The sequence below is a fragment of the Oncorhynchus nerka genome, linkage group LG27, assembly GCF_034236695.1.
Source record: "Oncorhynchus nerka isolate Pitt River linkage group LG27, Oner_Uvic_2.0, whole genome shotgun sequence".
Lineage (NCBI taxonomy): Eukaryota > Metazoa > Chordata > Actinopteri > Salmoniformes > Salmonidae > Oncorhynchus > Oncorhynchus nerka.
This window is the reverse complement of record NC_088422.1, coordinates 30,348,511-30,455,717: the sequence shown is the minus strand read 5'-3', so window position 1 is coordinate 30,455,717 and position 107,207 is coordinate 30,348,511. Positions and strand designations below refer to the sequence as shown.

General features: G+C 42.6%; 3 protein-coding genes and 1 pseudogene across 4 annotated transcripts; 2 read left to right on the top strand and 2 right to left on the bottom strand.

Annotated features, from left to right (window-relative positions):
* Positions 1-544: 544 nt before the first annotated feature.
* Positions 545-53,966, top strand: LOC115111565 (dedicator of cytokinesis protein 5-like). Of its 2 annotated transcripts, none has more exons than XM_029637724.2 (51): positions 545-696; positions 10,838-10,921; positions 11,228-11,268; positions 11,360-11,415; positions 11,558-11,654; positions 11,828-11,976; positions 12,112-12,247; positions 12,369-12,526; positions 12,773-12,854; positions 13,164-13,293; positions 14,104-14,176; positions 14,596-14,738; positions 14,975-15,100; positions 15,239-15,363; positions 15,583-15,681; positions 15,931-16,003; positions 16,143-16,246; positions 16,537-16,717; positions 18,111-18,208; positions 18,293-18,382; positions 18,554-18,654; positions 18,806-18,940; positions 19,043-19,154; positions 21,402-21,472; positions 21,605-21,711; positions 21,822-21,958; positions 22,092-22,187; positions 23,904-24,002; positions 24,353-24,523; positions 24,654-24,754; positions 25,911-25,969; positions 26,244-26,398; positions 26,542-26,627; positions 26,746-26,902; positions 27,140-27,180; positions 27,263-27,353; positions 27,488-27,607; positions 40,863-40,952; positions 42,750-42,854; positions 45,178-45,319; positions 45,553-45,634; positions 45,713-45,797; positions 46,008-46,094; positions 46,283-46,459; positions 48,509-48,592; positions 48,693-48,830; positions 49,051-49,226; positions 49,530-49,680; positions 49,807-49,957; positions 50,171-50,289; positions 50,386-53,966. In XM_029637724.2, the coding sequence occupies exons 1-51, from the start codon at positions 654-656 to the stop codon at positions 50,488-50,490; spliced, it is 5,619 nt and encodes a 1,872-aa protein (XP_029493584.2). In that variant the 5' UTR covers positions 545-653; the 3' UTR covers positions 50,491-53,966. The 2 variants fall into 2 exon arrangements, with proteins under 2 accessions (XP_029493584.2, XP_029493583.2); XM_029637723.2 differs by having other exon boundaries at positions 49,804-49,957.
* Positions 53,967-56,122: 2,156 nt separating this feature from the next.
* Positions 56,123-57,832, bottom strand: LOC115111031 (uncharacterized). The gene has a single exon (XM_029636914.2). The coding sequence runs from the start codon at positions 57,489-57,491 to the stop codon at positions 56,514-56,516; it is 978 nt and encodes a 325-aa protein (XP_029492774.1). The 5' UTR covers positions 57,492-57,832; the 3' UTR covers positions 56,123-56,513.
* A 2,282-nt stretch (positions 57,833-60,114) lies between these two features.
* Positions 60,115-65,299, bottom strand: LOC115111564 (coxsackievirus and adenovirus receptor homolog). The gene is made up of 8 exons (XM_029637722.2): positions 65,193-65,299; positions 64,685-64,776; positions 64,047-64,216; positions 63,609-63,810; positions 62,945-63,097; positions 62,691-62,813; positions 62,436-62,574; positions 60,115-62,311 (listed from the first exon to the last, which is right to left on the bottom strand). The coding sequence occupies exons 2-8, from the start codon at positions 64,764-64,766 to the stop codon at positions 62,071-62,073; spliced, it is 1,110 nt and encodes a 369-aa protein (XP_029493582.1). The 5' UTR covers positions 64,767-64,776; positions 65,193-65,299; the 3' UTR covers positions 60,115-62,070.
* A 6,624-nt stretch (positions 65,300-71,923) lies between these two features.
* Positions 71,924-73,828, top strand: LOC135565107 (uncharacterized; annotated as a pseudogene).
* Positions 73,829-107,207: the final 33,379 nt, after the last annotated feature.

The following is a 107,207-nucleotide window of genomic DNA, read 5'->3' as shown; positions in this document are numbered from 1 at the left end:
AATGAATGCATGCATTGATGCAAACATACATAATGCATGAATGGTAACCTCACACAGACTCATTCTCTAAAATATAAACAGTGTGAACCTGATGATGATAGAGCAGGCTACTGTTACAAACACACATACCACACCCTCTGTCAGTGTCCACTAAAGACTGTGCAGTATGATAATGAGTGGATTCCTCACATTGCCGACCCTGAGGAACATAAAACAGTTAATTGTTGAATCACGTCAAATCAAAACGTTTTTATACTTCTAGTTGTGGCAATTACATCTTCTGTCATGTGCCCATACAGTTTGCTTTTGCACCATGTACTCATGGTGAAAGGTAGCCCACTGTACACTAGCCTACTAGACAGTGTAGTGTAGGTTACTCTTATCACTTATTTGAAGTATGGTTGTGTTACATTGTTCTTATTGACATTGTTGGCATATTGGCACAATTTGGTAATTGAATGACCGTTTTACGCAAATTACGCATCCCTATACGGCAACGCTCCGCTGCTGGATTCAATTGCATAGCGTCCTAGATTTCGCCCCTCCCCCCTTTGAAGTCATGATGGCGGAACTGTAGTGTTTAGGACTAGAAAAGTATTATCTGCCCAGCAGTTCACTTATTTATTTATTTATTTATCTATCATTTCCCCACAATGACCCGCTGGATTCCAACAAAAAAAGAGAAATATGGCGTTGGTAAGTTAGACAATTATATCGTCTTATTTACAATAGGGCTGTTTTCACACAGCAGTTTTAATTATTTAGCTAGTTGGCCAAGCCTATTAAACTTGGAAGTTATGTAGGAAGCTTTAGGAAAGGTCGAAGTTAAGCTACCTGGAATTAGTCACACATGTTGGCTGTATAGGGATCACTGAAAGAAAGTGAATGTTGGATAGATATTAATACGTTTCGTCAGCGTGTGCGCCTTATGTCCATACAGTAGCAATCCGTAAATCAAGAGGTTCGACTCTAAAGTGATTTAGAGCCATACTACACGTTGTGTGTAAACGTTTGTGTGATAACCAGGTGAAACGTTCTTGCGGCCCATATACTGTAGAAATTGTGTAATTAATCTATTACTAGACATTTCAGATATCATGAAAATACCAAGTCACATAGCCTACTACATGAGTCACTTCAGTTAGGGCATGATGTGTGTGTGTGTGTGGATACACGCCCTCAAGGTAAAGCAAAGCGAATGGGGAACCGTTTCAGCGAGTATGTTGACGTCAGTACACTGTAATAGAGCAGTTTATTGGTACCTGCAAGGTTCTTTGGTTGATGTTTTCACTGTTATCAAGCAGTAAAGCCTTTCATAGATTCTTATCAAAACATAGTTGAGTGAAAATGTATCAAAAGTTATCACCTAGTTGGTTTTCCTCCATTGTTTACAAAACATTAAGATGTGTAAATATAATAGGCATACAGATATCTGTATTCAGCAGGACAGAAAATAACCATAATCTCGTAGAATGATTTAGATCTCATCATGTATGTTCATTTTGTTCTTACTCTTATTTGGGTTTTTAACTTTGTTTGTATTGGTATAATTCTAAAAACAACTATATTCTAGTAAGGAATGCCCTTTACTCGGCTTGCTAGCACCAAAAGTAACATACCTCTGTGGAAGTTCCTGTTCATATTTTGTTGTTTTCTAACAACCACAGACAGAGGTGTCATTTTCTCAGGGTTACAGAAGTCATAGTTTTTCTTGTTGTTATATTATATTTTTGTTTCTATCTTCTCAATTTTGAATATGACAGATGACTCCATGTAACTGCTGATTGGTTTATTCTTATTTGGGTAGAGTTTGAAACAGACACTACCTTTAGTTATGTTTGTGAAATGCTGATCGAAGCAGAACATCCTTGAAGCTTGTTATGTGTCCATTGCTGCTAAGCCCTAGTAAAAAAAAAGAAAGAAGTCAAACCACTCACTCATGGACTAATGTCTGTGATAGTGTAGAGGGTGTTATTGCAAAAATAGAAGTACAAAATTGACACTTTATTGATATAAATGCATACATACATTTCATCATCACTCATCAGCGCACACATGTATTTCAATCTTTGACTAGGTCAGAGAGAGCTGGTAGGATTTTGATGAGTTTTTGTGTTGTTCATCTAATACAGGGATGGGCAAGTTTGATGGGGGTGGGGGCCACAAAATGTTTTGAACTCATCATAAGGGTCACAGTTGCTCGCGGGTCTGTGTACTCACATCCATCCCCCCAACCAGTAATTCAACCATGAAAACAAGTTTAGATAGCTGGCCACTAAACTAAGTTACCGATCTAAAAATATTTAGCTGACATGGGCTAATTGACCAACTATCAGTGACTGACATAACAAGAGAAAAACTGCTGATGCACTACCACATTTCGAAATTGAACCTTGTGTATTCTACTATTCTAACTCACACCAGTAAGTTGAGTAAAAAAAAATATATATATCAGAGGGCCATCCCTGATCTATAACCTACCAGCCAGAGATGTCACAGGTTGAAGTGCACAACATTGTGAAGGAGCTGCACTAGTGAACCATACTAAGGCACAGACAGTAGCACTTGAGCAGTGACAGTATTGCTGCATCACAACACGCTTGGTTTGATTATTTTCACTGGCATCGCTGTTGCCAGCCTGGCCATGGACACAGTCAAAACTGTGTCAAGTTGGTGAAACGGGCCATTGTCACTATCTGCGTGACAAGAGGGAGATGTCATTTCTTTGTTTTTTTTATATAAAGGCTATTGTTTCTGAGTTGGCAGAGGGAGTTTTAACTATGAATAAGGAAATGGTTTGATGAGGTTTGATGTCATGATGAATTCTATTATTTGCATCCTCTATAGGACTGAATGGCACCCGGGCAATTCCACTGTTACTGTGCTCAGACACTTTAAATGTATGCCAAACAAAAAACATTGATTTCAAAGTTTAACAAACCATACAACTCTATGCACAAGGACTATTTTTAACAATTTACACTGACATTGTTACAAAAACACATTTACTAGAAGAACTGTGCAGATGCTAAGTTTGCTAACATAATCTCAGTAAAATCTCCCTCATGTTTTTTAATGTGACCATGTTTTCTGCTCCTATTAAATGGAAACTCCACCCCAAAACAACACTTTTGTATTTGTTTCATTAGTCCATTGTTGATATAGTCCCAAAATATTTTGCTTGTCAGCAATCACGTTTTCAAGATATATACTTGATCGCTGACATGCAAAACATTTTGGGACTATATCAACAATGGACTAACGAAACAAATACCAAAAGATAGTTTTGGGGTGTAGTTTTCCTTTAAGATTCAAAGGTGTCTGCAGAAAGAACAGGGTGTCAGCTATGACATGACACCATGAGTTTGAAAAAAAAATATTTTGGTTTCTGAACTACAGTAAGTGAAGTGGGTTTACATCCGGTAACAGAATTGTGGTAATGGATTTTCATCATGGGTCCCTGATCTGTACTACACAGAAATGCATAATTATGGAAATGAATGTCATTCTCTTCATAGTGATATATCCTAAATAGGTACACAAAGGTGGAAATATGCAATATCCTAATTTGCATATGTGGGTATTATTCTACCCACTGGCTATTTTTCTAATGAGCTCCGCCACCAAACAAGACCAAATTTGGTTGGTCCTGACCAAATCTTAACCAATCGTAGACATCGATGTTTCACAAGTTTGGACTTCAAAGAATAGCACAGTAGAGTACAGTAAAGTAGAGTATAGTTAAGTATAGTAGAGTAGAGTACATTATAGTGTACTCAACTCTAGTGTGATCTACTGTCTACAGTACTTAACTCTACTCTACTCTAAATTACAGGACTGTGCTGCACTGTACTGAACTATACTCTACTTGTCTTTACTGTACTGAACTATACTCTACTTGTCTTTACTGTACTGTACTGAACTATAATCTACTTCTCTTTACTGTACTGTACTGAGCTATACTCTACTTCTCTTTACTGTACTGAACTATACTCTACTTCTCTTTACTGTACTGTACTTTAATGTACTGTTCTGTAATGAACTATACTCTACTTTTATTTACTGTACTTTACTGTACTGTACTATGCTGTACAAACTTGTAAACATAGACGTCTATGATTGGTTCAGATTTCGGCCGGACCAAATCTGAACCATTCATGGACATCTATGTTTGGTTCAAATGAAGGCCGGTCCAGATGTCTGTGGATGTTGAAATCAGGGCAAGTCCGGACCAAAAACCGACGTCTGTGGATGTTGAAATCAAGGCCAGGGTGGACTGATCAAATTTGAACTTCAACATCAATGGACGTCCAGTGTCAATCGGTGCTCACTGGGTGAGGATGCTGGTTACAGTAAATGTAAAGAGAGGGGGCTCATGAGTAGGTGTCAGTAAGAGCCGAGAGAAGTGACATTAATTGGAAAAAGAAAGAAAAGAGGGGGAGAGAGAGAGCGAAGGGCTGTCCAGACTTTTCACACTAATGCTTTGACCACCAGACACAGAAAGAGAAAGATAACAGTTATCAGCTGAACATAACAGTATGCTAGTGGAAGGGAGGACAGTAGCAGGTGACCCAACTGTGGTTTGTGACTATTATGAGTTCACATTGTAGCCAATTCAATTGCATAAATTACGTTAACGATTGTTATGAAATTCTGTTACCGATTTGGAAAGAGACTTTTTAGTTTTAATCACTTCATAATTCATAAACAAAATTGATATCAGTAAAAACCCTATAACTAATTGATAGGTCTACCTTTACTTGTTACTTCTTTGAACTTCCATTGTCCTCCCTCCTCACACGGAGATAAAATAGAAAATAGAAAACAAATATGTGAGTTTTTGGCAACACATTTTTAAAATGTATTTTTTATTAAAATTTTACCCCCTTTTCTCCCCAATTTTGTGGTATCCAATTGTTAGTAATTACTATCTTGTCTCATCACTACAACTCCCGTACGGGCTCGGGAGAGACAAAGGTCGAAAGCCACGCGTCCTCCGAAACACAACCCAACCAAGCCGCACTGCTTCTTAACACAGCGCTCATCCAACCCGGAAGCCAGCCGCACCAATGTGTCGGAGGAAACACCGTGCACCTGGCTACCTTGGTTAGCGCGCACAGCGCCCGGCCCGCCACAGTGACCAGTCGCTGGTGCGCGATGAGACAAGGATATCCCTACCGGCCAAACCCTCCCTAACCCGGATGATGCTAGGCCAATTGTGCGTCGCCCCACGGAACTCCCGGTCGCGGCCAGCTGCGACAGAGCCTGGGCGCGAACCCAGAGTCTCTGGTGGCACAGCTAGCGCTGCGATGAAGTGCGCCACCCGGGAGGCCCCGGTAACATAATTTTAAGGCACAGGGCAATGTTTCATAAACATATTATTGCAAACTAAATATCAGTGTTGATATTAGTTGGCAGGGATCTTTACTTCAACATTATTGTGTTTTCATGTATTTCTAATACCCTTTTCCATCTGTTTGACAAGAAATCAAAGCTTTTGTTTATTCCTCATTTTTAGGATGGGAAATGGTTGAAAAATGCATTCAGTGTTCAGTATTCAGACCCCTTGACTTTTTCCACATTTTGTTATGTTACAGCCTTGTTTTACATTTGATTAAATTAAACATTTTCCTCATCAATCTACACACAATACCTCATAATGACAAAATGAAAACAGGTTTTTAGAAATGATCACAAATGTATAAAAAACAGAAATATCTTATTTACATAAGTATTCAGACCCTTTGCTATGAGACTCAAAATTGAGCTCAGGTGCATTCTGTTTCCATTGATCATACTTGAAAAGTTTCTACAACTTGATTGGAGTCCACCTGTGGTAAATTCAATTGATTGGACATGATTTGGAAAGTCATACACCTGTCTATATAAGGTCCCACAGTTGACAGTGCATGTTAGAGCAAAAACCAAGCTATGATGTCGAAGGAATTATCTGTAGAGCTCCGAGACAGGTTTATATTGAGGCACAGATCTGGGGAAGGGTACCAAAATATTTCTGCAGCTTTGACGGTCCCCAAGAACACAGTGGTCTTCATCATTCTTAAATAAAATACGTTTGGAACCACCAGGACTCTTCCTAGAGCTGGCCGCCCAGTCAAATTGAGCAATCGGGGGAGAAGGGCCTTGGTCAAGGAGGTGACCAAGAACCCGATGTTCACTCTGAGAGAGCTCCAGAGTTGCTCTGTGGAGATCATTTTTGCAGCACTACACCAATCAGGCCTTTATGGTGAAGTGGCCAGACAGAAGCCATTCCTCAGTAAAAGGCACATGACAGCCCACTTGGAGTTTGCCAAAAGCCACCTAAAGACTCTCAGACCATGAGTAACAAGATTCTCTGGTCTGATGAAACCAAAATTGACGTCATTGGCCTGAATGCAAAGCATCACGTCTAGAGGAAAGCTGTCATCATCTCTACTGTGAAGCATGGTGGTGGCAGCATCTTGCTGTGGGGATATTTTTCAGCGGCAGGGACTGGGAGACTTGTCAGGATCGAGGGAAAGATGAACGGAGCAAAGTACAGAGAGATCCTTGATGAAAACCTTCTCCAGTGCGCTCAGGACCTCAGACTGGGGCGAAGGTTCACCTTCCAACAGGACAACGACCGTAAGCAAACAGACAAGACAATGCAGGAGTGGCTTTGGGAATGTCCTTGAGTGGCCCAGCCAGAGCCTGGACTTGAAATCGATCGAACATCTCTGGAGGGACCTGAAAATGGCAGCGGAATAAATGGCAGCCGTTTAAAAAAACACTCTAACCACTAGGCTACCTGCCGCCCCACGGGTGCCTAACCAATTGTGCTATTATGTGTTTTTTTGTGTTTAAAAAAAAAAAACGTATTTTGTACATAATGTTTCTGCCACCGAATCTTACGGCAAAAAAATAGCTTCTGGATATCAGGACAGCGATCACTCACCTCGGATTAGATTAAGATTTTTTCTTCAACAAGCAGGACGCACAGGATGTACGTCAGACACCCAACAAGTCCAAAATCCCCGTCATTGGCAAGAGAAAGAGACGCAGGTATAGAGGACACAGGGCGGGCATGGGACTTTAATGCAGGGAAACTTGAATAAGTTTTACCTCATTTCTATCAGCATCTTAAATGTGCAACCAGAGGGGAAAAATACTTGATCACCTTTACACCACACAAAAGAGACTGGTACAATGCTCTCACTTGCCCTCGATTTGGCAAATCTGACCATAATTCTATTTCCCTGATTCCTGCTTACAAGCAAAAATGAAAGTAGGAAGCACCAGTGACTCGGCCTATAAAAACGTGGCCAGATAAAGCAGATGCTAAACTACAGGACTGTTTTGCTAGCACAGACTGGAATATGATCTGGGATTCTTCCAATGGCATTGAGGAGTACACCACATCAGTCACTGGCTTTATCAATAAGAGCATCAAGGTCGTCGTTCCCACAGTGACTGTACGTACATACCCCAATTTATTTAACACTTTTTTGGTTACTACATGATTCCATATGTGCTATTTCATACTTAAAACAAATCAATGTTAAACAAATCAAAATATATTTTATATTTGAGATTATTCAAATTAGCCACCCTTTGCCTTGATGACAGCTTTGTACATTCTTGGCATTCTCTCAACCAGCTTCATGAGGTAGTCACCTGGAATGCATTTCAATGAACAGGTATGCCTTTAAGACATGAAGTTCAGTCAATCCGGAAAATGTCAAGAAATTTGAACTTTTCTTGAAGTGCAGTCGCAAAAACCATCAAGCGCTATGACGAAACTGGCTTTCATGAGGACCGCCACAGGAAAGGAAGACCCAGAGTTACCTCTGCTGCAGAGGATACGTTCATGAGTTTCCAGCCTCAGAAATTGCAGCCCAAATAAATGCTTCACAGAGTTCAAGAAACAGACACATCTCAACATCAACTGTTCAGAGGACACCAATAATAAGAATATATTTGCTTGAACCAAGAAACACAAGCAATGGACATTAGACCGGTGGAAATCTGTCTTTTGGTCTGATGAGTCCAAATTTGAGATTTTTGGTTCCAACCACTGTGTCTTTGTGAGGTGCAGAATAGGTGAATGGATGATCTCCACATGTGTGGTTCCCACCGTGAAGCATTGAGTAGGTGTAATGGTGTTGGGGTGATTTGCTGGTGACACTGTCAGTGATTTATTTAGAATTCAAGGCACACTTAACCAGCATGGCTACAACATCATTCTGCAGCGATACGCCATCCCATCTGGTTTGCGCTTAGTGGGACTATAATTTGTTTTTCAACAGGACAATGACCCCACACACCTCCAGGCTGTGCAAGGGCTATTTGACTAAGAAAGAGAGTGATGGAGTGCTGCATCAGATGACCTTGCCTCCACAATCACCCAACCTCAACCCAAATTAGATGGTTTGGGAAGAGTTGGACCGCAGAGTGAAGGAAAAGTATTTAGTCAGCCACCAATTGTGCAAGTTCTCCCACTTAAAAAGATGAGAGAGGCCTGTAATTTTCATCATAGGTACACTTCAACTATGACAGACAAAATTAGAAAAAAAATCCAGAAAATCACATTGTAGGATTTTTAATGAATTTATTTGCCAATTATGGTGTCTCGTCTTTTTAAGTGGGAGAACTTGCACAATTGGTGGCTGACTAAATACTGTTTTGCCCCACTGTATGTGGGAACTCTTTCAAGACTGTTGGAATAGCATTCCAGGTGAAGCTGGTTGAGAGAATGCCAAGAGTATGCAAAGCAAGCCGAAGAACACCATCCCAACCGTGAAGCAGCATCATGTGGCAGCATCATGTTTTGGTGCACTTCACAAAATAGATGGCATCATGAGGAAGGGAAAATATGTGGATATATTGAAGCAACATCTCAAGACATCAGTCAGGAAGTTAAAGCTTGGTAGCAAATTGTTCTTCCAAATGGACAATGGCACCAAGCATACTTCCAAAGTTGTGGCAAAATGGCTTAAGGACTACAAAATCAAGGTATTGGAGTGGCCATCACAAAGCCATGACCTCAATCCTATAGAACATTTGTGGGCAGAACTGAAAAAGCGTGTGCGAGCAAGGAGCCCTACAAACCTTACTCAGTTACACCAGCTCTATCAGGAGGAATGGGCCAAACTTAACTTATTGTGGGAAGCTTGTGGAAGGCTACCCGAAACATTTGACCCAAGTTCAACAATTTAAAGGCAATGCTACCAAATACTAATTGAGTATATGTAAACTTCTGACCCACTGGGAATGTGATGAAAGAAATAAAAGCTGAAATAAATCATTCTCTCTAATATTTTTCTGGCATTTCACATTCTTAAAATAAAGTGGTGATCCTAACTGACCTAAGACAGGGAATTTTTACTAGGATTAAATGTCAGAAATGGTGAAAAACTGTAGACTCCGCTTTCATTTGACACCCAATTCAACATATGCGTCCTTTAACATGGAAATGACCACCACTCTCTGGTGGAGTCATTTCTGTATTTCATTTTCAATAGATTTATAAACATTTCTGAAAACATGTTTTCACTTTGTCATTATGGGACATTGTGTGTTGATGGGTGAGAAAAATCCATTTAGAATTTTGGCTGTAACACTACAAAATGTAGAATTATTCTAGGGGTATGAATACTTTCTGAAGGCACTGTATATACCTTTTAAATACATATTAAATTAGTACTATTTGTTCTCACAGAAGAAGTGTTGAACAGTCGCATAATAATTTGCATTTGAGGGGAACTGCATACAATTAAATGGGAAGGATACTTACTCAAAGAATATTCATGTTTAGTTTTGAGGTATTCAGAGATGTGATGAGCTTAGCCAGTTGAAGCGTGCAGTGAGACCTAGCCTCCGGCAACAAGGATTATCACTGTGCAATTCAGGACAGAGCTCCTTGCCTTGTTTCCGTGATAGAGGGTGGATGCATGAGTACTAGGCTATGAAAGTCTATGTGCACTGCAGCTCACCCAAGTCATGACGTGTGTGTGTGTGTGTGTGTGTGTGTGAGAGAGCATGCTGTGCTGTGTGATCTGTCTCTCACTTGTGTCCTTCAGTGAAAAGGAGGGAGGGTGATGCAGCAAACGCCTCTAGGAAGGAAATTAAGTTAACAAACTGAGGAGCACAGGGTTGCAGCTGAAGAGCAGAGGAAGGCTGAGCACTCTGCTGATCCAGTTGGCTGCCATATACCCTTTACAATGTGACCTTTAACCGATAGGCTCCATGGCTTGGTGATTTAGGAATAAATGATACATGATGTCAATCCCCTCATCACTCTGCTTTCCTCTGTGTGGATGTTGTAATACACTTGGAAAAACATTTTCCATTTACTCCATCCAACACATAGGCTCAGGGAATGAAAAATAACAGGATAATGTCAGTCATCTCTTTATTTAAAATGTGAGGTCAGGCTGTCCTAAAATAATAATCATGAATACAGGCTATAATCAAGAGTGAAGTGAAAATCCAACAGATTGAGGGACATTTTCAATTAAAACTGGGTTTCCAGTATAAGGCCAGCCCTTGAATTCCACTTGCACCACACGCAAATGTACCTGTAATTTCATAAAACAATGTTTACTCTTACTCAAGCTCAAACATGCTTTTTCACAGCGCAAGAAATACCTGACTACAATATACTGTACCTTTATCAGATATGACCTGGGAAAAGGCCAAAGTCTATAGGATTTGCTGGGCTTTTCTTATCTTTTTTCTGTTTTCACTTTCTGTATGTTGAGCTTGCTGGGGGTTGTTGTTTTGTGTTTGTATGTTGTTTCACATAGTAAAACTGCCATAATAAGACTCTATTTTCTCTCCCCTCCTATCAATTCTCTCTCAGCAATCTATAATTATGACTCCAGAAGAGAGCAGGAGCTGTGTCTCCAGGTGGGAGACACTGTACACATACTTGAGACATTTGAAGGTGAGCATGAACAGCCAACATGCCCTAACATATCACTCTAGCTTCACGTTCTTACGTACAACAAGCTGTCACGCGCTAAGTAACAGTTTTCAAAACTGAAACTTTGTAAAACATTGAACTAAAGCTGTTATCAATACCAGACATGGATTGAAAATAATCAGCAATGTTTAATGAAATTCCTTTGAAAGATATAACAGTCAATATCACCATCTGTATCTAGTTTGTCCTCTTCTCATCGGTCTTATGTCTATTATATTTATCCCTATATCTCTGTCATATCTCTATATCAATCTTTAATCTCCCCAGACTGGTATAGAGGGTACACAATACGGAACAAAGCACAGAAGGTATGGCAACAACCGTATATCCATTCATGGTTTTCCTTAAAATTAGAAAATAATTTGAGGAAGAGGTTTACGTTTCTGTTTCATCTCATAGGGCATTTTCCCAGCCTCGTACATCCATCTAAAGGAGGCTAAAGTTGAAGGGACAGGGTAAGGTGTCACGCGTCATGTCATTAGAAATTGATTGTATTTGATGGGATGTGTGACTTGAACTATTTGCACAATTTGATGCATGTGATGCACCTATGGGACCCAATATCTGGTACGTTCCTTCCTTCCACCCATCTTACAGCCAGCAGGAAATAGTTATCCCAGGAGACCTACCACTGGTACTGGAGTTAGGCGCCACTCTGAGGGAATGGGCACAAATATGGCACAAGCTATATATGGTACGTTGAGAAAACTAGTTTCTTATCCATCACCCTACTTACATAATCTTTACATTAAAGAATTCACTTTACCCTTATGCTGTTATTCAACTCTGACACTTAGTCTGTTTGGAAAAGGGTAATTATGTTAGCCTGGGTGACTGTGATGATGAATATGACTGTTTGTTTGACAGAACAACAAGACCACTCTGTTCAGGGCCGTACAACAGATGGCCTACAGCCTCATCGAGTATCGATCTCAGATAGTGTCTGGAACATTGCCCAAGGATGACCTTGTGGAGCTCAGGAAGAAAGTCACAGCTAAGATTGATTATGGAAACCGGTATAAATTGCACTCTACTTGAATTGCATTGTGACATAAACATGCTTGTAACGTTTTATGTGACTGAGTCATGGTGCTAAGAATATGCCCTTGTAAATCTGTCCTACGCTATATTTGATGCTTTCTGTTGTACAGGATTCTAGGGTTGGACCTGGTGGTGCGAGATGACGCAGGGAACACTCTGGACCCGGACTGCACAAGCACAGTCAATCTATTCCGAGCCTTTGAGACTGCATCCCGCAGTATAGATGACAGAATACAAGAGGAGAAGGCATGGACCAGCTGTTGTTTGCGTAGATACATGTAGATAAAATACTACATGTATATGCTGCAGAGTTAGCCCTGCCAGTGCATCGTGTTTGCTCATACAGTGTCTCTGTGCCCCTCTGTAGACCCGGAAGCAGAATCTGGAGATGCGGCGCCAGTCCCTGTTTAGCACAGTGCACACATACAGTCTCCTCATGAACCTCAAGAACTTTGTTTGTAACATCGGGGAGGATGCAGAGCTGCTTATGTCGCTCTATGACCCTGACCAGTCAGAGTTCATCAGGTCAGATACCAACTAATTTAAATTCATTGCATTATACTAAACCACCATTACCATTCTGACGCTTGATAGAACAATTTGTCCAGTACTCATGTGTTCCACATTGCATATATATTTAATAACGTGACTGTATGTAGGCATTTTTATATATTTGTGTTTTTGTGTTATCTTGTCAAAACACACAGAGGTTTGTTACAGTGAGGTATGGGAGTTGTGATTCTTGATTGTGAATGCCATGTATGTTTGCAGTGAGAACTTCCTGGTGCGCTGGGACAGCATGGGCATGCCCAAAGAGATTGAGAAACTCAACAATCTGCCTGCCCTCTTCACGGTAACAGAGATGAAACCCTCCCTTCCACTTTCTTATTCCCTGTTGTTGTAAATGTAATAGTCTAGCCTAATAGATGGACCGGAAGCGGGCAGTAACAGTCCTTGGATGGGGCATGCTATGCAATGCCATGCCATGCCATTTATATCCTCAGACAGGCTCTTCATCTGAACTGCTCACATTAAAATTCATATAAGCAACATTGCATACGATATTGAATATGTTCTGCCTTGTAACTTTTACTTTACTTTTATTATGTCGTCCTTATCTTTGCATTGAAATTATCTTCTCCACTCTGCCCTCTCTGGCCAGGATCTGAGCAGCAGTGACCTGATTAGGCCACGTCTCTTCCTCGTCTGTCAGATTATCAGGGTGGGCAGCATGGAACTCAAGGAGGGCAAGAAACACACAGGAGGGTTAAGGAGACCGTTTGGTGTAGCTGGTGAGATGTCTTTTAATTGAGATGTCTTCCCTATATTTGTTTGCGCAAATTTACACATTCTATTAAATCTGAAATCAAAACACTACCCCATTTACTCAGAGTTTGAGTGAATGGGTAATTGAGGGCCTAAACAAACATTTACAGTAGGATCCCTGTCCTGGATAAAAGCCAGACACACCCTGAGCCCACCTGAACCTGCTTACCCTCCTGACCCATAAACTACCTCTACGTTGTCTGCCTTGCCAAAGGAGTCAGGGGGAAGGATTTAAATATCCCTCTTTTTTTTGAGTGGAGGATTACATTTCTGGGTTGGATGAGAAATTGTCTCCTCTGGTGTCACATCAAATGGACTGAACCCAGAATCATTGGAAGCAATAAAGAGCTCTTATTTCCGTCAGCTATTTCCTAAGAAATTACTAATTGAGAGAGAAAGAGGAATGCCTACTGAACCATCATCTATTGCAACACAAAGCTCAAGATCACACAGACAGGCCTGCTGGAATCCTACCTATGCTCCTGTTGTGGATGTATCTTTTTCTCATTGTCTCTGGTGCATTGGAACAGGTGTCTGAGGGCCCAATAACTAGTTTTTAAACACAAATTACATTGTCGTTCTGCTCTGTAGTTTATTTAATCAGAGTGAAGACTGCTGTGAAATGGCTCAAGCTGAGAAATCAAATACCAAAGATATTAAAGTGATGCCATGCTAGCAGCAGCAGTGGCAATAACAGGATCATTTAATTGAAAGCAGCTTATTAGCTTAGCCTTTGCCACATATCACCACACATTCACAGTTGCCTCTGTTCACAGTGATGGACATCACAGATATCGCCCATGGGAAAGCAGATGATGAGGAGAAGCAGCATTTCATCCCCTTTCAGCAGTGAGTGTTTTAAAATCTCTCACAGGCTCTGTTCATTTTCACAGTGATAATAGTCCTCACTCCCCAGTCCATTTTAACTCAATCTTCTCTTACACCATCATAGAGTCAGAAATGACAAATGGCTTGAACTGTTTTAGGATAGAGCACTTAAAGGAATGCATTATGCAACTGCTTCCTGCTATACAATACTGTAGATCAAGGACAGGTCTAGGCTTGTAGTGCAGTGTAACAAAAATGCAACTGGAGACTGTTCTTATTCTTGCTTGGTCACATGCACTGTTATATTTTGTGGATTTCCTTTTCCAATATCTCAATATGTCTTTCGTAGCTCTATGTTTTGTGATCAATGGTTCCATCCACTTGTCAGTCCCACTTAAAAAAAATATTTATCCCCTTCTCTCCCTTCTTCTCTCTCCCAGGATAGCAATGGAGACCTACATCCGTCAGAGGCAACTCATCATGTCACCTCTCCTCCCATCCCGGGTCATTGGAGAGAATGAGCCTCTCACTGCCGTCTTCAACAAAGTCATTAACACCCGGGAGGTTAACCACAAGGGCCAGGGTAAAGAGACACACTCACTGACACTCTGTGGCAACAACTCACCAGTTTGCCTAGGATATAGCAGAGTAGAACATAATATAAAATACAAAGGAATGTAACTCAGAAGTGGCTTTTAAAATGTTGGTCTGGGTTTAAAATAGAAACGTAACAGGTTGTGTGTATCCATTCTGAACATTCTGTTAGTTTCTCTGTCTTGTTAACTATCTCTTCATTGATTGGCCCTGCTGGGTTCTCAGGACTGTTTGTGACCTTAAAGCTACTTCCTGGTGACCTGTCCCAGGTCAGGAAGGACTACTCCCACTTTGTGGATCGCACCACCGCCATTGTTAGAAAGATGGGCTTCCCTGAGATCATCCTCCCAGGTGCCATACGTTTATATGTTCTTCTTTGTAGCTGAATTGCATCTGAAACAAGGGGTTGCATACTTTGTAGCTGCCTTTACAGCAGTGACAGTTAATAGATTGCTATTCAATATTAACCAACTAATTCTCCTCCTCTAGGATATGTGAGGAACGATATATATGTGACCTTGCTGCAGGGGGAGTTTGACCGCGGTAAAAAAACGTCACCCAAAAATGTTGAGGTGATGTTGAGTGTACTAGATGACGATGGCAATCTCATGGAGGTAAGGGTGCTGTCTTAACATTATGTGTGCCTCCACATTTCTTCCTTTAACCATTTTTACCTCAAGTATTACATGTTGGTCAATTCATGTTTGTTGGTTTACTGTACGAAAACTTAAGTTATTACAAAATGACCCAAATTCATGTTTATACATATACATGGAGTTTCTTGTCTGCAAAAAAATATGTTTGACTGAAGCTCATTCCTTCTACTTGAATAGAAAGCAATATTTCCTGGAGCTGGATATGATGGGATCACAGAGTACAAGTCTGTAATTTACTACCAGGTCAAGCAGCCGAGCTGGAATGAAACAGTCAAGGTACAGCTCACTTACCTGCATCCCAGGTGTTTCTGTCAGGACAAGAGAGCTCTGTACTCTCCCCATGGTGGCTCAAGTTCAGCAATTCATTTCCCAAAAAGATTTGGCTCTATACAATTAAATAATCCTTTAGAGGAGATATTGGCACTCATACAAAATGCTAGACAGACACTAGACATTACTTTATCTGTCTCTTGTTATGATACTCTCCTCACTCCTCTCCTCATTCCTTTCTTCTCCCCTTGCAAGGTGACTATTCCGATTGAAGATGTGGGCCGCTGTCATCTCAGGGTGATGTTTCGACACAGATCATCTCAGGACTGTGAGTGCCTCACGTTTCTAAGACACTCGACACCCGGGCAGCCTGCCCTAACCCTCTGGGATCTGGTCAGAATGAATATGAATGTGTCCTTCAGAGTTGGTTGATTGGGTTCTCACTGACACTGCTGTGTTTCCTTTAGCTAGAGACAAATCAGAAAAGCCATTTGGCATGGCGTTCGTCCGCCTGATGAAAGGAGACGGAACCACACTGAGAGACGGCAGACATGACCTCATTGTCTACAAGGTGGGACCAACACAGCACTATACTACTGACGCAGACCCTATATGATGCCCACAGCTTGGTGGAACCAGAGGGTTCAGATACATTTGATTCATTTGAAATAATTCTCTCCCCATAGGGATTCTATTTCATTATCTGTTAAGTAGTGAAGTAGTAATTATTTAGATATTTCATATAAAATAAAAAGCTGAAAGTAAGTAGATCATTCATGGCCCATCCCTGGTCAATGAATAGCAAATGACATACAGATTAATATGTTTTAGTATTTAATTCCTTTTGTTCATTTGGCTAAGGTTGACGTAAAGAAGACTGAGGATGCAAAGACATACCTGACTCTGCCAGGCTCCTGGGCTGAGGTGGAGGAGAAGGAGAGGCAGACAGGGAAAACCTTTCAGCATTCAGGAGTCATCCCAGTCACAAAGGACAGCTTCCAGATTGGCACTCTCACCTGCTCCACTAAACTCACCCAGAATGGTACTGTAGTAAGACATGATTATCTGGGAATCAATGTATTTAGAATCAAACAGACCTTAACAAATTTAATCAGCCTTCTGTCTGTACTGGGTCTGAAGTTCAAATGTATGCAGATGATACAGTGGTATATGTGCATGCAAAGAGCAAACAACAAGCTGCACAAGAACTCACTACTGTAATGGTCCAGGTTACAAAGTGGCTCAGTGACTCGTGTTTGCATCTCAATGTGAAAAAAACTGTTTGCATGTTCTTCACAAAGAGGGCAACAGATGCTACTGAGCCAGATGTCTATGTGTCAGGGGAGAAGCTCCAGGTGGTATCCGATTTTAAGTACCTTGGCATCATACTTGATTCCAACCTCTCTTTTAAAAATGTGAAAAAGGTAATTCAAATAACCAAATTCAACCTAGCTAATTTCCGATTTATACGAAATTGTTTGACTACAGAGGTAGCAAAACTGTACTTCGAATCTATGATACTCCCCCACTTAACATACTGCTTGACTAGTTGGGCCCAAGCTTGCTGTACAACATTAAAACCTATTCAGTCTGTCTACAAACAGGCTCTCAAAGTGCTTGATAGGAAGCCCAATAGCCATCATCATTGTCACATCCTTAGAAAGCATGAGCTCTTGAGTTGGGAAAATCTTGTGCAATACACCGACGCATGTCTTGTATTCAAGATCCTTAATGGCCTGGCTCCCCCTCCACTCAATATTTTTGTTAAACAGAAAACCCAGACATATGGCAGCAGATCCACAAGGTCTGCCATGAGAGGTGACTGTATAGTTCCCCTAAGGAAAAGCACCTTTAGTAAATCTGCATTCTCTGTGAGAGCTTCCCATGTCTGGAATACACTGCCATCAGACACACATAACTGCACCACATATCACACTTTCACAAAATGCTTGAAGACATGGCTAAAGGTCAATCAGATTTGTGAACATGGTCCCTAGCTGTGTGTTGCCGCTTTCCATGTTGTCTGTTGTCTGTAGCTTGTGAGGTGTGGAAACACTTTGTTGCTTTTATGAATTTTGTCTTGCTGCTTTTTGTTCTATGTTGCTCTGTCTGTATGCTACGTCTTGCTTGTCCTATGTTGCTCTGTCTGTATGCTATGTCTTGCTTGTCCTATGTTGCTATGTCTTGCTTGTTCTATGTTACTATTGTCTATATTGTAATTGTTTTTAATAACCTGCCCAGGGACTGCGGTTGAAAATGAGCCGGCTGGCTAAAACCGACACTTTTACTGAAACGTTGATTAATGTGCACTGTCCCTGTAAAAATAAAAAATAAACTCAAACTCAAATCAAATACAACTCTTTCCGCACTTCGGCTCATAATACAGAGTAGAATGATGTTGACATAAAAGTAATATTCTCCTGTTCCTCTTCCAGTGGATCTCCTGGGCCTATTGAACTGGAGGTCCAACCCTGAACAGCTAGACCAGAAACTGCAGCGCCTGATGGAGGTAGAGGGAGGAGAGATTGTCAAAGTGAGTCTGACTGCTCCAGTGTTCTTAACTAGTTTAACATACAAGGACACCCTATACTAATGCATTTGTCTTTTGTGGTCTTAGTTTCTACAGGACACACTTGATGCCCTGTTCAACATCATGATGGAGACTTCAGAGAAGGACACCTATGACAATCTGGTCTTTAATGCTCTGGTGAGTTCTGGAGTGGTGGGTGAATTACCTGCGTTAAGCGATCAGGGTTAATGGCATCTGTCTTTAATATACCAAAAGACAGTTGTATAGCAGAAACTATTCATGCAACAACATTTTCCAGCAGGTTTCTATATTACACTGGTTCCTGACTGTGCTTTGCTTTTCTTCTAGGTGTTCATAATCACACTGATTGGAGACATCAAGTTCCAGCACTTTAACCCAGTACTGGAGACATACATCAACAAACACTTCAGTGCCACTTTGGCTTATATGTGAGTATAGCCCTCTCCTTTTTCACATTTCCCTCTCTACTCAGTTCATTTTTCTTTCCTCCGGTTTTGACACCTTTCCACCAATTCAGAATGCAGTCATTTATATGCAGTTACTGGTATGCCTGAGTGCCCCATTCCATTACTTTTTCAGGAAGCTGACCAAGGTTCTGAATTACTATGTGGGCCATGCAGATAAGCCTGTCCTAACAGAGGGGCTGTACTCAGCCCTCAAAGCCCTCAAGTACCTGTTCAGGTTCATTGTGCAGTCCCGGGTCCTCTACCTCAGGTATCATAGCTGTGGCCTTCCTTCCTCATACATACTCATACATTTGGTAAACAATATTAGTTTGTTTTGAAATGAGCAATGTCCTTCTTTCTGTTTATTCAGATTCTATGGGACCAGTGAGGATGGGGATGCTTTCTTTAACTCCATCCGGACACTCTTCCTCTCCTTCAACACACTCATGGACAGACCGCTAGACGAGGGAGTGAAGATAAAGGTGAGTTGGTGTAGGGGAGAGACACTGGTATGGACACTTGCATGGTACTTCATCTTCTTTAATGCACTCTCAGTTAACATTGAATAGCCTGGTAGGGCAGCACTCACTGTATTATTCTAATGAAATTGTCAGCTTTACAAACTAGCTTACCCTTTCTATGTTAATTGAAGCCATAAGGGCCATCCACACCAAGGATGATAACCATAAAGATACATTATACAAAACTATAACCAGCGTTCTGCAGTACACCTGTCAATCAACGTATCAATGCATACTGTAGGCCTGTTAATAAGGTGGTAGCACAGAACATTCAGTGCTTCACGGTGTGTTCACTGTTATTGTGACAACTGCAAATAATACTTAAATGTACATATAGGAACTCATATTCAAATGTAGTCATTCAACAACAAATACTGTTTAGGCTGCATATCTTTTATATCATGTCATTGCTTGCATTGTTGCTCAAGTGGTTTGGAAGTGATTTCCATGTTTCTAATGGATGTCAATTTGTCTCTAGATCTTATTTTTTTGCTGTGCTCATCTCTCTGTCTGTCCTGTGCAACCATTTGCAATGCATCAGTGCAACAATGTTATCATCACTGGCCAGTGTTGACACCAACACACTCTATCTCCTTAACTTTCCCACAACAGTTCATTTGGCCTAGGCCTATTTTACATTCAACAATTAGCTAGAGCAATCATGCTTCTCTCCGCGAAAAGGCTATTAGGCATGGTTTTAAAAAAGGCTAAAAATAAATGGTCTATAGCTTTAGTAGTCTATAGCTTTTCCTGGGATTACAAGTGAAGAGGAATAGTGGAGCGGCTCGCGTAGCCTAAATGAAATGTAATCAAATGTTATATGTCACATACACATGGTTAGCATATGTTAATGCGAGTGTAGCGAAATGCTTGTGCTTCTAGTTCAGACAGTGCAGTAATATCTAACAATTTCCCAACAACTAGCTAATACACACAAATATAAAGGGGTGAATGAGAATATGTACATATAAATATATGGATGAGCGATGGCCGAGCAGCATAGGAAAGGTTCAATAGATGGTATGAATACAGTATATACATATGAAATGAGTAATGTAAGATATGTAAACATTAAAGTGTCATTGTTTAATAAAGTGGCATTGTTTAAAGTGACTAGTAATCCATTTATTAAAGTGGCCTATGGCCTACACTACAGTATATTGCACACCGGAACAGATGGAAGAGAGAGGGTAGAGATGTGTAGCCAAAGTAAGAAGCTAGATATTACGTCCTTCAATAGTTAAATAGTAGTGCTATCAATATATATATTTTTTTACAGATTATTACATGGCAGACCTGTGCGTTCCTCCAGGCTACGCTGCAGTCTCAGACACGCAAAGCTTCACTATTGATTAGCCTTACATTTTTAGACAAGAAAAGTATTCTACCTAAGCTAGTGCAATGGTGAATGTATTATTGTTATCAAGTGAGTACATAATTATTGTCTTTGGCTGTAAACTGAAGTGATGTGGGCAAATTTGAATAACCGCTTAAATGTCCTGTTTTGAATGATTCATGCCGAAATAATAATAATCTAGCCTAGGCCTGATTAGGCAACCATATTGATCAGTAATGGGTATTGTCTTGACAGTTGACAAGGTCCAGAAAGGCACAATAGTAAGTCATAGTGTGTATTTTGCCAGGATGTATTGGCGTTAACAGATAGGCCTACCATCGAAAATATGGCCTTCTCATGCGCTGTTTGTCGTGGATCATCATTCTCCCAAGTCGTCTTATAAGTAACGTGGACACCAATATGCTCACACATGGCCATTTATTCAGGCATGTTTATCTTGCGCTCTGCCTTCTCTCCTCTCTGAGCAGCCTTGCGTACCTAGAGCCAACAACGCTTCAATGGAACGCGTTTTTGATTGGTTGTCAATGTTTAATCGTTGGAGGGACAGGGAAAAAAGTCTCTCTGGAAGTGATCGCTCTCGTTGTCGTTCTCCACTATTTTTGTAGTTATCGTTGTAGTCTGACGTTCCTGTTCACTTGAATTAGAACGATTATATTTATTTGTATAGTTGTTATCGTGTTTGTTATAGTTATCGTCCTTGGTCCTATAGTTATTGACTTTTATGCTGGCTTCATGAAAGTACAAGTTTTACTTAATAAACACTTTATAGTTGACTCGCTCTGTAAAGCATTATCCAGTGATATTTCCTTCATGTTCTTTTAAAAACACTTTTGAGACCTTGTCTTTTTCAGGGGGCGATACTGAAATACCTCCCCACCATCATTAATGACATAAAAAATGTCTTTGACCCTGTGGAGCTCAGGTAACTCCTTGTAATGACATTTTAACAGTAAAATCTCTGCAGAAATGATACTGTTTCCTGTATAGAAAAGATAGTGACATTGTCACATGTCCTTGCCTTTTTCTGTATGTCTTCCTGTCTCTCCCTCACTAGTGTTCTTCTGACCAAGTTCATCGAGAGCATCCCTGACTCTCAGCTGGTGCGCCAGAAGCTTGGTTGCATGTGTAAGATGGTGGAGAGTGGCCTTTTCAAAAAGCCAGGTACTGTGGCGCCTCTCTGGTTAAAACACAACTTTATAATCATTTCTATTTAAAAACAGAACCACATGATGACACATTTGAATGGTCTCTATTTGTCTTTGACCCTACAGAGTGTCGAGATGTCCTCTTGCCACTGTTGACTGACCAGCTGAGTGGGCAGCTGGATGACCACTCCAATAAGCCTGACCACGAGGCCTGTGTTCAGCTGCTCAGCACTGTGCTTGACAACCTGGACCGCAAGGATGTGGTGAGTGGCTAATTGCTACAGCACATCTCTATCTCTGCTGCTGGAAACACTAAAATCAGTCACATCCCTGACTCTAACTGGATGGGTTTTGAAACATATATTATTTATCTGAGCTGCTTGTCTGTGTCCTCAGGGTCCAACCCGGGGTCATGTCCAGTTGATTATGGAGCGGCTGCTTCGCAGGGTCAATCGCACTGTCATCAGCATGAGCAGAACCTCCCCTCTCATTGTAAGACCCTTCTTCTTCATCTGACTCTAAAGTAATTTTAATTTGTTCAGTTGGTAGCCTAATACTTTATTTTAAGTTTCCATGTATAAGGCACAGTGCTGAAAATCTGCTTCTATGCATCCTTTACAGTATATAACTTTGTTAGCACTTATAAGCATTCAACAATATAAGCAGGTTATAAGCATATAACATGTTATACAGTACCAGTCAAAAGTTTGGACACACCTACTCATTCAAGGGGTTTCTTTATTTTTACAATGTTTCTACATTGTAGAATAATAGTGAATACATCAAAACTATGAAATAACACATGGAATCATGTAGTAACCCAAAAATTGTTAAACAAATCTAAATATATTTGAGATTCTTCAAAGTAGCCACCCTTTGCCTTGATGACAGCTTTGCACACTCTTGGCATTCTCTCAACCAGCTTCACTTGGAATGCTTTTCCAACTGTCTTGAAGGAGTTCCCACATATTCTGAGCACTTGTTGGATGCTTTTCCTTCACTCTGCGGTCCAACTCATCCCAAACGATCTCAATTGGGTTGAGGTCGGGTGATTGTGGAGGCAAGGTCATCTGATGCAGCACTCCATCACTCTCTTTCTTTTTCAAATAGCCCCTACACAGCCTGGAGGTGTGTGGGGTCATTGTCCTGTTGAAAAACAAATGATAGTCCCACTAAGCACAAACCAGATGGGATGGCGTATCGCTGCAGAATGATGTTGTAGCCATGCTGGTTAAGTGTGCCTTGAATTCTAAATAAATCACTGACAGTGTCACCAGCAAATCACCCCAACACCATCACACCTACTCAATGCTTCAAGGTGGGAACCACACATGCAGAGATCATCCGTTCACCTACTCTGCGTCTCACAAAGACACGGCAGTTGGAAGCAAAAATCTCAAATTTGGACTCATCAGACCAAGGGACAGATTTCCACTGGTCTAATGTCCATTGCTCGTGTTTCTTTGCCCAAGCAAGTCTCTTCTTATTATTGGTGTCCTTTAGTAGTGGTTTCTTTGCAGCAATTTGACCATGAATGCCTGATTCACGCAGTCTCTTCTGAACAGTTGATGTTGAGATGTGTCTGTTACTTGAACTCTGTAAAGCATTTATTTGGGCTGCAATTTCTGAGGCTGGTAACTCTAATGAACTTATCCTCTGCAGCAGAGGTAACTCTGGGTCTCACGAGAGCCAGTTTCGTCAGAGCACTTGATGGTTTTTGCGACGCACGTGAAGAAACTTTCAAAGTTCTCAACATTTTCCACATTGACTGACCTTCTTGTCTTAAAGTAATGATGGCTGTCATTTCCTTTTCTTATTTGAGCTGTTCTTGCAATAATATGGACTTGGTATTTTACCAAATAGGGCTATCTTATGTATACCACCCCTACCTTGTCACAACACAACTGATTGGCTCAAATGCATTAAGAAGGAAATACATTTTCCAAAAGTGTGCAAAGTTGTCATCAAGGCAAAGGGTGGCTACTTTGAAGAATCTAAAATCTAAAATACACGTTTTTTGTTACTACATGATGTGTTATTTCATAGTTTTGATGTCTTCACTATTATTCCACAATGTAGAAAATAGTAAAAATAAAGAAAACTCCATTGAATGAGTAGGTGTGTCTAAACTTTTGACTGGTAGTGTATGTGGGATCCTAAACTAGTTTTTCAGCTAAGGTGACTGATGCTCTGTCTTCTCCATACCAGGGTCATTACCTAGCCTGCATGACTGCCATCTTGAAGCAGATGGATGACATGCACTACGCCCACTACATAAGTACTTTCAAGACCAGACAGGACATTATTGTAAGTGGTCCGCTCCTCCTGCCCTGGGCATCGCTCTTCCTGAGTCATCCAGTCGATAGCTGGCATTCAACCACTGGTGCTTGTAACTGCACCTGAAGTGGTTATTGATTATAGACATTTCATGAGGACTGACTTGGAACAATGTGAGGATCACCCTGTCCTTGCTTCTTTACTGAGGTGTGTGGGTCTAATATGAGGAAAGCTTAGGTACCTGCTGTGCATAGTTTAACTTGTTACTAATCAATGGACTTGGTTAGAAACACAATCCCATGTTTGTGCAGACATGAAGATGCATAAATCCAGGTACTTGCAGTACAGGTAAGGTAACTGTTCTCCCTGGCCCACTACAGGACTTCCTGATGGAGACATTCATCATGTTTAAGGACCTGATGGGGAACGTTTTCCCCTCTGACTGGATGACCATGAACCTTCTGCAGATTGGGGTGTTTCTGCGGGCCATCAATCAGTACTCTGAGGTCCTCAACATGTACTTCCTAGACCAGACCCACTTTGAGCTGCAGGTGGGTCTCAAGTCTTCACCTCTTAATGGGGTGGACAAAATACATCTGTGTCTCTCTCCTAATATAATCTTAACTCAATAATTGTCTCAATGTCCATGTCAAAATGTTTATCATATTCTCCTCTCTTCAGCTATGGAACAACTACTTCCATCTGACTGTGGCATTCCTTACCCACAAGTCATTGCAGCTGGAATCATTCTCTCAAGAGAAACGGAACAAAATACTTAACAAGTATGTCCTTTTCTTCTTTATTTTGTGTATGAGTGCAATATTTAAATTCCCCAAGTCGCTCTGGATAAGAGCGTCTGCTAAATGACTTAAATGTAAATGTAAATGTAAATAATTACACAAGAAAAATCCAAATTGCACAGTGTATTTTAATTGATACAGAATACAGTACAGTATTCACACCCCTTTACCTTTTCCAGCCTTTGTTGTGTTAGAAAGTAGGATTAAAATGGATTTAATTTTTAAATTGTTCAACGATCTACACACAATACTCTGTTATGTCAAAGTGGTCGAAAAATTCCATATTTGTTATAAATTAATACAAATAAATCAGTATGCACCCCCCTGAGTCAATAGATGTTAGAAACACCTTTGGCAGCGATTAAAGCTGTGAGTATTTTTTGTCCAAGTCTCTAGAGCTTTGCCTGAATTTTACAATATTTGCCCAATATTCTTTTAAAGAATCAGCGAGCTCTGTCACCATCGGCCTCATGGTGAAATCCTTGAGCAGTTTCCTTCCTCTACGGCAACTGAGTTAGGAAGGACGCCTGTATCTTTGTAGCGACTGGGTGTATTTATACACCACCCAAAGCCTAATTAATAACTTCACCATGCTCAAAGGGATATTCAATGTCTGCTTACTATTCTTTTATTTTTTTACACATCTAGCAATCAGTGCCCTTTACGAGGCATTGAAAAACTTCCCTGGTCTTTGTGGTTGAATCTGTGCTTGAAATTCACTACTCGATTGAGGGACCTTACAGATAATTGTATGTGTGGGGTACAGAGATGGGGTAGTCATAGACAAATCATGTTAAACGCTATTATTGAACACAGAATGAGTCCATGCAACTTATTATGGGATTTGTTAAGCACATTTTTCTCCTGAACTTATTTGTGCTTGCCATAACAAAGGGGTTGAATAGTTTTGACTTAAGACATTTTCAGCTTTTCATTTTTAATTAATTTGTAAAAAATCTCTAAAAACAAAATTATACTTTGACATTATGGGGTATTATGTGTAGATCAGGGTGCAACACAAAACCTTTGGAGAAAAGTAAAGGGGTATGAATACTTTCTGAATACACTGTAAATGCTCCTGTTAGTAAATATGTACACGCTCTACTGCATGTAGTGTCATTCTATGATGTGGTTACAGGTATGGAGACATGAGGAAGAGCATTGGCTTTAAGATCAGAGACATGTGGTATAATCTTGGTAAGTACCGTCCGGTAGTTGTTATCTCTGTGAGACAGGAACTCCTCAAATAGAGGTGTCTAGAGAATGGCCTGTTCAGTGGAAACATGCTCAGATAGGAGAGAAGCTAGACATTGTTGTTTTATTGCCAGGATTCATGGTGGCCGCTTTTTGTTTACAGCTTTATGAGTTTACTGTCTTTTTGTTTGCATGAAAAAGGAGTGTGACTTATTGCCCTTTCAAATGAACCATGTGTAACATTTGCTTCTAACTGCATCCTGTGTGTATCTCTCAGGCCCCCACAAGATGAAATTCATCCCTGCCATGGTGGGGCCCATCCTGGAGGCTACCCTGGTGCCTGAGCCAGAGCTTAGGAAAGCCACCATCCCCATCTTCTTTGACATGATGCAGTGTGAGCACAACTTCACTCCCAGCCGTACCTTTGACATGGTGAGATAGCTGCCCACAGTAGTGTTGCCTGTCTGGCTTTACAGTATAACTGTACAAATAGAGTTTCCCAGCTTTATTTGGCTGAACTGATCCTTGCATTGGCATGTGTGATGTGTTTTTAATATGTCTGCCTGTAAATGCAGTTTGAGAATGAACTGATCACCAAGTTGGATCAGGAAGTAGAGGGAGGCAGTGGGGATGAACAGTACAAAATCCTGCTGGAGAAAACGTAAGCACCCTGCCAATCAGAGGCTGATGCCTTTTTCTTATTCTTATTACCTCATGGTTTCATATTCAAGACCTAAATAAGGGCTATTTATCTATATTGCATTGTTGGTATTGTGTAGGCTACTGGAGCACTGCCGGAGGCACAGATACCTGTCTCAGTCAGGGGAGGAGCTGGCTCTGCTGCTCAGTAGTCTGCTGGAGAAGCTACTGGCATACCGCACCATCACACATGACGAGAGCCCTGAGCTCCGCATGAGCTGCACCGTCAACGTCCTGGTACGCCCTTACAGTACCCAACTAAGATGCAGCGGGGAGCTCACCAGGCACTATCTAATTAATTGGACTGGTTTATGTGGAACTCACAATATAGTCTGAACGATTGAGCCACATTCACCAACTCAGAGGAGTAGTATATGAAGATGTTATGTTTCTACATTGAACAAATTCATTTTTTACTAAATGTTATCATCAAACATTTGAGTTTTTCCACTGTTTTTATTTTGGTTGTGACAGAATTTCTATAAAGAGAAGAAACGGGAAGACATTTACATACGGTGAGACAGTTGGATAAATGAATAGTCTTCTTTGCATCCCATTTTGTTAGATATCACTCTAAAATACTGAATTCGTCCTCAGGTATCTGTACAAGCTGAGGGATTTACACCTTGTCTGTGAGAACTACACAGAGGCAGCCTATACCCTGTTACTTCATGCCGAACTCCTTGAGGTCTCACTCAACATTCAATTTGACTTTCAATAAAAACATCAGTCTTTTGAATATTTCCCTAAAGTTACAGTTAACATACTATAACATACATTACTAGAAAACTAAATGCAATTTGTGTATTGTGTCCACCTCAGTGGTCTGACAAGCCCTGTGCACCTCATCTGATCCCCGGTGACGGCCAACATGTCTGGACCCAGCAGGAGCTCAAAGAGAGGCTCTTCCAGGAGATAATCTGTTACCTGGACAAGGGCAAAGTGAGTTCCCACCCTCATCCTCACTACAGTTACCCTATTAGGAACCCTGATATTCAGATGAAGTTCAATATATTGGCTCCCTTGCACTTTGCAATGGAGCAGAATGTTCTGTTTTCTCTTTTCAAAACTGGTTGAATGGCTATTTTTACCCTGTAGTCACCTGCAATTTACCACAAGTAGGATCACTGCTGAGAATCATCAAGGCCATTTTTTCACTTTGAACTGAAAAATCTAATTTTCAGTTTAGATTTATTTTGGGGGTGCAGTTGTAAATCAAACAAATACATGTGCGAACCCCATCAATTTTTTCAATTTCAACTTATTTGAGAAGAAATAGTGAATTGTGCTAGAGTGCCAATATATTTGACCGCATCTGTAGGGTTAGAGCTCCTATGCTACTTCCCCTGAACATACCACAAGAGCTACTGCCAGAGATATTTGTGTCAGTTGAATTTGCAACAAAATAATCTGATGGCCATATTCAATCAAACATGGTGACCAGATTTACAGATTACTACTGTTCACCACAGTACAGGGCCATGCACATACCTTTTGGGGGGCATGTGCTCAAATAATTCCAGCAACCGTGGTCACAAACCCGTTGAGCAGTTATTACAGAAGAGGGGAAAGCAGCACAATCTGCCCACTGGGCACAGACATTAATTCAACGTCTATTCCATGTTGGTTCAATGTCATTTCATTGAAATGACATGGAAACAACATTGATTCAAATCGAATCAAATTTATTTATATAGCCCTTCGTACATCAGCTGATATCTCAAAGTGCTGTACAGAAACCCAGCCTAAAAATCCCAACCGCAAGCAATGCAGGTGTAGAAGCACGGTGGCTAGGAAAAACTACCTAGAAAGGCCAAAACTTAGGAAGAAACCTAGAGAGGAACCAGGCTATGTGGGGTGGCCAGTCCTCTTCTGGCTGTGCCGGGTGGAGATTATAACAGAACATGGCCAAGATGTTCAAATGTTCATAAATGACCAGCATGGTCAAATAATAATAATCACAGACAGAACAGTTGAAACTGGAGCAGCAGTGGACTGGGGACAGCAAGGAGTCATCATGTCAGGTAGTCCTGAGGCATGGTCCGAGGGCTCAGGTCCTCCGAGAGAGAGAAAGAAAGAGAGAAAGAGAAAATTAGAGAGAGCATACTTAAAATTCACACAGGACACTGGATAGGACAGGAGAAGTACTCCAGATATAACAAACTGACCCTAGCCCCCCGACACATAAACTACTGCAGCAAAAAAACTGGAGGCTGAGACAGGAGGGGTCAGGAGACACTGTGTCCCCATCTGATGACACCCCCGGACAGGGCCAAACAGGAAGGATATAACCCCACCCACTTTGCCAAAACACAGCACCCCACACCACTAGAGGGATATCCTCAACCACCAACTTACCATCCTGAGACAAGGCCGAGTATAGCCCACAAAGATCTCCGCCACGGCACAACCCAAGGGGGGGCGCCAACCCAGACAGGAAGATCACATCAGTGACTCAACCCACTCAAGTGACGCACCCGCCCTAGGGACGGTATGAAAGAGCCCTAGTAAGCCAGTGACTCAGCCCCTGTAATAGGGTTAGAGGCAGATAATCCCAATGGAAAGACGGGAACCGGCCAGGCAGAGACAGCAAGGGTGGTTTGTTGCTCCAGAGCCTTTCCGTTCACCTTCACACTCCTGGGCCAGACTACACTCAATCATATGACCCACTGAAGAGATGAGTCTTCAGTAAAGACTTAAAAGTTGAGTCAGAGTTTGCGTCTCTCACATGGGTAGGCAGACCATTCCATTAAAATGGAGCTCTATAGGAGAAAGCCCTGCCTCCAGCTGTTTGTTTAGAAATTCTAGGGACAATTAGGAGGCCTGCGTCTTGTGACCGTAGTGTACATGTAGGTACAGTGCCTTGCGAAAGTATTCGGCCCCCTTGAACTTTGCGACCTTTTGCCACATTTCAGGCTTCAAACATAAAGATATAAAACTGTATTTTTTGTGAAGAATCAACAACAAGTGGGACACAATCATGAAGTGGAACGACATTTATTGGATATTTCAAACTTTTTTAACAAATCAAAAACTGAAAAATTGGTCGTGCAAAATTATTCAGCCCCTTAAGTTAATACTTTGTAGCGCCACCTTTTGCTGCGATTACAGCTGTAAGTCGCTTGGGGTATGTCTCTATCAGTTTTGCACATCGAGAGACTGAAATTTTTTCCCATTCCTCCTTGCAAAACAGCTCGAGCTCAGTGAGTTTGGATGGAGAGCATTTGTGAACAGCAGTTTTCAGGTCTTTCCACAGATTCTCGATTGGATTCAGGTCTGGACTTTGACTTGGCCATTCTAACACCTGGATATGTTTATTTTTTAACCATTCCATTGTAGATTTTGCTTTATGTTTTGGATCATTGTCTTGTTGGAAGACAAATCTCCGTCCCAGTCTCAGGTCTTTTGCAGACTCCATCAGGTTTTCTTCCAGAATGGTCCTGTATTTGGCTCCATCCATCTTCCCATCAATTTTAACCATCTTCCCTGTCCCTGCTGAAGAAAAGCAGGCCCAAACCATGATGCTGCCACCACCATGTTTGACAGTGGGGATGGTGTGTTCAGGGTGATGAGCTGTGTTGCTTTTACGCCAAACATAACGTTTTGCATTGTTGCCAAAAAGTTCAATTTTGGTTTCATCTGACCAGAGCACCTTCTTCCACATGTTTGGTGTGTCTCCCAGGTGGCTTGTGGCAAACTTTAAATGGCACTTTTTATGGATATCTAAGAAATGGCTTTCTTCTTCCCACTCTTCCATAAAGGCCAGATTTGTGCAATATACGACTGATTGTTGTCCTATGGACAGAGTCTCCCACCTCAGCTGTAGATCTCTGCAGTTCATCCAGAGTGATCATGGGCCTCTTGGCTGCATCTCTCCTCCTTGTATGAGCTGAAAGTTTAGAGGGACGGCCAGGTCTTGGCCAGGTCTTGGTAGATTTGCAGTGGTCTGATACTCCTTCCATTTCAATATTATCGCTTGCACAGTGCTCCTTGGGATGTTTAAAGCTTGGGAAATCTTTTTGTATCCAAATCCGGCTTTAAACTTCTTCACAACAGTATCTCGGACCTGCCTGGTATGTTCCTTGTTCTTCATGATGCTCTCTGCGCTTTTAACGGACCTCTGAGACTATCACAGTGCAGGTGCATTTATACGGAGACTTGATTACACACAGGTGGATTGTATTTATCATCATTAGTCATTTAGGTCAACATTGGATCATTCAGAGATCCTCACTGAACTTCTGGAGAGAGTTTGCTGCACTGAAAGTAAAGGGGCTGAATACTTTTGCACGCCCAATTTTTCAGTTTTTGATTTGTTAAAAAAGTTTGAAATATCCAATAAATGTCGTTCCACTTCATGATTGTGTCCCACTTGTTGTTGATTCTTCACAAAAAAATACAGTTTTATATCTTTATGTTTGAAGCCTGAAATGTGGCAAAAGGTCGCAAAGTTCAAGGGGGCCGAATACTTTCGCAAGGCACTGTATGTACGGCAGGACCATATCAGAGAGATAGGTAGGAGCAAGCCCATGTAATGCTTTGTAGGTTAGCAGTAAAACCTTGAAATCAGCCCTTGCCAGTGTAGGGAGGCTAGCACTGAAGTAAAATGATCAAATGTTTTGGTTCTAGTCAGGATTCTAGTAGCCGTATTTAGCACTAACTGAAGTTTATTTAGTGCTTTATCCGGGTAGCCGGAAAGTAGAGCATTGCAGTAGTCTAACCAAGAAGTGACAAAAGCATGGATTAATTTTTCTGCATTATTTTTGGACAGAAAGTTTCTGATTTTTGCAATGTTACGTAGATGGAAAAAAGCTGTCCTTGAAACAGTCTTGATATGTTCTTCAAAAGAGAGATCAGGGTCCAGAGTAACGCCAAGGTCCTTCACAGTTTTATTTGAGACGACTGTACAACCATTAAGATTAATTGTCAGATTCAACAGAAGATCTCTTTGTTTCTTGGGACCTAGAACAAGCATCTCTGTTTTGTCCGAGTTTAAAAGTAGAAAGTTTGCAGCCATCCACTTCCTTATGTCTGAAACACATGCTTCTAGCGAGGGCAATTTTGGGGCTTCACCATGTTTCATTGAAATGTACAGCTGTGTGTCATCCGCATAGCAGTGAAAGGTAACATTATGTTTTTGAATGACATCCCCAAGAGGTAAAATACATAGTGAAAACAATAGTGGTCCTAAAACAGAACTTTGAGGAACACCGAAATTTACAGTTGATTTGTCAGAGGACAAACCATTCACAGAGACAAACTGATATCTTTCTGACAGATAAGATCTAAACCAGGCCAGAACTTGTCTGTGTAGACCAATTTGGGTTTCCAATCTCTCCAAAAGAATGTGGTGATCGATGGTATCAAAAGCAGCACTAAGGTCTAGGAGCACGAGGACAGATGCAGAGCCTCGGTCTGATGCCATTAAAAGGTCATTTACCACCTTCACAAGTGCAGTCTCAGTGCTATGATGGGGTCTAAAACCAGACTGAAGCATTTCATATACATTGTTTGTCTTCAGTAAGGCAGTGAGCCTTTTCTAAAAATTTTGAGAGGAATGGAAGATTCTATATAGGCCGATAGTTTTTTATATTTTCTGGGTCAAGGTTTGGCTTTTTCAAGAGAGGCTTTATTACTGCCACTTTTAGTGAGTTTGGTACACATCCGGTGGATAGAGAGCTGTTTATTATGTTCAACATAGGAGGGCCAAGCACAGGAAGCAGCTCTTTCAGTAGTTTAGTTGGAATAGGGTCCCGTATGCAGCTTGAAGGTTTAGAGGCCATGATTATTTTCATCATTGTGTCAAGAGATATAGTACTAAAACACTTGAGTGTCTCTCTTGAAACTAGGTCCTGGCAGAGTTGTGCAGACACAGGACAACTGAGCTTTGAAGGAATATGCAGATTTAAAGAGGAGTCCGTAATTTGCTTTCTGATAATCATGATCTTTTCCTCAAAGAAGTTCATGAATTTATTACTGCTGACGTGAAAGCCATCCTCTCTTGGGGAATGCTGCTTTTTAGTTAGCTTTGCGACAGTATCAAAAAGTAATTTCGGATTGTTCTTATTTTCCTCAATTAAGTTGGAAAAATAGGATGATCGAGCAGCAGTAAGGTCTTTCCAAGCTAGTCGGAAGACTTCCAGTTTGGTGTGGCGCCATTTCCGTTCCAATTTTCTGGAAGCTTGCTTCAGAGCTCGGGTATTTTCTGTATACCAGGGAGCTAGTTTCTTATGAGAAATGTTTTTAGTTTTTAGGGGTGCAACTGAATCTAGAGTATTGCACAGGGTTAAATTGAGTTCCTCAGTTAGGTGGTTAACTGATTTTTGTCCTCTGGCACTGCTCACACATTCAACCACTGTGTAAGCAGTGCAAAACTATTTTGTAACTTAAATAAATGCTGCACTTATAAACAATGAACAACACAAATCCAGTCAAAATAGAAGATTGTAAGAAATACTGTAGCCACCTTTACTATTATGAACAAAAATATGACAAAAATATGAATGCAACATGTAAAGAAAGTGATCCCAGAAATGTTGCATACGCACAAAAAGCTTATTTCTCTCAAATGTTATGCACAAATTTGTTTACATCCCTGTTAGTGAGCATTTCTCCAATGCCAAGATAATCCATCCACCTGACAGGTGTGGCATATCAAGAAGCTGATTAAACAACATGATCATTATACAGGTGCACCTTGTGCTGGGGACAATACAAGGCCATTCTAAAATGTGCAGTTTTGTCACACAACACAATGCCACAGATGTCTCAAGTTTTGAGGGAGCGGGAAATTGGCATGCTGACTGCAGGAATGTCCACCAGAGCAGTTGCCAGATCATTTAATGTTAATTTCTCTACCATAAGCCACCTCCATCATTGTTTTAGAGATTTTGGCAGTACTTCCAACCGGCCTCACAACTGCAGACCATCTGTATGGCGTCGTGTGGGTGAGCGAGATGCTGATGTCGACGTTGTGAACAGAGTGCCCCATGGTGGCGTTGGGGTAATGGTTTAGGCAGGCATAAGCTACCGATTAAGCTATCGATGGCAAATTGATGGCATAAGCTATCGATGGCAAATTGAATGCACAAAAATACCTTGATGAAATCCTGGGGCCCATTGTTTGAAGGTATTTGTATTTAACCTTTATTTAACTAGGGAAGTCAGTTAAGAACAAATTCTTATTTACAATGACGGCCTACCCTGGCCAATCCCTAACCCGGACGACGCTGGGCCAATTGTGCGCCTCCTTATGGGACTCCCAATCACGGCCGGTTGTGATACAGCCTGGAATCGTGTCTGTAGTGACACCTCTAGCACTGAGATGCAGTGCCTTAAACCGCTGCGCCACTCGGGAGCCCGGTGACCAACAGATGCATATCTGTTTTCCCAGTCATGTAAAATCCATAGATTAGGGCCTAATGAATTTATTTAAATTGACTGATTTCCTCATATGAACTGTAACTCAGTAAAATCTTTGAAATTGTTGCATGTTGGGTTTATATTTTTATTCAGTGCACAGTACCAGTAAAAAGGTTTGGACACACCTACTCATTCAAGGGTTTTTCTTTATTTTTTTTTAAATTTTCTACATTGTAGAATAAAACTATGAAATAACACATATGGAATCTTGTAGTCACCAATTATTTTTTAAACAAATCACAATATATGATATATATTCTTCAAAGTTGCCTTGAAGAAGGCTTTGCAAACTCTTGGCGCCTGGAATGCTTTTCCAACAGTCTTGAAGGAGTTCCCACATATGCCGAGCACTTGTTGGCTGCTTTTCCTTCACTCTGCGGTCTAACTCATCCCAAAGCATCGCAATTGGGTTGAGGTCGGATAATTGTAAAGGCCAGGTCATCTGATGCAGAACTCCATCACTCTCCTTCTTGGTCAAATAGCCCTTACACAGCCTGGAGGTGTGTTTTGGGTCATTTTCCTGTTGAAAAACAAATGATAGTCCCACTAAGCGCAAACCAGATGGGATGGCGTATCGCTGCAGAATGCTGTGGTAGCCATGCTTGTTAAGTGTGCCTTGAATTCTAAATAAATCACAGACAGTGTCACCAGCAAAGCACACCCACACCATCACACCTCCTCCATGCTTCACTGTGGGAACCACACATGCAGAGATAATCCGTTCACCTACTCTGCGTTTCACAAAAACACAGCAGTTGGAACCACAAATCTCACATTTGGACTCATCAGACCAAAGGACAGATTTCCACCAGTCTAATGTCCATTGATCGTGTTTCTTGGCCCAAGCATGTCTCTCCTTATGATTGGTGTCCTTTAGTGGTGGTTTCTTTGCAGCAATTTGACCATGAAGGCCTGATTCACGCAGTCTCGTCTGAACAGTTGATGTTGAGATGTCTCGGTTACTTGAACTCGTTTTTTTGGCCTGCAATTTCTGAGGCTGGTAACTAATGAACGTATCCTCTGCAGCAGAGGTAGCTCTGGGTCTTCCTTTCCTGTAGCAGTCCTCATGAGAGACAGTTTCATCATAGCGCTTGATGGTTTTTGAGACTGTACTTCAAGAAACTTTCAACGTTTTTGTAATTTTCCAGATTGACTGACCTTCATGTCTTAAAGTAATGATGGACTGTCATTTCTCTTTGCTTATTTGAGCTGTTCTTGCCATAATATGAACTTGATCTTTTATCTTCTTTATACCACCCCACCATGTCACAACACAACTGATTGGCTCAAACACATTAAGAAGGAAAGACATTACACAAACAAACTTTTGATAGACACAGCTGTTAACTGAAATGTGTTCCAGGTGACTACCTCATGAAGCTGGTTGAGAGAATGCCAAGAGTGTGCAAAGCTCATCAAGGCAAAGGGTGGCTACTTTGAAGAATCTCAAGTATAAGATATATTTTGATTTGTTTAACACTATTTTGGTTACTACATGATTCCATATGTGTTATTTCATAGTTTTGATGTCTTCACTATTATTCTACAATGTAGAAAATAGTAAAAATAAATTAAACCCTTGAATTGAGTAGGTGTGTCCAAACCTTTGACTGGTACTGTAAATCAACCCAACTCCATTTGTTGCCACTATCATGTATCCCAGTTACCCCCAAAAAGGAGTTGTACAGAACTTGCAACCCCCCGCATACACACATGCATGTGCGCACACGCAAACATGCACACACAATCAATGCGCAAAAATGGCCTGCCATTGCATCCATAAACGGTGATGCATTTTTTCCAAACGAAAGATAGCCTACAGAAATAACTCCCATTTTTCACCTGCATTTGGAGTTGAAAATCATTCATGTTAGCAGCCAATATCAAGTAGGTATATATCATGTCACTTCTCTGGAGTCCAGAGCAAGCAAAATCATACAGTCTACTTGCAGTGGAGGTTGCAGGATCTGATGGACAAGCGTTCTGTACCGTGCCAACAATTTCCAGGGCAGCCTGCCTGCAGAGTGCGCGTTGTCAATAGGTAGGCCGGCTCTTCCTTAAACATATCATTATACTTTGGGCAGAATATGTTACATCTTCAACCCACAACTTTGAAGACAGTGCAATGTTATAGCTGCTTATCTTTAGACAGCCAGTATCCACCCAAACTAGACCTATCTGAAATATGAAAATGATTCATCAAAATCACCAGATACCCTATTGTACTGGCAGAGATGAGTCAGTAGTAGATTGATAAACTGCATTTTATATAGATGATGAATGTAGGCCTACTCTGTTTTTGCCATGCAAAACTGAAGGAAATTAAACAAGTTCTTTCTGGTCACTAATCTGGATATGCGCACCCGCCTTTGCGCGCCAATGCTAATGATTGGTCATTGGTCAGCAATCAAGACACCAACTTTTTGGTTTTGAAGCATAAACGGCACGGCTTGCAAACTATCACGGATTACAAAGGGAAGGACAGCCGCAAACTGTCCAATGACGCGAGCCTACCAGACAAGCTAAATACCTTCTATACTCGCTTCAAGGAAAGAACATTGAACATGCATGAGAGCACCAGCTGTTCCGGATGACTGCGTGATCATCCTCTCCGTAGCTAATGTGATTAAGACCTTTAAACAGGTTAACATTGACAAGGCCGCAGGGCCAGTCGGAGTACCAGGACGCATACTCAGAGCATGCGCTGACCAGCTGGCAAGTGTCTTCACTGACGTTTTCAACCTTTCTCTGACCCAGTCTGTAAATACCTACAGGTTTCAAGCAGACCACCATAGTCCATGTGCCCAAGAACGCCAAGGTAACCTGTATAAATGCCTATCACCCCATAGCACTCACATCTGTAGCCATGAAATGCTTTCAAAGGCTGGTCATAACTCACATCAACACCTGGATGCTGTTCATTGAGTACAGCTCAGCGTTCAACCGTTGTGCCCTCCAAGATCATCACTAAGCTAAGGACCCTGGGATTAAACACCTCCCTGTGCATCTGAATCCTGGACTTACTGATGGGCCGCCCCCAGGTGATGAGGGTAGGCAACAACACATCTGCCACGGGGGCCCCTCGGGGATGCGTGCTTATTCCCTTCCTGTTCACCCACGATTCCAACACCATCGTTAAGTTTGCAGACAACATAACGGTGGTAAGCATGATCACCGATGACGATGAGACAGCCTACAGGGAGGAGTTCAGAGACCTGGCCCTTTAGGAGGCTGAAAATATTTGGCATGGGCCCTCAGATCTCAAAAGGTTATACAGCTGCACCATTGAGAGTATCTTGACTGACTGCATTCCCGCTTGGTGTGACAACTGCTTAGCTTCCGACTGCAAGGCGTTACAGAAGGTAGTGCGTACGCCCTAGTACGTCACTGGGGCCGAGCTCCCTGCCATCCTGGAACTCTATACCAGGCGGTGTCAGAGGATGGTCCTAAAAATGGTCAAAGACTCCAGCCTCCCAAGTTATAGAATGTTCTCTCTGCTACCGCACTGAAATCGGTACCGGAGCGCCAAGTCTGCGACCAAAGGGCTCCTGAACAGCATTTACCCCCAAGCCATAAGACAGCTGAACAGCTAATCAAATAGCTACAGCTTCATTAAATAGTGCAAATAGCTTGCAGCATCATTAATACCAAAACACCAGTCTCAACGTCAACAGTGAAGAGGCGACTCCGGAATGCTGGCCTTCTAGGCAGAGTTCCTCTGTCCAGTGTCGGTGTTCTTTTGCCCATCTTAATCTTTTCTTTTTATTGGCCAGTCTGAGATATGGCTTTTTCTTTGCAACTCTGCCTAGAAGGCCATCATCGGAGTCGGAGTTGCCTCTTCACTGTTGATGTTGAGACTGGTGTTTTGCGGGCACTATTTAATGAAGCTGCCAGTTGAGGACTTGTGAGGCGTCTGTTTCTCAAATTAGACACTCTAATGCACTTGTCCTCTTGCGCAGTTGTGCACCAGGGCCTCCCACTCCTCTTTTTATTCTGGTTAGAGCCAGTTTGCGCTGTCCTGTGAAGGGAGTAGTACACAGCATTGTAGAGATCTTCAGTTTCTTAGCAATTTCTCGCATGAAATAGCCTTGATTTCTCAGAACAAGAATAGACTGAAGTTTCAGAAGAAAGTTATTTGTTTCTGGCCATTTTGAGCCTGTAATCAAACCCACAAATGCTGATGCTCCAGATACTCAACAAGTCTAAAGAAGGCCAGTTTTCAGCTGTGCTGAAGGGTTTTCTAATGATCGATTAGCCTTTTAAAATTATAAACTTGGATTAGCTAACACAACGTGCCTTTGGAACACAGGAGTGATGGTTGCTGAGCACCAACAGAGATGGCCTCCTCGCTTCGCGTTCCTAGGACACTATGCAGTATTTTTTAAATTTTTAATGTGTTATTTCTTGCATTGTTACCCCAGGGAATATTAGGTTTTATTACATACAGTCGGGAGGAACTATTGGATATAAGAGCAACGTCAGCTCACCAACATAACGACCAGGAATACGACTTTTCCGAAGTGGATCCTCTGTTTGGTCCACCACCCAGGACAATGGATCGAATCCCAGCCAGTGACCCAAAACAACGGCGACGCAGAAGGAGCTGTCTTCTGGTCAGGCTCCGTAGACGGGCACATCGCGCACCGCTCCCGAGCAGACTACTCGCCAATGTCCAGTCTCTTGACAACAAGGTAGACGAAATCCAAGCAAGGGTTGCCTTCCAGAGAGACATCACAAATTGCAACGTTCTTTGTTTCACAGAAACATGGCTCACTCGGGATACGTCATCATGGTGACATGGTGTGATCATAACAACATACAGGAACTCAAGTCCTTTTGTTCACCTGATCTAGAATTCCTTACAACCAAAACCTGCGGGCTCTCCTTCACTGCAGCCAACGTGAGTAAAACATTTAAATGTGTTAACCCTCGCAAGACTGCCTGCCCAGACGGCATCCCCAGCCGCGTCCTCAGAGCTTGCGCAGACCAGCTGGCTGGTGTGTTTACGGACATATTAAATCAATCCCTATCCCAGTCTGCTGTTCCCACATGCTTCAAGAGGGCCACCATTGTTCCTGTTCCCAAGAAAGCGAAGGTAACTGAGCTAAATGACTATCGCCCTGTAGCACTCACTTCCGTCATCATGAAGTGCTTTGAGAGACTAGTCAAGGACCATATCACCTCCACCCTACCTGACACCCTAGACCCACTCCAATTTCCTTACCGCCCCAATAGGTCCACAGATGATGCAATCACACTGCACACTGCCCTAACCCATCTGGACCAGAGGAATACCTTTGTAAGAATGCTGTTTATCGACTACAGCTCAGCATGTAACACCATAGTGCCCTCCAAACTCGTCATTAAGCTCGAGACCCTGGGTCTCGACCCCGCCCTGTGCAACTGGGTCCTGGACTTCCTGACGGGCCACCCCCAGGTGGTGAGGGTAGGTAACAATATCTCCACCCCGCTGATCCTCAACACTGGGGCCCCACAAGGGTGAGTTCTCAGCCCTCTCCTGTACTCCCTGTTCACCCATGACTGCGTGGCCTAGCACGTCTCCAACTCAATCATCAAGTTTGCAGACGACACTACAGTGGTAGGCTTGATTACCAACAACGACGAGACAGCCTACAGGAAGGAGGTGAGGGCCCTCGGAGTGTGGTGTCAGGAAAATAACCTTACACTCAATGTCAACAAAACAAATGAGATGATCGTGGACTTCAGGAAACAGCAGAGGGAGCAGCCCCCTATCCACATTGACGGGACAGTAGTGGAGAAGGTGGAAAGGTTTAAGTTCCTCGGCGTACACATCACGGACAAACGGAAATGTTCCACCCACACAGACTGCATGGTGAAGAAGGCGCAACAGTGCCCCTTCAACCTCAGGAGGCTGAAGACATTTGGCTTGTCACCAAAAACACTCACAAACTTTTACAACTTTTATTAATTCCTTTACACTTGTGTGTATAAGGTAGTTGTTGTGAAATTGATAGGTTAGATTACTTGTTAGATATTACTGCATGGTCAGAACGAGAAGCACAAGCATTTCGCTACACTCGCATTAACATCTGCTAACCATGTGGATTTGATTTGCTGATCATGAGCCTCTGTACGCCTATGTAGATATTCCATTTTTAAAAATCAGCCGTTTCCAGCAACAATAGTCATTTACAACATTAACAATGCCTACACTGTATTTCTGATCAATTTGATGTTATTTTAATGGACAAAAAAAATGTGCTTTTCTTTAAAAAACAAGGACATTTCTAAGTGACCCCAAGCTTTTAAATGTTAGTGTATATGTACATATTACCTCAATTACCTCAACTACATTGTACCCCTGCACATTGACTCGGTACCGGTACTCCTTGTATATAGCCTCGTTGTTGCTATTTTATTGTGTTACTATTTCCTGATTTTCTTATTTGCACATTTTTCTTACTTTTTAACTCGGCATTGTTGGGAAAGGGCCTGTTGTATTCGGCACATGTGACAAATAAAATGTTATTTAACGACTATTTGCGGGCAGTGGGTTCAGAACAACAACGACAAAATGGTCAGTAAATTATACCTCCACTGAAAAGGGCCCTTGGACACTGGAATGGCCAAGGGGCATGTGCTCTGCACAGTACATCACCCCTGAAACCTGCTGTCTGGGTTTGATTGAATAGAGGTGTTAGTGAGGGACAGATGGTGATGTCTCGACCATGTTCACATCTCATGTTCATATTTAATTATTTTTTTTTACCAACTGCTGCATGTGTCTGTTCAGATGTGGGAGAAAGCCATTGAGATGGGTAAACAGCTGGCAAAGATGCACGAGAACCAGATGTTTGACTTCATGGAGATTAGCCAACTGCTGGTAAGACGATTTATCTTCTGCTATTGTGCTGTAGTCTGAGATTTATTCAAAATATTGTCACTACTGATTATAGATGTTTCTTTAAAAACATGCAAAGTAAAACTAAAAAGTATTATCCTCTTAGTTTCTTCATGGTAAAAAGGCTTCACCAACATCGCAAGAGAGGGATTGTTAATAGCCCACTGCCAATTTAGAGGCCTTTTCAATAGGACCAGGTCTAATGCTGTACTGGCATGCTTTTCAGTGTTCTCAAAGGCTAGGAGTTAATTACATAAAGTGCCTTCAGAAAGTATTCACACCCTGTGAATTTTACCCAAATGTGTTGTGTTACAGTCTGAATTTAAAATGGATTCAATTGAAATGTTGTGTCACTGGCCTACACACAATACCCCATAATGTCAAAGTGGAGTTATGTTTTAGATTATTATTTGTATTAATTAAAAATGAAAAGTGGAAATGTCTTTAGTCAATAAGTATTCAACCCCATTGTTATGGTACGCCTAAATACGTTCAGGAGTAAATATGTGCTTAACAAGTCACATAATACATGTCATGGACTCACTCTGTGCAATAATAGTATTTAACATGATTTTTGAATGATTACCCCCATCCATACAATTATCTGTAAGGTCCCTCAATCGAGTAATGAATTTCCAGCACAGATTAATCCACAAAGACCAGGGAGGTCTTTGGGTAAAAATTAGTTGAGTAAAACATTTCAAAAGCAGACATTGAATATACCTTTGAGCATGTTGAAGTTTTTAATTACACTTTGGATGATGTATCAATATACCCAGTCACTACAAAGATGCATACGTCCTTCCTAACTCAGTATCCGGAGAGGCCTAGTTACAGTTTTGACTTAAATCGTCTTCAAAATCAATGAGAAGACTTGAAAATGGCTGTCTAGCAATGATCAACAACCAACTTGACAGAGTTTAAATAATTATTTTAAGAATGTGCATATATTGTGCAATCCATGTGTGCAAAGCTCTCAGAGACTTACCCAGAAAGACTCACAGTTGTAAACACTGCCAAAGGTTATTCTAATGTATTGACTCATGTGTGTCAATACTTATATAAATTAGATATTTATGTACTTCATTTTCAATGAATTTGCAAAAAAAAATTATTAACATGTTTTCACTTTGTCATTTTGGGGTATTGTGTGTAGATATATGTAGATATATAAATATATTTATTCCATTTTGAATTCAGGCTGTAACACAGCAAAATGTGAAATAAATCAAATGGGTATGAATACTTTCTGAAGGCACTATACAATGTGAATGAATTGTTCAAGATACATTGTCAAAGGCTAGGATAACCATGTCTTGTCTAAGACAGAAGGTCATTTCAGCTAGCCCAATCCAAATAACAGTAATAGTTGAAGAAAAAAACAATTCATTACATCAGAAAACAGAAGTTGAGGAAATGGGGAAGAGATAAGAGTTACTGCCAACAGTCTCACCCATGCACTGCCGGTTGACATACTGGCATCTGCCGTTAGGAAGTAATAGTGAATGAATTATGAAGTGATACTCTATTGTATGTCATGTTTTTGTAAATACTGTGTCATTGTGGTATTCAACCGTTCTTCGCTGCAGTGGAGTGGTACAAAAACTGTGTTCTGTCACACTGTGCCAGACAATCTATGTTCATTATGGATCCTTAAATTTCACACTGAACCATGTTTGTATTTGTTTTTTCTACAGTTGTAATGAGATGCTACAGTATGTTGTATGTTGTCTGTGTTCCTGATTGTGGCTTTGTTACTCTCTCTGCTGTCGTCCACAGAAACAGCAAGCCCAGTTCTTTGAGAATATAATGCATGCCATGCGGCCTCAGCCAGAATACTTTGCTGTGGGATACTATGGCCTTGGATTCCCCACTTTCCTCAGAGTGAGATTATTAACTATTTTCCTAAATTCAGTCTACATAGCACATTTCAAGGTCTGTTTTATTCACCAGAGATTATGTGTTCATGTGCCTTTTATTAATTTTACTTATGGCACGCTCTATCAAATGAAATGATAGTGTCACGCCCTGACCTTAGAGAGCCTTTTATTTCTCTGTTTTTGGTTAGGTCAGGGTGTGATTAAGGTGGGCATTCTATGTTTTCTATTTCTTTGTTGTTTTTGCCTTGTGTGGTTCCCAATCAGAGGCAGCTGTCTATCGTTGTTTCTGATTGGGGATCATATATAAGTTGGTATTTTCCATTTGGGTTTTGTGGGGAGTTATTTTCTGTTTAGCTGTTTTGTTGCATGACAGAACTGTGCATGTTTGTTTTTTTCTACTTTTTTTATTTTGTTGCGGTGTTTAGTTTATTAAAAATCATGAACGCCTACCAAGCTGTACCTTGGTCTCCTTCTTCAACCCACGAGACTCGTTACAGATAGTCAATTGTTGAAAAAAATGTTTCACGATGTATAATGCAGGCTATACTAGTTAGCCGTTCCATAAAGCAGTAGGTGATTCTATGGATTGAATACCTTCCATAATCTTGTCAGGTTCTTGTCAGAATGTGTTCTTAACTGACGTGCCTAGTTAAATAAGGGTTCAATTAAAAAATCAAGGACAGAACTGCTTTGATTTGGCATAACATCAATATTTCTACACTGCAGTGGCACATTCCTGTATACCACAGTTCATCTTTAATTTAAGATTGGACATCTTCTGTAGCATATAGTTCAATAACAACATCATAATTAATAAAATAAAATACAATTTTATTGGTCACATACACATGGTTAACAGATGTTAATGCGAGTGTAGCGAAATGATTGTGCCACATTAAATCATATAAATCATATAATTCATACTTGATTGGCTACCATATACACTGCCTTCAGAAAGTATTCACACCCTTATACTTTTTCCACATTTTGTTACAGCCTGAATGTTTGTGTCACTGATCTCCACACAATAATACCCCATCATATCAAAGTGCAATTTTGTTTGTAGACATTTTTTGAAATGATAAAAAAATGTAATGCTGAAATGTCTTGAGTCAATAAGTATTCAAAATAAATTCAGGGGTAAAACTGTGCTTAAGAAATCATGGACTCAATAATAGTGGTTAATATTTATTTTTTATGACTCACTGTACCCCACACATACAATTATATATAAGGTCCATCAATCGAATAGTGAATTTCAAGCACAGATTCAAGCACAAAAACCAGGGAGATTTTCAGATGCCTCACAAAGGAGGGCACTGATTGTAGGTGTATTTTTTAAAAAGACGCTGAATATCCCTTTGAGCATAATTAAGTTAATAATTCGGCTTTGGATGGTGCTTCAATACACACAGTCACTACAAAGATACAGTAGTTCTTCCTAACTAAGAGGAAGGAAACTGCTCAGGGATTTCACCGTTGAAACCGTTACAGAGTTTAATGGTGGTGATATGAGAACTGAGGATGGATTGAAAACATTGTAGTTAACTTAAATGACAGAGTGAAAGAAGGAAGCCTGTACAGAATACAAATATTCCAAAACAGGCATCCTGTTTTCAATAAGGCACCAAATTAAAACTGCAAAACATTGGGCAATGAAATTAACTATATGTCCTGAATAAAAAGTGTTATGTTTGGGGCAAATCCACAGCACATCACTGAGTAACACTGTTCATATTGTCAAGTATGGTGGTGGCTGCATCATGTTATGGGGATGCTTGTCATTGGCAAGGACTAGGGAGTTTTTTAGATTAAAGTTAATGGAATAGAGCTAAGTACAGGCAAAATCCTAGAGGGAAATCTGGTTCAGTCTGCTTTCCAACAGACACTGGGAGATGAATTCACATTTCAGCAGGACAATAACCTAAAACAATGGAGTTGCTTACCAAGATTACATTAAATGTTCCTGAGTGGCCTAGTTACAGTTGTGGATTGAAAATCTATGGCAAGATTTGAAAATGGTTGTCTAGCAATGATCAACAATCAAAGCTCTTAGAGACTTACCCAAAAAGACTCACAACTGTATCCGCCGCCAAAGATGCTTCTACAAAGTATTGACTCAGGGTTGTGAATACTTATGTCAGTTTGTATTTTCTGTATTACATTTTCAATAAATTGGCAAAAATGTCTAAAACATGTTTTCAATCTGTCATTATTGTGTGTAAAAATAAATGTAACCCATTTTGAGTTCAGTCTGTAACACAACAAAATGTGGATTAAGTCAAGGGGTAATGAATACTCATCTTTGAATGGATTTGCTCATACAGAACAAGGTGTTCATCTACCGTGGTAAGGAGTACGAGTGGCTGGAGGACTTCAGTCTGAAGCTGCTGTCTCAGTTCCCAAACGCCGCCAGGATGACCAGCACAGCGCCCCCTGGGGACAACATCTGTAACTCCCAAGGACAGCGTATCCTTTAGCCCTCTTGCAGCATGCCCTCGTTCTCCCAGCTATTTAATGCTATTTAAATGTTAATAGGTGTTAATGCTTCTAATCAGGACATTGTTCATTTTTACCTTTCTCAAGGACACAGTTTTGAACCTGTAATCCACTGGTGCCCCAGTCTCTGTTTACCTATAGCACTAGGGATTAGTTTTAGTTTTTGAATAATATACAGTCCTATCCTTAGCTGCTCTTCACAGACATCCAGTGTTTTACAGTCAAGCCAGTCCTTACTGTGCCCACCCAGTTCAAAGACAAGGGGGTCCCTGAGCAGATTCTAAAGTAAGGACACAACAGTTTGTGGTATGATTAATTTGTCTTACATATGCATTACATTGTTGGTCCCTCTTCCTCTCCTAGCTACTACAGAACCAATGAAGTGGACCAGTTCCAGTATTCCAGACCCTTCAGGAAAGGTGCAAAGAACCCAGACAATGAATTTGCAGTGAGTACCTTTCACACAGCTCTGACAGACACACCATGCTGCAAAGTCCCAACAAAGCCAGATCCCTCCATTTATACTAACGCTCTTGTCTTTGAACATCGCTAAGAAACTCAGGAATTTAGCCCTTTTACTTAGCAGTTTAACACAAGAGTTTGTTGTTCAAAATATCTGTGCTAACCATTCCTGCATATTTTCTGCCTCATGTTACAGACCATGTGGATCGAGAGGACAACTTACATCACATCCTATTACTTCCCAGGGATTCTAAAATGGTTTGAAGTGAAGTCCATCTCTGTTGTAAGTTCTCTCAGTAATGATGATGACAAGCACAGTAAGACAAACTTACTGGTGTTCATGTGCTCTATGTTTAATCTAAACACAGTTGAGTACTCTGCTACCACCCACAGCAAATAGTTCCCACTCAACCAATTTGGTCTTCTACACTTCAATGTCTCCTCACCTCTCCTTGCTTTTCTATTGGTCAGGAGGAGATCAGCCCCCTGCAGAATGCTGTGGAAACCATGGAGATGGCCAATGAGAAGCTCAGTAACCTGGTTCAGCAGCAGGCCTGTGACAGCTCCACGTCAGTCCACCCACTCTCCATGATGCTCAATGGCATTGTTGACCCTGCCGTCATGGGTGGCTACACCAACTATGAGAAGGTTTGACTTCCACTATTATTTTGTAGGAGGTTAAATCCTTTCCAATTTTATTTCACATTTAAGTGAAGATTTGTCACCTGGTTCTTATTTTCAAATCAAATCAAATTGTTTTAGTCACATGCGCTGAATACAGCAGGTGTGGTCCTTAGAGTGAAATACTAACTTACCAGCCCCTAACCAACAAAGCATATAAAAAAAATATTTTAAAAATAAAAGTAACAAGTAATTAAAGAGCAGCAGTAAAATAACAATAGCAAGAGTATATACAGGGGGGTACCAGTACAGAGTCAATGTGCGGGGTAATTGAGGTAATATGTACATGTATGTAGAATTCTTACAGTGACTATGCATAGATGATAACCACAGAGAGTAGCAGCAGTGTAAAAGGGGGGGCTATGCAAATAGTCTGGGTAGCCATTTGATTATATGTTCAGGAGTCTTATTGCTTGGGGGTAGAAACTGTTTAGAAGCCTCTTGGACCTAGACTTGGCGCTTGCCGTGCGGTAGCAGAGAGAACAGTCTATGACTAGGGTGGCCCATGCAGTACCAGAGAGAACAGTCTTTGACTAGGGTGGCTGGTTTCTTCAACAATTTTTAGGGCCTTCCTCTGACACCACCTGGTATAGAGGTCCTGGTTGGCAGGAAGCTTGGCCGTACGCACCTTTCAGTCTCCTGAGGGGGAATAGGTTTTGTCGTGCCCTCTTCACGTGTGCTTGGACCATGTTAGTTTGTTGGTGATGTGGACACCAAGGAACTTGAAGCTCTCAACCTGCTCCACTACAGCCCCGTCAATGAGAATGGGGGCATGCTCGGTCCTCATTTTCCTGTATTCCACAATCATCTCCTTTGTCTTGATCACGTTGAGGGAGAGGTTGTTGTCCTGGCACCACACGGCCTGCTCTCTGACCCCCTGACTATAGGCTGTCTCGTTGTCGGTGATAAGGCCCGTTATGTCTTCGGCAAACGTAATGATGGTGTTGGAGTCATGCCTGGCCGTGCAGTCATGAGTGAACAGGGAGTACAGGAGTGGACTGAGCACGCACCCCTGAAGAGCCCCTGTGTTGAGGATCAGTGTGGCGGATGTGTTGTTCCCTACCCTCACCACCTGGGGGTGGCCCAGGGTTAGGAAGTCCAGGATCCAGTTGCAGAGGGAGGTGTTTAGTCCCAGGGTCCTTAGCTTATTGATGAGCTTTGAGGGCACTATGGTGTTGAATGCTGAGCTGTAGTCAATGAATAGCATTCTCACATAGGTGTTCCTTTTGTCCAGGTGGGAAAGGGCAGTGTGGAGTGCAATAGAGATTGCATCATCTGTGTATCTGTTAGTGTGGTACGCAAATTGGAGTGGGTCATACGGTTTCTGGGATAATGGTGTTGATGTGAGCCATGACAAGTCTTTCAAAGCATTTCATGGCTACAGACGTGAGTGCTACGGGTCGGTAGTCATTTAGGCAGGTTACCTTAGTGTTCTTAGGCACAGGGACTATGGTGGGCTGCTTAAAACATGTTGGTATTACAGACTCGGTCAGTGACAGGTTGAAAATGTCAGTGAAGACACATGCCAGTTGGTCAGCGCATGCTCGCAGTACACGTCCTGCTAATCCATCTGGCCCTGCGTCCTTGTGAATGTTGACCTGTTTAAAGGTCTTACATCGGCTGCGGAGAGCGTGATCACACAGACCTTCCGGGAACAGCTGGTGCTCTCATGCATGTTTCAGTGTTATTTGCCTCGAAGCGAACATATAAGTAGTATAGCTCGTCTGGTAGGCTCGTGTCACTGGGCAGCTCTCGACTGAGCTTCCCTTTGTAGTCTGTAATAGTTTCCAAGCCCTGCCACCTCCGACGAGCGTCAGAGCCGGTGTAGTATGATTCGTTCTAAGTCCTGTATTGACGCTTAGCCTGTTTGATGGTTCGTTGGAGGGTATAGCGGGATTTCTTAAAAGCTTCCTTGAAAGCGGCAGCTCTGTTATGTTAGCTACTATTTATTGTGACCATATGACCATATGTCCCAGTAATAAAAATGTTTATTCCACCCCCTTTCTTTCTCTGAAGGCGTTCTTCACTGACACCTACATACATGAACACCCAGAGGACCTTGAGATTATTGAGGTCCTCAAACATCTTATTGCCCTCCAGGTACAGTATATCCTCATTCTCCCCTTGTTATTGAACCTGACCTTAGACATGCAGTACATGCCGTAAGAACAGAGGCTCCTCCCTCCTCCTCTCCCCTCAGATCCCTCTCCTGGCTGATGGGATCCGGATCCACGGGGAGAAATCCACGGAGCAGCTGAAGCCTTTACACAATCGCCTGCTCACCTGTTTCTCTGACCTGCGGGAGAGAGTGGAGAAGCATTACGGCGTCATAACCCTGGTCTGTTGCCAGCAGCAAACTCAATTTAATGTTAGAGGGTGGCAACTTTAGCTATTGGCTCCTCTGACTGCCTCCCTATTAAACTCCCCTCATTCAAAGCAGAGTGTACATTATATAAATCTTTCTTTAGGCACTCCATTGCTGCTAGTGTTTTGCCTGTCAATCCACTCATCCCCTGCCAAGTTTACTGATGATGTTTAATCCCATTTGTGTGTCCCAGCCCTGCTCGCTGACTGAGAGGAAGAAGAGTCGCGTGGGCTCAGTAGTGATTCCCTACATCCTGTCCTCCACCCTGCGCCGCATGTCCACCGTCTCCATCATCTCCACCACCTCCTCAGGCCTCTCCAGCGGCTCTGCCTCCTCTGATGGACCCTCACGGCGCTCCTCCTCCCAGGAGTCAGTCCTTCACCTCCTCCTCTTTCCTCCTTCCTTCTCCCTCCTCCTCCCAGGAGACAGTCCCCCTCCGCCCTCCCTCCTCCTCCCTTCTCCCTAGCTGTGTTTCTCTCTTTGTGCTGCTCTGGTGGTCAATTTGTGTTGCTATGTTTGTAAGGAGTATACTTGTCTGTGCTTTTCCACATCTCACAGTGTGACATTGTCTGATGTCTTGCACATGCCAATGAATCCCTCTAACTGTACACCCCCAACCCCCCCATTTCTCTCACTCTCTCTTTCTCTATCTGTCCTGATATCCATCATCAGTTCACTGTTGTCCCGTGCCACTGCCAATGATCGCCGGGCCTCGATGTTGTCCCGCTCGGAAGATGACAACCGGATTGGCCGAAAGAACAGAAAAGAATGGAGTGTGAGCAAGTCACAGGTTTTGGTGGAGAGACAGCCAGACATAGATGAGGTAACTTAAATGGGTTTGGGCTCATAAAAAAAGGCAACAAAGGTGTAATTTGAGAATGTAAGTAATTACCCATGTACTTGATTGATTTCAAGGAGGGCTGTATCTTTGTACTCTAATCCTTAGCAGACCCTTCCAGAGAAGCAACAGAGACCCAAAAGCCTACAGTTTGGGGACCGTCGCCTGACCCTGTCTCTGTTCCAGGGAGCCTCTTCTCAGCTCAGCCTTGGCAACCCTCTCAGCCCCCTGCCAGCCTCTCCTCACACTCCTCGCAGCTCCAGTACGTAGCTTAACTACGCACGAAGGATACCTTCAAAGCAGCCTATCCCAAACAACCTTTTAGAGATACATACCGGTTCACCCTAAACACAGAAAAAGTCAACTGCACAGGCATAGAGATCAACCCTGTATTGGATCCATGCCTCGTCCACACACAGTTTTACCTGTCATGCAGCCTAAAATATGTGTGTTTTGTCACTCTCTCTCTATGCAGGTTATTCATCTCTCCTTGAAGATAATGATGCCATCACTGACACTCCTGGGACACCCCCACCCATGCCACCAAAGAAACATCCCCACGAGATGTTTGACCTCCCCCAAAACTCCTCTGAGGTACCGCGAAACTGAAAACATCTATATTTTTTGTAAAATGCGCGTTGTGAAACAGATTATTTTAAAAGTTTATTTTTTACTCTGGTCTCTCCATAGTTCCTTCCTCCTCTGCCTCAGAAAATTGAAAGCAAGCCCCCTCCACCTCCTCCTAAGACCAGGAAGTCTATGTTCCCCGGCTCCTACGAGCACAGTCCTCAGTGAGGATCCTCCACCTGCTGCCTGGGATGGCTTGGTTTATTTTGTGGTACTGTAGCACTTTATTGTTACATAACTATTACAGGACCAGTACCTGTTATGTACTTCAGAATTACATGTCAACAATTTATATTGCTGATTCTTACGACAAGTAAGAACCAACCAACTGGTTCTTGTGGTGTATGTGCCCTGTGAATATCTAAGAAACAAGCATACAGTTAAGTCATTAAAACTCGTTTTTCAACCACTCCCCAAATTTCTTGTTAATAAACTATAGTTTTGGCAAGTCGGTTAGGACATCTACTTTGTGCACTGCACAAGTCATTTTTCCAAAAATTGTTTACAGACAGATTATTTCACTTATAATTCACTGTATCACAATTCCAGTGGGTCAGAAGAATACATGCACTACGTTGACTGTGCCTTTAAACAGCTTGGGAAATTCCAGAAAATTATGCCATGGCTAATTGGCATCTATTATGATAGGCTAATTGACATCATTTGAATCAATTGGAGGTCTACCTGTGAATGTATTTCAAGGCCTACCTTCAAACTGTGCCTCTTTGCTTGACATCATGGAAAAATCAAAAGAAATCAGCCAAGACCTCAGAAAATAATTATAAACCTCCACAAGTCTGGTTCATCCATGGGAACAATTTCCAAACACCTGAAGGTACCACGTTCATCTGTACAAACAATGGTACGCAAGTATAAACACCATGGGACCACGCAGCCGTCATATCGCTCAGGAAGGAGACGCGTTCTGTCTCCTAGAGATGAACGTACTTTGGTGCGAAAAGTGCAAATCAATCATAGAACAACAGCAAAGGACATTGTGAAGATGCTGGAGGAAACAGGTACAAAAGTATCTATATCCACAGTAAAACGAGTCCTATATCGACATAACCTGAAACGCCGCTCAGCAAGGAAGAAGCCACTGCTCCAAAACCGCCATAAAAAAGCCAGATTACGGTTTGCAACTGCACATGGGGACAAAGATCGTACTTTTTGGAGAAATGTCCTCTGGTCTGATGAAACAAAAATAGAACTGTTTGGCCATAATGGCCATCGTTATGTTTGGAGGGAAAAGGGGGAGGCTTGCAAGCCAAAGAACACCATCCCAACCGTGAAGCACTGGGGTGGCAGCATCATGTTGTGGGGGTGCTTTGCTGCAGAAGAGACTGGTACACTTCACAAAATAGACGGCATCATGTGGTAGGAAAATGATGTGGCTATATTGAAGCAACATCTCAAGACATCTTAAGTCAGGAAGTTAAAGGTTGGTCGCAAATGGGTCTTCCAAATGGACAATGACCCCAAGCATACTTCCAAAGTTGTGGCAAAATGGCATAAGGACAACAAAGTCAAGGTATTGGAGTGGCCATCACAAAGCCCTGACCTCAATCCCAATAACATTTGTGGGCAGAACTGAAAAAGCAGGTGCGAGCAAGGAGGCCTACAAACCTGACTCAGTTACACCAGCTCTGTCAGGAGGAATGGGCCAAAATTCACCCAACGTATTGTGGGAAGCTTGTGGAAGGCTACCCGAAACGTTTGACCCATGTTAAACAATTTAAAGGAAATGCTACCAAATACTAATTGAGTATATGTGAACTTCTGACCCACTGGGAATGTGATGAAAGAAATAAAAGCTGAAATAAATCATTCTCTCTATTATTATTCTGACATTTCACATTCTTATAACAAAGTGGTGATCCTAACTGACCTAAGACAGGGAATCTTTTACTAGGATTAATTGTCAGGAATTGTGAAAAACTGAGTTTAAATGCATTTGGCCAAGGTGTATGTAAACTTCTGACTTCAACTGTATTTCTGAAAAAGTAGTAATAACGGTGACCGAAACACATTTCCCAAGGGACTTTGAAATGTTGTTGTATATATTTTATATCACTGCTAGGTAAGGGAATGATCAAAGCTTCAATTTTATCTTTTGTCATTATGTGTTAGAATCACACTGAACTGTTAATAAATTCCGGTGCATTCTTCACAAAAAAGCAGAGGCAATGACTGCATTTTAATGTTTTATTATGTGATATAGCTAGGTGAAAACCTTTTAATTAGAATCACTATTACTGATCAAAGGCAGGGAATGTGTGGTATGTGATTCACAACTGGTTTCAGCACGCACAGGCTTGGATTCTGTTGTTGATTATATAGTTTACATCTATGGTTGCATCAGCACTGACCTAAAATGACAGTAAATGCCACCCCTTGACGTTTTGGTTCTCTTTGCCCCGTCATGGTCATAGCACATAGTACATGCATAGTAGTCCTTTTTGAAGGAACTGAGATTGTAATCAAAATGGCATTTTCCCCAAATCATTGAATCAGTAGTATTTGTCTAAGATAAAGTCAAATTGAATAACCTTGACTGACTCATAATACTGTGTAGCTATGCATTAAATCAAATCAAATGTAATTTGTCACATGCTTTGTAAACAACAGGGAAATGCTTATTTACACATTTTTTAGAGACATGCACTGGATTGAATTAATGTAAATTTGATTTTATTGTATATATTTTTTTTAAAGAACAAACTACTTTATATCTTGACCTCTTGCTTTCTATACAAATCAGCTTAATCTATTTTGTTGAAGCAAGTTCTCATTTATGGTAGAGAGAGAATGTTTTTTTGTACAGTTTTCAACAGAACATTGTACAAATGGCAGCAACATGCTGAATTGTGAGTACAACTTACATTTGAAAATAAGAATTGTCAATACTAACTAAAACACAATAAAAAAACAGATGTAGCCAATGAGAAATGTACAAATAATGTTCACCAACAACTGTTAAGCAGGCGAACAATGGCTGGGATGGCGCTGCAACGGAAACACTCAGTCCTGCAGTGGATCAGTTAAGTTGTGGAGTGGGTCAGGTGTACACTAACAGATGATCGTTTAGAGCATATGGTGGTACGGATCGGATTGCGAAGGATCTTGAGAGACTCCTTGCGTGTGTAGAGTGATTGTAGGTCCAGATTGGTGCATGTATCGGAGTAGGAGGTGTAGTCTGCCCATGATGATCTGTACTGCTCTTCTCTGGTCCCTCTCAATGGTGTCCCTTGGTTAGCCCTGAATGCCACACTGGAGCAGCATATTCCTCCACTAGTCGGATGTAGGTGGTGAAAACCATTACCAGGTCCAAATATATACATTCTATACTTTTTTTAAATTCAGTCTTATTTTTTTATGCAGTGCTCCCGTTGTCTGCTGAATTGCTCATCCATGCATGTGATGTATTTCAGAAATTACAGGTTTGATTTATATAGTGCAAGAATGAGTCTTTTATTTTCGAAGGGAACTAACCTTTTTGTATGAGTTTTTCTAACAATGATCAGAACAGATATTTGGTAAAGAGATTTATAGCTATACTAGCATGAAGAAATGTAATATACATTTTTGACCAATAAAACTTGTAAAGCCGACCATAACAGAAATAAATAATTGAATAAATGTTATTTGTTTGGTGACTTTTGTTTGTTATAATATGTATGCTGATGAGGTAAAATGTTCCGTTGAAATGAAGTATTGTTACAGAAGGCTAAACTCTCAGCCTCTAAACTGCCAGCAGAAGTTCTTAGAATCATTATCCTTTACTCATCTATTGCCTTTATCATCCCTTATATCTCTTATCAAGGACATAATAGGCACTAGACGGGACATCATTATAGCTTCTTTGATCAATAATTGTGATAATTGCGATGATAATGTGGCTGCTGAGATTGTTTGACAGTGAGATAGTTTTCATTCTGTCACACAAAGCCTAATTTTCTTTCCATAAATAGTGAGAGAATTTATGTCTGTCAGTAATTTCATTGTGATACCATCGGTTATTCATGTTATACATATGATTCTGTTTCAGTTATATTCATGCTTTATTTGTATGTTCTATATTGAGAAGAACATTTATTTTTTTACGTAGCATTATGTTGAAGTGGACTTAAGTAAAACACAATAATGTTCCCCATACGTGAAAGCAGTTTGTTTCTGTATAGTAGTGTGGGCTGGGCTGGGGAGAGAGGTTTATTGCGTAGTTTAGTGTCGTTTATTGCAGTAGGGCCTGTGTGATATTTAGCTACTGGTCATGTTAATCTAGTTTGCTAATGGCCTGTTCCTTCCTGTCAGATACTGGGGGACAGGATATCACTCTCCCTGCAGTCCCTTCGTCACATGGCCACAGACTACTGTAGGGATGTTTCCAGGCTGCCCTGTGATGTGTGCTCATCCATGGACGAGTTTAGCTGGGCTTGGTTTTTACCGTCAACATTTACCCATATCTTCTTGGACATAAACAACATTCCTGACCACATGCCATTGACAGACATAAGTAGACTTGAGTGCAGCTGTCTGATAATAAATGCCCCTGTGTATCTCCGTATTAGACTTCACTAGATGGTGCTAGAGGGAATGTAGCGGTGGGGTATTTATTGTCAGTGTTGCCGAAATAGGACAGATGGTTTTCACATATTTTAAGAGGTGAAAAGTAACTAATTATAACTACTCTTGTTTTCAAAGTACGTAATTTTACTTCTACTTGAGTAAAATTTCATTAAAGTAACAGTACTTCTACTTGAATAGGATATTTCAGTACTCTTCCACCCCTGATGAGTGAGTGAGTGAGTGAGGGAAAGAGTGTGTGGGTGAGTCAGTGAATGTCGGACGGTCCTCTGGACAAGTAACAAGTATCAGAGGGGTGAATGAGGGATTGAATAGGTGAAGGATTGGACATGTTTATTTATGGAGTATATTGAAGTCTGGCAACTTCATTGTTTATGTACTTTATTTTGTATTGGTTTTGTATTTATCAATACATTTTAATTGCTTAGAATGTTTCATGTATTTTCAAATGTTAATAGTATATTATTTTTTACAAATCCTTCATTTTTTACCTTGTAGCAACTCATAAATTCCTTCTGTACATTAATTTCCTCTCTTCCTTTTCAATTTAATGCATGGCAAAGATCATGTGTAACAACTTTCAAGTAACCTTAGCGAAGGTAGCTAATTATTAAGGTTTTTATATAAAATAGTAACTCAATTACTTTCACTCGAGTACTTTTTTGCTACTTTTTTTACCTTTACTTGAGTAGTTTTTTTTACACCAGTAATTTTAAATCTACTTGAGTAAAATGTATTTAAAGTAACAGTACTTCTACTGGAGTAGGATATTTCAGTATGCTTTCCACCCCTGCATATTTCCCTTAATATTCTAGATGGTTTGTGAGCAGAGGTTATACAGAATGTGTATGCAACCACTATACATCACATCGTACAGATTTTCAGCAAATATTAACCACCCTTTCCAAATGCAGTTTGATTGGTAGAGTGTCTTGTTTGGTTGTTATCTAGTAATGACCTTGGTATAGATGTCAAAGGAATATACAGAACCATAAGAATCCCATTCGCTATGCTCTCAACTGAAAAAGATAGGAACTGACACTGGATATTAGCTATTGAGATGAGAGAAACAAAGGCGAAATAGAGGCATTTATTGTAGGCTATGGCAAAGCCCTATAATGAGTAGCCATGATATTAATATGGACTGTAAATCTTTAATCAATATCTGTAATGGCAAAAGACATAGGTTATTCATGAATTAATAACTACACCACATTGAAAAATATTCTTAATTATACTGAGAAGAACATTAAACAACAGAGACAGGGCTGTTAGCTAAAATACTATAATATTTATTCACATGTTATTTTATATATCTAATATAGGTTTATGCCTGGAAAAACAAGCCACACATTGAACCTAATGATGAAGTTAAGTGGTCAGACAATAAGATGACTCTAAATCCATACTATCCAAACATATATATAGTGCTTTTCTTCTAACAGAGATACTCAAAATGCTTTACATAGCAGGGGGAAACTCACCTCATCACCACCAATGTGGGTCACCCACCTGGGTGATGCACGGTGACCATTTTTGTGCCAGAATGCTCACCGCAACATGTTAAATTAATGTACCCAAGGCCATTGTGGCTACCCTGGTCTGACTCAGTGTTTGACTGTGTGAGCAGAGCTGGGTTTGCATTTGGTCTCTGGCACCTTTAGGCAGGACAGACAGGGAAACTCATCCAGGCCGACATTGTAAGAGTGGAGGAGAACCTTCCAGAATGTCTTCTTACCGTAGATAAGAACCAAGGCACTGAAAGTGGTATAGATGGAGGTGAAGAGAAAAGAGAGCAGAATAGCATTCTCTTTCTTCACCGTCACCTGATAGTACGCATATAGATCAACCACCATGAAACAGAGGAAAACAACCACCAGGGCGAGGGTCATGCGTATCACCCGCATCTCAGAGCCCAGCTTGGGTGCGTGGGAACCATTGGTACTGGCCTTCATGTGCTGGAGATGGATGCCCAGGTGAACAGAGATGGATATGCAACACTTTACCATCAGAACTCCCGGTAGGATATTAGAGAGGACTAGATAAACAGTGTTATAGATCATGCCAGGGGTGCCATTAGGCATGATGGAACCGCAGTCCTTGTTTTCCGATGTATTGTTCTCAGGGACGAGGACAGTCAGCATGGGCAGACACGTGCTGAGACCACACATAGGGATGACCAGGACCACAGTGGTGACGTGCTTCAGGATGGCCTCCTGGATCTTGGTGTAGCAGTGGATGGGCTCGATCACTAGCTTGGTGCTGTAGTAGAAGGTCAGGAAGGAGGTGGTCCACATGATAGTGAACTTGAGGCTGAACACTGTCAATATCATTAAGGAGTAGAACAGCTCTTCCAGTCGGCAGTCTTTGTCTATTTCGGTCATGGTCATCCAGAGATAGCAGAGCAGCTGGTGAGCTCCATTGGCCAAGGACAGGGCTGTGATGATGGTCTCACAGGGGGTCCAGTGTTTGTTCTGCTTATAGCTCTTCAGGCTCATCAGGAAGATGAACAGGTTGAAGAACATGGTGAGGACGGCCATCAGGCCAGTTATGACCCAGATAGTCACCTTATTAGCTCCTTGCATGGTGCTGTTGGTTCTTTAAACAACGTCCACCAGCTAATTTGAGGTGTTTTAAGGTGTGTTTGAGGTTGAGGGGGAGGTAGTGCTCGAATGTTTCAATACCATATTTTGCAAGCTTTTTTAATATGACATTTACTTTCAAATTCTTCACTTAACACAGACAGTCAAGGGTATTCTTCATTTGAATCAGACCAACACATAGCCAGGAGCTTTCTGTTCTCTGTAGAAGAAATGTACAAATAGAAAATTAATTGGAAAACATTTTAAAGTCCACAAGGGTAAGGTAAGCAATTACACCATGTTGAGTGTGGCTATTTTGGATGTAGCTTTACCTCAGAAAAAGATCCCTTTGCGTCTGATGTTTTTTCTTGGATATTTTAGTACAACTTGAAATAGGTTGTCTGATTTAAAATCTTGGCATTGAAGATGAAAATATATTTTTGAAAAAAGGTCAAAGGATGGCTTTTAGAAGTTGCCTGAAGATGTTGACTGAGAACGGCATCGCAAGTTGAGGCACAGACCCTTTGATTTCAGAGTAGCCTGATTGGAATTTATAGAGAAGCATCAAACTCTATTCACAACAGTATTTGCATGGTGGGGATGGCAAAAGGCAGTGGTGGCAGGGTATTTGCATGGGCCTGGGGTGAAGATGTGTGTATATCCGGTGGAATTACTGTACGAGAAGTACTGCAGCATGACAGGTTTGCCAAACCACAGATACTGAACAAAACCTCTCAGGCAGGAGGTCCAATGTCCATGCAAATGTAGTTCCTGGAGCTATGGCCACAGATTTACACATTGTCCCACAAGGTCAATTTACGTGTCATAAAGGGGGCAACCTGCCTTTGGCTCACCTTCAAATTCTGTGTTAATTCATCACTTTATAGCAGGGCTGTTCAATTCTGGTCCTGGAGAGCCAAAATGCTTCAGTACCTGGTAGTTAATTCCACTCACCTGGTGTCTCTTGTTTGAATCAGTCCCTGATTAGAAGGAGAGGATGAAAACCAGAAGTGTTTTGGCCCTTCAAGATCGACATTGAACAGCTCTGCTTTACAGGGTCAACCTTGTAAAGCAATAAAGCCTTCTGCTTGGCAAGAGCACAATGAAAACATGCTTATTTATTTGTGGCAGGCTTGAATCTATACTGAATAAAAATATAAACGCAACATGCAACAATTTCAACGATTTTACCGGGTTACTGTTTATATAAGGAAAGCCGTCAATTGAAATAAATAAATTAGGCCCTAATCTATGGATTTCACATGACTGGGCAGGGGCGCAGCCATGGGTGGGCCTGGGTGGGCACGGGCCCACCCACTGGGGAGCCAGGCCCAGCAAATCAGGAGTTTTTTTTATTCTCCCCAGCTCAATGTGCACCCGTGTAATGATCATGCTGATTAATCAGCTTCTTGATATGCCACACTTGTCAGGTGGATGGATTATCTTGGCAAAGAAGAAATGCCCACCAACAGGGATGTCAACAAATGTGTGCACAAAATTTGAGAGAAATAAGCTTTTGTGCGTCTGAATTTTTTAAATTTCAGCTAATGAAACACTGTACATGTTGTGTTTATATTTTTGTTCAGTATAGAAAGAGGAGTCTAAGTTACAGGTGTCAAACTCATTCCACAGTGCCAAATGTCTGCGGGTTTTCGCTCTTTCCTTGTCCTTGATTGATGACTAAGGTCACTAATTAAGGTCACAATTGGTTGTTTCCGGCGTAATTGAAAGGAAAAACAAAAACCTGCAGACACTAGGCCTTCCACGGAATGAGTTTGACACCCCTGCTATACTAATGCTGCGTTCAAAACTACTGGGCACTCAGAACTTGGAAATCTTCGACATCCGACTTCAGTGCATTCAAACCAACTTGAGAAAAATCGATTTCAATGGTCAATCCAACTCGGGGCCTCTTTCAAGAGCTCCGATTTTCTGACCTGAAGATCACTGACGTCATGATTTGACCTCATATTTTCAGAGTTTCCAGTTGTTTTGAACCCGGCAGTAGATCCAGTATTATGCTCTATGGCAGGGATGTCAAACTCCTTCCATGGTGGGCCTAGTGTCTGCTGGTTTATGGGGTTTCCTTTCAATTAAGACCTAGACAATCAGGTGATTGGAGTTCCTTACTAATTTGTCAACTTAATTAATCAATCAAATACAAGGAAGGAGTGAAAATCCGCAGACATGCGGCCCTCCGTGGAATGAGTTTGACACCCGGTCTGTAGTATGATAATGCACATACCAAAAAGAGAAAGCAAAAACCCAGAGATCCTTGCAGCCAAATCAAATCATTGTAGACATTCCACACTACTTCTACATAGATTGAAAAAATTCTTTCATCATAGACTTTCTGCCAGATTTTCTCCCCTGAGCTGTCTACTTCTGAAGCCAGTCTGCTTCATACTCTTGTTTTCTACCAAAATCAATATCATATTCACATATCTGACTGGCACACGATGTTATTCCATCTCATCATAAAAAAAGATTTCCAACGAAAGTCTGTCAATCAAATCTGCAGCATCACTAGTCAAAATTAGTTCCCTCGTGAATTTGGCTTGGCGTGTTGAGGGTGGGGTCATTTGCTTTTTTCAGTTGGTGACACAGATTAATCACATTTGTTAAATTAGTAAAAAAAAGTGCTTTATTGGGAAATTATAGAAAGGATGACAAACATTTTAGTTACTTGTCTCCTGGTCAAATTAAAACATACATAGATTTTTTTTAAATACATCTGACACTCACATACATCTGACACTCACTGCATACATACACTTTAAATATAACTTTTTTTTCTCATTTGCAAAATCCTGAATTTAGCTACACGTGACTCAAATATTATCCATTGCACTATTGCACCAATAGTCCCCAGGCTAAACTTCGGGTGGAAGTGGCTGGGAACAGAGTTTGTGAGCAGAGCGTTCCCAATTCGACTGGAGCGTGATTCCCAAAGGCTGGAGCGTAGGGCTCTGCTCAGGCTCCAATTTCGCTCTCACTTCACGAGCTCAGGCCAGTACCACTCACTCCACAAGCTCAGGGCATGCCCGGCCCAGCATGCATTTGCAGTCTACTTGTGTGCTGCTAACTATAGCTACTATCATGGAGTTCGCTTAATATTTTCAAAAAGAAACTGATGAAACACACAGGTACAAAAAATCTGATCTCTTAAACCTTAAGTGTATTTTTGTTCTATTATCTATACAACAGGCCATAATTGATTTTGGCCCAATAGGCCTGGCATATTCACACATTCAAGCAGCTTTCTGTTTTGATTGGGTTATTTAGCCTAAAAACATTCAGGCCTACCTATTGCCCAGCAAGAGTGGTCAAAGGGGTGTTTAGCATCCCCTGGGGCTCTGCACGTGTGGGGAGGGTATTCTCCGTTGCTGGCCGTCTCTCCAGGCACTATGCATGAGCCTGAAGCCACAGACTGGCCAAACTTGTATTTAAAAAAATTCAAAGGCACTAATAGGTCATTTTTTGGTGTATTTTGTATTTAATTCTAAGTAAATCACAGCCTATATATGCAATTAATAAACTACAATGATTTAATACAACAAAAGGTTGCTCTTTATGTCCCTACCAGCCTATTGTGTCGCACTCGCAAATGCTTCACTATGTATTTTTTGTAGACTATAGCCTTGAAATGATTTAGCCTAAATAATTCATTTTCGTTCCTTCTTAGGCTCCCTGTCTGGATTTCCAACCGCTCAACTCCCTCACATGCTCTGGCTGGGAACGAGATTATACATAAAACATATCCTTTAATAGAGTACCACAGTATGAATCTCAATACCCATAAAACCTAGCGGTCAAACAGGGAAATGGTTCCAATCGTTTTTCCTCCATTGTTTCCATAGGGGATTTTAGAAACACTTAAAATAAAATAAGAGCTGTGTTTCGTGTAGGTTTACCCTGGCGTGACATTTTGATAACCGTGTAAATATCTCTTGGACAAGGTGACTTTTATCAATATATTTGCCTGTATGTGGCTATCATAAAGAACTACAAATACCATGATGATCTGGACAAAACTGCCGAATCGAGGCAAAGGTAAGAATCTCTCGATTAACTATCTACATGTTAGCTAAATGTAGAATTGAAAAAAATTGCTAAACTCCTTTATACTGACAATTCTGTGAACTGTCTTGTGCAAGTTTTAAAATTGACACATTACCTGTTAGCAAAGGTGTCAGGAGCTTGCACTGATTTGTAGTCTTGCATAATGTCTACTTTGATGCAAATTAGCATTTTCAAACAGAGAAAATAGAGCCAAATATTTTGATAAAAGTCACCTTGTCCGAGACAAATTTAAATGCTTATCAAAACGTCATGCCAGGGTAAGCCTACACAAAACACAGACCTTATTTTAAGTGTTTCTAAAATCCCCTATGGGAAAAATGGAGGAAAACAATCGGAACCATTTCTCTGTTTGACTGCTAGGTTTTATGGGTATTATGACATCTCAACTGTGGCGGTCTATGCCTGCATGTGATAGCTGTTTATACTGAAGTTTGGTAAAATGTCCTAAACTGACATTTCAAAAATGTGATGAGGTTTCTTATCCCGACCCAAATCATTGTTACACAGGGTAGCCATAACTGCTGTCATATTTCAACAGAGGAGGGGCCTGCTGCCTGCTGGGGGCGGGCGTGCCTTTGCTCCTGTCTGTGTAGATGCTGCTGTGGCCTGATTCTGACCTCTTGGACTGGCCCTTTCTTACTGAGCTGTAGACCACCCCTGGGTGGGAGCGGTAGCCTAGGACCGAGCGGAAGCTGGAGTTCCTGCTGGCGGGGCGACTCTCTGGGGCAGGGGCATCCTCCCTGGTGGGCAGGGGTAGTGCCAGGCCACAGAGGAGAACACAGAAAGGTAGAAGTTAAATTCATTTTCCAGTTTGTCTGCTGCAGCCTGTAATTCTTGGAATGTATGGAATGTGATATTTCATACCTGATTTCATGGGCAACCTCCTTCTCATAGCGACGCTTGTGGCAGCAGCAGATCAGAAGCCAGATGAGAAGCAGGAGGAGGAGCAACAGTAGCAGGCCACCAATCACAGCACCCACTATGGTCCCTGCCTTGTTGGAAGCTAAAAAGGTCCTGATATTCAGACAGGTTCCAAGGAATAGGTCCACACATATGCACCGTTCTCACTTTCTTTCTCCCAATTAACAGGCTTAAAGATATTTGTGGTTTTAAACTTACGGTTGTATGCGTGCAGGGTGCATTTACACTGCACTTTGCTAACAGGATTCGACACCACACAAAGATAGTTTCCCATGTAGCTCTCTGAGTGATTTCTTATCATCAGCTCTCCAGTCTGAGAGTCTAAAAAAAAAACACAAAGACAATCACTGCCAGCTACAAGCCACACCTTACCGCAGTATATCAACATGTACAGTAGATCTATGGTTATGTGTGCCATGTCTTATCTAGATGCTTTAGTTCTTGGTTCCTACTTTGTGTTGCTGTGGGCGGGATGGCCCCTCCACTCTCTCTGGTCCAGACATAGTTGATGGGGATGGATCCCACGGAGGACTTGCATCGGAGGGTGACATCGCTCCCCTTCTCCTCGCTACCTTCAACCCAGCACTTAGGCATTGATGGTGGAACTGGTGCAAGAGAATAGAGGTAAAACAGTGTCTTTGTAAAGATTTCCTTTGATGTACCGTACTAGGGGCGCAACTTTCACTGGGGACATTGCATTTTTGCCCCCCCTCCCCCCTCAGTTTTATCATTGGAATGTGATACAAAACAAAGCAACGGTGTGCTTTAGGACACTGGACAGAAAAATGTATATAATTATGTTCCCCCCGCTTCTAAACCCAAAGTTGCGCCCCTGTACTGTACATATGCATTTTTGCAACCAAATGCAAAAATGGGCCAATGTGTAAACTTGTTGATTTCTTCTAAGTGTATTTCCACCAGAGGAAATTTGGTATATTGATAGGAACAAAGGAAAGAGGTGTGGCTGCTGGATGGAAGTATCGGAGATAACAAGGCGTTAACAGGGTGTTAACATTCCATCTCGGTGAGAGAGCAAATTTTAAAACGGCACACAGGACAGTGGAATGATGAAACTGGTAAAACAGAAACCAGTCTGGGAGAGGCGGCCTTCCTCACCCATCACTACCAGAGTGACTTTTCGCATGTCGACACCCGGCACTTTCTTGACTTTGCACTGGTAGGTGGCTGTGTCTGAGGCTTTCACTGCAGAGATGGAGATGGATGCGTCTCCCAGTGTGGGGTCTCCTGTGAAGTCCATCCTGGTAGACAAGCTGGGGTCTCCATAATGCACTTTTTTGCCTCCTGAATAAGATAAGATCTAAGAGATAGAGTCAGTTCAATGACAAAAACACAAGTATTGATAACACATATTCAGAACACGTTTTTTTTTACTGAAACAGTGAGGATAAGATCTCCAAGACTAGTCTGACCTAAAATATATGAGTGGATGTTAAGACTAACATATTAATTTGATAATGCATGTTTCATCTCCAAACCCTCCCCATAAGTTATCCATATCAAGGATCCCCTCTGTCCCCTGCTCTGTAGTCTCACCAGCTGGTCTTTCTGGGTCATGTCTGGACGGACGTTCAACCACTCAATGTCCAGTTCTCCTATGTCAGAGGGGTCAGGGGTGAAGGTGCACCCCAGCGTGACTGTCTCCCCCTGGGCTTTCTGAATGGTCTGAGGCCCTGTGGATGTTATCTGAATACCCTCTATGACATCTAAGGGTTCAGAGAAAAACACACATTCAGGATTGACACTTACAAAGAATGTGGAGTCCCTCAGGCAGGGACAGACTAAAATGACAACTTCTAAATGGGGAGAAACTGCATTAGCAGTTCACAGAAGTGTAAATGCATTTCTGATACATTTGATATATCCAACATGTAGGACAGACACTGGCTATTGAATGCAGCAGAAACTGACGTTGTTATGACCTGGGACACTGTCTGGGCTCCACCCCAACTGCTGTTTACATTGAGCGAAATAAACCTGTTGCGTAGGAATGTACAGTCAATGCCTGTCGCACAGGCACATCTTACATCCCCTGACAAAGATAAATGGACAGAAAAACCTTGATATGAATTCAACTAAAATGTGGTCTTGTACAGTGTGGGCCAGAAGGGCCCAACATAATGGATAGCATGGGGAGACTAGGTTAGGAAACCCTGATTTATTTGACAACTCACCTGTGTTGAGATAAACTGTTAGCACAAACATCACAGCCAACTGTAGTCTTGAGCATGTAAGGCACTTTCGCATAGTGACCATATTGGTAAACCTGTATGGCACATCAAGAGAAATATGATTACAATTATTAACTGAATTGTTTGAATGTGTACTTCCTCATTGTGATTTTAATCTAGTTTTATGGAGGAAACATTACTCAGCTAACAGATATGTAGTCTTTATCATGTACTGAAACTACAACGATAAAATATGCTCACTCTTTCTGAGGGGCGCTCTTTCTGAGGGGGATAGATAACCTAGGGGAGTAAATACTACAAGAGGACATATACTCTACAATATAACCAACTGTATTTTACGTAAGTGTTAATTATCCCCCTCTCCAACTTAGTGGCTGTTGCTGAGTGAGTGAGGAATTTGAAAATGTAACTCTTGATTATATCAGCTGATATTCATAATATTTTGACAGTATTCAAGACAACAATCAAACAATGAAATAATACAAATTACCTTTCTGTTCAGCAATATTCCAAAGGTAAAGTTGTTTCCAAGAGTCCTGACAGACTGAAACAGCACAAAACCTTTGCTTCCCTTCAGTTGCTCTCACCTGAAACTGTAACCTCAGGTCACGCCCTCTCTATTTCCATACAGTCCTTCCTCTGCTTCTTCTTCTACGGTATTATGACGGTACGCAAACATATGTTAGAGGTGCATGCCACCACCTGTTGTGTGGGCTGTGTATCAGCCTACTGTTTTGGGAGTGTGAATTCATAACATTTTGTGACACAGAAAGGAGAGGGAAAAAAGGATGGGAAAAGTGAATAAGAAATTGCCCTACCAACTAACCCTATACCCATTAAAACCTCACTACTACTTGGCCCTATTTTATCCTATACCAGGCTGGCAGCCGGGAAGGACGGGACATTATCGTTCAACACACCTTGTAACTCTTCTGCAATAACATCTCGTACAACCAAGTACTTCTTTGCAGCTGTCACCACAACATCTATTTTCAGTGATTTACATCCTATGCCTGCTATACAGTTGATAATAACCAAGGTATGAACACTAAGTAACCAACCTTACTGAAGCACATGTTATTCCTATCACTCTCTTTTGGCCTCGGCCTACTCACAGGGAGCCTCTGAGGATTCCTCGCCCTTGACCTATCTTCCTCTACTACTCTCTTCACTGCCTCAGCATACAACACCTTCTGTACTACTCTGATCCTTGGCACCTCAACCTGCCTTTCTCTCACGAACACTTCTGATCTCCAGCACCATGGCTACCCCTACAGTCAACACACACAACGTTTCCACCGATATTACACATTCCTTTCTCTCATGCCCTCCTGCACACTTCTCATATCTAGGAATCTCCCTCCTGCACACTTCTGCAACATGACCATAAGCTTGACACCTAAAACACTGTAATGGGTGTGATGGAAATGTTTATGTTTGTGCTTTTCAAATAACATATTTCTTCGTTCTGTTTGTGCTTTTCTATAAGCCAATTTCTGTGTTCTTGCAAGTGACTGATTGAACGAATCCTCATTATCAATATCTACAATTTGGCAGAACACCCAGAGCCTTGTTTAGAGAAAAGATATCTCAGTTTCAAGGTCTCAGCTTAGAGAGAAGAAGCTTCGTGAGGTATTGGTCTGTCACATGCATGACCCAGTATTGGTCGTCACATTGTTGTGGAATTATCAGAATTAGTTGAGTAACATAGATAAGATGTGTTATTTTCATGATATGCTTATGAGTTATTTCTCATAAGAATGTATTTTGTTGTACCATAGTGGTGGCCATTGGCAGTTATCTGTTCTATGTCAGGACTAAGTTGCATGGGCCACAGAGAGGGGAGATGTCAAGGGGTCATCATGTGTAAACATATCTTTTCGGTGTGGCAGTGACTCCCTACTTTTCTCATCGGGGAAAGAAGGGTGACAGTGTCTGGAATCATTCTATGCTCCCTCTTTGTTGACCTATAGGGTCACTCTCCTCTCTGTGAGTTTGTCCTCTGATTGGTTGTATTTAGAATTGGTTCTATCTAAATTAAAATTTGATATAGATCATAGGGTGGGGGTAATGTCTTGGTACCATTTTGTACCAAGGACGAGATAAGAGCTTTGTTTAGGAGACCAAACTGAACGATAATTTATAGCCCACTCTGTCTGACTAGGGGATATTCTCTCTGAAGTAAGGTTTTTTCTCTCTGTGTAAGTTCCTAAGACCTGTGTTTTGTCATGTCGTCTAGGAGGGGGTGGATCTTTGCTATAAAGGATCCCATTTGCCATTGTGTAAGGCACTCTCAACTCTTCATTAGAGATACTGAAATGTTGAAAGTCAAAATGCTATTGCAAAAGCTTAATTATTATTAAAGGTGAAGATTAAGCATACCTCTGACTCGTGTGTGATTTGCTCTCTCATCAGTTGGTAATTAAGGAAATTTCCACGACATTTGGCGACGGGGATGGGATGTGAATCTTCACTCGGTGACCGCTCCTGACGACCTAGGTAATTGTGCACAAGGGATCCCTCAAAATCAGGATCTCAGGGAGACCACACTTCGAGAACGGAGCAGATGGACCAACTAAGATCGGAGAGGCAGCGAGCCGAGTGGATACCACATCCCGAACATAGTAAAAAAAAAAGATTAAAAAAAGAGGTGAGATGAGCAAACCACATTTGAAGTTTGAGTTGGATAGGACTTAGAGCTTGGTGAAGCCCTAGTGGAAGAAGAACCTCATTCTGTGTATCTGTGTGATTGTCTAAGTGACTCTCAGAGGTGGTGAATTCCAATTATTTTAAATGTGCTAGCCAGATATGCCATGGGTTACTCTGTGTGAGTACTGTGTAGGAACGTTCTGTGTGGGCGCGGTAGGTAGACTCTGTGTGGGTTACCTTTTTATGTTCTGATGTCCTGTGTGGACACCTGACCAGTTCTGTGTGAGCATCTGATCAATCCTGTGTGGGTGATCAGTCAAATTCTGTGTGAAGTACTTAAGGAATTCCTGTTGTATTTTTTTTTTCTCTCCCTGTGTGTGTGTGTGGGTGTGTGAGAGAGAGTGGGAGTGAGATTGTGTGTGTGTGTGTGTGTGTGTGTGTGTGTGTGTGTGTGTGTGTGTGTGAGACTAAGGAGCCATGGGCGCGCGCGAGTGCAAAGAACCAGGCATTCCGGACCCTCCTACTGGAGCCTTGAAGGTTATGGTAGATAAATGGGGTAGGGATATTCTGGAACAGGTACTTCTATGGCATAGAGAGGGTGGTTTTCATTTGACAGGGACACTAAGTGTGACGCTGTTAGATGAGGTAAGACAGAGATTGGTAGAGAAGGAAGGTAAACTAGGAAAAAAGGATCAAATTGACTGGGTGAAATTCAGGAAATGGGAAAGGGAAGCTGACAAACGGAAGAAAAGACAGGACACATTTCGGGGAAAACCCTGTCAGAATATGGTAGTTCAGACTGAGGAAGGAGAAAAGAAGGGGAAAGATGAAACAGTGAGAAGGAATAGGAAGGATGATGATGACAGAGATTGTCCCCCTCCCTACTTTACTCCTCAAACTCTCTACCCAGTGTTGCCGGACCTCCCTCCTCCTCAGGCGCCTCCTGCTGATCCGCTGGATGCAAGACCACTACAACCTGCAACCCCACCCCCTGTCTCTCCCAACACCACGGTGATTGATCGTCTGGCACGGAGTCCTGACAGGGTCTGGAGTGACTCCGGCCAGTCTCACTGGAGGCGCAGTGGGGGGAGCACGCCAGAAGGGGAAAAAAATCAACAATCATTTTCTCAAGGCTCCTCCACTCAGCTCCAGTGAGGAAAGTGAGGACGGAGGGGCACCCCAGTTGACTCCCCCGTTGAAGGACCGTCTACGGACCAGGAGGGAGAGGCGTGTCTCTACCCCCTTCCAATACGACCCAGCATCAGACATGTATCATCAATACCCTCTGATGGCCTGTCCTAACCCTCAGCCTCAACCTGATGATGCTAATGCTGCTGCCGCCGCAGCATGGAACCCCATTGTGTATGTCCAGAGGACGTGGAGACATGATGAAATCAAAGACATTGTAGAGGACCTACCAGACCCAAGTAAGGACGCTGTGAAATATTCAGCAGAGATGAGGGTATTATAATGGGTCAGTACAAACCATCTGCTGCTGGGACTCAGGTGGGCGGATGTACAGGGACAGTTTGATTGCAACTACCTGTGGGCTGAGAATGGCGCATATCAGGACCAGATAACGGCGCTGCTGGCCAGGATTGTGGAGATGTATCCAACTAAGACTGACTGGACTGCTATCAGAGAATGCACTATGAAGAAAGATGAGGGCCTGGAGGCTTTCAGAAAGAGACTTGAGACCTCTTTCAGGCTACACAGCGGTATCAGACCAAACGAACACGCATATGGGGATCTGCTGAAAGACGCCCTAGTGAGGGGTCTGACACCGGGCCTGGAGAAAGCTGTGAGGACTACCTGCATCAGTTGGGAGACTGAGCCATTAGCAACGGTGGTACAGCACTGCAAGCATGCTGAGAGACAACAGAGTACACAGAAGGAAGAAAAAATAAACGAAGAAAAAGTAAAGACACAGAAACTACAGGCTGCCCAGATGACGTTTTACAAGGGAGCAGCCCCAGCAGGGACAGGACGAGTGGGTGGAGTGCGCAGGTGCTACAACTGTGGGAAGCCGGGTCATTTTGCTGCTGACTGCTCTGAGCCAACGAATCCACAGAGGAACAAAGACAGGGGCGGACCGAGAGGAGGGGCCCGAGAGGAGGGGGCAAGAAGAGGAGGAAAAGGAGCACATGCATGGACAGCCCCATTCCAACAACAGCCGTGGCAGCCACCTCCCAAGCAATGGCAGGTCGGGCCACCTCACGGGGTCCAGCAACAGCAACAGTGGGGACCACAAGGAGTCCCTCCAGGCAGAGGACAAACTGGAGCCTGGCAGACGGGGTCGCCGGCACAGACGACCCTGTACAATCCGGGACAGGGACAGGAGGAGTATTGACATGATGAGAAGACAGGGACAGTTGTGCTAAAATCCTCAGAGCAACAAGAGCATTTGTTTTTAAAGTGTCACACCCTTCCGAGAGTAGAGCCAACAGTGGAGGCTTGCTTCAATGGTGAGTCATTAATATTTCTTGTTGATACTGGGGCTGCTATGTCTGTCATTAACTGCAAGGCTATGATAAAACCTCCCATGTCTAATGAAATAGTCAAAACTATAGGGGCTTCAGGCCTCCCACTCAGAGAGCAGGTAACTATGCCTCTGCCTGTCTCCTTTTGTGAGGAGAAGTGTCAACATCAATTTCTCTACTCTGACCACTGTCCTGTCAATCTGATGGGCAGGGACCTCCTGTGTAAACTGGGCATCAACATAACATGTGGCCGAACCGGTTTAACTGTTATTCATGAGGAAGAGGAGGAAGAGGGGGAGCAATTGATGTTAATGTCTGTGTGTTGTGACTGGTATTATGCATGGGATGTTGATGATGAGGTGCCCAATATTGCTCGTGTTTTCTCAATGGCCAAAACCCATTGGGGCCACGAGGGCAGTTTCATGTCTGAAGCAGGCTTACATTGCACCTCCCATTTTCACCATTGACAAGAGATCTCCATTATGAGAAACAATGGCTGTGTGATACATTACAGAATGAGTCAGTGCAGTGTGAGGGTATATACTGTAGCAGTGATTTCTGTGCTTTAGGGGTTAATCTAACCCCTGCACAGAAAGAGCTCTACCTGTTTGAGGATAGCGCACTACAATGTGTCCCTGGCAAAATCAGACAGAGTAGAATGGGTGGATACTGGAATTTGGATGAAATGCTTGGTTGATGCTACAGACTGGGAGATGCACCCTGATGGGTCAACTTATTCACCCAGCACACTGACAAGTTGTTACCCACTCAGTTGGGGAACACCAACTGAGAGGGGTGTGCATGGTGTTGATCAGGTTTCTTTTTCTACCAATATCATGTTGTTGAGTGAAGACTCACCCCTCCTGAGAGGGGTCCCTGAATGCCTATGGGCAAGGGACAAGTATGATTTTGGGAGAATAAAGGGATGGTAGTCACTCCTAAAGATACTAGGCGCCCGTCTAGAGCACAGGATCCACTCAGTAGGGAGGCAATAGCAGGTATTACACCTGTTCATGCATCCTTGTTAGCTAATGGTGCTTTAATTCCCTGTCCAGAATCACCCTGTAACACCCCTATCTTGCCTGTTAGAAAACCTTCAGGTGAGTGGAGATTTGTCCAGGACTTAAGGCCTGTGAACGATGCAGTTTTTGCCCGTGCCCCGGTGGTTCCTAATGTTACTACACTGTTGGGGGCGGTACCACCCACAGCAGAGTGGTTCTCTGTGATTGATTTGACAAATGCATTTTTCAGTATTCCAGTGGCACCAGAATCTCAGTTCTGGTTTGCTTTCACGTTTCTAGGAAAGCGTTTTACTGGGACCGTCGTTCCAATGGGTTATGTGGATTCCTCCGCAATTTTTTTCAGCGGCTTTAGCACAAAATCTGGAGGGTTTTATACCCCCTGAGGGCAGCACTCTGATTCAGTATGTGGATTATTTGTTGTTGTGCTCCAGCTCAGTGGAAACTTGTGAAACTGATACTCGGGCTCTGTTGATATTTCTCACTGAGAATGGCCACAAAGTTTCAATGAAGAAGTTACAGTTGGTTTCACAGGCAGTGAGGTATTTGGGTCATGACATCTCTCCCAATGGCAGGCAGCTGGGTAAAGAGAGGATACAGGCTATTCTCTCTGTCCCACAGCTGGTTACTAAACGACACATGATGTCATTGACTGGTATGGCAGGGTATTGTAGGGCGTGGTTACCTGACTATGCTGAGGTGGTGCAGCCGCTTGCTGACCTTATTTATGGCCACAAAATGGCTATGAGTGACAAAATTAAGTGGACACCAGAGGGACTGACTGCTCTGACCAAACTGAAACAACTCATGACTACTTCTCCCTGTTTGGGGCTCCCTGACCATTCTAAACCTTTTAACCTTTTTGTTTGTGAGAAAAATGGTTTTATGTCATCTGTTTTAACACAGGAACATGGAGGAAAGCAGCGCCCAGTTGGGTATTATTCCAAACAGCTGGACAGTCTGGCCAGAGGTCTGGTTTGTTGTTTGAGAGCTGTGGCTGCTGCTACTGAAGCTGTGTTGGCTTGTGCAGACATTGTTGCCATGTGTGAACTCACTGAACACGTTCCTCATGCTGTACATGCTCTTATTTCACAGGCAAAGACGGCCCATCTAACACCAGCTCGACTGCTCCATTATCAGAATGTTCTTCTGACAATGTGTCATGTGACCCTAAGAGGTGCACTGTGTTAAATCCTGCTACTTTGTTGCCCACCGAGGATGATGGAGAGCCACACGACTGTGCTGAACTGTTGGAGCTTGTCTCTAAACCAAGGTCGGATTTAACTGATGTCCCTTTGCAAAATGCACATTTGGAACTGTTTGTAGATGGCTCTGCTCAGCGTTCTGAGAAAGGAGAACCATTGGTTGCGTATGCAGTTACTACTGCCTCAACCACACTGGAAAGTGCTAAATTACCCTCCCACCTTTCTGCTCAAGCAGCAGAACTCTTTGCACTCACTAGAGCTTGCATATTAGCTAAAGGCCAGTCTGCTACAATCTATACAGATAGCAGATATGCCTTTGGTGTGGTACATGATTTTGGTACTCTGTGGAAACAGCGCGGCTTCCTGACCTCCTCTGGTAAGGCGATCTCTCATTCAAAACTTGTTGATAACTTGCTAAAAGCTATTTAGCTCCCTTCTGAAATTGCTGTTTGTAAGTGCCTTGCTCATGCTAACTCTTCCGACCCTGTCTCCAAAGGTAATGCTATGGCTGACTTGGCAGCTAAGGCAGCAGCTGTCTCATTGGAGGCCCCTGTGTTACAGATGGTTTTACTTCCTGATAGTAACCTCTTCTCTCCCACTGATATCTCTGACTTACAATCCTCTGTAGGTCCTGTTGAGTTGAGGAAGTGGAAACGACTATGTACATATGACCAGGTGCAGAAACTCTGGCTGGGCCCGGCTGGGCTACCAGTCTTACCACGTTCATGTTTCCCCTACTTAGTTAAGTTGTCACATGGAAGAGATCATGTGTCAAAGGGGGGAGTTGTTGATTTTGTAAATACATTTTGGTTTGCACCTGGGTTTTCTGTGTTTGCTGAACAATTTTGTGCAAAATGTGTGATTTGTATGACTAACAACATGGGAAGAGGTATTCCCATGCCACTGTCGGCTCATCCGACCCCCGAAGGACCATTTGAAAACATAATGATGGATTTTATTGAACTCTCTCCTTGTCAAGGTTACAAATATTGTCTGGTGATAGTGGATGCCTTCTCCAAGTGGGTAGAGGCATTCCCATGTCGACATTCCACTGCTATGACAGTAGCCAAGAATCTCCTTAGGGAGATCATCCCAAGGTGGGGGTTACCATCTAAATTAACCAGCGACAATGGCTCCCACTTTGTAAACCTGGTGATACAGAACTTGTCTGAGAGTCTGCAGATAGACCTCAGGACCCATTGTAGCTATAGGCCGCAATCCGGAGGTTTAATTGAACGCGTTAATCAAACGCTGAAATCTAAGATGGTGAAGCTTATGGCAGAGACGGGGCTTTCTTGGGTCACTGTGATCCCCCTGGCGCTGATGTACATGTGAGGGAGGCCCCACAGAACCACTGGATTGGCTCCTCATGAGGTTCTGACAGGTAGACCAATGAGGATGATTAATTCTCCCCTCCCACAGAACAAGCTGACACTGATGGGCTGTGACGATGACATGGTAAGTTATTGTACTGCTCTAAACAATGTTCTGAAGGCTATTTTCCCCAGGGTGAAAGCGGCTCTACCCCAGCCCCTGGTGGGGATCCTGCACAAACTGCAACCAGGTGACTGGGTGGTGGTGAAAGACCTGAGACGAAAGCATTGGAACCAGCAGAGGTGGACTGGACCATACCAGGTGATGCTGATTACCCCCACTGCTGTTCGCGTAGCTGAGAGGTCTACTTGGATCCACGCCAATCACTGCAGGAAGGTGCCATACTGCCCACCAGACCCTGAGGATGGAGGACCAGAGACGCCTGAAGTCACCGACTAGATGGGAGGATCAGGCCCAGACTCTACGCATCATGTTTCTTGCTCTGGTTTTGAGCATTCTCATTACAGTTGCCATATGGACAGTGACTCAAGGACAACCGGTCCTGGAAAGACAACATGGTACGGACTCGACTGATAACCGTTCAGTCCCACTGCGGGACTTAAATAACAGCCACTCCAGCTCGAGCCAACGGCAGGCTCAGGACAAGAGTCCAGCAAACAATAGCCGCTCCCATATCGAAAGAAGAAGAAGGTCGATGCATCCACTGGATGAGCATCACAGTAGGAATCACGAGGGAAACACTTGGTGGTCCCTGCTTAACTATACAGTAAAGACTGAACTGATGTTAGGAAATACCTCCTGTTATGTATGTAGCTTGTTTCCACATTCAGCGATCTCCCCATTCTTACAGTATTCAGTAGAGGTCAGCATTAAAGACACTCTATGTGCACTAGAGGCGCTCTTGTCAAATGAGAACACATGGGGTCAACCTTCACTAGGTAGAACACTGAGGGATAAATGCATTAATGGTAATTTGTCATCAACAAAAGATTTACGGGGGGGATTTGATTGTTCACATTGGTGTAGTAGAATAATCTTAGAACCTAGATCCCGTGTACCAGAACCTATTCAAGTCCAACCCCGGCGAACCCCATTTAGGACCTGTCATTGTCACAATCCAAGCAATATTTCCATACCACAATTAAATGAATCCTATCTGGGAATGTCAACATGTGTCAATTATAGTGTTTTCCCAATAGGATGTAGCTAGAAGAAGGGAACATGCAGCTCTGGATACCCCGTTAGACTGAGGGTGGGACACACCATTATTGATGCTGAAACTGACAATCGTTCTCCTCATCAATTTGGCTCGGCAACATTTACTGATCATTATTGGATTTGTGGGGATAAAGCTTATCTCTACCTACCCACAAATTGGACAGGGTGCTGTGTTTTTGGTAAACTAAACATCTCCCTTGTGGTAATGCATAAAACTAATTCCTCTATTCCAAGCAGGTTAAGACTAATTAAGAGGGACATCTCGCAATACAATAATGTCCCTGGTGACTCTTGACGATCCTCGAAATTGGAAAAGTTCTGGCGTGGTTTAATCCCCTGGTATGGGGCATCGGAGAATGCACATGAGTTGGATAGGCTAGGATATCATTTGGAATCCCTGGTAAATTTGACCACTGCAGGGTTTTCTATGATAAGACCGGAATTACAAGCCACTCAACTCATGGCAACACAAAATAGGGTGGCACTTGACATGTTGCTAGCACGTGAAGGAGGGGTGTGTCAAATTATAGGAGATCACTGTTGTACATTTATACCCCAGGGAGATGACAATTTGACTATTGTAGTGGAACATTTGAAAGAGCTTAGGGGTGTTCTCGAAAGGGAACACCAGCCTGACATCAACTGGAATCCGTTAGGATGGGTTCAGTCAGTGTTTGGTGCTTGGGCTGCGACCATTTTCCACTGGTTAATCTATGGTCTAATATTACTGATTTCTCTGTTGCTAATTATCATTTGTGTGAAGAAATTGTTTAATAAAGTGGTTGATGTTGTTCTTACTATGCCCTTGCTTGCAAATGAAGTAGGTGTAGATGAGGAATCTGAGATTGATGGACAACAATCAGGTGAACACAGTGAAATATTCTCACTAGACAGTGTAGATAGAGGGTTCACTGTATATGAATGATTTCCCTGACCCATTCCCTATTCCTGACTATATCTCTGATAGTGGGGAATCCAATTCTAAGCATGAGGACTTAGAGGGATGACTGTCCTATAGGTTGTAATGATGCCTGTGTTTAGACATGGGTTATCTTGTAATTTTGGGAGCATTTATATGTTTTGTTATTTTTTATTTTTACTCAACAAATGTATTATTCTATATGTTTAAACAGGTGCAAGTCTGTATTATGGTATTAACATTGTAAACTCAGTTTCTGATGGGTGAATACTTACATTGAAGGGATTTGATTCTTTATCTTTAAATTTTGATTATGGATTTTTTAATTGTATTATATACTCTACTGTTAGTAAGGTGCCATGTTACTATTCTGATTCTTCAGAAGTGACTGAGTCCCTTGAGAGGGGAATGTTGTGGAATTATCAGAATTAGTTGAGTAACATAGATAAGATGTGTTATTTTCATGATATGCTTATGAGTTATTTCTCATAAGAATGTATTTTGTTGTACTATAGTGGTGGCCATTGGCAGTTATCTGTTCTATGTCAGGACTAAGTTGCATGGGCCACAGAGAGGGGAGAGGTCAAGGGGTCATCATGTGTGAACATATCTTTTCGGTGTGGCAGTGACTCCCTACTTTTCTCATCGGGGAAAGAAGGGTGGCAGTGTCTGGAATCATTCTATGCTCCCTCTTTGTTGACCTATAGGGTCACTCTCCTCTCTGTGAGTTTGTCCTCTGATTGGTTGTATTTAGAATTGGTTCTATCTAAATGACAATTTGATATATATATCATAGGGTGGGGGTAATGTCTTGGTACCATTTTGTACCAAGGACGAGATAAGAGCTTTGTTTAGGAGACCAAACTGAACGATAATTTATAGCCCACTCTGTCTGACTAGGGGATATTCTCTCTGAAGTATGTTTTTTTTCTCTCTGTGTAAGTTCCTAAGACCTGTGTTTTGTCATGTCGTCTAGGAGGGGGTGGATCTTTGCTATAAAGGATCCCATTTGCCATTGTGTAAGGCACTCTCAACTTTTCATTAGAGATACTGAAATGTTGAAAGTCAAAATGCTATTGCAAAAGCTTAATTATTAAAGGTGAAGATTAAGCATACCTCTGACTCGTGTGTGATTTGCTCTCTCATCAGTTGGTAATTAAGGAAATTTCCACGACAACATGAATGAAGCAAACATTAATTATGAATGATAAATATAAGCTAAATCATGCAAATATAACTTGTTAGTATATAAGGGAACTCATGTGACTACCCCATTTGAGCTCACTTCAGACCGGTACTTTATGCATCTATGTTTGACTGTGACCTCTCCAGCTTCCTGACAATAAAGAGGGATTAATTTAAGATTGACTTCGAGTGTCCCTCTATAAAAATTTCCACAATTTGGTGTCACGAACTGGATGATTGATTCTGCCTGTGGAGCTTTCCAGTTGGGGTCTGCGAGGAAAACTAGTGGCGCATTTTATGAAGCGTGAGGGACAATGAGACCCGACCAGACCCTTACTGTGAGCTGCCCAGGAGTAGACACATCATCCGCAAACAATTGAGGGATCACAACTGATTTCAGTAATTCAATTTAAATGACACTGTATACAAATAAAATATATATATTTTTAAATCAAGGCGAGTAATGCATAAAAAGGTACCCATAGTCTTATTTTATGAGAAGAGGGTACCATGGAAAGCCCCACTGACAGCTGTCTGTAGGCATTTATAAGAAGTGTCCACGTGGTCTGCAACCACTACAAATAACGGAAGGTGTTTTTGAATACATACAGTTAGGAACAAATTCTTCTTTAAATTGACAGCTTAGGAACTGTGGGTTAACTGCTATGTTCAGGGGCAGAACAACAGATTGTACCTTGTCAGCTCAGGGATTCGATGTAGCAACCTTTCAGTTACTGGCCCAATGCTCTAACCACTAGGCTACCTGCCACCCCAGCGTATATGTACAGGAGATACATATGGTGCATATCAAGTAACGACAAGAGATTCTTTGACGCTGCACATGGGTAACAAGAGAGATTACCGAGTGGGTTTGGGAATAGTACTGAATGTGGATGTGAAATTTGTATGATTGTGAGATATGACATATTAAGCTGATTGAAATATGGATAATAAATTGATTGAAATTAGTACAGTCGTGGCCAAAAGTTTTGAGAATGACACAAATATTAATTTTCACAAAGTCTGCTGCCTCAGTGTCCTTAGATATTTTTGTCAGATGTTACCATGGAATACTGAAGTATAATTACAAGCATTTCATAAGTGTCAAAGGCTTTTATTGACAATTACATGAAGTTGATGCAAAGAGTCAATATTTGTAGTGTTGACCCTTCTTCTTCAAAAAACCTCTGCAATCTGCCATGGCATGCTGTCAATTAACTTCTGGGACACATCCTGACTGATGGCAGCCCATTCTTGCATAATCAAGTCTTGGAGTTTGTCAGAATTTGTGGGTTTTTGTATGTCTTGAGGATTGACCCAAAGTTCTCAATGGGATTAAGGTCTGGGGAGTTTCTTGGCCATGGACCCAAAATATCGAGGTTTTGTCCCCCGAGCCACTTAGTTATCACTTTTGCCTTATGGCAAGGTGCTCCATCATGCTGGAAAAGACATTGTTCGTCACCAAACTGTTCCTTGATGGTTGGGAGAAGTTGCTCTCGGAGGATGTGTTGGTGCCATTCTTTATTCATGGCTGTGTTCTTAGGCAATATTGTGAGGGAGCCCACTCCCTTAGCTGAGAAGCAACCCCACACATGAATGGTCTCAGGATGCTTTAATGTTGGCATGATACAGGACTGATGGTAGCGCTCACCTTGTCTTCTCCGGACAAGCTTTTTTGCGGATTCCCCAAACAATCGTAAATGGGATTCATCAGAGAAAATTACTTTACCCCAGTCCTCAGCAGTCCAATACCTGTACCTTTTGCAGAATATCAGTCTGTCCCTGATGTTTTTCCTGGAGATAAAGTGGCTTCTTTGCTGCCCTTCTTGACACCAGACCATCCTCCAAAGTCTTTGCCTCACTGTGCATGCAGATGCACTCACACCTGCCTGCTGCCATTCCTGAGCAAGCTCTGTACTGGTGGTGCCCCGATCCTGAAGCTGAATCAACTTAAGGAGACGGTCCTGGCGCTTGCTGGACTTTCTTGGGAGCAATATCTTACTGGCAGCAATATCCTTGCCTGTGAAGCCCTTTCTGTGCAAAGCAATGATGACAGCACGTGTTTCCTTGCAGGTAACCGTGGCTGACAGAGGAAGAACAATGATTCCATGCACCACCCTCCTTTTGAAGCTTCCAGTCTGTTATTCAAACTCAATCAGCATGACAGAGTGATCTCCAGCCTTGTCCTCGTCAACACTCACACCTATGTTAACGAGAGAATCACTGACATGATGTCAGCTGGTCCTTTTGTGGCAGGGCTGAAATGCAGTGGAAATGATTTTGGGGGATTCAGTTCATTTGCATGGCAAAGAGGGACTTTGCAATTAATTGCAATTCATCAGATCACTCTGATTCTGGAGTATATGCAAATTGCCATCATACAAACTGAGGCAGCAGACTTTGTGAAAATTAATATTTGTGTCATTCTCAAAACTTTTGGCCACGACTGTACTATTTAGATTTAAATTTGGATAGAAATATAGATATTAAGCTGATTGAAATTTGGATAACTAGATGGAAATATGGATTTTAAATTGACTTACTTCAACCCATTTGGAGTAACTGTCAACCATTACCAACATGTTTTTTTCCTTTTACAGACAGGCATGTGAAGAAAATCAGTTTGCATATTGTGACATAGAGCAGGGCAGCCAACAGGGGGAGACTCATCAAGGCCTGGTGACAGATGGAGTCTACATCACGAGGCAATGGCTCCCTCTGATGGACATTCCAGGTCTCAACAGGCTCTCCTGCCAGGACTTATTCAGTTGTCCAATATATTCAACTGAAATGCGTCTTCTGCATTTAACCCAACCCCTCTGAATCAGAGAGCTGCAGGGGGCTGCCTTAATTGACATCCCCGGTGACCAGTGAGCAATGGGCTAACAGCCTTGCTCAGAACGACAGGTTTTTACCTTGTCAGCTCAGGGATTATGGTTACTGGCCCAACGCTCTAAACACTAGGCTACCTGCCACCCGGGGCTGATTGTGGTTGGTGAATAATCAACGGGCTGATTGCTCACCAGCTGGTTGAGTCCCATAAAGCTACCAAAAGGGGAAGAGGGGATTAGGGAAGGAGAGGTTACTCCCATATAGTCATGCTCAGTTCCAGAGATAATGGAGGGAGCTCAGTTTTGTTCCCCCCAGGATACAGTAAGACCCCGGAGCCCAGAAGACGGTATCCCGGGGGAGGTCTCCTGGAGGAGACCTATTATTTTCTTTTAATTTGTTATTTAAATAAACACCCTTGAAACCGAGCTAATCCAACTCTGTCCGTGTCTGATCGGTTTAAACATCTTGACCAAACCCCCCTTGTCTGCCGTAAGTGGTGGAAAATGCAGGCATTCTGATAATGTGGTCAGATCAGGGTTGAAGTTTACGTAGCATCAGCATGGATGAGTTGATAGCTCAGTTAGTCCGGACCCAACAAGCACAACAGGCGGTTCAGGAACAAATGCTGGAGGACCAACGGCTGTCCGCCTCGTTGAGGAAATCAGGAAGCTACAAGGCTACTGAATCGCATCCAAACCAGTTTTTAATCAAGCTAATGGAAGACGACAGCATTGAAACATACCTCGGCACGTTTGAACGGACAGTGCCACAAAAAGGATGGCCAAGGCCAAAGTGGGCAAGTCTGCTTAACGACGAAAAGTCAGCTAACTACGACGGTCTCAAATGGGAGATACTCAGCCACTACGTGTACAGCCTGGCCCATTGGGCCATACTGTTCCACGACTGGAGGTTTGTGGCCGATGCCTCCCCACGAGCCCAGATGAGCAACCTACTACACATCACCAGGGAATGGCTCCTAACCGATGTATCCACCCTCTCCATCCTAGACAAAGTGGTCCTGGATCACTTTTTACGGGCGCTACCCCATGACAAGCGAGTCTATGAGCGCCGCAGACCTTGGAGGGCCTTCTGGGAGCAGTGAAGACACATCAGAACACTGAGGCCCTGCTGAGGGGGAGCCGGGCAGAGTTGGGGACTGTCGGAGGGGATGGAATGACAGCCCCACCGCTGTATACCCTGAACAGACAGTAGGCAGGGCCAAAGGGCTGCAGACTCGTGGAGAGATGAGGGAGTGCCGACCCGCCGCCACCGACCCCAGGTAGATGGAGACCAAAGGAGGTGTTTGAGTGTGACGCCCTAGGGCACCTTGCCTGGAATTTCCCAGCTCGAGAGGAGTTGATGCCGTCTGCAAGCCTGGAGCCTGGAGGCAAGCCTCAGGGAGTGTGGTTACACTTGTAGCCACGAGCCTGCTGGCCCAAGGGACCGAACGTGGTAGGGAGATTCCTGTGTCCACGGTGACACAAAGCGGTATCCAACCGTACAGGCCAATATCGCAACGCCACAAGGGAGAAGCCAGATGATAGTGGGTGCCGTACCGGAGTTGCCGGTACCCCTCCTCGTGGGACAAGACTGGTTACGACACTGGATGCACGAGCTGAGGAAAAAGGTATTACATTTACATTTACATTTAAGTCATTTAGCAGACGCTCTTATCCAGAGCGACTTACAAATTGGAATGAGCCGGCCAAAGATGAGAGCGAGGACGACCCGTCACCTGCGCAAACCCGTATCTATGGGTCCGGAGTCAGAGGGGGTGCTTGAACCCGACCCCCCCTGGTGAACAACTGGAGGCGGAGCCCATCCTCCCCCTCATCGATTTCGAGGGACCAGCCGAAACACCCTCTGGGGGCCAACTGAGGGGACAATTTGGGACTGCCCAGTGGTAGGATCCGAACTTGAAAGCCGCTGCAGCAAAAGTGATAGCGGTGGATGGACAGCTACTTCTGAGGGTGAGTGACTGGCAATACCCCCATTTCCAAATCAAGAATAACCTTTTGTTTCAGGTGTCGCGCCAACAGGGGAAACTTCGAGAGGTACTGTTGCTGCCACGACGGTACATGGGAACCGTTCTTCAACTGGTCCACACCCACCTGTTGGGGGCGCACCTGGGAATGGAGAAGACCCGGGAATGGATCGCCGCCCGGTTCTACTGGCCTGGGATGAGGAGGGCCGTGGAAGACTATTGTCGCAGCTGCCCGGAGTGTCAAATCACTGCCCTAAGAGCACACTTCTGAAACACGCTGGTCCCCCTAACGATCATCGGGGTGCCCTTTGAATGCACCTTGGACTACGTGGGACCCCTGGTAAAAACAGCACGAGGACACCAGTACATCCTGGTAATAGTAGATTATGCCACCCGGTATCCCGAGGCCATTCCCCTGTGGGCGGAGGTATCCAAGGGAATTGCCTGGGGGCTGTTCCACCTCTTTAGCCGGATGACAGACCAAGGTACTAAGTTTATGTCCCACCTAATGAAAGATTTGTGTGCTCTCCTACAGATCAAGCAGATCTGGACCTCCGTTTTTCTCCCGCAGACGGATAGGCTCATCGAGCAGTTCAATTAAACACTTAAACAAATGCTGCAGAAGGTCATCAAGCAGGATGTGAAGAACTGGGAGCAGCTACTACCCCACCTAATGTTCTCGGTCCGAGAAGTGCCCCAGTTATCCACCGGGTTTTCCCCTTTTGATCACCTCTACTGGAGGAGAACACACGGCCTACTGGACCTTGCCAAGGAGGTGTGGGAAGCCCAACCGACCCTCCTTATGCAGCGTGGTAGAACACGTGGAGACGATGAGGGAGTGGATGACAGCCATATAGCCAGTGGTAAGGGAACATATGGAGAAGGCCCAAGTCCAGATCTAGAATCGGGGAACCCAGCCCTGAGAATTCCAGGTGGGAGACAAGGTGTTGGTCTTAATCCCCAAGGCAGAAAGTAAGTTCCTGGCAACATGGCACGGGCCGTACAAGGTGATAGAGAAGCTGGGACCCGTCAATTACCGCGTATGGCTGCTGGGAAGACGGAAACCCCAACAGATTTACCATGTGAACCTATTGAAGAAGTGGCATGAAACGACAGCCTTGGCCGTGTTATGGTTGGGACCCAGGATGCCAAAGGTACCAGTGGTGGTCGCAATGCAATGAGGACCTCGACCCGGCCCAGAAGCAATCTCTCCAGGAGCTCATCAATCGGAACACGGCGGTTTTCTCTGAGAAGCCGGGCTGCTCATTGAACACCACGTCACACATCCGCACCCAGCCCGGGGAAACGGTACGAAAGAGGCCATATCGGATTCCCGAGGCACGAAGGAAGGCCGTGAAGCAGGAAGTGGAGACTATGCTGAGGATGGGGGTATTTGAAGTCCCACAGCACATGGTGCAGCCCCATCGTGTTGGGTTCCCAAACCAGATGGTAGCCTGCGCTACTGTAATGATTTCCTGGGTGTGAACGACATCAGCGTGTTCGATGCCTACCCTATGCCGAGGGTGGACAACCCCATCAACCGATTGGGAAAGGCCCGGTACATCAGCACCCTCGATCTTGCCAAAGGATATTGACAGGTACCATTGGCAGCCTGCTCCCGGAAGAAGAGGGCATTGTCGACACCGGACGGATTATATCAGTACCAGGTGCTCCCATTCGGTCTCCACGAAGCCCCGCCCATGTTCCAGCGCCTGATGGACAAAGTACTTCGACCCCACCAACAGTACACAGCGGCCTATTTGGATGATATCATCATCCACAGCCAAGGTTGGGAAGAGCACCTGACGCGCCTCCAGACAGTGCTGGACGCGTTCAGGCAAGCCGGGTTGACGGCGAACCCCAAGAAATGCAAACTAGTGTTCGAGGAGGTGGAGTACCTGGGGTATTTGATCGGACAGAACGTCAAGCCCCAGAAGAGGAAGGTCCACACGGTACGTGACTGGCCCATTCCACGCACCAAAACACACATTAAGTCCTTCCTGGGACTGGCAGGATACTACAGCCGGTTTATCCCCAACTTTGCGGCTATAGCCCCCCCCTTACCGATCTAACCAGGGCCCGCCTCCCGAAAACAGTGAAATGGACAGGCGAGACCGAAGCAGTGTTCAGGCACCTGAAGTGGAGAGCGGTGGATGGCCTCGTCTACTGGTCGTCGCCGCTGTGGAGGTGGGTGATTGCTATGGTCCTATGGTTTCTCTCGACTCACCCGGCTCCAGGATAGATTTTGACTCTTCAAACATACCAGAGTCGCTATATGCGATCCCTGACTCTGCTTCTGGTACGCAAGCTATTTTAATTAGTTCCCCGCATCCAGTGCAGGCGGGAGGGATTGTTAATTGCGCTACCGAACTGCCCCTAATCAAAACGAAACAAAACGGCCTAAACCCAGCCGTCAGAAAACACAGAAAATTTTACTTTTTTCAATGTGTCAATCACTCTCGAGTCATCTGGGACCCACGAGCTAAGCCCAAGGGACTACTAGGGGGGCACTTGAACATTCGTAGTGTCATTCCAAAAAGTGATCAAATTCAACATCTACTCACAGACTCCAACCTTGACTTTCTCTGCCTCTCAGAGACATGGCTCCATAAACACTCTCCATATGCTGCTTTGATTGTGCCTGGCTACAATGTTTTCAGGAGAGACAGGATTGAAGGAAGAGGAGGGGGTGTGATGATTTACATTAAAGAACATATCCGATGTAAACAAATTGAGTGGTCATGTGATAATGAACTAGAATGTATCGGCCTGAACGTTACACTGTCTCCCCAAATGTCTTTTACCCTCATTGGAATGTATAGGCCACCTTCCACCAAAAGTGTGTTTTTTGATCAGTTTAATACCATGCTTAGGGAATGTGATTTTGGGAAAGAGGTCATCTTAATGGGAGATTTTAACATTAATTATGAAGACAAGTGTTGTAGGAAAACCCTCAAACAGATCACTAATACATTTGACCTTACACAGCTAGTTAAAGGGCCAACCAGGGTGACTTGTTGCTCTAAAACACAGATTGATTTGGTGTTCAGTAATAAACCAGAGAGAGTGACTAAATCATTCAATATGGTTACTGGGCTGTCTGATCATAATCTGACACTTATAGCCAGAAACCTGTCTAAGAGCAGGTTTAACCTCTCTACTGTTAGAAAGCCGGATCAACTCAGAATACCTAAGAGTGATTTAAACTATTTTGAAAAAGCAATTAAGGGAATAAACTGGAATGATCTCTTGTCCTATACAGACGTGGAAGCTGATAGTCAGGTTTTTCTATCCACAATCCAGACTACAATAAATGGCTTCCTAAATAAAATAAAATCCAAACCTGGCCAAAAGAGCACTCTTCCTTGGCTAAATGGAGAAATCTGGAAATTGATGAAAGAACGAGATTATGCTCTAAAAATAGCCCTAAAATCTAAATTAGAGCATGACAGACGTAGGTTTACCATGTTGAGAAATAAGGTGATGAAAGAAATCAGACAGGCCAAGGCAAACTTTTTTATTAACATAATTGGTGAAGCAAAGAGAAATTCTAAATTGATATGGGAGAATCTAAAAAAGTTAACAGGGAAAGACCATGGTAACACTGCAAAAAGACTAGAAATCATGGTGAATAACAATCTAACACAGGATGCAGTCGAAATAGCAACAGCCTTCAATTCCTACTTTATTGACTCCCCCTCCACTGGTTTCTTGGGCTCAGTGCTAGTAAATTACACTCAACCTGTCTTCATCATAAGGGAGGTTTCTGAGTCAAAGGTGAACAAGGTGATTAGCTCACTAAAGAACTCTAAAGCCAAAGATGTGTTTGGAATGGACTCTACCTTTCTTAAAAACTACAAAGAGTCACTCATTGGCCCCATTACTAAGGTCACCAACACATCTATTGGTCTCGGTGTGTTTCCAAGGGTATGGAAGTCGGCCATAATAACGGCCATCTTTAAATCAGGCGACCCTGCTGACGTGAGTAACTACAGGCCCATTAGTATACTACCTGTGGTGTCAAAGGTTGTTGGAAAGTGTGTAGCAGAACAACTGATTGCCCACCTCAACAACAGCCCCTTCACATTACACTCCATGCAGTTTGGCTTCAGAGCGTAACACTCCACAGAAACGGCCAACTGCTTTCTTCTGGAAAATGTGAAGTCCAAGATGGACAAAGGGGGTGCTGTTGGGGCTGTGTTTCTGGACCTAAGGAAGGCTTTTGATACTGTTAACCATGAGATTCTCATCACAAAATTGTCCAAGTTCAACTTTTCCCCTGATGCCTTGAGATGGATGAAATCATACCTTGAAGGCAGAACTCAGTGTGTCAGAGTGAGCAATGAGATGTCGCCCACTCGTAGCTATGATGTGGGCGTGCCCCAAGGGTCAATACTGGGGCCCCTCCTGTTCAGCCTGTACATTAATGATCTGCCTTCTGTCTGTACTGGGTCTGAAGTTCAAATGTATGCAGATGATACAGTGATATATGTGCATGCAAAGAGCAAACAACAAGCTGCACAAGAACTCACTACTGTAATGGTCCAGGTTACAAAGTGGCTCAGTGACTCGTGTTTGCATCTCAATGTGAAAAAAACTGTTTGCATGTTCTTCACAAAGAGGGCAACAGATGCTACTGAGCCAGATGTCTATGTGTCAGGGGAGAAGCTCCAGGTGGTATCCGATTTTAAGTACCTTGGCATCATACTTGATTCCAACCTCTCTTTTAAAAAGCATGTGAAAAAGGTCATTCAAATAACCAAATTCAACCTAGCTAATTTCCGATTTATACGAAATTGTTTGACTACAGAGGTAGCAAAACTGTACTTCGAATCTATGATACTCCCCACTTAACATACTGCTTGACTAGTTGGGCCCAAGCTTGCTGTACAACATTAAAACCTATTCAGTCTGTCTACAAACAGGCTCTCAAAGTGCTTGATAGGAAGCCCAATAGCCATCATCATTGTCACATCCTTAGAAAGCATGAGCTCTTGAGTTGGGAAAATCTTGTGCAATACACCGACGCATGTCTTGTATTCAAGATCCTTAATGGCCTGGCTCCCCCTCCACTCAATATTTTTGTTAAACAGAAAACCCAGACATATGGCAGCAGATCCACAAGGTCTGCCATGAGAGGTGACTGTATAGTTCCCCTAAGGAAAAGCACCTTTAGTAAATCTGCATTCTCTGTGAGAGCTTCTCATGTCTGGAATACACTGCCATCAGACACACATAACTGCACCACATATCACACTTTCACAAAATGCTTGAAGACATGGCTAAAGGTCAATCAGATTTGTGAACATGGTCCCTAGCTGTGTGTTGCCGCTTTCCATGTTGTCTGTTGTCTGTAGCTTGTGAGGTGTGGAAACACTTTGTTGCTTTTATGAATTTTGTCTTGCTGCTTTTTGTTCTATGTTGCTCTGTCTGTATGCTACGTCTTGCTTGTCCTATGTTGCTCTGTCTGTATGCTATGTCTTGCTTGTCCTATGTTGCTATGTCTTGCTTGTTCTATGTTACTATTGTCTATATTGTAATTGTTTTTAATAACCTGCCCAGGGACTGCGGTTGAAAATTAGCCGGCTGGCTAAAACCGGCACTTTTACTGAAACGTTGATTAATGTGCACTGTCCCTGTAAAAATAAAAAATAAACTCAAACTCAAACTCAAGGAAGCGCTGTGCTCCCATCCGATTCTCGTATCGCCTGATTTCCAGGTGCCATTGTTGGTCCAGACAGACGAATGCGACACGGGACTAGGGGCCATCCCTAGTCCACTTCCCAGGAGCACCCCCATTGTGTACATAAGACTATTTGGAGCTGATTGTGGTTGGTGAGTAATCAAGGGGCTGATTGCTCACCAGCTGGACGAGATCCATAAAGCTGCCAGAAGGGCAACACATGGGAGAGGGGACTGGGTGAATAGAGGTTCCTCCCGTGTAGTCATGCTCAGTCCCAGAGATACGGAGGGAGCTCAATTTTGTTCCCCCCATGATACAGCAAGACCCCGGAACCCAGAAGACGGTATGCCAGTCTCCTGGAGGAGACCTTTTCTTTCTTTTTGTTTGTTATTTACTTTAAATTAACACCCTTGATACCGAGCTAATCCAACCCTGTCCATGTCTGATATGTGTAAACGTCTTGACCAAACCCCCTGGTCTGCCACAATATTTACCAAAGGGTCCCAGTGGACTGGCAATTCCCCCTTTGGACACATGACTCACATTGTGATTCAATGCATCCCAATAAAACAACAACGCTGCCTGTTAAATAAAAAATAAACAAATTAGAATAACAAATCAAATTAGAATTACAACTCTTGATAACTCCATAAGGAAATAATTGTATCCCATAAGGTAATGGTAAAATAGACCAGAGACGGCTGTCTTTCATTCAGGGGCAGCGTTCTCTCTCTGTCTTCTTGTGGGACAAAAGTTCTCACGATAACTGACACATCATACAGTCCTATTGGCTTAGGATCATTTTAACGTTGTACTATCTATAGCAAATGTCAACAATAACAACAACATATTTATTATAATTTGATGCATTGTGCTGGGAAATTGAGCATAAAAATACAAATATACTCTGAGTGTACAAAACATTAAGATTATCCTTTGGGTGGTGGACCATTCCAGATATACACAGGAAACTCTTGAGCGTGAAAAACCCAGCAGCGTTGCAGTTCTTGACACAAACCGGTGCGCCTGGCATTACTACCATACCCCCTTCGAAGGCACTTAAATATTTTGTCTTTCCCATTCACCCTCTGAATGGCATACAATTGTCTCAAGGCTTAAAAATCTTCTTTAACCAGTCTCCTCACCTTCATCTACACTGATTGAAGTGGATTTAACAAGTGACATCAGTAAGGGATCATAGCTTTTACCTGGATTCACCTGTTCAGTTTATGTCATGTAAAGAGCAGGTGTCCTTAATGTTTGTACACTCAGTGTATGTTTTGCTTTTGTATGAAAACCGCTGTTTGTGGCAAGTGTTATTGATGAGATTAATAATTACCACGTTGTTACACAATGTTACAAATTGTATTGAGCCTCAAACATACAACATTACAAATCTACAACAATTACAATTTAGAGTGATAAAGATTTGTGGAAATATTGATGTACCACATACTTGATCTATATTACATTTTTCTAATGTGTATGTAATGGAAGATTGTGGGAGTTTCTTCTGTTACTGCTAACAGTACCAAAGTCACAGTCACATGCAGCCTGTTAACTCCTTATCAGCTGTGTTTGAGCTGGAAGGCTGGTGTGTAAACCCCGGGATGTGATTTTCCACAGGAGGTTGGTGGCACCTTAATTTGAGTAGGACGGGCTCATCGTAATGGCTGGAATTGAATGAATGGTATCGTATCGAACTCATCAAACACATAGTTTCCATGTGTTTGATACTCTTCCATTTACTTCATTCCAGACATTATTATGAGCTGTACTCTCCTCAGCAGCCTCCTGTGTATTTTGCATAATGTATAATGCCATGTACACAGTATTGCTGTTCTCTGTAGTCTTTGCAGTCAATTCATATCCAAAGTGTCAATTCACCATCACTTGACACATTTGAGTTTGTAAAAATGTATTATATTATTGTGTCCAATACCATAATGAGAAACTCCTTCGTGTCTTCATTGAGCATTAGAATCAGGGTCATGGAGGCCCATCTGAACTCAACAAACAGGATATGTGACTCAGATGGTGTGTGGATCAACATGACAGTGCGGGGGACTGCAGATAGAAGACATTAGTCATAAAGTGTAATAATAGTGACATACAAGTCTATAGAAAGTGTTATTTAATGAATTAATATTGTATATATACTTATTTTCCAGACTCTGACATTGCTCGTTCTGATTTTTGGGGGATATGTGTGTATTGTTTTGTATTGTTTGGTATACTGCACTGTTGAAGCTAGACACTAGTGCTTGTTGAGTTACTAGGGAGCGGCGTTCAAAGGCAACTAGTTAGTGTTGCAATGCCTGCAGCGTGAACTGAATCTACCCAGGAGCGACTGAGGACAGGACGGTTGGAAGATGGCGAAAGTGGATGCTGAGTTCGAATCAAGCAGCGCGTCGAACAAATTCGGTAAAGATTTAATGTTCTGAATGGACAACAGTAGTATCGAAAACTGAAACAAAAAGGAAATTGTTTAAATTGGAGTGGAGGATACATGTGTGAGTGATAATGAATCACTTCTCTTCGTGATGTGTTTGTTGAGTAAGGATGCATATGTGGGAAACCCGTTTGAGGTGTCAAAAATGGTTAAGTATGCGCTTGGAAAAGTGGAGTCTGAGTGACCAGGAGTGGTCTTATTTTGATTCATTTTATTTTTATAGAGCAGAGGAAGATTGCAGTGGGCCTCTAAAGAATTAGGACAACAGAAGTTTTGAACTTCGGAGTAGAACACCCAGGGGTGATGACAGATGTTGAGGTTGAATACCTGAAGAAAATTACTTGTGTGATTGTTTCCCGACGTCTGACCCCCTGGATGAATGGAGTTAAAGAAGAAAGTCTGTCCTGTTGTTTTTTTATTAAGAGCAAATACCTACGCATGTGAAGCTTGGTTATGTAAGATACAGCGTATGAGTGTTACGATTAGCAAAGGGGGGGAAGCCAAGAGTCGACTCAGCAGAGGAAACCGGGATGAATGTACAACATGTTTATTGAACACAGCCAATGGGGAGTACAGAACTGGGACAGCTCACATGAGTGTCAATAACCAGGAGTGTAGGAGTGAGGTTGGAGTTGGCAGCATGGAACAGAGAAACAGGTCCTGAGGGGAGTCCAAGGTGATGGTGGTGAATAATATCCAGAGCAAGGTGGTTGGTGGTGAAATGTAGAACAGGAGACAGGAGCGGGAGACAGAGCAGTACTGCAAGGAGAGGACAAAATAAGGTGAGACAGGGAACAAGAACTGTAGAGCAACCAGGATCTATAGCTAAGCCAAAAGGGTAGAATCCTTACTAACTGATCAGAGATTACGATCGGGCAGCATGGAGATGGCAGGAATGAGTTTAAGTAGAGGTCTTGATTATGGGATGATATGCAGCTGGTAGAGATTTGCTCTGATTCCAGAACACCTGTCTCCAACCACACAATCACACAGAGAGAGAGAGAGACTATACAAGGGGAGAACTGAAGGTTATGACAACACCGGATGGACACCAGAGGGCGTAGTGGGAACAGATGTGACAATGAGCTTTCATCCCCAAACCACTCCAGTGTAAGAATTGTAAAGGATTTGGCCATGTTTCAAGTGTGTGCAGACAAACAAAGTATACTGAAGAACGGTGTGTAGAAGGACGATGGTGTTGCAATTGTGGTGGGGATCATGATCCTAAGTTCCTGTAAGAGTGAAGGAGATTGAGGTGGCAAAAGTTAGAGCGGTCAATCGAATCTCCTATGCTGAGGCTATTAAAAGACTTGAGAAAACAAGTGATGCCAGTGAAAATATGGTAATGGAAACAACACAGCCTGTAGTAAATGTTTGCTGCCAGACAAAAGATACCCTGTGTGTTAAAAAGGGGAATTTTGTTGCATTCATTGCCACAATTATGAACTATACAGCACAAGTCTCAAAGAAGTCTAAGAAACGGGATATTATTGTAGCTGCGGCAGAAAAGTTTTTGGGACTTAAGGATTTTACATCTGAAGACTTACTGGCGCCAGAAGACCCACCCTCCCAGGTTCCCCTTGAGCCTGTGTAGGGATCAGATCTGTTTTTTTTGTGTTTTTTTTTCAATTTAAAGTTTTATTAAGTTTTCTTGTTTTTCAATCAACCAACAAAACACATTCCACATTCACAGTTGTGACAGGCTTAAAAAAGAAATAATACATTAAAAAATATATATAATAATAGTTTTATATATATATATATGTGTGTGTGTATATATATATATATATATATATATATATATATATATATATATACACACACACATATCCTACATACATGTACATATACATACACATACATACACACAAAGAACAATTAAAAAATAAGCAGCACTATCAAGGTTCTATTAGCTATTTCTAGCCTTAGCTGAGACGATGAGCAAATAATTCGTTTTTAGATTTTACAGCACCTTACACAACATGTATCTGCTCATTTCCCTAATCACCCCATTCACTCTGTCCAATTTGAAATATAGTTGAGTAGTGGAGACCAGAGTCTATCAAACTTGGGATAACTCTTGTGGAGGCTATAAGTGAGCTTTTCAAGAGGGAGAAAGTCAACAATCTGGTCAATCCACATTTTAAATGTAGGAGAGGTATTAGAGGCCCACAATAGAAGAATACATTTCTTAGCATGTAATAGTCTTAAGCAAATGTTCTCTGTCAGGATCAAGAACAAAGTCCTGCTGGGCATTAAGAAGATAGATACACGGGGTCATATCAAACTGTACATCCAGTTTTTTCTGTGCAGCAGTATGTATAGATTGCCAGAATCTGACAATCTCTCTACAGCTCCAAAATACATGCATATAGGTTCCACTTTCAGAGGTACATCTTTTACAGTTAGGAGACATGTCTGTTTTTATTCTATGGAGTCTCAATGGAGTGTAATAAAATTTGTACAAAAATGTGTAATTAGATTCTTTCATTTTTTCATTAGTAGAGGAGCAATATACCCTGTCGCAAACCTCCGCCCATAACTCATCACTGATAGTCAGACGTAGGTCCTTTTCCCAGATTATTTTCAAAGGAGTAAAGGAGGAGCCTCCTTTCTCAGAAAGGAGTCTATAGATATAAGCTATTTAGACTTTAATGGATTGTGCTGTGACAAGAAGGGTTTCAACTTCATTCAACTGAGTTCTAAACCTCCTCTTGGAGGTAAATGAGGAAATGACATGTCTAATTTGAAGATATTAAAAAAAAAACACATTGAATTTCACTGCAGAGCTCTTGAAAGGATTTCAGTGTAGTGGTTTTCTGATGAAATAGATCTGAAAAGGTCCTGATTCCTAGAGTATGCCAAAGATTAAAGTTGGCATCCCTCAGGGCTTTTGGCAAGTCTGGGTTGCCTACTATAGGCGAGTGAGAACATATTTGGGAGGAAATGCCCAGGTATTTCTTACAGTCCATACACGCTAGTAGGGTGCTGTAAATCACAAAGGTTTTGCCTATGTTGCCCACTTCACTAAAGTTATTAATTAATATAATTGAGTTTAGGGGCAATGAACCACAGGATTGGGCTTCTATCTGAATCCACGTTGACTCTTGTCTGTTTGTGATCCATGTTAGCATGTTGCGGATTTGGGCAGACCAGTAGTACAATTGAAGGGAGGGAAGGGCAAGACCACCCTTAGATTCAGGTTTCGATAGTGGAGAACTTGATCCTAGGTTTTTTATTGCCCCATATACATTTGGTGATGCTTTGGTTTAGTTGTTTTGAAAAAGGAAACTGGGACATAGCATGGGAGCATCTGAAATAAATAGTTCAGTCTAGGGAGGTTCATACGGATGACATTAATTCTTCCTACTAAGCTAATTGGGAGGGAGATCCAGGTTTGGAAGATAATTTTCCTTGAAAAGGTTATTCGGATCTGGTGTTATGAAGATCCCAAGGTATTGAAACCCCTGTGTTTTCCATTGGAAAGTACATAGTGTCTTCATAGAGCTGGTGAGTGTAATATTGAGAGGACAGACGGTGGATTTGTTAAAATTGATCTTATAATCTGAAAACTTGCCATACTGAGCAATTGTATCTAAAATGGGAGGGATTTCTCAGGGTTGGATATGTAGGGCAATACATCATCCGCGTAAAGCGAACTCTTGTGCTGCAGGACACTTGCAGAAACACCCATAATACTTGGATTGCTCCTTATCAACTCTGCCAGAGGCTCCGCCCCCTACAAGTAGAGCAGGGGGGACAGCGAGCACCTTTGTCTTGTGCCCCGTCCAAGAGGGAACCTGTCAGAGTTCAGTCCGTTAGTAGTCACCATGGCATTTGGATGAGAGTATAGTGATTTGATCCAATTAATAAAGTTTGGGCCCATATTGAACTTTTCTAAGACTGAAACCAGAAAACTCCACTCCATCCTGTCAAATGCCTTCACAGCATCCAGTGAAGCCAGCAGGACAGGGGACTTCTGTGCGTTTACTTTATCAATAATATCAAAAAGACGGCAAATATTATCAGAAGAGTATCTGTCTCTAATAAATCCAGTTGGGTCCGCTTTTATTATTTTGGGAAGAAGAGTGTTTAGTTTTTTGGCGAGCAATTTGGTAATTATTTTGTAGTCGAAATCTAACAAGCTTATGGGCCGGAAGGACGAGCAGGATAGAGGGTCCTTGTCTTTTTTGAGCAACACTGTAATGCGAGCTGTGTGCATTGAGTCTGGGAGAACTCAGTTTTTGCAAAAATCCTCCAGCATTGGCATGAAGATAGGGCTGAGCTGGGGCCAAAAAGCTTTGTAGAACTCTCTGGGGAATCCATCTGGGCCTGGGGACTTATTAGGGGGCATGGAGGTAATTGCCTCCAGGATCTCCTCAGGAGTGAAGGGGGATTTGAGATCTTCTTGGTCGGTCTCTGATAGTTTAGGTAGCAAGATTCCCTCTAGGAAGGAGTGGAGTTCTGCCTTTGTGTGTTCTCTCTCAGATGTATATAGTTTGCAGTAAAAATCATGAAACGTTAAATGGATCTTTTTTGGGTCATATGTGACCTCATCCTCTGCTGTTCGGATAGCCATGATTGTACGCTCTCTGACTGCTCTTTTTTAATTGGTAAGAAAGCAATCTACTCGGCCTATTGCTATACTCATCGTTTCTGTTTAGTAAAGAAAACGTTTTGTTTTTATCTCCCGAGTGTAGTCCAAATTCAGTTTGGCTTTGGCTGCTTTAAGTTGACTCCAGGAGGTGCTGTCTGGGGATTGTTTATGTACTTTTTCACAGCATTCCAGCTCCCTCTCAAGATCTAGCCTGTGTGCTTCCATTGGCTTTTTCTTAGAGGAAGCATATGCAATTAGATGACCTCTTAGTGTGGCTTTAGCAGCGTCCCACATTGTGGCCGGAGAAACAGGAGAATCTTTGTTGTCTTGTGTGTAGTTGTCTATCCATGTAGTTACCAATGTATGGAACGCTTCGTTTGATAACATGGAGGTGTTGAATTTCCAGCTCTTTGACCTCGGGATGTTTTTGCAGAGGTCAAAGCGGAGGTGGACCAAAGGCGTGATCTGAGAGTGCTATGGGTCCGATTGTACACGTGGCTGAATTTATGAAACTCTTTGGGATAAAAATGTAATCTATAGGGGAGTAGGTGTTATGGACATTAGAGTAGTATGTATAGTCCATAGATGAGCTATTAGTCTCTCTCCAGATATCTATCAGTCCCATCTCTTTAGTAAGAGAGTTCAACATCTTTGCAGATCTAGGATTTGTGGTGGGGACTTGAGATGATTTGTCTAGGGTTGGGTTAAAATCTCCGGCCACCACGCCAAAGGAAACACAATGCTCATTGAACAGGGTTATTATTTTTTACATGAAAGCAGGAGTATCTGTATTAGGGGTGTATATGTTTAATATAGTAATTGGTTAAACATACAGTGACCCAGTTATCAAAATAAATCTCCCCTCCGGATCAGATATGTTTTTCTCAATTATGAATGGAACATTCTTATGGATAAGTATGGCTGTACCTCTACTGTTTGATTTGAAAGATGAGAAATACACCTGTCCCACCCAAGCTCTGTGGAGTTTGGCATGTTCGGCATCACAGAGGTGTGTCTCTTGTAATAGCGCGATGTCCGCTTTTTCCTTTTTTAGAGCACATAGTATCTTTTTATCATTTTATCGCATGACCTAGACCATGGCGGTTCCATGTCAATAGATTTAAGGTACTAGTCATCGTCATCAAACAGTAATCGAACTTTAGTGCAAGTAATCTCTGGGTAAAAGGGCATAATAGTTACAGCTGCGTTCAAATAAAAGGAAAATAAATGGTGTACATAAAATAACAATCTCTGAACAAATGCCTCATCCTCTCCGCCCCGCATTGAGCAAATGACAACGTAGCCCCCGTCCAGACCACATTAAAATAGGGAGAAAATAAAATCAATAGCCCAGCCGACATATACATCCTCCAAGGGACATAGGGAACCACAAGTAATAATAGCAACAAAAGAAAAGGGAAATAAAAGTAGGCTGAAACGTTAGTATGCCTAGGTTAGGCTATAGAGCCTATCCCTCTCAGCTAAAGGAACATAAATATAGATTAGATGGCTATAATGACATTTAGCGGGGCTGAGCTGAGAGTTAATGGCATCTAATTTAATTTTGAGTTTTGTACGTTGGGATCTCAACGTTGGAGCGAGCGGTCGCATCCGAGCGCTTCGGTCCGCAGGTAGTATAACTTTTCATTACATTTCATTACATTTCATTATAGTACAACGGTTTGATTTGTCTAATCTTAGCAATTTCTTCTTAGCTAGCTACATAGCCGTCTTTGTATCAAAGATAATTGCGTAATTATCGTATTTTGTCGTCCTAACGTAGTCTACACTGCTATCTGCCCAGCAGCTAGCCAGCTAGCCAGCTAGCAAACGTCCACCGTCTTCCGAATAGCAGCACTGTAAAAACTATTACACTCAACTGAACGACTTGATTAGTGTAGTGTTAGCTAGCTACATAGTTGTCTTTGCTGTCTTCGTATCCAAGATAATTGTGTAGTTTAGAGTGTGTAATCTTAGAGTGATTATCTTAATTTACCGAGGTTAGCTAGCCAGCTATTTGTCATCCTTAACGTAGGAGACACTGCTAGCTAGCCAACAGCTAGCCAACGTCTACCGAATAGAACTTCCTCACTCAACAACCCGGTCGCATTCCGCTTCGCTCCACAGGTAGTATCACATTTTCATTTCATTTCATTACAGTACAACGGTGTGATTTGTTTGATCGTAGCTAGCTACATAGCTAGCTACATAGCCGTCTTTGTATCAAAGATAATTGTGTAGTCTAGAGCGATTTTCTAGGTTAGCTAGCCAGCTATTGTCGTTATTTTAACGCAACGTAACGTAATCAACACTGCTAGCTAGCCAGCTAGCCCCCGAATAGCAGCACTGTAGAAACTATCACACTCAACGGAACGACTTGATTAGTGTAGTGCCAACAACGCAGCCACTGCCAGCTAGCCTACAAAGTCAACAACGCAGCCACTGCCAGCTAGCCTACTTCAGCAGTACTGTATCATTTTAATCATTTTAGTCAATAAGATTCTTGCTACGTAAGCTTAACTTTCTGAATATTCGAGACGTGTAGTCCACTTGTCATTCCAATCTCCTTTGCATTAGCGTAGCCTCTTCTGTAGCCTGTCAACTATGTGTCTGTCTATCCCTGTTCTCTCCTCTCTGCACAGACCATACAAACGCTCCACACCGCGTGGCCGCGCCACCTAATCTGGTGGTCCCAGCGCGCACGACCCACGTGGAGTTCCAGGTCTCCGGTAGCCTCTGGAACTGCCGATCTGCGGCCAACAAGGCAGAGTTCATCTCAGCCTATGCCTCCCTCCAGTCCCTCGACTTCTTGGCACTGACGGAAACATGGATCACCACAGATAACACTGCTACTCCTACTGCTCTCTCTTCGTCCGCCCACGTGTTCTCGCACACCCCGAGAGCTTCTGGTCAGCGGGGTGGTGGCACCGGGATCCTCATCTCTCCCAAGTGGTCATTCTCTCTTTCTCCCTTACCCATCTGTCTATCGCCTCCTTTGAATTCCATGCTGTCACAGTTACCAGCCCTTTCAAGCTTAACATCCTTATCATTTATCGCCCTCCAGGTTCCCTCGGAGAGTTCATCAATGAGCTTGATGCCTTGATAAGCTCCTTTCCTGAGGACGGCTCACCTCTCACAGTTCTGGGCGACTTTAACCTCCCCACGTCTACCTTTGACTCATTCCTCTCTGCCTCCTTCTTTCCACTCCTCTCCTCTTTTGACCTCACCCTCTCACCTTCCCCCCTACTCACAAGGCAGGCAATACGCTCGACCTCATCTTTACTAGATGCTGTTCTTCCACTAACCTCACTGCAACTCCCCTCCAAGTCTCCGACCACTACCTTGTATCCTTTTCCCTCTCGCTCTCATCCAACACTTCCCACACTGCCCCTACTCGGATGGTATCGCGCCGTCCCAACCTTCGCTCTCTCTCCCCCGCTACTCTCTCCTCTTCCATCCTATCATCTCTTCCCTCTGCTCAAACCTTCTCCAACCTATCTCCTGATTCTGCCTCCTCAACCCTCCTCTCCTCCCTTTCTGCATCCTTTGACTCTCTATGTCCCCTATCCTCCAGGCCGGCTCGGTCCTCCCCTCCCGCTCCGTGGCTCGACGACTCATTGCGAGCTCACAGAACAGGGCTCCGGGCAGCCGAGCGGAAATGGAGGAAAACTCGCCTCCCTGCGGACCTGGCATCCTTTCACTCCCTCCTCTCTACATTTTCCTCTTCTGTCTCTGCTGCTAAAGCCACTTTCTACCACTCTAAATTCCAAGCATCTGCCTCTAACCCTAGGAAGCTCTTTGCCACCTTCTCCTCCCTCCTGAATCCTCCTCCCCCCCCTCCGCCCTCTCCTATTCTCGCTATACACCAAGTCACTTGGCTCTGTCATAACCTCACATGGTCTCTCCTATCATTGCTATGCAGACGACACACAATTAATCTTCTCCTTTCCCCCTTCTGATGACCAGGTGGCGAATCGCATCTCTGCATGTCTGGCAGACATATCAGTGTGGATGACGGATCACCACCTCAAGCTGAACCTCGGCAAGACGGAGCTGCTCTTCCTCCCGGGGAAGGACTGCCCGTTCCATGATCTCGCCATCACGGTTGACAACTCCATTGTGTCCTCCTCCCAGAGCGCTAAGAACCTTGGCGTGATCCTGGACAACACCCTGTCGTTCTCAACTAACATCAAGTCGGTGGCCCGTTCCTGTAGGTTCATGCTCTACAACATCCGCAGAGTACGACCCTGCCTCACACAGGAAGCGGCGCAGGTCCTAATCCAGGCACTTGTCATCTCCCGTCTGGATTACTGCAACTCGCTGTTGACTGGGCTCCCTGCCTGTGCCATTAAACCCCTACAACTCATCCAGAACGCCGCAGCCCGTCTGGTGTTCAACCTTCCCAAGTTCTCTCACGTCACCCCGCTCCTCCGCTCTCTCCACTGGCTTCCAGTTGAAGCTCGCATCCGCTACAAGACCATGGTGCTTGCCTACGGAGCTGTGAGGGGAACGGCACCTCAGTACCTCCAGGCTCTGATCAGGCCCTACACCCAAACAAGGGCACTGCGTTCATCCACCTCTGGCCTGCTCGCCTCCCTACCACTGAGGAAGTACAGTTCCCGCGCAGCCCAGTCAAAACTGTTCGCTGCTCTGGCCCCCCAATGGTGGAACAAACTCCCTCACGACGCCAGGACAGCGGAGTCAATCACCACCTTCCGGAGACACCTGAAACCCCACCTCTTTAAGGAATACCTAGGATAGGATAAAGTAATCCTTCTCACCCCCCCCACCCCTTAAAAGATTTAGATGCACTATTGTAAAGTGGCTGTTCCACTGGATGTCTTAAGGTGAACGCACCAATTTGTAAGTCGCTCTGGATAAGAGCGTCTGCTAAATGACTTAAATGTAAATGTTAAATGTCTTCGACAGAGTGCGAGGTTGGCATTCGTTGGGCCTCGGGAGGGAACGGGACCTCACAAATCTCACAAATTGCACTTGGCTGTTTCATAAAAATGCACAAATCTGACTTTATGGCTGTCGTCACTGTTTAAAGATGAGTTGATGTGATTTGTGGCTCTAATGATGTTGTGTACAGGGTTGTTTGATTACCATGCTGGTTGATGATGGGTGAATTAGGAGAGAGAGGGGGGATATAAGCCAATGGACTTAATTAGTCAGGGCTGAGGATAACATAAAATTATGCAGCATCGATCGACAGGGAGAGCATTCATTGATCACACTAAGCTTTCAGAACAGGATATTGGCCATTGTAAACTCTCAAAGGGCAATGCCATCATATCAGTGTATATTAATAAAGATTAACAAGAAAATGAATGCATCGAACATTACAAAAATTTAGACGGGATTGTACACATTACCATAGACTTTCTCTCTCTGGTTTTTCTTATCACCATTCCCTCCATAATTATGTCTTTCTCTTTCAAAATGTACCTCTTCTCTTTACCAATGTAGCAAAATTGGGGGGTAGCCCTGACCAGGACTAGAACCTGGGTCCAGCAACTGTCAAGCCAACACCATAACCATTACGCCAAGAGGTCTGTACTTGTAGACAATGTCGCTCAGTGTTGGGTTGCTAGAATATTAATTAACTCTTTATTTGTATTTTTATGTCAGCCTTTATAAAGACTAAAGAACTGACAGTGGACAAACCTGAATTAACATAACCATAGACAACCAACTGGTATAACACTTCCACTCACAGTTAGCCTAAATGAACTAACTGAAAGCCAAGCCCTCACTAAGCCACACCTACAATGATTGTACCTTTTATATTCAAAATATTTTGTAAAAAAAATAAATCCTAAAAGGTTCCAAACAGTACCATTTGAGTTTGTATGTGTACCTTTGTCTATTTTGATATTTTTGTACCCCAGGAAACAATACCGTACCCTAACTGTATAATTTTGTCTGAGAATATATGCTCTGTTAGTTGTCCTACCAGGCCTAACAGATGAAAAGCAGCCAAAGTGAATCTGTCCACCAGCCACACCTTAGATAACCCTATCTATCTTAGTACATTTGGCAAGGGGGGCACCTAATGACACCACAGGTTAGCAAACAAACCATCTTGACAGATGTCCAAATTACAAGTAAACAACCTAACAGGGATAGCAAACAAATGACCAAACTGGAGAAGCCAGGGAGGCTGCAGAAGCATGCTACTTGCCAACAGCCATACTAAAATAGCATGTGTGAGTTATGGTGTGTCAATGGTGTGTCAATGTCAGAGGCAGTTAAGCACATATATTTGTTTTTTTAAGGTGTGATGTCACTGAGACAAGGGGGGCAGGGGGGCTGCAGTCACTCACTGCCTCAATGACTTACGTGACTGGAATATTTGCTCATATCTGTGTATTCATCATTCAAAGCATCTCAATGAAATGGCACCGCTGAGAGCGATGATTTAAAAAATAAATGATATATTCCTTTTTCCTTTGAATTACACATTTACATTATCAAGAGACCCCTTGACTATCATAATTATAAACTAGTCCCGGGAGCCTTTTACCTGACATGATGCACAGAAACAACATCTTTGTCTTTGTCAGTTGTCTATCATCATCACTCTCACCTCAACCTTCTCTCTGTGTAGCTAATTCTCTTTTATGATTACAGTTGTCTTTCCAGCTATGGTGACTCATTTTGTGCCCACACACTGTGTGACATCCATGTGACCACATCATAAAACCAATTATCAGCGGCCAAGTAGAGGCTCAGAGTTCCCTTATCTCATAGGCAGAGACCGCAGCGAGGGATAATATTACATATTAAACCCAGGACCAGCTTTATACAGAATTATATGATACACTATTAGAAAAAAAGATTCTGTCTATAACCTAAAAGGGTTCTTTGGCTGTCCCCTTTGAATAACCCTTTTTGGTTCTAGGCAGAACCCTTTTTGTTCTAGGTAGAACTCTTTTGGGTTCCATGTAGATACCCTTTCCACAGAGAGAACCCAAAAGTGTTCCACCTGGAACCAAAAAGCCAAAGAACCCCTTTGGAACCCTTTCTTCTAAGAGCGTAGGGATAGGAATGCTGCATTATACAGCATGAAACAATACGTCTCTAAAGATGGAAGATTACTAGTCCTTATCATGCTAATATCCAGTTGGCTTTCACAATCACAAAGTATCTCAGTCGTCATGTGTGCCTATTCAAGCCTTTTCATTAGGCTCATCTTAGCAGGTTAAGGTCACAGGATCTGATTTGAGGACTGATCATAAGCTTTAGGGTGGCATCAGAGAGGAAAAGGTGAAGCAAGAGGGCTTACTCTGCCCAAAATCTGTCCATGTTGAGCAGATCATTAATTATTAAGCAAGTGAGGAGTTTTTTTTTCAATGGGGGCAATGAGTGTCGAATTTAGTCAAGATAAAAAATGAATAGCTATTTGAGACGTGAAGCTCATTTGATCTAATAGAAGTTTCGTAATGCCTAGGTTGTTACGAATGTACTCATATACGTGTGAAGCACGTGACATCCCAGCCATTAAAACATATATATATATCAGTTGTCCCTGTTTAAATTCGAGACGGACCATGCATATTCATGAGGCTAGCATAGCATCTCACACTTCACTGAATACAGGCGGCTGATATCAAAATATTCAAAAAAGTATTCAAATAACGAGATGTATCCACCAATCCAAAGAGAGCTTGATAGCCCACTGTTCCACTATGTGGACAACAAATACCATTGTCAGGGCAGAGACAAAAACATCTCGTCATTATATCCAGTGTCTCAGATGACATTCCGTGCCACAATGCAGGGAGTTGTAGGAAACTAGAAAAGTACATTTCCTCAAGAAAATGTGTGCGCTTTCTACCTTGTCTTGAAGTATTTACGGTTGTGAAAAGGATCTCAACATTTTTTTCAATTTCTGCTTAAAATGACATACCCAAATCTAACTGCCTGTAGCTCAGGACCTGAAGCAAGGATATGAATATTGTTGATACCATTTGAAAGGAAACACTTTGAAGTTTGTGGAAATATGAAATGAATGTAGGAGAATATAAAATATTAGATCTGGTAAAAGATAATTCAAACAAAAGAGACAGCAGGGGTTCAAACTGTAGAACCCAGTTCCTACATTTGAATATAAAAATGGATTTGATCAAACAAAACAATGCTACATTTTATCTCTGGGAACCTCGGGATGACAAATCAACGCAAGATTACTTTATGTAACTACATTATTTACCTTCAGAGGTAAATGTATCAAACCAGTTGCTGTGATAAAAGTGTTTTGTTGTTGTGCACTCTCCTCAAACAATAGCATGGTATTTTTTCACTGTAATAGCTACTGTAAATTTGACACTGCAGCTAGATTAATAATAATTTAAGCTTTCTGCCCATATAAGACATATCAATGTCCCAGAAAGTGGCTGTTTATGACAGCGTCATTCTAGTCACATTAGCAACAACCGTCCTGGTTCAGGGACACCGATCCCATAGAGCAGTGATTCCCAAACTTGTTATAGTCCCATACCCCTTAAAACATTCAACCTCCAGCTGCGTACCCCTCTAGCACCAGGGTCAGCGCACTCTCAAATGTTGTTTTTTAGCCATCATTGTAAGCCTGCCACACACACACACTATACGATACATTTATTAAACATAAGAATTAGTGTTTTTGTCACAACCCAGCTCGTGGGAAGTGACAAAGAGCTCTTATAGGACCAGGGCACAAATAATAATATATTAATAATCAATAATTTTGCTCTTCATTTAACCATCTTACATATAAAACCTTATTTGTTCATCGAAAATTGTGAATGACTCAGCACAAGTTAATGAGAAGGGTGTGCTTGAAAGGATGCACATAACTCTGCAAAGCCTCTGTTGGGTTGTATTGGTGAGCATCTCAGTCTTAAATCATTTTCCAAACACAGTCTGTGCCTGTATTTAGTGTTCATGCTAGTGAGGGCCGAGAATCCACTCTCACATAGGTATGTGGTTGCAAAGGGCATCAGTGTCTTAACAGCGAGATTTGCCAAGGCAGGATACTCTGAGCGCAGCCCAAACCAGAAATCTGGCAGTGGCTTCTGATTAAATTCAATTTCGCAGAACCGCTTGTTGCAGTTCTTGGATAACGAATCCTGGATTCTTGGATAACGAATCCAGTTGTTTGCGTCATCCTTTTCGGGAAAGTACCTGTGTAATTGCGCACCCAACTTACTCAGGTGCTTCGATATATCACATTTGACATTGTCCGTAAGCTTGAGTTCATTTGCACACAAAAAAATCGTACAATGATGGAAAGATTGTGTGTTGTTCTTGTTAATGCAGACAGAGAAGAGCTCCAAGTTCTTAATCAGAGCTTCAATTTTGTCCCGCAAATTGAATATAGTTGGAGAGTCCCTGTAATCTTAGATTCAGATCATTTAGGCGAGAAAAAAATATCACCCAGATAGGCCAGTCGTGTGAGAAACTCATCATCATGCAAGCGGTCAGACAAATGAAAATTACGGTCAGTTAATAAAACTTTAAGCTTGTCTCTCAATTTAAAAAAAACGTGTCAATACTTTGCCCCTTGATAAACAGCTGTTGTAAAAGCGTTATATGGTCACTACCCATATCATTGCATAGTGCAGAAAATTCACGAGAGTTCACAGGCCTTGCTTTAACAAAGTTAACCATTTTCACTGTAGTGTTCAAAATGTCTTTCAAGCTGTCAGGCATTCCCTTGGCAGCAAGAGCCATTTGGTGGATGCTGCAGTGTACCGGGAGCAACTGCTTGCACGCGCGTTACCACTCCACTATGTCTGCCTGTCATGGCTTTTGCGCCATCAATACAGATTCCAACATGAGCAGCAGCTACGTTTGGCTACATTTGGACCGTTAGTGGAATTCCCGCGAGAGAGTAGCTACCTGTATTTGACATTGTTATTTCGCTGAACACTAGATGGTTTAGTTGTATTTTTGGCAGTGAAATGAGGCTACTCAGGCGAGGGAAAAAGCCACTGAAATGTATAGCCCTGTTGGAAAATATAAATGGACTGTTTGAAAATGTGAAATAATTTTTGTTTTTGTTTTATTTTTTTAATGTGAATCACATTTTTATTTGGCGTACCCCGAAGGCATTGCGTGTACCCCTGGGGGCCATAGAGGATATGGAACCCAAAAGCGTTCTAACTGGAACCAAAAAGGGTTCTTTCTACCTGGAACCAAAAAGGGTAATCCTATGGGAGACAGCCAAAGGACTCTGCAGTAGTAGAAGTGGTGACTGTGGCAGTTGTAGTAGTATTTACAGTATAATTACTGTACAAGGGACATTGGTAGTGACTGTGGTAAATAGTAGCATAGTATCAACATGTACTATTCTAGTCCATGGAGCTTTTATGCAAATGTAAAATGGTTATAGTTGAAAGTATAAATAGTATCAGAAATCTGAAAGCAAGCAATCGAAGTTGAGTCTATCAAGGCACAAGGTGAGACCCAAATGCAGACACAGGAGCCAGATGGTTGGAGTCTTACAATGTTTATTAATCCAAAGGGGTAGGCAAGAGAATGGTCGTGGACAGGTAAAAAGGTCAAAACCAGATCAAAGTCCAGGAGGTACAGGGGAGCACGTGATGCCGCGGAGCTGAGCAGACGTTGACAAACCGAGCTCTTCAAAGTTATTCTATTTTTACCTAAATAACAACGTTGAAACAATATTCTAACATCGACTGATAAATTGTCAAGTACTTACCTTCCCAAAGAGCCATGGACCTCCGACCGAGAGGCAAGAAGGACGACCAAAACGTTGTTGATTCCCAAGATAACGATAACGCTACAGCTAGCAAGATTAGCATTAGCCCTCATAACTCAGACGACAGTTTCAGACTGTTGCTCTCAGCAGCCTCTTGCGAGCCTGCCGACATGCTGGCTACTCTCCTCCGGGAAATTCAGGATGGTAACAGAGGTCTTTCTCTATAAAATTGATAAGAAATCGGCTGAACTCCATTCTTCCATTGACGACCTGAAATCCTCCATGAATGATCTCCTTTTGAGAATGACTGAGGCAGAGTTGCGCATTAGCACAGTTGGAGATACCATCGCTAGACATGACCAGGTCTTGACACAACTGCAAAAGGACAATGCCTACCTCAAAAACAAGGTAGATCAGATGGAGAACCAGAGTAGACGTAGTAATATCCGTGTGGTGGGATTGAAAGAGGACAGCGAGGGCCGTGACCCGGTCCGTTTCTTCACTCAATGGATCCCGGAGGTCCTAGGCATAATCAACTTCACCAAGCCGCTGGAAATCGAACGAGCCCACAAAACATCAGCGCCGAAACCCCGGCCAGATGAGCCCCCACGAGCCGCCCTGATCAGGTTCCTCCGTTTCCAAGACAGAGAGAAGATACTGCAACTCACAAGAGCCAAAGGGGACATCACCATCGATGGAAAGAGGGTCAGCCTTTTCCCAGATATGAGCGCGGATCTCGCCAGACGCTGCAAGCAGTTCAGACCTGCCGCCAAAGCACTGAAGGAGAAGAACATCACCGGCTACCTCATCCACCCTGCGCGGATGAAAGTTCAGTACAAAGGCCGAAGCCATCTCTTCAACACACCGGGAGAAGTGCACACTTTTCTCAAAGAACTGAGCAACGTCTGAGCCAGGACGGTCTCTCTGGGGGATAAAATGCAGTTAGTTTGTTTTCTCTTATCCGGATTGAACTGCTGGTATCTCCCGGTCACTTTAATTGATTTGTACATTTTCAACTAACCGTATCTTTCCGGGGTGAGTTCTATTACATTTACAGGAGAGTATATTTTGGTTTAGTCCATATCTACTGGGCGAAGCAATAAGTGGGTTTAGGCCCACTGCTTTCCCCCTCATTTATGTTAATCTGTCGAAAAGAGACTCAAGCATCCCTTACCGTGGGCAGTAAATATTCAGCCATAAATATCTATTCACAACGTTTGTTTTCAATTTAGAGAGCTCGCAGGTTTTAGTTTACGCCAAGGTTTAGCTAGTAAGAGCCAGATGGAAAGCGAGCAGCAACGTATCTCTACAAGTGTATTCATGTTTGATTGTTGGGAATGTTGTTTTAGTTTGACAATCGGGGTGGGTGGGATTTTTATTTATTTTTTCTTCCTTTTTTCTATGTTTATTGTTTCCTTCCTAAAGAGACACACAGGTCACTTTTGTGCTCAAACCAAAGTTGAAACATTTCCTAATTATCTGCATATGATAGATTTCTATTCAGTTACATATTTGAAACCCAACCTATGCTTAATCCACTAAAATATGTCACATTCAACGTAAAAGGTCTTAACAGCCCGATTAAAAGGAAAAGAGTCTATACATACCTTAAGAAATTAAAGGCTGACATTGTGTTTTTACAAGAAACACATCTTACAGCCAGTGAACACAATTAATTGAACAGGGAATGGGTAGGACAAGTTTTTGCATCCTCTTTTAACTCCAAAGCAAGAGGAACTGCAATTTTGATAAGTAGACACATCCCCTTCTGCGTCAACAACACCATCTCTGATCCCTCTGGCAGGTTTGTTTTGGTGCAGGGGCATACAGTATGTTTTCAGAGTCTTGGACCCTATTGAATATTTATGCTCCTAACTTCGATGACCATATGTCACATATGACAGCGGAGTCAATCACCACCTTCCGGAGACACCTGAAACCCCACCTCTTTAAGGAATACCTAGGATAGGGTAAAGTAATCCTTCTCACCCCCCCCCCCCCCTTAAAAGATTTAGATGCACTATTGTAAAGTGGCTGTTCCACTGGATGTCATAAGGTGAATGCACCAATTTGTAAGTCGCTCTGGATAAGAGCGTCTGCTAAATGACTTAAATGTAAATGTAAATGTATTCAGAATGTCTTCCTTCAGGTTGCTCAAGCACCACCAGGATGGCTACTGGTTGGAGGAGATTTTAATTTTTGCTTAGATACAGTTCTTGATAGGTCTTCTGATAAA

Bases quoted from the DNA above. Each gene is read 5' to 3' on its own strand.
- LOC115111565 (XM_029637723.2), top strand. From the start codon at position 654: ATGACCCGCTGGATTCCAACAAAAAAAGAGAAATATGGCGTTG. The intron at 25,970-26,243 runs GTAAGTACCGTC...TGTATCTCTCAG, and splicing joins AGACATGTGGTATAATCTTG to GCCCCCACAAGATGAAATTC. The intron at 49,958-50,170 runs GTACGTAGCTTA...CTCTCTATGCAG, and splicing joins TCACACTCCTCGCAGCTCCA to GTTATTCATCTCTCCTTGAA.
- LOC115111031 (XM_029636914.2), bottom strand. From the start codon at position 57,491: ATGCAAGGAGCTAATAAGGTGACTATCTGGGTCATAACTGGCCTGATG.
- LOC115111564 (XM_029637722.2), bottom strand. From the start codon at position 64,766: ATGGTCACTATGCGAAAGTGCCTTACATGCTCAAGACTACAGTTGGCT. The intron at 63,098-63,608 runs GTGAGGAAGGCC...CTCTTGCACCAG, and splicing joins AGTCACTCTGGTAGTGATGG to TTCCACCATCAATGCCTAAG. The intron at 62,814-62,944 runs GTAGGAACCAAG...TTTTTTTTTTAG, and splicing joins CCCGCCCACAGCAACACAAA to ACTCTCAGACTGGAGAGCTG.